The sequence below is a fragment of the Nuphar pumila genome, chromosome 7, assembly GCF_984573655.1.
Source record: "Nuphar pumila chromosome 7, dmNupPumi1.hap1.1, whole genome shotgun sequence".
Lineage (NCBI taxonomy): Eukaryota > Viridiplantae > Streptophyta > Magnoliopsida > Nymphaeales > Nymphaeaceae > Nuphar > Nuphar pumila.
This window is the reverse complement of record NC_143255.1, coordinates 12,823,349-12,960,800: the sequence shown is the minus strand read 5'-3', so window position 1 is coordinate 12,960,800 and position 137,452 is coordinate 12,823,349. Positions and strand designations below refer to the sequence as shown.

The window sequence follows — 137,452 nt, the reverse complement described above, 5'->3', positions numbered from 1 at the left end:
TTGCATTTTGGATGAATGCCACGTGTTTTTTGGCCACGATGTCGGCATGAGCAAAAACGCTCATGTTCAGCATGACCTGATCTGCTTCCTGTTTTTGTTGGGCAAGATCTTTGGGGAGTTCTTCTTTTTCTCATCCAACATACACAATCGACTACATAAAAACAGAGATAACAACTCCCTCTTATCCTTACGGGCATCAGGGATATGATGCTCAAGGTAGCCACAGCTACAAGGCCTTGTTTTTGTGAAAGCAGATCAGGTCATGCTGAACATGAGCATTTTTGCTCATGCCAACATAGTGGCCGCTTGTTTGCATTTTAGATGAATGCCACGTGTTTTTTGGCCACGATGTCGGCATGAGCAAAAACGCTCATGTTCAGCATGACCTGATCTGCTTCCAGTTTTTGTTGGGCAAGATCTTTGGGGAGTTCATCTTTTTCTCATCCAACATATACAATCGACCACATAAAAACAGAGATAACAGCTCCCTCTTATCCTTACGGGCATTAGGGATATAATGCCCAAGGTAGCCACAGCTACAAGGCCTTGTTTTTGTGAAAGCAGATCAGGTCATGCTGAACATGAGCGGTTTTGCTCATGCCAACATAGTGGCCGTCTGTTTGCATTTTGGATAAATGCCACGTGTTTTTTGGCCACGATGTCGGCATGAGCAAAAACACTCATGTTCAGCATGACCTGATCTGCTTCTTGTTTTTGTTGGGCAAGATCTTTAGGGAGTTCATCTTTTTCTCATCCAACATATACAATTGACCACATAAAAACAGAGATAACAGCTCCCTCTTATCCTTACGGGCATCAGGGATATGATGCCCAAGGTAGCCACAGCTACAAGGCCTTGTTTTTGTGGAAGCAGATCAGGTCATGCTGAACATGAGAGTTTTTGCTCATGCCAGCATAGTGGCCGTCTGTTTGCATTTTGGATGAATGCCACGTGTTTTTTGGCCACGATGTCGGCATGAGCAAAAACGCTCATGTTCAGCATGACCTGATCTGCTTCCTGTTTTTGTTGGGCAAGATCTTTGGGGAGTTCATCTTTTTCTCATCCAACATACACAATTGACCACATAAAAACAGAGATAACAGCTCCCTCTTATCCTTACGGGCATCAGGGATATGATGCCCAAGGTAGCCACAGCTACAAGGCCTTGTTTTTGTGGAAGCAGATCAGGTCATGTTGAACATGAGAGTTTTTTCTCATGCCAACATAGTGGCCGTCTGTTTGCATTTTGGATGAATGCCACGTGTTTTTTGGCCACGATGTCGGCATGAGCAAAAACGCTCATGTTCAGCATGACCTGATCTGCTTCCTGTTTTTGTTGGGCAAGATCTTTGGGGAGTTCAGCTTTTTCTCATCCAACATACACAATCGACCACATAAAAACAGAGATAACAGCTCTCTCTTATCCTTACGGGCATCAGGGATATGGTGCCCAAGGTAGCCACAGCTACAAGGCCTTGTTTTTGTGGAAGCAGATCAGGTCATGCTGAACATGAGCATTTTTGCTCATGCCAACATAGTGGCCGTCTGTTTGCATTTTGGATGAATGCCACGTGTTTTTTGGCCACGATGTCGGCATGAGCAAAAACGCTCATGTTCAGCATGACCTGATCTGCTTCCTGTTTTTGTTGGGCAAGATCTTTGGGGAGTTCATCTTTTTCTCATCCAACATACACAATCGACCACATAAAAACAGAGATAACAGCTCCCTCTTATCCTTACGGGCATCAGGGATATGATGCCCAAGGTATCCACAGCTATAAGCCTCAGTGTTGGCAATTGTCTAGGTTGAGCACTTCATATCAATGAACTACATTGGAGCTTCTAAGAGGATCAAAATTTGAGACAACAGTTTCATATTCATATTCATATTTCAATCCCTTAATCACCTTCTTTTTTTCATGAAGAATGAGAAAACCACTCTCGGAATCAGAGACCTAGTTGCAGTAGCTATGCCTGCCGTACATATAATCACTTTCCAGACGGTGTAAATCCACGGTGCACCCCTTGCCCCCCAAAGAGTCGCCTTGCTTCAGAACAAGCAAGGAGCATAATACCTTTGTTCTTTACAAAGGACTGACACCCATGAGAATGGAACCCTGACCACCTATCTAGTAGCCAAAGCCCAAGCCCCCTTCCACCACACAAAACCCCTTGGGGGCACTTAATTGCCTTCTTGTTCTCGTCTTAGCACAAGAATATGAGGACCAAGAGTGAACCAACAATCCCCATGGTCATTGATGTGAATGGATGTTAACATGAAATAAAGCAATGGGATATGGATAATTAACAGATATCAAATCAATCACCACTTTCCTTGGTCTATTTCAACTTTCCTTGGTCTATTTCAACAAATGTGTGTGCCCCAGACCATTTTTTTTATTTGGAACAGTCCATGGGAAAAACCTCCTATCACCGACCGCACATTGACTGGCATTCGATAGGTAAAACCCTTGCGATCTTAGCATTCAGTGTCCAATTGAAATATTTTTTTTTTTTTACGTTCAGAATTAATCCAGGGAGTATTTGATCAACCATCCTCACAAGTTGGTAGCAGCAACCTAACAAGGATATGGCCGTGGTTGGTGGTGGCCCAACCACATTTATAACCATGTGATTAAGGCTGGTAAATGAGCCCAATGAACCAAATAGTGCATGTTCAGACTTGGCTCATTTACCAGTGGACTCAGCTCGTGGCTTGGCTCATGTTTGTGTTTAGCCGAGCCGAGCTCGAGCTTGGTTCGTCCTTAAATGAGATGCGCCGAACATGAGCTGGCTCATGTGAAAACATTCCATGTTATTTATTCATGGAACTTATATATTACAATTAAAAATATATTTGTTTGTTACATATTATACTTAATAGTTCATATTATATATATTTCATTCATCATTCTCTTTTTATAAATTTTTACTTAAAATATTTATTATATATAAAAATATACTTTTTTATCTACACGATCTCTCCTGAGCCAAGCCGAGTCGATCACTTTGTGTTCGGGCTCAACTCGTTTAAGCTAAACGAGCTGTTCGTGGCTTGGCTCACCCGCTATACAAATTGATCACAAACGAGTTCTTGACGAGCCAAACCAAGCTGAAACACAAGTTGCTCAGTTGGTTTACCCTACACGTGATTTGCGGGCATATTCATAATAACATGAGGGGCACGTTTAAAAGTAAAAAAATGTAGGAAAAGTAATACAAAGTGAAATATCAGCACCGTTTTTCCAACCCTTCCAAATGAAAAAAAAAATCTCTTTCAGAGAGTTTTTGTAAAATGTACACTATTTGATAGAAAACATTCATCCAAGAGGTGCGGGAATGTTTTTAGAAAAAATTTGTGGGCCTTCTTTCCATCTCACCACTTACTACCACCATCTATCTCACCACCACAATCATCAGTCACCTCTTGGAAAACTGCCTTTGTACTATTTTTCACCATCCATCTCACCATCACCATTACCACCCACCTCTTGCAAAATTGACTACCACCCACCTCTAGAAAAACCGAGAAGCTTCACTATCCCCTTCCTCCTCTCTCATTTTTTTTTATTTTTTATTTTATTTTTCTTATGCTTTCGGTTTCTCATAAACCGAATGTGATTTTAAGTTTTTTTGTTGAACGGGGTCAGACTGAGTATACCGACCCAGTGACAGGCCTGATCCAAACCCATTTTGGGTGGATCGGGTCTGTCAGGCTATCGGGTCAGACTTGACCGAGGATCGGACCTAAACCCATTAGGAATGTGGGTCTGAGTCTGATCTGTAGGCCTCAGATCCAATTTGGATTGGGTCACCCCATATCCAGTTTGGATCGAGTTCGACCTAGGTTCTCTTTGGATCGGGTCCAACCCGGGTTATGTTTGGATCGGGTCCAACCTGGGTTATGTTTGGATCGGGTCAGACTCGGATCCTGTTTGAACGAGGTCCAACCCGGATCTTGTTTGAACTAGGTTAGACTTGAATCCTGTTTGTATCGGGTCAGAGTCATATCCTATTTGGACCAGATATGATTCATAACAAGGTCCATGTACTATTCAACCTGAAACAGATTAGTGAACGATACGGCCCTTTTCAGGACCGGTTCGAAGTCATTTTCGACCAGTTCCTTATAATTTTTCACCAGTTCTGAGATATAGAGACCCTATTTTCATGAATTCATAAAAAAAAGAAATTTTCTCATTCGGTTATAAGGTTTTATGAGCTTTTGTTCAAGTTATGCACCGGTTCATTAGGTCCAAAACTGGTTTAGGCCCTTAGATGACCGGTTCAAAGCTGTTTTAGACCGGTTTGGGGTGTTTTCAGACCGGTTCCAACTTGAGGACCCTAGGTTTTACCCATATGAGTTTGTTTTTATTATTTTTCATGCTTTATAAGTATTCATTGTTAAGAAAGCATGACTTATGCATATTAATTTATGTGTTTTATGTTAGTTAAGTTATGCATGATATTTTAAGCATAAATTATGAGTAAATTTATGATATTTTATCATAAAAAATTAGTTTGTGCATATAAGTTAAAGCATGAACTTGTATTTTGATGATATAAAGTATATTTTGTCATGAATATACATGCATTAGCATATGTGCATGGGCATGCTTCATAATACAAATATATTTTTGGTAAAAGATCTTGATTGACCGATTCAAGCAATCACCAAAGTGATCTGAGTTATGTTGATTGAGGATTCTTTGGACCATATTAATATTCATTATTATGATTGTATGTGACTTTATGAAACAACGATTTTACCCAAAGGTAAGTTGTTGTGTCTCAAATTCACATAGGGTGTTATAGTAGATCTGTATTTCAGCCCATAAAACATGTTTGTACTCAAATGTATAGTATTGAATTACCTCTGATTACACGATCTGCTAGTTTCACCAAATGAAGTCAATTCCTTATCAATTGAAGAGATGGTGCAACTATGAATATTGTCATTTTCACCAAAGTGTAATGATAATGACTAAACTATATTTGTCTAAGAAAAGATGAATAATAAAAGATCTCACTTTTTACCTTTTTACACAAGTCCTATTTGAGCAATAATAAAGTTTTATCTTTTGTTTCTTGGTGTATCAAGTTTTTTCCTTATTGATGGTTCTAGTAATATTCTCCTTTTAGACGGATCTAGTTTTTTAGACTGAAAAGAATTAATATTGTTCACTCCGGGTTATATAGACCTTGATTTGGCACTTAGAACTGAAGAACCTTCCGCTCTTACAGAGCAGAGTACCGCCTAACAAAAGGTTGCCTCTGAGAAGTGAGAGCACTCGAACAGACTTAGCCTATTGCTTTTATAATCTCGAGTGACTAAGAATATTCGAGGCGTCATTCCTCACTGCAGGACAGTGAATAAATTTTTTAGAGTCATTGAGGCTCAATTTGTTAGTTCTAATTAATAAGGCAAGGGTTAGTACGCTCATGTCCAAATTAGTTTCTATAAAATATATCAGTGACAGTCACATCCGACTGCATATTTTGAAAATGAGAAATATTGCATCTCAGTTGAATGACATGAAGTTCACCATTTCTGATTCTTTCTTGGTCCAACTGATTTTGACCTCATTGCCTACTAATATGAACCTTTTAAAATCTCCTACAATGCACATAATGATGTGTGGTCTCTTAATGACCTTTTGTCCAAGTATGTTGAAGAAGAAGAGAGACTGCAGGGTGAGAGAGTGTCGAGTGCACATATGACCTCTCATAAAGAAAAACATAGGCTAAGGTCAAAGAGAAATTCCTTTAAAAGAAAGAACAAAAAGGCCTCTAGAGAGAGTTCTAACTCTCAGGTGAAAGTCAAATCCTAGGCAAGAGGTTTTTCTATAAAATGTTTCTTCTGCAAGAAGAAGAGGCATAAGAAGGTGGATTCCTTGAAACATAAGAAATGACTCAAAATTAAATATAATAAGTCATTTGTTTCTCATGAGTGCAATTTGATTCATGTTCCATTGTATAGTTGGTGGATTGATTATGGTGTCACAGTAAACATTGTCAACTCTTTGCAGACATTTTTGAATAAAAGAGAACCAACAGAGCATGAAAGAAGCATCTTCTCAGAAAATAAGATGTGTTCGCATGTCAAGACCGTTGATATCTATAGAGTTATATTGGAATTGGGATTCATTTTGGATTTTGTTAATACATTTTATGTTTTATCCTATAGTCAAAACTTGGTTTCAATTTCAAAACATGATAAGTTTAGTTTTAGTTTTAGTTTTAAATTTGAAAACTTTAAATTTGTTATTGTCAAAAATTTTATTAATGTAGGTTTTGCATATATGTGTGATGGTTTGTATAGGTTAAAAACCAAATTCTAAATTCAGGAATCTCATTCTGTTGAGAACACATTAATTGACAATAAATGTGGTCTAAACAGGGGCGTAGCTAGGATTCATGTGAGGGGGGGGGGAACAAGGGTGTGGAAAAAAAGCTGGTGTGATAGTCGGGGGTTCGGGGGCAGCGCCCCAGAAAAAAAAATTGAGATAAAATAAAAAATGTCTAATTATTAATAAAAATTTATTTCATATGGACAAATCAAACTATCTGCTGCACATTATCTAATGGCAATATATAACACTGGTGCGATAATTTGAAGCTCATAACAATGCATAAATTTTATTTATGACAAAATAAATCAAAATAAGAAAGTACCAACTAAAATGGGCCCCGACGGTTACTTGCTTGGCCTTTCCCTTGCAAGTAAACAACTGAAAAAATAACTCCTAAAAGGCCTTTCTTATTTATAAATGTACCCAATTAACTAAACATGTCCAACTATTGATTACAGATTGGTAATGTACATCTGAAGATATATGTGGAGTATAAGAACCTATTAGACATTGCCACCAAAAACAAATATTAAACAAAATTTCTAAGTGCATCAATTGCAAAAGGGATATAATAATCAATGTAGTTCTAAAGATAGAAGAAAAAAGAGGCACTTATAAGCATAACAATGACATCCTGATTGACTCACTAAAGCATCCAGAAGCTTGAAACGAGTTAACAAGAGCAATCTCCTGAAATTGGGCTACATGTTTTAACTTTTCCAAGTGAATAACCAGAAGAACGAATTAATTTTGGATCAACACTGCCATGAAAAGCGTCAAATTATGTGGTGGTAGCAAAAACCATCATGTACTGATTCTTTAGTCAAGATTCACCAAGACATTGTATCTTGAATATAACCACCCAAAAAAAAGATAAAAATGTTAAAGAAACTAAACTTGTTAAGAGGGAACATTTTAGTGCTCTTTGTTCAAGGCTAGATCTGGATCACAGAATTCACTGGTCTAACCATCAAAATGCAAAAGTAGTTCAAATGAACTAGATCACAGGTCCCTAGAGACCCAGTTCACCATAATCAGTGAATCCATTTTCTTATTGTTGGTGAAAAAGAATGAATCTACATTCAATGTCTGAGATCACTAGGTACTTAGTGAGTGGCAACCAAATCCAAATAAGATACTGGGAAAATCTAAACAAAGACCCAACTATTCTTTTCAATTCGTTCCTCTATTTCATATGACTCACATTAAAAGAACCTCTTTTACAAGATTACTTTTTGTTAAATGAATTGATGAAGACAGATTTTCGTTTTCAACTAATGAAGAAACTGAAAGACAGATGAGAATCAACCTAGAGAGAGAGTTCGATTCAAAGATCATTGACCGAGGCTTGCTGAAAAACTCTGCAACTCACCGAAAGCCGACACTAAAGCCAACATCGAATGGCGGTGACCGTATCTGGATTCCGCCGGCGTCGTCGGTTGTTGCAAGCAGGGAGAGAGAGATGGGGAACTGGGGAGAAAGATAATACAATACGTAATAGGGGGCAGGGCCCCTGTTTTAAAACCCTACCGGGTTTCGGATCTGGGTCAGGTCCGACCCGGCTTCTGAGGCAGGACTGGGCTACAGCCCAGTCCTGCCCCCCCCCCAGCTCCGCCCCTGGGTCTAAAGGAATATCAATCCTACTTGTTTTGGCATTGAAGGTTAGGACATATCTCGAAAGATAGAGTCCAAAGACTTATGAAAGAAGGAATACATGAATCTCTTGATTTCACGGATATAGAGCCATGTATTAATTGCATAAAGGCTAAACAGTCTAATACGTATAAGAAAAATGCCAAACACAATAATAAAAAGTTAGAGATAGTGCATATGGATGTTTGCGGCCCTTTTTCACCATGTTATACGGGTGAAAAATATTTTGTCACCTTTATAGACGATTACTTACGGTATATGTATTTCTACTTATTATTTGAAAAATCAAGTCTTTCGGGTTTTTAAGGACTTTAATAAAGAAGTAGAAAAACAAACTGGTGAAGTTATTGAGGTTGTCAGGTCTGATAGAGGTGGCGAATATTATGGTTGTTTCACTAAGATGGGACAAAAGAAATAATCATTAGCATGATTTCTAAAAGAAGAAGGCATTGTACATCAGTATACCATGCCTAGTAGTACTTACCAGAATGGTGTAGCTAAAAGAAAAAAATTTACACTTAAAAAAATGGTTCGAGCGATGTTGAATCACTCAAACCTTTCATTGACCTTGTAGGGTGAATCTCTTAGGACAACTATCATATTTTGAATAAGGTTTCTATGAAGGTTATTCAGAAGACTCCTTACGAGATATGGACAAATAAAAAACCTTCTTTGTCATATATGTGCATATGGAAATGTCTAGCTGAAGCTAAATTGTATAACCCACATATAAAAGTTTTTGATCCTAGGATGACTAATGAATTTTTCATTGGTTATCCAGAAAGGTCAAAGGGATTTAGGTTTTATTGTCCGTCTCATACACCACAAATAGTAAAAATAGATAAAGTGAGATTTCTTAAAAATTATACTATTGGGATAGATACATTTCAAAATATTGATTTTAAGGAAATGTAGGATTCAGGTTTCATACCTGCTAAAGATAAAGACCTAGTTTTTTCTATCATTGTCTCTTTGGATAATGTCAGGGAAAGTTTAGTCAATGAGCATCAATCTCAAATAGAGTCAGTTGTTGATGAGGATATACAACAACAATAACAGGATACATAAGTTCATTTTAAACTACTTGTAGCACATGTACGGAGGTCTACGAGGATCAAAAAATCCGCTATCCATCTGAATTATGTAGTGTATTTGTAAGAGTCAAATAATTTCATAGATATTGATAATGATCCCTTCACCTTTGTAGAAGCCATTGAAAGTGAAAGATCAACACATTGGATTAATGTCATGAAAGAAGAGCTTGACTCTATGACAAAAAACTAAGTGTGAGATCTTTTACCTCAACTTGATAGAGTTAGACATGTTGCATGTAAGTGGGTCTATAAGACCAAAATAGACTCTAAAGGTCAAGTAAAGAGGTACAAAGTTAGTCTTGTTGTAAAAGATTTCATAAATATAGAGGACATTGATTATAATAAGACTTTTTCTCTTATCTTAACTAAAGAATCGTTGAGGATAATCATGGCCCTCGTAGCTTATTTTTATTTAGAGGTACATCAAATGGATATGAAAACTGTCTTCCTGAATAGGGATCTGGAAGAGGAAGTATGCATGCAACAACCTTCTAGTTTCAGTGTAGATAACTCGAATAATTTAGTTTGCAAATTGAATAAGTCAATTTATGGACTTAAACATGCCTCCCGCCAGTGGTATAAAAAGTTCAATCAGGTAATTATGAACTATAGATTCACTAAAAACATTGTTGATCAGTGCATTTACATAAAGACTAGTGAGAGTAAGTTCATAATTTCGGTTTTATATGTTGACGATATTCTTCATGCAACTAATGATTTGAGTCTATTATATGAGACAAAAGATTTTCTTTTCTCTCATTTCGATGTGAAGGACATGGGTGAGGCTACTTATGTCCTTGAAATCGAGATCCATCGCGATAGAACTAAGGGTGTCCTTGGCCTCTCTCAAAAATCATATATCCTTAAGGTTCTTAAAAGATATAGAATGGAGAATTGTTCTCCTTGTTCGGCACCCATAGTGAAAGAGGATAAATTAAGTATAAAGGATTGTCCTCAGGATGATGATAAAAAGGCTCAGATGACAATTATCCTATGTGCTTCAGCGGTTTGAAGTTTGCAGTATGCGCAGACCTACACATGACCTGATATAGCATTTGCTATGGGAATGCTTGGTAGATATCAGTCAAATTCAGGCATTGCGCACTGGAAGGCAGCGAAAAAGGTCATGCGTTATTTACAAGAAATGAAGGACTACATGTTGACCTATAGAAAAGTTGACCACCTAGAGGTCATTGGATAATCTGATGCAGACTTAGGAAGGTGTTTCAACAATAGAAAATTCACTACTTGATACATCTACCTAATAGCAGGTGGTGTCATCTCATGGAGAAGTGGAAAGCAGTCTACAACTGTTGCTCATACCATAGAGGCAAAATTTATTGCTCTATACGAGACTTTGTCTCAGGCCATTTGGATATGAAACTTTATTATAAGTCTTGGTATTGTAGACTCTATTGAGAAACCACTAAAGATCTTTTATGATAATGAAGCAATCGTATTCTTTTTAAATAACAACAAGAGTTTAACCTCGTGTTGACATATGAAGTTAAAATATTTTGTTGTTAAAGAAAGAATTGAGAATCATCTGATATGTATTGATACAATTAGGATGAAGAAAATGATTGTGGATTCCTTTACTAAAGGGCTAGCGTCGGGATTGTATTCCCAACATGTAAAGAGGATGGATCTTTTTTATTCCTTCTAATGTATAACAATACATTATATGTTATCACATTTGTGAAAATGAATTAATTCTCTATGACTTTGTGTATTATTGATTTTGCATAAAAGATCTCCCATTTGGTTAGAGAGAATAGTAGAATAACAATATTAAAGGACCAATAGAATGGGTTAGAGACCAACCTATTCATAAAGGTAATCTTAATATACTAAAGCACTGATAATGAATTGCATTGTAGTACATGGAAAAATGACATTTCATAAAGAGGTGTTCATCTCCATGACTCATATGATTCATTCTTGTGATACAAGATAGCATGTGAACTTATTAAATCGAGATAATGGTATAAACCTCGATTTAGTACACTTTTAGTGTTAATGGGTCAAGTGGGAGAATGCTGAACATTTTGGGTCTGGGTCCAACCCATGAGGTGACCCGGTTTGACACTATTAGTGGGTTGGTTAATGGAGAGTTAAAAGGAGTTAGTGGGTGGAGATTACGTGAATGTGGAGAGACCACATTCACGTAACCACCACCCACTAACAGGGGGGTGGGGTTGTACATACGATGAGAGCCATCAGCCACCACACCCTGTTTGCTCACATTTTGGTATTAGCATTAGGTTCAGGGTCCTGCTCACCATCGACCTAAGGCATGGGCTCATTGTGGGCATCGATAGGTTGAGGAGAACATCGAGCACCCACACATCATTTTAATGACATTTATAGGTACGCATTTACATTTTGGTTTTGTTTATGCAAAAACGCCAACAAACTTCTAATAGGAAAAAAGTCTCTTTTACTACGAGAATCTTTCTTGCTTCCAAACCTACCCCAGGTGTCCAACTTTTCCTCTCATTGGACCATTAAAAGGATTGGGTTCAAAAGAAGGGGTGAGAAGGAAATATGACAAATTATGTTGTCTTTATCAATTGCCATTTGCCTTTAAGATGGATCTGATTTTCTTTGCTATGATGCAAAATGGGATTTGGGATTTCGGCTATGTTTGTGTGTGGTTGCTGCAAAGAAGCCTTCTTACTGTCTCTGTCTCTGCACCCCTACTTCCTTTATCACTGAGCCATCATTTAGGGGCCTTAGCTGACAGGATGCCAATGAGATTTTAAAATTCAATTTCTCTTATATGCTAATTAAGATTAGACTTGAGGGTTTGAAGCAAAGTTGAGTCAAACTCTAATCACGATGGTTATTTGGAAGAAAAGTGGAAGCATTTGGGGAGTTGAGGTTTTAAATCCTCTGCAAAGTGGAGTTGGCAAATACCTCCTCCAGAGGGAGGAGTGGTTTGATCGAACTCTAACCCAATTCTTCAATTCTAGGTTAGAGTTCACCAGCATTACAGGAAGGAGGTAACCTACAATGCCTTCACCGACATTATGGTTGAGATGCTTGATAGTTATCAATGACCATTTTGTAGACAGTAGGAGTATCTGCCCTTCCTCTCATCTGAGGTAATTTATTAAGTGCATTCCTTGCATTCCTAGCAATGGACCCATGACCAGCCTGATAGTGTTTGTGAAGCTTGGGAACTCATTTGCATCAAAGGGTCACCCTTTGAAGAAAGAATGCAAAAACAGAGATTTACGTGGTTTGGATTAACCTACTCCACGGAAGAAGAGAGGGAGAGATTAGTTTATTTGAAAATGGAGGTCATGTACATATAGATACAATGAAGCTTTTCTTTTAGTAACTACCATTTTCTAAATGCTCTAAGTAGCAATTACTAAAAAATGTGATTCATCATATCACACACAAACAACAACAAATCCCCAAAATCTCTCTTCTCTACCAACACTCCCCCTCAAGTTGGTGCAAAAATATTGATAGAGCCCAACTTGGACAATATCTCTTGAAACTTGGCAGAAGACAATCCTTTAGTGAAGATATCTGCTAACTATTGATCACTGTGAACAAAAGGGGCACAAATAACATTAGCTTGAACATTCTCTCGAATGAAGTGGCAATCCACCTTAATATGTTTAGTTCGCTTGTGATAAACTGGACTTGAAGCAATGTGAATTACAGCTTGATTATCACAAAACATTCTAGTTGGTTGAGATGAACCAAAACCCAAATCCTGCAATAAAGCTCGCAGCCAAATAGCTTCACTAGTGGTTGATGCCATTGCTTGATATTCAGCTTCTGCACTTGATCGAGCAACAACATTTTATTTTTTATTGTTCCATGTTACCAAGTTCCCTCCAACAAATGTACAATACCCTATGGTAGACTTTCGATCAATTGGACATCCCGCCTAATCAGTATCAGTATAGGCAGTAATAAAATTATGTCCATTCTTACGCATCCAAATACCTCTTTTTGGTGATTCCTTCAAATATTGCAGAATTCGGTTGACTGCATTCATGTGATTCTCTCTTGGAGCATGCATAAATCTATTAACCAAACTAACAGAATAAGATATATCAGGTCAAATAATGGTCAAATAGATTAACCTATCAACTAATCTTTAGAACTGACCAACATCAGATAATAATTCACCATTATTACTAAGCTTAGCTCCACTATCAGTAGGAGTGTTTGAAGGTTTTACTCCTAATTTTTCAGTTTCTTGTAACAGATCTAACACATATTTTCATTGATTAAGAAATATGCCCTTTTTTAGTAGGCAATTTCTACAACAACAACAACAACTACGCCTTCATCCCAAAACAATTGGGGTCAGCGATATGAACCAAAAAAGAAAATCATTCTAGGTCTTCCACATGAATCCTTCTCCTCCAATCATTTCTATCCAATGTCATATCCTCGGTGAGGTTCAAAGCATTCATATCCTTTCCTATCATCTTCATCCAAGTCTTCTTAGGCCTACCCCGACCTCTTTTAACTAATATATTTTCCCATTTCTCTATCCTTCTAACTGAAGCATCATTAGGCCTTCGCCGAATATGTCCAAACCACCGTAAGTGATTCTCTCTCATCTTATTTTCAATGGAAGCAACGCCTACCTTCTTACGTATCTCCTTATTTCGAATCTTATCTTTTATTGTATTTTCACACATCCATCTAAGCATATGCATCTCAGCTATATTCATTTTTTGAATATGATGTCTCTTGGTAGCCCAACATTCCGTACCATATAGTAAAGTGGGCCTAATTGTCATCCTATAAAACTTTCCCTTCAACCATAATGGCATTCTACGATTGCACAACACTCCAGTTGCACTTTTTTATTTCATCCACCCAACCTTTATCCTATGATTTACATCTCCATCAATTTCTCCATACTTTTGAATGATAGATCCTAAATATTTGAAACAATCATCCACCGGTATTTCTTGCTCACCAAGCTTCACTACACTCCCATCACTACTTCGTTGCTTACTAAACCGACATTCCATATATTATGTCTTACTTCTACTCAACTTAAGACCTCTTGCTTCCAATGTTTGTCTCCATAATTCTAACTTAGCATTAACCCCAGCTCTAGACTCATCAGTCAAAACAGTATCATCAGCAAACAACATACACCACGACACACTTTCTTGAATTGATCTCGTAAGCTCATCCATCACTATAGCAAATAGGAAAGGGCTTAATGCAAATCCTTGATGTAACCCAACCGTTATAGGAAAATTGGTTGTCACCCCTCCACAAGTGCGAACATTGGTTACTACTCTTTCGTACATATCTTTAATTATACTAATGTACTTGAGAGAAACACCTTTCTTCATCATTGTCCATCACAGAACATCCCTAGGTACTCTATCGTATGCCTTTTCCAAATCAATAAAAACCATATGCAAATCTTTGTTCCTCTCTCTATATCTCTCAATAAGTTATCTAAGAAGATGTATAGCCTCCATAGTTGATCTTCCAAGCATAAAACCAAATTGATTCTCTGATATCATGACAACCTTCCTCAACCTATACTCAATCACCCTCTCCCAAAGTTTCATAGTATGACTCATGAGTAGGCAATTTCTAATCCAAGAAAATATTTTAAAATTCCCAAGTCTTTGGTAGCAAACTGCTTATGTAGAAGAGTCTTGAGCTTTAATATCTCTCATTGATCATTGTCAGTGATCACAATGTTATAAACATACACCAGAACAATAGTAGTCCATAAATACCTTGCTTAACAAATAGAGAGGGGTCTGATGCACACCTTTTTAGCCCATTTATTTTGAGAACAGAACTAAGTTTAGCATACCAAGCTTGTGGTGATTGCTTGAGTCCATAAATTGCCTTTTTTAGCTTGCACACTAAGCTGAGTTTGGCTTCTTGTGGGTAACCGGGTGGTACACTCATATAGACTTCTTCTTCTAGATCACCATGCAGAAATGCATTTTTAACATCCATTTGAAATAATTCTTAGTCTTGATTTACTGTGAGAGATATAAGGACTCGAAAAGTATTCATCTTCGCAATAGGAGCAAATGTCTCTTTGTAGTCTTCTCCATAAATTTGAGTAAAACCTCTATCAACAAGTATGGCCTTATGTCGTTCCACAGTTCCATCACTTTTATATTTTATTTTGTATACCCAACGACACCCAACTATTTTTTTTTTCTGGGGGCAATCGAACAATGTCCCATGTTTTATTCTCATCGAGAGCCTACAATTCATCTTTCATAGCATTTTTTCAAATAATGTTGGAATTAGCTTCTCAAAAGGTCTTTGGTTTTTGCTCACTAGATACTGCACTCAAAAAAGCATGGTAAGATTGAGCAACATTGTCATAAGTCAGATAGGATTGTATAGGATAAGAGACAATATGATAAGTAACAAAATCTTTCAGTCTTTTCGGAGGATGAGTTTCTCTGCTTGATTTTCGTTGAACTGGAAGTGCTTCGGTTGGATCAACTGTAGGAGTCACTTCATTCTCTAGAGGTATAACATTTACTTCATTCTCTGGAGGTATAACATCTATATGTGGGGCAATAACATCAGACGTTATTGTTGGAAGCGATACCAAATCTGACAAGTAATCCCCTTGAGATTGATTCTCACAATCATTCTGTGCTGAGAAATATGGTTCAGTTTCAGCAAACCGTATGTCATGAGAAACGACATTTTTTTTTTGGATGACACATCATAACAAATGTACCCTTTCTTTGTAGAAGAATACCCAAAATATACACACTGATTTGATCTAGCATCCAACTTATCATGATGGACTGTTTGTTGGTGCACGTAACACGTACAACCAAACACCCGCAAATGAGATATGTCAGGCGTATGATTCTTCAAAATTTCTAGAAAAGCCTTAAAATTGATTACCCGACTTGGAAGTCGATTAATCAAATATATTGTCGTTAAAACTCCATGAGACCAATACCTTTTTGGGACATTCATTTGAAATATAAGAGCTCTTGTGACTTCAAGAATGTGTTGATTTTTCCTCTCTGCCACCCCATTTTGTTGTGGTGTTCTAACACAACTAGTTTGATGAATAATCCCTTAGCTCCGAAGAAATTCAGCAAAGAAGTCATTAGTGTATTCCAAACCATTGTCGAACCTAAAGGTCTTAACTTTGGCATTGAATTGAGTACATATCATAGTATGAAACTCTTTGAAAGCAGATAACACCTCAGTTTTTTATTTTAACAAGTATAGCCATGTAGCATGAGACCGATCATCAATAAATAACACAAAGTACATATATCCATCATATGAATCAACTGGAGCAGGTCCTCATAAATCAGAATGAATGAGTTCAAAAGGTTCAACAGACATAGACATGGAATTAATGAATGGTACGCGTGTTTGTTTAGTAAATTAACAAACATCACAAACACTAGACTCAATTGATAGGAAAGGAAAAAGACTTGAAAAAATACGGTTGGACAGATGTCCAAGTCGTTTGTGTAAGAGGTGACTCTCCACACAACTGCTGGTATAACATGCCTTATTAGTGGGTTTGAGCAAGTACAATCCATGTGAATAAATTCCTTTACCAATCATCTGCTTCGACTTTCGATCCTGAAAGATGATAGAATTATGAGAGAAAATAACATTACAGTTTAAGGAATTAGTAATTTTTCCAACAAAAAGAAGTTGAGTTGGAAAGGATGGAATAACCAGAGCATCAGAGGTTTATCCCACTTCCTAACACAAGGACAATAACTTCATTGGCTATTAGGTTTATCAGACCTAGAGGTAAATTCATATACAGAGGATAGACTATTGACCATGTGATCAGTAGCTCTCAAATCAATAATCCAAAAATTAACTTTAGAAGACAAAGTAGGGCAAGTGGGTAAATTACCTGAAGCATGAGTAGAGGCAGAAGAACTTTGTTCAGAAGACATGGACTTACTGAATTGTTGAAGAAGGTGACCTAATTGACTCATTAAGATGGATGTATCGGCTATTGCAGCATGATCTTTCTTGTTTTTGTCAAAAATTAATTTAAGGTAAGGATGTAATTCCCAACATCGATTCTTGGTATGCTCACTTTTTTCACAATGATCACAATGATATGTCTCCTTTTTTTCTTTATTTCGATAAGTAATCCTTCCTTTTTCAGTGCCAAAAAAATTCCTCTGATCATCTTTCTCTGCCAGAAGAGCATTTGATTCAATTTTCTTAGATTTTATCTCAATATTCATAGTCTTCTTTCGAGTTTCTTCTCGTTGAATAATGACACAAATACTGGAAAAAGAAGGAAGGGTAGCATCCATGATGATATTACTCCTGATGTTTTCATATTCAGGTTTCAGGCTACTAAGTAATGAAAAGATTTTATCTTCTTCCGCCCTTTGCAAGAGTATCTTGGTATCAATAGTATGTGGACGATACATGTTCAATTTGTCCCACATTCTTTTCATATTTTCAAGATGTTCACTGAATATTTTTTCACCTTGTTGTATTGTTGCAATCTCAAGCTTGAGTTCAAATATGCGGGCAACATTATTCTGACTACCGTACAACTCCGCTATAGAATCCCACAATTCCTTTGCAGATTCAGAGAAGGTAAAAATTCTAAAAATTTGAAGTTTCATGAAATTAAGAATCTATGAATGAACAAGTTGGTCACTAGAAATCCAATCTTCATACTCATTATCAGTGGATGCAGGACAAATTTTTGTTCCATAAATAAAACTCAATTTTTTCTTACCGCCAAGAGATAGGGTTACTGCTCTTTACCAAGGAATATAATTAATACCATTTAGGAGAACAGAGGAAAGCTTCTAACCAGGGTTACAATATGATTCACCCATTAAAAAAAATGAATCTGAGAATTTTGAAAAAATTTGCAGAGCCTTGCAAAAAACAAAACCGTCAACACCTTGTCTCCCTTATCAAACATAAAAAAAATTCTGCTGCTAGTTCAAGAAGTACTTGAGGTAAATGAAGTGGACTGGACTTATCTTAGAAGAAGTCTGCAGATCGAAGATACCAATACCTAGTAACAAGTTCAGCCGTCTGCTAAAGAATGCCAAAAAACTATTCACAACACAAGAGAAGCCACAAAGGAGCTATCACGTAGCAGAGTTATATAACAACTCTGATGATGATTTGACAGATAATGAGAGCAACAATCCAGCACATGTTCAAGTCACAACAGAATCCACAAAGGAGCTAGCAACATCTGAGTTATAAAAAATGACGACAGAAAACTGCAGCTCTACTGAAGTATGAAAACAGAGATCTCAGCTTGCTATGAGGATCAGTCGGTAAAACAACAACCTTCTTGTTCCTCTAAGATCCGATCCGAGGATGAGCCTCTGTCACAAGAACGCAACAAGAAAATGATCACGAATAAACAAAAACTAAATCTTGTGTCACTTAGCACCCCAAGATCAGGGAAACATAAAGCTTATGTTCATCAGACGATCAAGCCTCAAGGATCAGCATCCTTGCTCTGATACCATGAAGAAAGAATGCAAAAACAGAGATTTATGTGGTTTGGCTTAGCCTACTCCATAGAAGAAGAGAGGGAGAGATTAGTTTATTTGACAATGGAGGTCACGTACGTATAGATAACTCTTCTTTTAGTAACTACCATTTTCTAAATGCTCTAAGTAGCAATTACGCAAATTGAGTAAACAAAGATTCAGGCAAATTTGGTGAATTTTATTTAAAGGCAAGCTGGGGTTAGTCAGACCCCTACCAGTTATACAACTATTGTTGGCCTACTTTAGTGGGTCATGGCCATGGTGCCTATCAAGTGGGGCTCATGCATTTGAGGTGTGTTGGGCCCACTCATTTCAAAATGCATGGAATTGGCTATCCAAAATAACTACCTTTTTTGAAATCTATACGGTTTTATTGGATATACCTAGAGATGCACGATTTTAGAAGAGTTGGTTATGCTGGGCATGGGGCAACTCCAGGAGGAGAAATTTATATAGCCCAAGACTTCTACCAAATTGGGTAGATGTGAAAACATCTATCTAAGCCTTCCTGGAGCAAGCCCTCTACTCTACTATTCTCTGTGTGTGTGTGTGCGAGCAGAGCAACCCACGTGCTTTCCATCTGCTGCAACTATTGATCTGGGCCTACAACTATACCATTGGGTTTTGAACCTGCAACATTCAAACACAAGGTGACTTGCACTAGCTGCTCCTACCAGACAAGCCGAGCCCCGGTTGATTAGTAAGAAACCATCAGATTTTTGAAGCGTCAGAGCATACAAATCATTAGAATGCATATCATTCGCGGTTTTCAAAATTTCAAGCATGGTGTTGCAGCCGCTTGGACGGACCTCACCAATTGGACTAGGCTTCGTCATGGTTGGTTAAAACTCAATGTATACAGCCTTTTTCAACATCAATGGAGGATGGGCTTTTACGCTAAGAGATAACTGTGCTGGCTAGATGGGTTGTAGGTGATGGCAGAGTTGCAGATTGAAATTGGAACTGCTGGAAGAAGATCCTAACACATTCGGATTACAACATGCCTCATTATCAAATCCTGGTGAAGAGATCAAGTTAGCTGCCTAACTGCACAATTGGAGGGGCGTGGAAATCCCAATCGGGTGTCTTCCTTCTTACGTCAGTGCTTATTTGCCTTTTTGCATTGTCAAATTCATGTTTGTCCTAAAACCAACAATGAACTGGCCTTTAAATTAGCTCACCTTAGTTCCAATGTATTTGATAGACTGTGGAAGGATAAGCTACAAACTGGCATCCTCTCCACTATGCTGACTGATCTAAAGATGTAATTTTGGTATATACTGTTAGGGGTCTTGCCTATCCCAAGAAAAAAAAAAAAACTCCCCGACTACTACTCTGCCTATCGAGGATAGTTTCTTATTTTTGGCTTAAGCTTGCGGCAAAGGACGCACACACCAAGTGCCAACTCTTTTGATTTACTTCAACTTGAAAGCCTTAAGTCGACCCAGCATAATAATTGCCCACGTCTTCCGGTGTTTTGACTTTTGAAAATCACTCAAGAAGCTTAAAACCTAAAACGAGGGAGACCCTTCTTGAGTTCTTGAGCTTTGACTCATGCTCCTTCGCCCTCTCACCCCTCTGTAGTCCCCTCTCGCTACGGTGAGTTTTCCGGCTAGTTGGAGGAGCACCCACGATGGTGGTGATGCTCTCTCTCTCTCTCTCTCTCTCTCTGGGTGATGCCTGGTCGCTAAGGACGTGAGGGTACCGGCAAGTCTCCACAGATAACTCTCCAGTATCTCTCGGACTGACTCTTTCAACTCTATACGGTAAGCGTGCTAAACTCCCTCCCCCTCTCTCTCTCTGTGGCCGAAAAGGGGGGTCTGGAAAAGGTTATCGGTGCCCCTGCTCATGTCGATTTTTGGTGTTTTTCCTTGTCTATTTTTCTTTTCCCCTTCCGATAACAAATGTGTCATTGCGTATGTCTATTTTTTTTTTCATGTTACCATTAGATCTGTCATTCTGTTGCAATTGTTTCGTTGGCATTGTAGATAAATTTAAGTTTTTTGCTAAGTGTTTGGTAGGCTTTATTGATCTCGCTGATAGTCTTGCTTAATAAAACTAGTTTTTCGTGAAGTGCCTGATGGGCTTTATTGATCGGTTGGTAGTCTTGGTCAGTGAATCCATCTTTCCAAACCTTAATTTGTTCGCTCCGGTGATGATGTACAGGCTCGAGTGTGTCATCGTCCTAGTTTTGCATGAACATTTATTAAAAATTTAATCTGCTCTTTTGCAATTCCATATCCCGCAATTATAGACCCTTAATGTTTGTGAAACATTTGGAACATGATGTTCTTAAATTTTGATCGTGTGTTGGGCTATTAAATTACTAAAGATTTTCTCCCGAGCCTCTGTTCTATGATATTATTATGCATTTGAACAGCGGCTTGGGAGAAAATTGGGATGATACTTAGCATTTTTTTTAGGCTTTATAATTGGTTTATCCCTTTAAGTTATTTAAGTTTTATACGTGTAATTATAATTTATAGGTTTATTAGTTCTCTTTAATAATCAACATAAAAAACTGTGACTTCCCAAGTCATCTGTTCACAGGTGGCTGATTTGATATCAAGTTCCGAGAATGCCAATTGTGTGTGTGTGTGTGTGTGTGTGTGCATGTTTTTTTTTTTTTGTAAAGCAACTCATCTTATATCATCTCATGTTCTTTTGTTAAAGAAAAAGATTTCTAGACCACATGTGTCCTAAACAAAAAGTATAGAAGCAAACAGCTAAATGTACTTAAATGAAATAGTAGACTACTTTTTGTAAATAGCTGATAAATTAGGTGGCTTTTGCCTTTTCGTAAACTACTCTTTTCTTTACTTTCAGTTTGAGCTTCAGCTGGTTTGATTACAAAAGGAAATACAATTTTCAAATAGGAAACAATAGCGTTTGAACTCTAAACCTACGGACCCAAGCTCAAACTGGCTTATTTACAAAGTAAATGCATTGTTTCAAAACTGTAAGCAATATGATTTAAACTCACTTATTGTTTGCAAGCCAAACACTTCAACCATTATTAGTAGTTAATAAGCCTATGTAATCCAAGCCAAATGGAACACCCGTTTCTCATGTTCCACTTGCCAAGCATATTTCATAAGTTCGAACAAGCTCTTTATGAGTAGATTCATGAGTGGTTTGTTTCTCGTTTCCCAGGCCTAACGGTAGCTTTTGAAATAGGTTTTATGCTAGTGCATAATGTTAAAATAGGTATGTTACATGGCATTGTCAGTGAACAAAGTGCAATTGCTAAAGGGACATTTCTTTCTAACCATGGTTTTCTCAATATATATTTTTATACTTTGTTGTACTCAAGCTTTTACCCAAAAAATGCCAAAGAAAATGTACTTAAAAAATAAATAAAAGAGGTATAAGTATATAACTAAAGTTGAAAACCGAAAAAAGAAACCGTGGGAGTGTTAATGCAACTTTGGCATCTATAACCTTCACTTTTTGTTTGCTTTGAGATATATAAGCAAAGGCATTATAAAAAAAATCATTGTTATTTGTTTGGGTCAAAAATGTCACTTTCACTTTTCAATTTGAAATGATTAAATTATAGATTGACATTTTCTGATTTACATATTTGACTTCTTTTTTTCCTTCAACCATATATTTTCAAAAGAAGCAGTTGCTTTATGGACTGCTTTGGTTGTTTCAATGTTATATGCGTAGTCACAGATAGCGGCAATATTTTCAAAATATCGTGATATTATCACTGTATTTTCAGCAAACAATATTATAGGTAAAATATCACGATATTTAAAAAATAACACGAGAATATCACGATATTATCAATTATTGATGCTGTTTTAATTTATTTTTTACATCTTAAATGTGTTTTTCTTTTTCTTTTGCATTTTTACTTATTTCTTTTATTATATAAGTATTTTATTATCTAAACATGATATTTTCTTACTTATTTTTGTTATTTTTATATATATATATATATTTTATTTTTAAAGCCCTGATATTTTCTCGAGTATCACCAAACCTTTAATATCGTGAGAAATAACCTCGCTTAGATATAGCCGATACCGATATTTGTGGCTATGGTTATATGTATATGTGTATATATATATGTATGTATGTATGTATCATGCCAAGGTTTTGCCCAATGGTTCAAACCATCCAGATGTCCAACCATGCTTAGAAGCTCAAACTTGTAAGATTGAAGTAGTGTTCAATGCCAACCTATGCTGACTTGGCTAGTATTAGACCAACATGATCTGTCGAGGCCGTCTTTGCCCTTCATAGACATTTTAAACCTTTTTAACAGTCAATTTATTATTAATTCATATGTTGAGCTATTTTTGTAAGTAATCAAATGATATCACATAAGATAATTTTAAGTTCATGTTTTCATTTTTTCTGATTTGATTGTTTTATTTGAATGACTATGAATAGTGTTGGTTGTTTTGAGCTTGTCATTCAAGGGTCCAAATGTGCTAGTATGATGATACATGCATCAAAAACTTTTCCCAACATTTGCTCATTGGAAAAGTTCAAAAAGTCAAAATCTTAAAAAACACAAATTGGTGCAAAAAACACAAGGATTGAAGGTTAACCCTTTCTTGTTTAGCTGCACCCTTCTTGGGCATCTTTTTCCTTTATGGGTTTCTTTAAAGAAGTTAAGACATCATCATTCAAACAACAAATAGACATACCTCCCCAAACACCACCACTCACTCGCTCTTTCTGAAATACATTTGAATATAAATACAGGTGTGGTACAGGACCTAAGAACAACCAAGAAGAGAAGAAGGAGGGAAGTAGGGAAGAAGAAGAAGACGACCACGGAAGGAAGGAATGGGGAAGGTGGATGTCAAGGTCGAAGATGACCACCACCAAGAGAGCGAGTGTGATAAGAAGAGAAGGAAAAAGGCAAGGAAGATGAAAAAGGAAGTGAGTTTAGAGGGCTCTTTATTTCCTTTCCCAACTGTCAGCATTGTTGTTGCTGGTTCCATTATCGACAATGCTCAGTCGTTGGAGTTAGCCACCAGGGTATGTATGTGGTGTTCCTTCACCTTTTTCTTACTAAAACCAATCAGGGAACGACCTTGTAGCTCTTGCCCTCTTACACTTATTCTGGTCTTGGCTTGCATTCTCAGCTAGCAGGTCAGATTGCTAGGGCAGCTACCATCTTCAGAATCGATGAGGTACTCTCTCTCTCCCTCTCTCTTCGTGGTTGCTTTTATGTGCTACTTGATTTGTTCTGGATGATGTGCTTATGTGTGTTATTCTGTAACAGGTGGTTGTTTTCGATGACAAAGCATCTCCATCGGACAAATCATGCATGACGATGTTGTCAGATGATACAACAGATTATGAAGGCGGCACACCTTTCTTCGTAAGAATATTGCAGTATCTCGAGACACCCCAATATCTGCGACGCAGCCTCTTCCCCAAACACAACAGTTTAAGATTTGTGGTTTGTGTTCTTTCATTTGCTTTTGTTTGTGGAAGCTTCATTTTCTTCACTTTGTTTACTTTGTTTACTTTGTTGTCTGATCAACGGAAAATTGAGGTTGGGCCTAGTGGCATTGTATAGACCGGCTATATAAGAGCTCTGTTGCTTGGCAGGGTCTGTTACCTCCTCTTGATGCACCTCACCATGTACGCAAGCATGAATGGTTGCCGTATCGTGAAGGTAAGATATTCTCATCATGAATTCCAGCATATATATGTATCCCTTGGCTATTCGTTGGCCCCTTAAGTGGTTTAGTTCAGTATGCAGCATTTTGGGTTTATATGCATTTAGCTCATAAGCAATTCTTATTACACTTTACCTGTAAAAGAAGGATAAATGCAAATTTCTACAGCTTCCTAGCAAGTTTTTTGAGAAGTGGTTCTTGAGGAAATACACAAAAAATGAATGATTTAATGATCCTGTTTGTTTGGCGAGCGCAGTACTTAGATGTTGGAATGGGGATGTGTCTATTCCAACTCCAGATTAACAATAATTAAAACAATGGACATCCTTTCATGAACCATAAGAATAAAGTATTCCCAAGAAGGAATCATGGAATTTTTTTCCTCAAGTGGCAGTCATTTAGTATCCATTAATTTTCAAGGATTGGAATACTACGGAGCACCTTCCACTATGTCATGCAGTATTTAGTTAGTTTTGTCTTTTGATGTCCATTTTCTGCTACAAGGAAACTGAAAACTTCCCCACCAACCACAACTGCCTCCTCCCCCTCCCTTGTGGATATTCTTATTCAGTGTTTTAGTTTACTTCTTTAGGCTTTTTAAGATTAAGTGGAACTGTAGTGTTCAAGCAGAACAACAGTAAATAGATCACATGGATGTGATTAGCCTGTGGATTCTATTGGATCTCATGTAGTTTGGCATTCATAAGCTTAATTGATTAGCAATACATGCACTGTAGTGATTAAGCACTTGTTTCATGATTGAACTTCTCTTTCTTTTAATTTGTTGTGATACATGATGTTTCTTGACAACTCAATAAAAATTAAACACATAATGTTTTAAATCTCTCACAGAGATCAGTATTTTTTACTATTTGCTGAAAATATCACGTTACTTTTCAATGTACTTGAGTTCTTGCAGATACTTGTTACCATGAAAAAAGTAGTGGAGACATTCTATATCATTACCTTGTATATGTAGATATATGGCGCACATCCTTTAAATTTTTGTGCAAATCATTTAGTTGTGCAGTACAAGAAGCAGCCTATTTTGTCTCTTTGACCTTCTGTAGGTGGTTTTTCTGTTTGTTTTGTTCATATTGAAAATGTGTGCCTGTCTTAGAGTTGATGCATATTAGCCACTAGATCTGTGTTGAAGTGTCAGGGCTATCTATATTTTGTGGGAGAAAAACATCTAGTAAAAATATAATAGTGCCATCTTGCATATGCTTTATTCTTCTCCTCAAATGATATATTTTAACTTTTAATTCAAATTTTAAATGTGTTTTTTCATATAAATTCAGAGCACTTATTTTCATTTGTTTCTGCTTGTTTTCTTTCCTTTTTTTCTGTTATTTTGTGTGCCAACCAAACAGGTGTAACTTTGAAAGGCAAGCCATCAAATTCTTCTGGGACTCTGGTTGATGTTGGATTGAACAAGGTTTTGATTCATCTCTCTTTCAGTTGTCATGTTTTTGTGAATACATGCATGGATATGTGCATATTGTGTTTGAGCATTTTTTCTTTTTTCTGAATGTTGAAGGATTGATGAGATGCACCTAACCTTAGGTAGAGAGAGAGAGAGAGAGAGAGAGAGAGAGAGAGAGAGAGAGAGAGAGAGAGAGAGAGACGGCTGCACAGAAAGTAAACTTGTTATCTTATTAGGGCAGCTACTCTCTATGTTAAATAAAGAGAAGCCAAAAAGAAGAAATTACATCCAAGTCCATTATTAAATAAAATTTCAAATAACCTCTAATCTAAGAAGGCTTAAACTTAAAACCACCTATTCTCAACACTCTTCCTCAAGCTGGAGCATAGATATCGATCATGCTCAGCTTGTCACAACAATGGGAGAAACTTGGCCTCACAAGGGCCTTGGTAAAGACATCATCAACTTGATCTTCGGAAGATACATGATTTGTGCAAATATAACCAACCTGAATCAAGTCACGTACATAGTGACAGTCAACTTCAATATGTTTAGTCCTTTCATGAAAAACTGGATTGTTGGCAATATATGTAGCAACCCTATTGTCACACACCATCACCATAGGTAGGGATACTTTCACCTGAAGTTTGGTCAAAACTGATTTTACCCACATGATCTCAGCTGAGGTCTGAGCCATAGCTCTGTATTCTGATTCAGCACTCGACCTGACTACAACAGTTTGTTTCTTACTCCTCCAGGTAACAAGATTTCCTCCCACAAAAACACAAAATCCAGTTGTTGATTTTCTATCTTCGATAGACCCCGCATAATCTGCGTCAGTGTAAGCAACAACGTCCAAAGAAGGATTTTGTTTAAACAACAGTCCTTTACCAGGAGATGATTTTAAGTACCTGAGAACCATCATAGCTGCATCCCAATGAGCTTTGGTAGGTTTATCCATGAATTGACTAATTTTACTCACGGCTAATGAAATGTCAGGTCTAGTAACGGTCACATATAACAACTTACCCACCAAGGATCTAAAACTGGTACTATCCACATATTCAGATTTATCATTTAACATATGAGTTTTGGGATCCATAGGAATGTTAGCTGGTTTCGCTCCTAGCATTCCAGTCTCTTTTAATAGGTCCATCATATACTTTCTTTGTGACAAAACTAAGCCCTCTTTGTTTCTTGCAGCCTCAATACACAAAAAAATATCGAAGGGAACCAAGATCTTTAGTAACAAAGTGTTTCTGAAGATGATCCTTTGTTGCGAAAATATCTCGGGCACTGCTTCCTGTTAATATGATGTCATTGACATATACCACCATAACAACAATTCCAAAACTAGTTTGCTTGATAAACAAGGAGTGGTCTGAGGCTGACCTGACAAATCCAAACTCCGACATTACCTCAAATAACTTTTGAAACCATGCCCGAGGACTCTGCTTCAGGCCATAAATAGCCTTCTTCAACTTGCACACTTTCTGACACTCCCCCTGAACCTCAAAGCCTGGGGGTTGTTGTATATAGATTGTTTCATGTAAATCTCCATACAAAAAGGCATTCTTGACATCCAACTGAGACAAGGGCCATCCATAGTGCACTGCAACAGAGAGAACAAGACGAATAGTTCCAAGACGAGCGACTGGGGAAAAAGTTTCAAAAAAGTCGACACCATAAGTCTGAGTATAGCCTTTTGCAACCAACCGGGCTTTGTACCGTTCAATTAACCCATCTGAGTTATATTTAATGGTATATACCCATTTGCAGCCAACAATATCTGCATCAGTTGGAGGATCAACCAAGTCCCAAGTGCCCCTAGAGCATAGGGCATCCATCTCATCCTGCATAGCCTGCATCCATTTGGGGTCGAATAGAGCCTGACTGTGATGAAGCGGAACAGAGGAGGCAGACAAAGCCGAGATAAAATTCTTCATGGATGCCCCAAGATTAACTTCAGAAACAAACTGAGAAATGGGATGAAGGGTGCACTGTCTTTTCCCTTTTCGCAGAGCAATAGGAAGATCCTCATCAAGAGCAAAAACTTCAGTATGCTCAGATATACTTGCCTCAGGAGAAGGAGATAATGGAGGCATGGAGGTAGGTGGTAACCTGTGAGTATACACTATAGGAGGGTTTCTGTATCGAGACTCCCAAGAGGATGGAGCCACAGGCTGTGGAGTGAACGACTCTAAAGGAAAAAGAGGAATTGGCAGAGGAAAGACATCACCCTGACTCTCATGTAACCTTGGAGTAGAACTCGAGAAATATGGAGTAGACTCAAAGAAGGTAACATCCGCACTGACATACTCTTTATGGGATATAGGGTCATAGCAACGATATCCTTTTTTATTCTTAGGATACCCAAGGAAAACACATTTAATAGACTGTGAAGCAAGTTTATCTCGTTCAGGACCCAGCTTATGCACAAAGCACACACATCCAAAAACTTTAGGGGGGATAGGAAAAAGAGGAACCTCAGGATGAAGAATTTGGATTGGGATCTGTTCTTCTACATAACTTGAAGGCATGCGGTTTATAAGAAAACCAACAGTCAAAACTGCATCTCCCCAGTATGACGCAGGCATATTGGATTGAATCATTAGGCACCGAGCAACATTGAGAATTTGTCTATGTTTCCTCAGCCACACCATTTTGTCGGGATGTATGAGGACATGTAAATTGAGGTTGAATCCCTTTATCAGAATAGAATTGAAGCAAGTCTTTGGATTTGAACTCAAGAGCATTATCAGTGCGAACAATTCTAACACACATGTCAAATTGAGTTTTTATTTCAACAATCAAAAATTTAAGAATGACAGGGCCTTGAGACCGATCTTTCAACAAGAACACCCATGATAACCTTGAGAAGTCATCAACAATGACCAAATAATGACACTGAGACCTACTAGGAATCCTACTCGGACCCCATACATCGACATGAAGAAGATCAAATAATCTTTGACTCGATGGACTTTGACTAGAGGGAAAAGAGCTTCGGCAATGTTTTCCCAATTGACATGTTTCGCATTGAAAAGAAACTGAGGGAGGTATATGAGGAATGACTCGACGAAGTTTTGACACTGGAAGATGACCCAGACGATGATGCCATAACAAAAGACTCAAGGAAGACGTAACAGCAGAATAGACAGAACCCACTGGTTGATGTAGATAATACACACCACCTTCCTCATAGACGCCACCGATCCTCTTCCCCGTAAGCAAGTCCTGAAAAGTGCAACCCATAGGATAAAAAATTACCCTACAATTCAGCTCTTTTGTCATTCTACTGACAGATAATAGATTCTGTGGAAAAGAAGGAGCATGAAGAACATTTGACAGTTGAAGGGTAGGGGAAATAGACATGTTTCCCTGTCCTACAATTGGGGAAGAACTGCCATAAGCAAGGACTACCCCTTTTTGATCGGTTACAGGATTTAAACTTAAAAAGTTACTCGAATTTTCGCACAAGTGTCTGGATGCTCCAGAATCAATGATCCACTTACCACCTTGGCCAGATAGGCCATCACCTGCCAAGCACGCAACCTTAGCAACAGAAGACTTCGAAGAGGATGAGCATAAAGCAAGAAGCTTGTTATATTCAGCCCGACTAAGAGTTATATAATCATCTGATTTAACCACTTGAGCCATAAAGAAAAGAATGGATTAAAAAACAAACAAGTACTCAGATTGATGACACTAATTTGTCTCCACCACGACAAAAAAAAACTCCACACTATGCAGGTCTACAAAAAAAACTGTTACTCTGCTTCACGACGTATGCTCAACTTCCATACCACTCACCAGATCAGGAACCCATGGATTCATCACGACTTGTAGATCCGATCTTCTACAGACGATCTGTCCAAAAAGAAATCCAGAAATCACCTTCACGCGATCAACCTTTCACGAGCTTTGCCTTCACACGTTCCCAAGAATATACAGTAGCAATAGCATAGTTCAAGTCTACTCCCACGATCCACTAAATAATCGGATCTGAAATTAGTCAGATCTGATTCTTTCTCAATATGTAGATCAACAACTGAGTTTGATCTTCACCACGACACACAGATCAGCAACTGCCCCTTTTTGTTTTCGACACCCACAAACGACACAGGGAATTACAATCAGACCTGATTTCAACACAGCAGAGACTCACGCTTGCTGCTTTCACGACATGAGCACAACTGAAACTAACATGTTTCTTTCACAGAAAAAAAATCACGATAGCATGGTTGGTAGGAGCTGTCAATGCAGTCTCCTTGTGGTGATACATTGCAGGTCCAAAACTCAGTGGTACGTTGAATAAAAACTGGTGAGGGTCTGCCTAACTTAGCTTTCAAAAAAAAATCCCGACAGCATGAAAAAAAAATTCACGACCCAACAGGTAATCACGGCAGGTGCTGAAATCACGACAGATATTGAACTCATGACAGCTGTAAATCATGACAGCTGCTGCTGAAATCATATAGATAGATGCTGTAACTCACGACAGCATGAAAAAAAAAAATCACGACCCAGCAGAAATCACGGTAGATGCTGAAATCACGACAGATGAAGAAGGAAGATCATTTCTTCAAGGGACACGATACAATATCACGGCAACAGCACATACAATCTGTTATAAGCTGTCAAACCTAAAAATCACGGCATGGCTCAAGGGTTACGGCTGCCAGATCTGAAGACACACTCCCACGATGCTCCCTTAGATCTGATGACAAATCTTACAAAAAAAAACTGACCTGATTTGAATATATAAAATTTTCTTCGTAGGTGTAGATCAATCGTAGATTGTTCACGATCGATCACGCTCCCACGATCGACTGCTCTGATACCATGTTGAAGGATTGATGAGATGCACCTAACCTTAGGTAGAGAGAGAGAGAGAGAGAGAGAGAGAGACGGCTGCACAGAAAGTAAACTTGTTATCTTATTAGGGCAGCTACTCTCTATGTTAAATAGAGAGAAGCCAAAAAGAAGAAATTACATCTAAGTCCATTATTAAATAAAATTTCAAATAACCTCTAATCTAAGAAGGCTTAAACTTAAAACCACCTATTCTCAACACTGAAGACTTGGTTTCATCCATATATGAGAGCTGGAGTGCTCTTCCCTATTCCAGTAATGGAGATTGAATATAAAACTTTTTTTATAACTGTCATGAAGACTAAGGGCTTTGCAATGTCATCTGAAAATGAGTTTTCTCAAGTTCTTTTGATTATAAATCACAACCACACAACTTTCACAGAGTAGCACAAACATGTGAACATTGTGAAGGTTGAATCACAGGGTGAGGAGTCTCAGCTGTGATTCTATACACTTTCTAACTTGTAAAAGTTGGTCACACTTTTGAACCTGTGATCAGGAATCACAGGTTAAGAATCACAGCTGACGAATCACAAATGTGACTAAAACAAACATACCCTAAATAATTAAAACCTGGTCATGATGTCCAAGGGAACATTTATTGTTATCGTGTTTGGTTCACAACTAATTAGTTAGTGGTGTATTCGGATTCTGTAGGGCAACAAAGAAGAATCCAGTTCGCATAGTTTCTCTCTTTAAAACCGAGTAAAGTGTACTGTCTTATAATATATAAAAGGAGAAGCTAATATTTTCTTGCTGAAATGTCCTGAAGCATTTCATAGACTTCTTTTTCATAGATTGATTGTTACATACAGTATGTCCAATTTTTGTGTTTGTTGTGTTGAATAATTTTCAAAAGGTGTACAATTTTGTCAAATGGAAATATCTTCTCTGGTTTCTATATTTGCATTTGGTCTCAGGCTATGGTAACATTAAATAGTTATATGCATATCCTTTGATCTCATTTCTAGCATCACATGGCTCCTGAAAATGCTCATTTCTCCATTTAAATGCATGTGGAAACCTATGACCACAACACTTTTATAGTAGTAGGTAACTAATTCTGACGTGTGTTCTTAACTTTCAAAAGGAATATCCATGAAAAATTGACTATTTCTTATATTTCATTTGGAGTTTGAATGATTGGGATCAAATTCTTCAGTTTTTGCTATATCTCACTTGCTTTTCTATCATTGTTACCTTTTCTTTTTTATTTTCCACATCTTTTAGGTCAAGCTGCTCATACAACCCCTTTCTCTCTCTTCTGACTTGTCATTCTCTTAAATTAAAAGATTTCTTTTTTAATGTCTTCAGTAAGAATGAGCTTGTTAATTTGAAATTAATTATTTCTAGCAGCAAAGCAATAAAGGCAATAGCTTATCGTGTGATGAAAGCTATGTTACTTCTATCATTGTTACCTTCTGTTTTTTATTTTCCACATCTCTTAGGTCAGGCTGCTCATACAACCCCTTTCTCTCTCTTCTGACTTGTCATTCTCTTAAATTAAAAGATTTCTTTTTTAATGTCTTCAGTAAGAATGAGCTTGTTAATTTGAAATTAATTATTTCTAGCAGCAAAGCAATAAAGGCAATAGCTTATCATGTGATGAAAGCTATGTTACTTACTAATGTATAATATATATATATATATATATATATATATATATAGAGAGAGAGAGAGAGAGAGAGTAGCTTCCTACTCCATTTTGTGCCTACCGCAGTCTATGGTGAAAGGATGGGGGTTTCCAGATTGTTTTTTGCAAATCTGACCCTGCAGATGCGTTCAACATGGTCGATTTGCTAGGAAACAACACTTGGATTGTATTTTTCTGATTAAAAAATATGATTTTTAAGCCTTGGATATTTATAAAAAATTTGTACTGTCGATTTTCAATCCTCATAAAAACCTACTCGTGCATCAGAATCCGACAATGCAAGAGTTGATTCCTATAAAATCAAGCACATAAAATGATCTTTATGGTCAGATTTGAGAAAAACACGAAAAAGAACCCTTCAAAAGCCCAGTAGACTATGGTAAGCACAAAGCAAAGTAGGCAGCTACCCTTTGCTCTCTCTCTCTCTCTCTATATATATAGAGAGAGAGAAAGATAATTAAGTAAAGAATAAGAACTATTTCAAAACAAAAAGAGAGGGTGCAGCCTCGGTTCCCTCCTCTGTACGTGGCACCATACAATTTAACACGCATCAAAATTGTGATGAAGAGTTGGCTGTTAAAGGAGGCTGAGCGGGTGGTCAGTTGTGGGGAAGAAAGTCCTTGCATTGATTGGCTTGACCTGTTCTCAAGTAGCAACACACACACACACACACACACACACACACACACACACACACACACAGAGAGAGAGAGAGAGAGAGAGAGAGCCTTCTTGGTAGGGTTTGGACCCAGCAAAATAGAGAGAAAGGGACAGGGTTCCGCAAACCAAGCAGTTTATTCGTACTTGGTTCCGATGAGGTCCTAACAATGGGCAAGGTTCGAATCTTTGACACCTTTAGGTATGAAATGAGAGACAATAGGGTTTAAATAAGGTGGACACAGTGTCTAACATTATACGTTTTGTGTTTAAGACACCAAAAGTGTTGGACGTGAGACACCATGTGTCACATTTTTATTTTGCTCACCTCTATGTTGGAAAATAAAGTGCTTAGGAGTGTCAATTTTAACATGGGATAAAAGTGAAGTATCAATGCTCATTGTTGTGCTTCAACGTGCATCTAATGGGGAGGTTAAAATTTGATCACTATACACTTTGACAGTGTTTGTTGGAAAATCTGTTTAAGGCATGTTTACAGCATTTTCTGCTTGCAATTATTGTTAAGATTAATGTAATATAAGTATATATATATTGTAATAATATATATATATATATATAATATATGGGAGTCAAGTTAAAGCTAGTTTGACACGGCTAGAACTCTAGCGGTTGGAGCTCTCTCTCATTCTTTAATGAGAGAGGACTTCCCCTCTCTAAGCCACTTCTCATCTTCTCTCCTCTACTTTTCTCTATAAATATGGGTGGGTGCGTGCCTTTGTAAAATGAGAGAGTGATGAGTAGTTCTAGATATTTTTGAGTGCTCTTGAGTGCATTTTGTAGTGAGGTTTTCATGTATTTATTTTCTATGTATTTTTATTGTTCATTATGAATGAAATTATTTATTCACAAAACTTGTATTAGTTTGTATCTTGTTAGTATTCAAATGTATTTTGATCTGGCATTTGGATTATAATTTGGAATGTCTTGGGTTCTGCACCATTTCGTGACAATGATATCATTATCTTTAAGAGATTTTTAACAAAGAACTGGCCTTCCATCTTGTGTTAGTTTGATTGTTTACAAAATTTCATGCCTTGGGATCTTCTTGCAAATTAAAAAAGAAACCCCTCTTTTGATGATACTTTGTGTGGTCAATCTGTGGATTGCTGACCATGGGTTTTAACATTTAAGCCCAAGCTTTCTTGGCTAATATGTTTGATTTTTCTCCTGCCCATGACATTTAATCCCTTACAGGAGATTTTTCTTTTCTTTTTTCTTCTAAATTCTACGAATGGATTTTGTGATTGCTTTGGATGTTTGCACCTTCAAATCGTCAGCAAGTAAGGCAGAAACATATAACTGATATAGTATATGGATCACTTCTTAGTCTTTTGGATTATAGTAAGTTATACATTTCTTATGAAGAAAATATGATGGATGCTCTTAATAAATATAGATTTTAAAAGTGTCATGTTGTGAGGACAACCATTCATGGTTTATAAACTAACAAAAGTTAGTCTTTTTTTTACTAGAATGACACATAGGACCTGTTTTTCACTCTCAACCTCTTATTCTAACCTACAAAGGGTGCTGCATCTCTAGCATTATGTTAGCATCTGCAAACTACCTTTTGGTTTAAATTTCCTTTCATGAATGTTCACAATTATGCCTAGGATCAAGTTCGAAGCATTTTTAGAATTTGAAGCGTATTGGTTTCCGATAGTGTAGGTTGAGCTAGAGCTGTGACACAGGCGGTTCTCTAATTGAATCAGATAAAGACAAGGAATTTAGTTTGGGCATTGACCCTCATGTATAAGTGCATGCCTTCACTTATGTGAAGTAATAAGCTTCCGTTTTGATTTTGTAAATCAAAACTGCTTCACAGTGAGCACCATTGATATAGGTAGTGTAGGCTACATGCAAGTTTCAGATAGTCCTCAAGCTCAAATAACAATCATAGCACCTAGGTAAGGGTGCACATGAACCATGCTCAGACTCAAAAGGCTCATCACTAATCTAGCCAACCTTGAAAAGCTGTGTACAAACTTGCTCAAGTTCAAGCTCGATCTTGGCTCAGCTCGGCTCAAGCCACACTAAATTACATTTAAAAAAAAGAAATTTATTGTGTAGACAGGGGGTTTTGAACCCAAGACCTCACACATGCATGGAAAACACATTATCCACTTAGCTAAAGATGAGTTTTATGATTATTGGTCAACAAAAATACTACATAGCCTAAAAGTAGGCCCCATATGTCTCTATCAGCCGAGCTTAATCAAGCTAATCGAGCTTAATCAAACTCGAACCCCTGATCAAGCTCGGCTCATTTAATTACTCGGATGAGTCCGAGGCGGGTTTAAAAAAGTCGAGCCCGAGCCGAGCTCGTGCTAGCTTGGCTCGTTGTGCAGCCCTACACCTAGGACATGTATGTGAATGCCTTGTTTAACTGTACTCCCTATATCACTTTGTCTTCAATAGTTGGTCTCCCTCTTGATGGAAGTTGTGTGGTAATTAATGCTAAGTGACATATCTCATTCTCTAACATGCGTGACAACCTTCTTGGTTCCAGGAAGTTGTGGTTAAACAAGCACTTGAACCTGGACTGCGTGTTACAGTAGCTATGGGATCCAACCGCCAATTGGAATCAAGTAACCAGCCTCACAAATTGATTCAGTTTTTAGTTATGAAGGGAATGGATTGTTTGCTCTTTTTATATTTTACTTTAGGACTTGCAATGAAGCTTTTTATGCTAATAACACTGGTTCCAAACTCTCTAAACTTTTTTATAACTATTGGTCAAGAACTTTACTTTTCTCAAAAAATAAGTGTTGGGAAAGACTTTGGAAGTCCTTGGTGATTTAGAAACTTAGAAAATTGTGGGACCTATATCTCGTCTTATGGTTGATGTCTAACTGTTGGATTAAGAAAAAAAGAACACAAAAACAAAATCCCAGAGGTCTAATTGCCTTTGGGTAGTTTTGGAATTTGGTGAGGACACTGATAGTCAATGCATATACAAACATGAAAATTTGAACTTTGAAAAGCCAAAAAAAGGTGCCATTTCCCCTCTTTTGGGTGTGTCTTGTCGCTGCAAATGCAAACACAGATCTCAAATCCTCTCAAAAAAAGATGTTAGATCCTCAAAAGGCCTTATCTCAAATCCCGTCCAGAACAAGGATTTCAGAACCTCAAAAATCCTCTTAAAAGAGGATTTCATATCTAAGGACCTGAGATTCTTGGATCTGTACCACCTCATTCTATGCCATAAGGCCATGGACAATGGTATAAGACACAACACTGACACACTTGGTATGGCATGAAAGGTTTGTAAAACTATATATATATATATATATATATATATATATATATATATATATATATATATATATATATATATATATATATATATAGGAAAAATATAAGGCGGTTCTGTACCATGATACCTTACTGTGGTACACACTTGTTTGTGTGGATCTAACCACCAAATTGTAGATCCAGCCGTACAGATGTGTTTAGCATGGTTTATTTAGTATGTTAGAATATTTTATTATGTTTAATACATCATAAGATCTTATTTTCGAGAGTGAAAATCAACGACTCACAATTCATGAAAATAAGGGTGGTCTAGAAATGGTATAAAATGTCATATTTCAGTAAACTTTAATACATGAAAATAGTAAATAGAACATGTTAAACATGATCCAAAGGTTAGATTTTGCATTTGGAGCTTAGATCTATGCAAATCAAGTGTGTACCACCTAAGGTTGTCACAGGTCTGGTTTGTATCAGGTACCTCACCCTACTCGAACCTGAATTCCCGGATATGGGCATGTAAAATGCCAACCCGGATAATATTTGGCTCGACCCGAACCCGACCCGAGCAATATGCCGATGGGGTTTGGGTCATGATTTTTTCCGGGTACCCAACCCAACCCGGCTTTTTTTTCCTAGTACTCGACCCGAATATTTTACATGTATTTTTTAATAAAAATTTTCTAAAATTATGAGGGTTTGGGTTTGGGATTCCATTTTCGTGACCTGACAAAACCTGAACCCAATCATTAATTATGTGTCGGGTCCTGGTTAACCCTGACGCAGCTCTGACTCGACCTGTTGATAGCCCTAGTGCTGCCATAAGTTATGGTGGCACGGTGCCACCATAGAATATATATATATATATATATATATATATATATATATATATATATATATATATATATATATATATATATATATATATATCACATGAATACAAAATAACTTCAAAATAAACTGAATATAATCTAAATATATATGCTATATCTAAAATATATATTATATGCTGAAAATATAAAGTTATAAACTAAAAATGTAATTATAAATTATAAATTGAATACAAACTTTTATGTATGAAGGGTAAAATGGCGTGTCCAGGTGTCAACAGGGACACACGCTTCAACACGGGTACAGAGGAAAAAATGGAGTGTCTGTGTAACAGTCAATGAGTTGAAAATTATAAATGCAAGTTGTTTTGACAATCTAATCGTGTAGATGTGTTTAGCATAGTGAATTTATAAGAGAACATTCCTTGGATCATGTTTTTTTAACCAAAAAAATACCTTTCTTAAGTCATTGACGCATTTATGGCCATTGATTTTTGAATCACCAAAAACTCGGTTACAAACGCCGGATTCTGGTGATTCAAAAGTTGATCCTCACCAAACAGACCATGTAGATCATATCTATAAGGTTAGATTTACTTAAAAGAACATGAGCAATAAGATATTACTCGTCTCAACTCATCGATACCGTGTGTGTGTGTAGGGAAAATATTTGCTACTAATGAAGGTAAGGAATTAATGAGCTAGAAATCATAGGTGAAAGTTATATCGACTCAATCTAACCACATAGGTGTTTTCAACATGGTTTGTTTGCTAAGGATCAAGCCTTGGATCATGTTTTTTGATGTAAAAACTTGATTTTTATTAGTTATAAAAATCTGTCACATTGTGGGTCATTGATTTTTGAACCCATTTAAAAACCTAATTACTTGTCATAACCACATGATTAAAAACAAGTTTCCTACTAAACAAACGATGTAAATCACATCTGTAACATTTGATCTACAAAAAATTGAAATTTTTTGAAGAAAAGTGTGATTTCTACTCATTAGTTCCTTACCTTCATTGGTAATCACTCTTTACTATATATATATATATATATATGATTGTGTGCATTTACAGCTCTTTATCTAAAGTAATAAACCATGAATGTCATCTTAAGTGAAAATTCTTAAACAACAATTCTAGATCATTAAGATTAAGAATGTTTAGTAACAAGTAGTAACAAGTTATAATGTACTCAATGACAAATTAAAAAAACACAAGTAAACAATCAAGATCAGAAGAAATACATAAATTTAAGGATATGATGTTGATCTTGTTTGACATAGGTTTGATTGTGTCCATAAAGTGTTGTGGTGTGTGGTATCCTATCACATGGGTGTGGGTGTGATCAATGAGACATGGTAATTTTAGAAAACATGGGTGTGAGGGTGCAAGCATGCAGCTAGTATATATATATATATATATATATATATATATATATATATATATATATATATATATATATATATATATATATATATATATATATATATATATATATATATATATATATATATATATATATATATATATATATAGAGAGAGAGAGAGAGAGAGAGAGAGAGAGAGACGAAACAAGATTTCAACATAGCCACAAAAAGGGTCAACAGAGTTGAACCCAAAGAGAACAAAAGCAGAGCAAAACAAACAGAAACAAGCAAGAGCAAAACAAACAAAAAACAAGCGGCTCACATAGGAGCCGCAAAACCAAAAATGTCCGGGGGGAGCGGAGCAACACCAGCAGGAAAAGAAAGATAAAGAAGATGAATACGCAGAATCGCGTAAACGTCCACTAGGATTTTGTGCGCAATAAGATTAATGTTAACCAGAGATTCTCGAAAAATAGCAACGTTGCGCGCCATCCAAACGAACCACCAAGTGGTAAACAACCACGACCTCCAGATTAACTGCCACCGCATACTGCACCGAAGGCAGACCGGACAAAAGATGAGGTCGAGCGCAAAGGACTCCTTCATAACCAGGACCTCTGGTTGCTTCCAAGTCCTACGAAAGATCTCCACAAAAGTAGGGCAAGACCAGAAGAGGTGGAAAGAAGATTCTTCAGCAGCATGACAAAGCACACAGCAGCTTGGCAGTTGAAAGTCCCACCTCTTTAAGGTAGAGTGAGTTTGGACCTTATCGTGCAAGATTACAAGCCAGGAGCCGAGATCGGGGAGAAGGGTCCTTCGCCCATAGAGAAGATTCAGGCATCCAAGGCGCCCCCGGAGGAAGCAACGATCTATAAACTTTGTTGGTCAGGAACTTCCCGATAGGAGCAATAGCCCAATGCGTCCAGTTACCAATATCGGCTGGATCATCAAAATAGTCGTTGAAGATAGCTAAAGTCGACAACCATGACTGTCGCAGATGGGAAAACGCTTCAGGCCTCGAACGAAGGAAAACTGGAAGAAGAGGACGGAGAGAGAGAGAGAGAGAGAAAGAGTGCTTAATGATACATGCTTAATGGGTTTTTTAGATTTTTTTTGTTTTATTTTTAAATTCTGACCATAGAGATGTGATCTATGTACTTGATTTTATAGGGATCAACTCTTGAAGTGTTCGAAAAATAAACGGTCCAAAATCTTTGTAAATTTTTTAGGCTCCAAATATCAATTTTTTCATTGAAAACACATGATCCAGGTGTGGATTTCTTGTAAATCGACCATGCCCAACACATTTATGGGGTCAGAACTGCGAAAAAAACACCGAAAGAGCAGAAAAAAACCATTAAGCATGTATCATTAAGCACCTATGCTCTACTCTCTCTCTCTCTCTCTCTATCTATATATATATATATATATATATAGATAGATAGATAGATAGATTATCCGCTATTTCAAAGTAGCCGATAATATTGAAAATATATCGCAATAGTTTCAATATATCGCCAGTTGACAAAATATCGCAATAAATACTTTTGTCAAAAATTCTTGTTTTTTTAAGTTTTGTTTCTTTTATATTTTAAAACCTTTAAAACATGTTGATTTATATTTTTAAAAGAAAAATAATTCAAAAATTATTTTCTTAGCTTTTTGTTATTTATATTTTTTCAAATTTTTAAACTCCCGAGATTTATCACCTTTTGAAAATCTCTCCAATAAATACCCTTGCCGATAAATTACCTTTAACGATACAGGTGATTATGATATATATATATATATATATATATATATATATATATATATATATATATATATATATATATATATATAATGTCAAGAAAACTGAACTTGGTTGGGTTGATCCAAATCTAGTTTCTGGCATACATGGGCCTGGTTGCGGCTGACCACACCTGACATTGTGGAAGACGTCTCCAAGTGTTGCACTTGCAATGACATTGGTGTGATGCCTTTTTAGGAGTATCCATGTTACATAGGTTCTATCATGTTGTGTTGACATGCGACAAATGTTGGGACACACATGCTAGGTAAAGTGTCTGTGTGGCATAATGTCAAATCTAAAATTTCAATTAAAATAGAATTTTTTTTAGTCATTTATATCACCATGTCACTCTAATTATATGAAGTTTGTCATCTACATTTTTATGTTCCGTTGGTGATTCAGTGTTGCATTGTTAATTTGTTAGTATTCTGTCCACAACTATTTTGTTATCCTTCATTGTCCTAGTTTCCTCTATTATTTCTAGGTTGCTTGCGGGAAGTTACTAGCCCTTCTAAGCCTAGAAAAGAGTTGGGATTGTATTGGGGATACAAAGTTCGATATGCGTCCAATATCAGTTCTGTATTCACTTGCTGCCCTTTCAAGGTTAGCATTGTTGTTATTCTTTTATGATGCTCCATTTCGAAATTTCATAAGATTTGCATTTCAATTTGGACATGAAATTTTCTAATTCCCATCTTAAAAATTGTGTTCGTACAGGGTGGGTATGATTATAAAATTGGAACTTCAGAGCATGGTGATGTGCTCAGTTCATCAGAATTTACACTTCCAACTTTCAGGTATTATCTACAAGACTACATCTGGATTTTGACTTGATTGAAGACAAGGGATTTCTATGTGAAAAAAACGTTCAAAAACATTGTGATATAAGATGGATGACAAAGCGCTGTCATGAAGAAATAACAATTAGCAGTACAAGTTGGGTACATTTAATGTGTGTACTGTATATTATGAATGAGAGCGAGAGTACTTCAAGTATCAACTACTATTAAGTATCAAGCACATGGTACAAATATTATCTTCCTTGACAGTTTGCAACAGAGTTACCAGTCGAGGAAGCGGGAGCGGGAAGCGATACGGGAAGCGGGAGCGGGAAGTGAGGCACTTTCAAAAATTTAGGAAGCGGGGAAGCGTGGGACCACTTAGAAGAAAGTTCCGAACCGTCTCGGAAGCGACCTAGGAAGCGAACCGGAAGCGACATAGGAAGCGAACCGGAAGTGAGGGGGAAGCAAAAAAAAAAAAATGAAAAAATGGGGAAGCGAGGGGGAAGCGTGGGGGAAACGTGGGGGAAGCGCGCTTCCCATTTATGGGAAGCGCGTTTCCCATAAAAGGGGGACACGCTTCCCATAAAAGGGAAGCGAGCTTCCCAAAAAAGGGGGACGCTTCCCCTCACACTTCGGAAGCGCGACGTTTCGCGCTTCCGAAGCGCGCTTCCCCTTTTGCCTAGGCGCTTCCTGTGACTCTGGTTTGCAATCCAACTGTTAATTTTTTTTAATATAAAAAATATTCTGGCTGTTCAAAATTTTAATCAGTCACTACTGTTGCTATCAACAACTTATCCATGAACCAATTTGCCTGAGAGAATAGAAATAATAAAATTTTATTTGAAATATCTGTTTAAGATCTTGGAAATTTCAAAAGAGCAGATAAAAGTTTGAAAGAGTAAAATAGAAAAAGATAATTGATGTTTCAAAAAATATTAAGAAGCAGAAGATATCAAAAGGATTAAAAAACAAGAAGTTTATGGGAAATTTTTCATGAAAATACAGTTGATATTGATACGGAAAATCTTGGTCAATCAATAAGTTAACATTCACATTTATTTACATCTTTTTTCTTCCAAGGTGAAGATGAAATCACTTAGTCAACATCAAGGAATCATTCATACATTTTTTAATAGAAATAAGGAAGGCCAATCCCTTATAGTTTTTTTATCATCCAATTGTTATCACATCAATGTTTCAAAATATCACAATGTGATCAAAGAATCAATAAAGAAAAAGAGGATCCCCTGATTCCAATTCTGAATTCATCGGGTCCCTTAAGTACTGTACCTAAAATCTATAAATTTTCCTCATCTTATCATTCAATAACTCATATAAAAATATCGTGATAGGCTATCTTTAAAATATTTTATGAAAATATTGATATAATACCATGATACTTTAAACATATTAGTGATATTTCTGACTGTTTGCCTGTTGTTGTCATAGAGTTGCTTGTAATAACAAAATGCCATCCTGTTGAGGTTTGTTACATGTCACAGCTTTACTAAGCCAAAAATCATGTGTCTTGATTTTAATGGTCTACTTTATTCAATACAGTGCAAGCTGCCCATTCTCTGTGGAATGCAATCACCTGCTTCTTTAATTTAAGTTGTACTCTGGCTTCCGATTGCAATCCAATCAATGTAATAATATGAAAATCTCTGATAGATGTGCAACAAAATGTGAGCATGCTTAAAACCAATGAATAAGTAATTTTTTTTAAGTTATCCATGAACATAATAATATTAAAATTCAACTTTAGTCATTTTTTAGGTAATAAAAGTAGTGTTGAATTCACACAACCTTGTATTGTAGATCTATTTAAGTGAAAAAGGTTTATGGTATTGCACACCCTATACATACAAATAGAATATGTTGAGAACAAAAGTAGATGCATATGTAATAATTTATTCAATTTCACTGGCATTATTTTCTGCGCACATGGATGCTACCTACATAAAATCCTCAGTTCTGCTCCCATGCCTGGTTCTCCTACTTCTAGCAACTGTATTCTGAAAGTGATGGTGATCATGTTCTACCTGAATGATCTACTTTAGATCTGCTTTAAAATGTAGAAGTTACTTTTTTTTGGCTGATTATTCTTTCAAGATGTAATTTAATCTTACTTAGATTTATTGTCATCCAAGTTAGTAAACATACCAAACAGGCCACAGTTGTTAAACTTGGTGATGGGGCCACAAGGGGCTCTCAGCATTTATTGTTTGTTTCAGGACTATCAAATTTTAGCTGTTTTTTTCAAAAGGACTTTTGGGGCAGGAAGTGGGAAGCCTGGGCTTAGGCCTATTGACTGTTTGAATCATTCCTTAAAGTTTTGTTATGTGTGCGACCATTAATCTGCATATTGTAATGTAGTTTGACTGTCAAATACTCGGCACTTGTTGGCTGTCTACAGTTGGTATCTTATATTAATCTTACTGGCTCTGTAGATTTAAGAAAAGAGCAGCCCAATATCATCCGTTATTGTCCTGTGCTGTCATGCTTGTTTTTTGCTTCCGTCATCTACATCTTTTGGGGCAGCTCGTTTCATGTCATAATGGAAAGTTTTCTACAAAAAAAAGTATCTTTACAGAAATCGTGCCTTTGATGAAATTGTAGTCTCAAATATTTCTTAATATTATATTGTTCGGCATTCTTTTTATTTCCTGTGCATTAGTAATTAGAGGGTGGTTATTTTATTGTCATAGGCATTTGCTGATTGCTTTTGGTGGGCTTGGTGGGCTTGAAGAAAATATTGAGGAAGATACTAGCTTAAAGGTATACAGGAACTGTTAGGTTTTCTTTTTGTTATATATGTTGGGCTGACCACGGGTATTTAGGTCATTCTGACATTCAAGGGTATTTATATAATTTCTAACATTGGCAAGGATATTCTGGTCATTTGACAGACCAGGCACCCTTGTTGTCCATTGATGGTTGCTGCTACATACCTTCTGTTTTTTTCCTGATCGGAAAGCTGGGGGATAATTCCTGTGGGCTGTCATAAAGACACGTTGACACAAGGATGCGTGATGCAGGTTCGACTTGAATGTACGAAAAAGTTTTGGAAAGGATACGAGGACACAAATTTTTTAATCAATAAAAAACTGGTTTTTTGATATTTTAATGTTAAAAATACGTTTTCCTCTACCTTCGTCCTTTCGCTCCGACCAACCTGTTACTTGATACCCATTTTAGTCACTTTTTAACTAGAGGCATATCCATATGAAACTTTGGAAATTGTTTTTTTTTTCCTAAATAACTGGCCTAAATCATTTTCATGGTTTTATATATATTTGAAACTTTAGAGAGAAGTGGGCTCCGCTCATCTGATAGGGTCAACTTGTGAATGTCACCAAGTTGATGGGATATCACAAGTTTGAGTTCGAAACCCACAGGGACAAGGGGAACCTCATGGGTTTTACCAACCGCAGGCCTGCCAAAGGTGATGGGTGGGTTTTCCCTTGGCTTAGCCAAAGGAAAAACTCTAGTTAGAAGGCAATGACACCCCTTTAAGCAGCTTGAAAGATAGACAACATATTACAAAAGCTGTCTCTTTTTAATTGTTTTTATGTGCCTTTTTTATATTGTCAGGGAAAAGATGTACGCGAGGTTTTTGATTCCTACTTGAACACTTGCCCTGGTCAGGGAAGTAGAACAATTCGGACAGAGGTAATCTCTCACATCTGCCTGCTATTCATATAAGTTGCAATACAGAGATCTTCCTACAGGACATTTTCGAATTCAGATCGATCCTGACTTTGTATTGGCTCGATCGAATTTCAGGAAATCCTGTGGCTTGGTGCCAATTTGGGTTTCTTTCAGTGAGTTTTGTAGTCATCGAGTCTGTAGTGATTTATCATAAAACGATTGTAGTGAGCCAATGTTTCTTCTTGTGTACAGGAAGCCATATTTATATCTCTACAGTACTTCCAAGAGCCAATCAAACGGGCAGTGTCGCTGCCCGCTCAAGAGAAGTATGCATGAATTGGTGTGCATAACCAAATGATTGATCAGTGGTCGGTATGCATAAGTTGGTTTAGCAGTCTATTGGAATCTGAATGCAATGTTGAATGGCCCAAGGCATGGAGTGGTGGTGCGACAACTCAAATAGAGTTCAAGTTCTGCATCACGTCATGTGCTCATATACAAAATCAGGATGAACTTCAGCACCAGCAAAATCGTGGAGGTTTCAGAGAGCTTCCATTCACATGGCACGGCAGTGAACTATCAAAACTTAGCTTTACAAATATTCAGCTGGGTCAAGAAATCATTTTCCCTCAATGCGTGATGCAATGAAACAGCTCCTTCACCATGTCAAATACGTCATAGATTTTTGCCCTGCTTGGAATGTGTGATTATTTCCTGGTTATAACTATGTGATTTTGGCCCTGCTTTACAAATATTCAGGTGTATGCTTTCTTGGTTATTAATTAGGCCAGGTGGTGTTGGCCTTGCTTGGAGTATGTGACTGTTTCCTTTGAAAACGCTCATTGCAGTAAAAAGTGTTCAATTTAAGATATATTTAATTGGGTATTCTTTTTATCAAACAGGCTAAGTGCATGTAGGTGATGCAAATCTCCATGGACGGGGAAACCACCCTGAAGATCAAAAACCTAATCAGGCTGGCTCAGCCTGCTGTACTTATGGTTGTTTTTTCACGGTGTAAACCTGTGGCGCACCCCCTTTCATTCAGGGAGTCTTCCAGCTTTAGCTTACCCTTTGACTTTTATCCCTTGCCTTCATTAATGTAAGGGGTTTGACACTTATGGGAATGGAACTCTGACCACCCGTGTAGTGGCCAAGGCCCCTTCCACTGCACCAAACCCGTTGGGGGCTTAGGTGATACAAATCTCATTTTGTTTCAATTATTATCCATCATGCATGCGCACATGCTAACACGCAATCATGCACACATACAAACGTGGAAAACAGAGTGATCGCCATTGAGTTTGAAATCTGTTGATGCGCATCTGTTGTGAGGCTGAAGCTGGGAGCATGCCATGGTAGGCAAGGGAGGACATGTGGTTTTTACACCAATAAGCTCGTGAACAAATGAGGTGGTTTCCTCTGTTTTACTAGATGCTAAATTAAAATCACGAGGAGATATCTACTTAAGATGCTTTAGCTCGAACCCTGATCATCAATAATTCTTGGAAAAGGGATCAATCCTCGGATGCCGTTTGCCACCATCATGAACATCTCCCGGAACCTTATGTGAACTGTTTCCAAAGTTCCACTAATAAATGCCTTTTATTCTTTTAATAGATTTACTGGAATATTCCTGATAGTGATAATTAATGCATTGTGAATTGGTTCTATGGCAGCACCAAGTGTTACACTTAAACATGCGACGTTGAAGGCCTTTTAGTGAAGCTCTAAGCAATCTTTAAGCTGATGATAGACGGCATCCTTTTTTTTTTAAGATCTTGTTCCATCTCTCTTTGCATACACTGCATTTCATTCCATTTTTTCTATTGATTACCATGGAAACCGCTGCATCAAACTTTTTTCGTAAATCCCTGTAAAAAAAAACTTTTTATGTAAATTTATCATAGCATTGATTGGTGATCGACCCCCAGCACCCCATTTTCATCAAGTTTTTATGGGAATGCCTTTCTATATTGATTACCCCCACCCCCCTTTCATCAAATTTCTATGGGAATAACTTTCGATCTTGATGAGAGAGAGAGAGACTGTATACGATATTTTGACTGGAGGAACCTGAGGGGGGGGGGGGGGGGGGGGAGCGAAAAAAACCCAACCCTCATGAGTCAGGACTGGGGACTTGCTGTCAAACTTGAGTCTCATACTGGAACTGAGTGGGTCCAGCACAGGCTTAGCTCTCAAGTGCTGGTACAGAGTCTGGCTGGATCCACCACAGGAAAACTAGACCCAGATCTAGACACGGACAACATAAATCAGATCCAGTGAAACGATTTTTTTTTTTACATTAAAAACTTGATGTTATTTGGAACTCGGTCTGAACCTGAGTATGAAAATTCCATAAGCGATATCCGAATCCATATATTCCTCGAACCTTGTAACAGTTAGAATTTGCAAGCAGTATATCAAAATTATCAAGCAAAAACTTGTAATAGTTGAAAAAGAAAATAAGATCAGGGTAGCACTTGCTTCAACCACCCCCAATTTGGTTTACTTGTGCTTTAAAACTACTACAACTATGGTGGGCTGGCATTGGCATCCTAAGCAGATGTTCCTCCTGAGGAGTCTCCCTTGGCTTTTCTCTCCCTCCACCGGGCCCATATCCACCGCAGAACCAGGAAACCTCCAAGAGCATAAACCTGGTCAACAATAAACAAGATGTTTCACAGGCTTAGAACTGATATTAAACAACAGAATTGAGCTTATGCATTAAGAGCGCAGAAGCCAATCTGAAAAGAATCTCTCTCTCTCTCTCTCTCTCTCTCTCTTGCACGTTACATGTGCAGAGGCAACACTGTTCCAGGCATACGATGCAAGCAAGTTTTCTATATTATGTGGGTGGCTTTATTTACATAGGATTCTTTCTCAAAATATAAGATCCAAGGGCATGTTTGTAATGCGCCTTGTGATTCTTGGATTTTCTAAAGATCCTGCGGTTAGTGAAACATGAGAAAAGTACAGCTTGTGCTTGTGATTGTGATTGTCAGCTGTGATTGTTTGCACCTTAATCTTGTGAAAGTCTGGCAGCTTTTATTTCTCAGCTGTGATTGTTCATCCCCACTCGTGACCAAAGCAAACATACAAGTTTTCTCCACTTTCTTGCATTTCAAGGCTTATGTTTGAAACAAATTTTTTTATGAAAGATTCTTGCATAATTTATAATGGTTATGGTCAATGCCTGTCAAGTGCAAACGGGTAGAACTCAAAAAATAACAGACAGGAGGATTCGAAATGCACAGATGCTTTCCTTTTCTTCCAAAAATCCATCAAGATGGAGATGGAGAGTCCAGTTCCAAAGGCCTTGTTAAGTCAAGTGAAGGTTCTGAAGGCTTTCAAATCAATGTGGAGCAGGTGTCGCTTCACAGACCTCTTAGTGCCAGTGCGATTAGAGTGCATTATACTCCTTCCATAACCAGAGAAGGGCAGCATCCTCGTTGGACCAGAACAGGAAACGGGAATGGGAGCTAGTCACCCTCACCTCCCTGCACCCTTGCTTAGTGCCAATGCGATTAGAGTGCATTATATTCCTTCCATAACCAGAGAAGGGCAGCATCCTCGTTGGACCAGAACAGGAAACGGGAATGGGAGCTAGTCGCCCTCACCTCCCTGCGCCCTTGCTTAGTGTTCCACTTTTGATCCTGGATGCAATGGAGCACTTGGATTGTCCTTATATGCCTCCTAGATAATGGTGTTGTGCGTGAGAATTCTTGTCCTAAGACTCAAAAGCAGAATGAAGCCAAATGAACATATCATAGAAAGCTCTTATGATGATGCATCTTGCAAACCAGGGAGACACTATACAATCATCTATCTAATCAGCCAGATGCCATTAGAAGTCTTAGATAGAGTAGACCCTGCTTCATGCTATACCAAAGTCAGCTGACTACTATAATCTAAAAACTGTCGGTTGCTTATGCATTTTTCATGTTTATAAAACTTTGGGAGATCACTTTGCCACGAATGCCAGGACATGCAGATTTGCTGGTTTTGTTGACAGTCATAATTGAATCAAGGTTTTAACATCATGACATTGTGAGCATTGAAAATATTTGACACAAAAGGAAATGAAGTTGAAATTGAATAGTGGTATTACCAACTCAGTTGTTTCTATCCAGATTTTTTCCTTCGTGTGGATGTCCTCCAACTATCTGGACACCACCACCTTGTTAAATAGCGACAACTTCTTGATACCCAACCCTTCCCTCTCAACAGGGAGGGTTAGCTTGGGTGACTTTACTATATTTAAATGGATTTCTTTCTGGCAATATATGACCCAAGTTTTCTCCACTTTCTAGCATTTCAAGGCCTATTTTTAAACAAATATTTTCATGAAAATTTCTTGCATATTAAACTCATAATGGTTACGATAAATGCTTGTCCTTATATACCTCCTAGATAATGGTATTATGCATGAGAATTCTTGTCCTAAGACTCCGGGGCAGAATGAAGCCTAGTGAACAAATAGACATATCATAGAGACAGCTCTTCTGATGACATATCTTGCAAATCCAAGAGATGATTTTTGAAGCCAAACACTCCACACAATTATTTATCTAACTAGATGCCATCAAGAGTGTTAAAAGAAGATAGACCCTACACTCTGCTATATCAAAGTTGGCTGACTTGTCTCATCTGGAAACTGTTGGTTGCTTATACATTTTTCATGTTTATAAAACGTTGCAAGCTAAGCTTGCCATAAATGCCAGGATATGCAAATTTATTAGTCTTGTTGACTGTTATAACCAAAAGCCAAACTTGTTCTAGAGTACCATAGTGCTATCACCAACAACTCGGTTGTTTCTAGTTCAAAACATCATATTGAAGAGCTCCTACTTCAGCACCTCCACCTCACATAAAAAATGATGTAGAGCCTAAATTTCGTCAGCCAGGGCCAGAACAAAGTCCCAATTCAGACTATTCAGCTGCTATATTGAGGTCTGGTCAAAATCAAAATTCCTAAAAGACAATGGCTGACGATAATAGAAATACTCCATAGGATTTTTCCAATGTGCACAGACATATTTCCTTCAGGCAAAACTTGAGCAATCAAACCTAAATTTGATGATTCTCATTCATTTCAGAAGCGCACCCTAAGTTGAAATTCATGCTAGCACAAGCATGTCATATTCAGTCAGCATTACAGTCATTGTTGCAGCCATCTATAGGTATGCATACAGGTGCATTACAGTCATTTTTTCCTTCCTTCCCATTTTTCTTTTCCTATTTATTGCGATATTATCACTATAAACATAATTTGCTGACATATTGAAAATATCTCGATATATTCTCGATATTACCTTGAAATAGCCAATAATATTGTGATATTTTCAATATATTGGCAATATTGGTGACAGTGTAGCAGCCATATATGGCATAACTATAATCAATATCTCAATCATATACACAAGCCACCTTTACAACCACCGTTCACCTCTTCACGAAAATGACTCCTCCAGTCAAGACCACAATATCCCGCAAGTCATTAGAATTTTTTGTCACACAAGTTCGAAGACCCATGAAAATAATGTTGTTGATTGATGGGTCAGTTATCACATCTTCGGATTCTAATTTCAACTATTTGTTCTTGACTTGAATTGAGTTATTCAACCAAGGTTTCATTATCAAGCTATCCCAGTTGGTTAGAAGCTGCCAATGATGAAATGGCAGCTTTAATGTAATATGACACATGGAAACATGTAAACAGACCCCTGAATGAAAATGTGGTTGGCACAAAGTGTAGAGAAGTCTAACAAGCATGAAAGGGTGTAAGCTTAATGGAAGCACTCAAAGTCAAAGGTACAACACTCAACTTATGGTCAAAAAGATGCATATGGGTTGCTGGCTAGGGATTTGTTAAGTCTTTAGCCTAATTGTTCAAGTGATAACCGTAAGGATGGTTCTTCACTAGCAGTACAATTTGGTGGGAGCCAAATCCATCCTGACGTAAACAATTCATTCCTACACTGTCACCAATATGAAGAAGTTTGTAAGGAGCAACCAATTGCTTACCATCAAGGTATCTGTATTTTGACTTAAGTCATTTATATAAGCAAGCATCTAGGTCCTTTGATACGTTTAGCCAAGTTGTAAAGAAGTTTGATTTTTCACGTAGTAAAGTGGATTACTAGATTATTCAATGATCATGATGGGATATGTGGTCATACTTAGATCACTGCTCTTGGTGAAGTTTTCATGCTGATCATTTAACGCACTGGAGAAGGGCTCTAAAGAGAGATTGCAGCCACGAAGCTACAAGACATCCTCAGAGGGACCAGTGAACACGCCTATTGTTGGTTTTTAAATAACAGAAAAAGGCTCCCAAACAGATATGATAGATCAAAGAGGAAAAGATGTAGCAAACAAAGGAGACCTTGTTAGTAGGTCATCTCTCAAGGAACTGAGAACGCATAGTCAAAAGCAATCCACTTGAGCATGGTCTTGATTCTGTTCCTTTAATTTTTCCTACATGGGGAAAAAATGGAATGATCACGGGAATACAGCTATTCTGAAGAAGCAAGGCTTAATAACAATTATCTTCTAAAGGAAGGGCTGTAAATCTTTGCTCCGAGGATCCAGGGGGGCTTGACTTATAGAAAAGATTATAACTATCAATTCATTAGAATAAAAAAGTTCTGTTTATACACCATATTGGATTCCGACATTCCGTACAATCAAGTTAATTATGTAAAACCATCTATGTAGTCAAAAGCGTTAGGCGGTGACTAGTCAGTAGACCCCTAAAAGGGCTAGTAGAGGACTAGGCGGGACTAGTCAGACTAGTTGGTACCCCAATTAGAATATAAAAAAGTATACAAAATATACATAAAAATATGTTTAATTCTTTTACTAATAAGATGTTTTCATCACATAAGTACAAAATTGCACATGCTTTCACAAAATATATTAATATACATATATATAATTGTACACACACACACACGTGTGTGTATATATATATATATATATATATATATATATATATATATATATATACACACACTCAATTATTCATAACATATTCAGTATAATAAAAAAAATATGCTTTCAGCCTTTCACAGAAGCACAATACAGATACATATATAGATAACATATTACATAATCCATAATACTAAACATGCTTTCAGGCTTTTATAGAAAAATTCATCAGAAACAAAGTAGCACACACACACACATATATATATAGATAGATAGATAGATAGATAACATAATCAGTTAAAATTAAGTGTGCATGCTTTCAATGTTTCACAGAAAAAAATCCCAACAGCGAAGTAACACACACAGATATATATCTATAAGCATGTTTTCATCATTTCACAGAACAAATCACACAAACACACATATATAATTATATATATACAAAAAAAATAACAGAATATATAATAATAACAAATGACTAAACTGCCCTTGTGCCTAGCTGGGGGCAACTTACTAGGTGCCTTAGTCGGTGCCTATAACAAAATTGGTACCTTTTAGGGTACCTTCCAAGGCATTGCAAAGCCTAAGTGTTTTGCTTATGCCTAGACCGACTAGGCAGACTAGTCGGAGCTTTTGACTATATAGAAAACCATAGCCACAAATATTGCCATTATTTTGAAAATATCACAATATTTAAGAGAAATACATGTCAACTGATATTAAAGGATATATATCACGATATTTTCAAAGTATGGACTATATAGAAAATATTGTGATATTATTGAGACACTATAACGATAATTTCCCAATACTTTAACAAAATCTTACTCTATATACTTAAAAAATATGATTTTCCAGATTTTTTGTTTATTTTATTTTCATAAAACGTTTTCTAATCGTTTCTTTCATGTTTTCACAATAAAAAATATTCTTATACTTTTTAATTTTTCTTTACATTTTAATTTTTTTTTAAATCATCCAAGATTTTTTTGAGAAAAAACACTTTTCAAAACAATTCCCAATAAAAACCTCTCTAGGAAAATACCTTAATCGATATTTGTGGCTATGTGTAAAACCCATCTTGTTTGATAGAGTTAAGGTTGTTAATTGGTCTCCCAAACCACAACCACCCCTCGTTATAGAGGCGATGATCCCTTCTATACAACTTGATGTTAGAATGTTTTGTTTTCTGTCTAGTAGATTTATTGATGACACTTTGGTAATAACATCAATTGGATCACAAAGCTTAAGGTCATTCTTAATCAAATGTCTAAGAAAGACATAGGACAACCATGATATTTTCTTGAATCTGAGATAGACTGACAAGAAGATAAACTGGTGGTGTCTCAACATAAAACATGCCCTGGATTTGTTGAGACAGGTAGATATGGTTTAACATAAACTAATTCTGTGTCTGCTATAAGTAAGCTTAATTAATGGAGACGACGTCTACTACAACTTCATGGAAAGATATTAAAGTCTAATTTGTGCAATCCAATGTCCCTGATCATGTGTCACAATGTGTTCTCTGATAAATAGTCAAGTACATTTTAGATGGTTCTATTACAAATGTCCCTACAGTTTCATCGCCCAATGTACAACTTGATTTAGTTGTTTTTTTTATGTCAATTGTGCAAGTACTCCCTTAACTCAAAATTAAACTAGCAAGAATTACTTATATCCTGAATCTCATTCATCTGGTCAAGTCAGAGTAAAGAAGAACTGCTAATCAAGCACCAAAATCAGATACCAAACTATGGCTACAATCTCAACTGAGATACCCTGGGTTAGACATGTTGTTACATGTATTTATCAGTGGATGAAAACATTTATCTTGTAATTGTGACAGCAAAATTGCCACAACATGGTAAAAAATGTCACATAGGTGCGGGTGTGGGTACGGGTGCAGATGCGGCGATGCGGCACTTTAAAAAAACTTAGGTGCAGGTGTGCAGGGAGGATATATATATATATAATTTTTAACAGTTTTAAAGTTAACACTAAGTGTATTTGTGTGCATTTATGTATTTATATATATAATATAAATAAGAATGGACTTTGATTAGGGTTAATTGAATCTACTTTTGGATAGAAATGGACCTCAGTGTGGTTGACTTCACCTAACACAAAGGAAGTTGTGTCCAAGTGTTGCACCCGCCTGGGTGTGGGTGCGACGCGGGTGTGGTGCCCTGTTAGAAGAGTCCGTGTGACATAGGGTAAAAATAAAGTATATTTGAATAGATAAACACTTTAGTCGAACAAAGGTTGAATATTAGAAAATTTAATGAGGTGCTAACGTTAAGCATCAAGAAAAAAAAGTAGGGTAGTTGCAAGGAAGCGTGATCAAGTTGCGTTATAAAATATCAGTATCAGTAATTTGTATTTTGTCATTACTATTGCATATGTCTAGCATTGATGTAACAATGCTAAAATACCAAACCCATGGCACTAGTACACTTGGATGCCCAAGAGGAGGATTGCTTGGGGCATTCCTTTTGCTGAAACAAAGAAAAAAACTTACTTCCATAATTATTCTTATTCATCTAACCTTTGGGGAGATTGCAAGAAACTTAGGTTCTAGCAGTATCATCTTCCAAAAGAAGTCACCCAAATTCATACAAGTATATCCTCCACTTACCTCTTCCTTGTCTCTGACCACCACAATTTCCTGGGCCATCACCCTACGAAGTGCTCCACCGCCTTGATCAATCCACTCCCCAAACAATCTGCTTTGAATTTTTTTTGTTTGTTTCTCAGCATCGATTGTGAACTAAACTCAACATGTCCAAGTTATTCATGCTTTTTATTTTGATTGGTTTCCTAGGTTCCAATTATGAAGTCCAATCTTTAAGTTAGATTGGAATCTATCTTATTGACTGATCACCCCTTTAATCTTGAAGTTATAGAGACGAGATTATGATTCTTTTGAGATCTTATATTTTCCTATTCCAGTTTTGTGTATTGGTTATGATTAGAAATTTGATTGCAAACATCAATCAGGGAATCCTCAAAATACCACAGAATCATTAAGTGGAACTAATTGATGATAGTTAAGCGAATTGATCAAGAGCAACTTGGCTTTTACAAAACCTGTTCCTTAGTTATTTGACTGTTTACTTTTATACTATGCAGGTGGCCCTCTAACCTCTTTTAAGGCCAACTTGTAGCATGTGTTAACTTCATTCCTATGTCACACAAACACTTCACTTAGCATGCATATCCTGTACTGAACCGACATGACACTTGGACACTTCAGGGACATGATACGACACTTCATCAACATATTCAAACCAGTTTCACACAGTCAACAGTGTCATTAACTTTAACTATTTTATTGTATGATCTTGTTTACTTATTTCATATTCACTCGAGTTATTTTTCTTTAGAAATTTGTCATCAATTATATTACAATTTAATTTCAACTTAGTTTCATTATTTGATATTTCTAAATATAGTGATTTTAAATTGTTGTTTTATGCACACTCACACACGTATACTTTTGTGTGTGTACGGACGTGTCCCCATGTCCTAATTTTTTAAAATTATCATATCATACTAGGCATATCCACATCGCGTCCCACACCCTCATCCGTATCCATGTGACATAGCATCATTGATGTCTAAAAAATCGTTGGATAGATTTCTTGTGGATCACATTGGAACAGGTTTGAGCAACTATACAAATGTGGAGTGGTAGCTTAGCACCCTTTTATGCCCCCACAAAAGAAATTTGAGAACAAATAGCACAGGGCATGACCCAGAGAGAACGAGCCAAAGACTGCAGGAGACGGCGATTGATACTCCAACTTCAGTAAGTAGTCTGTAGTCGTTCCGGTTTCTTTTGTCACATTATGATTTGCCAAGGCACAAAAGTGGGAGCTTTGACACCTACTTCCTTTCGTGAAAGAGGATCACACTTGCATGATCGACCTTTCCATACTAGTTACTACCATCCATGCAATCTCCTATCCATAGACCTTTTTCATGGGATTCGATACCGAACATTATTATTCTTTTATCTCTCTGTCCCAACGAGGGATACAAGCAATAGCGGACGGACTGTCGACTCGATGGGGAAACCGCTAAAAAAAGATTGAACATGTGGTAGGGATCTGAACGACCTTCCGACATCAAAACACCGCCAATAGCAAAGTCAGATGCGTCAATGCGCACTTCAAAAGACTTAGAGTGGTTAGGGAAGCAAGCTTGGTTTTCAATAGGCTAAAGCCCATGGTTATGGAGAATGTGCATGGGTGAGACTAAGAGAAGCAAGCTCGAACTAGGTTGAGTAATGTCTTCCACTTATGTTGCCTCTTTCCTTAGATCAGGTTAGTGCTCATGCTGCTTGACGCAACTACCACTGGAAAGCATCCAACAAGCAAGAGTTTCACGCCTTGACATCCATAGTCTTTCAGTAGTGCCTTTTGAATAAGAGAAGCGGTGCCTTTCTTCCACAGCAACAATCCCTACCATAATCCTTGCTATGGTTACATCTGATGGAAAAATCTGTCACAAGCATCAATCTTAACGAGCCCAAGGTTGCTTGGAAAACCTCAACAAAGAAAGTGGTTATAGGATTTTTTCTTTTTTTTCTCCATCTTTCTTTTCTTGAAGAAAGAAAAAATGGGGCTTTCTAACATCACAAAGGATGTCCTTGGAGAATTTTTTGGAGGTTCCTGACCGACTTCCTATCAGTTGAGCAACTTGCTATCTCGATCAGTAGCAGGCGTATATTACTCTAGGAGAGCAAAGAATAAGGATATTCTTATTGTTGATCGACCTCCTTCCCAGAGACTCTATCTATAGTAATAGAGGTAAGACAAAGCAGACAATTTCTTCATGATATCACAGAAGACGATTTTTGGCATCAAAAAGAAGAAAGCAAAGGGACTAAGAAAGATTGTCTCGAGAAGGGGCTTTGTTGATTCCAAAAATGGACAAACAATAGAAGACGATTGCAACAGGGCCTACTGTGAAAGTTTCCAATACGTAGTTTCTCTTTCCTTGGTTCTAGTCTCAGACCTATTAACATCTAAGCCCACAGTCAACCCGCAACGTTCATGACTGAAAGGAAGGAGTGAGGTTCTTCTTTTCACTCGAGTTCAGACTGACTTCGAGGATAGCGACGATGAGGAAGCCGGCCACTAGATCGATTAGTGGAAAAGTGGAGGAGCCAAGAAGGGGCTGGGGGAACAAAAGACGCCAATCAAGGGGTGATCTTCCATCCTAAACTAGAGTGGAGCCTGCCTGCAGGTGTTTCTTGTTGCACCAGGAGTTGTTGTGACTTCAATACCGCATTCTAATTCGTAGTCTTTAGTGTGTGTTTGGTATCTTCTCGAATTGAGAGCACAGGGTTCTTGGATCTTGTGGATCGCCTAGAACTTCCCTTAATAGAGGATAAAATGCATTGTGAAAGAAAAGAAAGGTTGATTGACAGATTGAGCAGAGAAGTCCACAAAAAATAGATGTGCATTGCATTCTGAAAAGAAGGATTTCTCTTCGAGATACTCCTCCTTTGTCTCCTAGGGGGTGGTGATAACTATAACGAACCTAAAAAGGGTGTTTCCTTCGCTTGAAGTTTTAATAAGAAAGTTTTTTCAATATTATCTACAAACTACATATTATTTATAAAACTCTTACAAGGGTGCCAAGCCGAGCCAAATCTACTCTGCCTTTTTTCTTTTGCAAAAAATCGATCAAAATGATGAATACAAAGTTTGGTCCTTTTTGAAATGGAATGGCTACACTATAGTACGATAATAGTGAAATATGGTACACCGAGTCCGAATCAGCATATTTTAATGTGTTCTGGTCGTATTTTCCAGAGTTACTGGAAGCTTCTTAGATAGGTGGAAAGTGTGCTTTCTGAAAACTCGCTTCGGAAGCACGATACTCCTCACTTATGAAAGTTTATGGGAATTTAGATTCTCCCACATGCTTCTTCTATGTTCTTTTACGCTTCTTTTCATATTTCTTATGTGCTTTCTCTCACACTTCCCACTTACTTCTCATATGCTTTCTCTAAATTAGTAGTCACCTTTTTTAGATTTTGACAAAAAAATAATTCTTAACCTAAAAAAGTGATGAAATTTAAGAATAGTCATTTTATTTTAGTTTTTTATTTGCATTCTCATTCAATTCTCTTATGGCTTTCTTTTTTATTCCTTGTTTCTCGCTTTTTATAAATTTTCAAATGCCCCGCTTCTCGCTTTCGCTTCCTGTATATTTTCCCGCTTCTGCTTCCTAGTCAGGCAACCTTGGTATTTTCATTTCTTTTCTTCCTCTTCTTGTCTCGTCAAGCCGCATCAGCACACAACGGACAAAAAGAGGAGGCTTGTGCTCTATCTGCTTCTTCCTCTTCCCAGGAATTCCAAATTCGCCCTGCTAAAGGAGGACCGACACTTAATAAGGTCATGTGGGGAAGTGACTATAAAAGTTCCATTCACATAATTGGCCTTTTTTCCCTCAAGGCTTGTCCTGCCCTTCACAATAATGGCCAAAAAGCAATTAAGCTTGTTCACACACATAATCAATAACAAAACAGCCCTTAATGAATATAAAGTTATAAACAACCACAACTTGGGTTATAACTATGTTACACACACTCCATATAGGTTACTTGTGTCAACGCGACAGGACATGGGTATGGGTACGTCGTGGGTCGGGTCCAGGTAAGTGTTGGGTCGGGTCCAACCCTGAACTGACCCATTTTGGGGGGGTGTTTGATCTCTCTCTAATATGGGAGCGGGGGGACGAGAGGGAGAGAGAGGGGGGTACCTACCTCCTCATTTCTTTTTCTTCTTCTTCGTACACAAAGAGAGAGAGAGAGAGGGGTAATGGGTCCTCTACCTCCTTGTAGATGTACTTAGGACAATTTATTTTATAGGAATCGTATTTTGGATTATTTTTGTTGGACATCAAAAAAGTTTTTTTAAGTCATGAAATTTTGGTACATTGTGAGCCGTTGATTTTGAAGATCTTAAAAAACCTGCATGTATGACATAATCACATGATCCAAAACCTATGTCACAGGGATTCGGCCAGACAGGTTGCCGCACCCGCGTCACCCAATGCGGTCAACCCGACCCTGGGTGCGGTCAACGCACCCAGGGTTGGTCCATTTTTTATTTTTTTTTATTTTCCCAATGAAATGGGCTGCGGGATTTAAAAAAAAAATCTTGGGGGGGGGGGGGGGGGAACCCCGAACCCCCCTTCTCTCTCTCTCTCTCTCTCTCTCTCTCTCTCTCTCTCTCTCTCTCTCTCTCTCTCTCTCTATATATATATATATATATATATATATATATATATCTATATATATATATATATATATATATATATATATATATAATTTTTTTTTTGCCGCACCCACGTGACATAGTCCAAAACTTGTTTTCCACTAAATAATGATTGTAGATCATATCTATAGGGTTTGATCAACAAAAAAATCACTCAAATTTTGAAAATTTAAAGCTTTTATATATATATATATATATATATAGAGAGAGAGAGAGAGAGACGGTGGGAATGGGGGTTACAAAGTACCCCTTTCCCTTTTATAATAAAAGGAAAACACCCATTTATTTTAAAAAAAAATCATTTTACCCCTTCTTTCTCTTTTACATTACATATAGTCGTGTCCCTGTACCCACATTTTTAAAATTTTTCCTGTCGTACCCGCACTGGTTACCAGTACCCATGTGACATAGGGTTATAAGCAAAGAACCAATAAAGTGATGTAGCTCTAGAACCACAAGAAAGAAAAAGAAGGGCATCAAGGGATAAGGGAAGGTGGACCTGCCACATGTTCCCAGGGTTCATTCCCTCAGGGGACTCTTCAACTTCCAATTTGAGTGGAGGAGGGATGTTGATGGCACGTCCAACACTTTGAATCTTTACGATGGGAGGGCCCCCTCCTTGGAGCTCCTCTCCATCCCTGCATTCTCTCTCCTCTGACATACCTTAGTCCACGTCTCTCCCTTGTTTGCTTTGGCTGACAGAAGCAATCGCCTGAGTAATTTCTTAAAAGGTTAGTCATTTAGCTGAAATAACTGAAACCTGAACTAGCTAAATATGAATTCACCATACATAAACATAAATGACCCTGTTAATTTTTAAGAATCCGGTCGGTGAATGTTTGAATGTATAACAACTTTCAACAAGGTTTTTACTTGCAAAGCTCATTTTCTCGGTAGCTATGATAAGTCCACATTTTTTTACGTTGTGGTTTTCAGATTTGTAATCAACATTGTTGTTTCTATTCATTGATGATTAGCTCTCTAGGTCCTGTTTGGATGTGTTTTTATTTTTTTGAAAGCATTAATAAGAAAATGTTTTATAAATAAAAATTGTTTTTCATTTAAAAGCAAATCAATGATTGGATTGCAAACTACTTAAAACTAAGAAGAAGAAGATACTAGGATAAATGGTAGGTGACAGAAAATGAAAATGCGGTAGTGATGGTGGTGATGGTTTCAACAGAGGAAGGATGATAACAGTGATAGAATGGGAGTAACAGAAACAAAAAAAGTAGCCTTTTGATTAACAAATGATGACTTTTATTTTTTTTATGAGAACATGTTTAAATAATAAAGATAAACTTATTAAACATGAAATAATTACTTAAATAAATATATAGGAAAAATAATCTATTTATGAGACATACAAATGAGGGGTTTAATAAGTTATTGCTAGATTAACTTAAGGTTAACGCTGCCCACCAGAGAGTACACTCAAGGGATGCTCTCCTTGGTTTTAGAACCATTCTGTGTCATATTAAGACATGCAAATGTCCTTTTAATGGATGGATAGATGGCTGGATATAAAAGAAAAAGCCTTTATTTTAGGGTGTGCTTTGCTGAAAAGGAAAATTGGTAGAAAAAGGAATTCTCTTTAGTTATGATGTTTTCAGAAATCTGACTCATGGAAATTGTTGGTTAAAGTGGGTCCTCTCATTTCAGGAAATCATGTTACCGATTCTATAGATGGTAACCCAAAATACCATAAAAATCTGATATCATGTTACTGTTTCTATAGGTGTAACCCAAAATACCATGAAAAGCTTAGATGGGTGCAATTTGTGAGAACTTAATAAAGCTCTATAGGGATTTGACATGGAATGTAAGCCCAACCAGATTTCTGGGACTTAATAGAAGTGATTAAATAAATTTATCTGATATCAAAATTCCAATTGAAGAGGGAAAACCTGCTCAAGATAGATTTATAAATTAAAAAAGGTACTTTACAAAAACCACCTAATTTATCAGCTATTTACAGAAAACAGTCTACCATTAAGCTGTTTGCTTTTATACTTTGTGTTTAAGACACTTATCTTAAAAACATTTAGTTGACCTCTGATTACTCAAAGAAAGCGAATAAAACACCCTCATCATTGTTCTGCTTAATAAAAGATCATAAGATAAGATGATATAAGATGAGTTTTATGAAAGGCATGTTCGACATTCTCAGAACTCGATATCGAATTGGCCACCTTGATTCAATGACTAGAGACAGTCACAATTTCATATTTAGTTTACTAAAAAATAATAATAAACCTATACATTATAATTACATATTATATCAAAGTTAAATAACATAAAGTGACAAACCAATCATAAACAATAAAGAAATTGCCAAGTATCATCCAAGTTTTCTCCCAAGCCTCCATTCAAATGCATAATATCATAGAACAGAATCTTGGGAGAAAACTTTCAGTAATTAAATAGCCCAACAAAAGATCAAGATCACCATGTTCTAAACGTTTCACAAACAGTTGGGGTCTATAATTGCAGCATATAGCAAGTTTAAATTTCCAATAGTATTCATGCAAAACTAGGATGATGACACATTCGAGCCTGCTCACTCATCACTGCAGCAATCACATTGAGGGTTGACAAGATAGATTCACTAAGCAAGACTATCAACCCAGCAATACAGCCAACCAAACACTTCACAAAAAACTAGTCCCATTAAGAAAGACTAACGACCAGATTAATAACGCCTACCGAGCACTTAGCAAAAAATCAAATTTATCTACAATGGCAACAAAACAATTGCAACAGAGTGACAGATCTCACATATTACACATGCACAAAATCACAAACCCATCTGTTATTGGAAGGGAAAAAAGTAGACAAGGACAAACACCAAAAATTCGAGATGAACAGGGGGTACTAGACAGCCCCTTTTTCGGCCACAAACACACACACACACACACATATATATATATATATATATATATATATATATATATATATATATATATATATAGAGAGAGAGAGAGAGAGAGAGAGAGAGAGAGAGCCGAAACAGGATTTCAACATAGCCACAGAAAGGGTCAACAGAGTTGAACCCAAAAGAGAACAAAGGCAGAAAAACAAAAACAAAACAAGCAGGAGCCAAACAAACAAAAAAAAAATATGGCTCACGCAGGGGCCGCAAAACCAATACAGTCCGAAGAGAGCGGAGCGACAGCAGGAAGAAACGTTATATCAGGAAGATGAATACGCAGAATCGCGTAAACGTCCACTAGGATTTTTTGAGCAAGATAATTAATGTCGACCGGAGATTCCCGAAAAAGGGCATCATTGCGCGCCATCCAAATGAACCACCAAGTAGTAAACAACCACAACCTCCAGATTAACCGTCACCGCTTACTGCACTGTGAAGGCAGACCGGACCTAAGATGAAGTCTAGCATAAAGGACTCCTCCATAACCAGGACCTTCGGGTGCCTCCAAGTCCTACGAAAGATCTCCACAAAGGTAGGGCAAGACCAGAAGAGGTAGAACGAAGATTCTTCAACAGCATGAGAAAGCACACACCAGCTCAAAAGCTGGAAGCCCCACCTCTTTAAGGTAGAGTGAGTTTGGACCTTATCGTGCAAGATTAACCAAGCCAGGACCCAAGAACAGGGTGAAGGGCCCTTCGCCCAGAGCGCAGATTCGAGCAACCAGGCCACCACCGGGAGAAGCAACGATCTATAGACTTTGCTAGTCAGGAACTTCCCGGTAGAAGCAATAGCCCAATGCACCCAGTTACCAAAATCGGCGTGATCATCAAAATTGTCGCTGAAGAAAGCTAAAGCCGACAACCATGATTTACGCAAATGGAAAAATGCTCCACGCCGCGAGCGGAGGAAAACCGAAATGAGAGAAGGAGGCTCATACTTAGAGAGAAGAAAAGTAGCGCAAGGATTATCCGGTTGATGAGCAAGTCAGCATTGCTTAGAGACCAGGGCAATACTCTTGAGTCTGGGGGCAGAAACACCTAAACCGGCCATAGAACGCGGCAAGACCACCGAACGTCAGCCAACCAGGTGGCGCTTACCCTTGAGATGACACCCAGACCAAAGGAAGCCTGTCAACAGACGCGTCAGCTGCTTCTCCACACCCAGAGGCATAAAAAAACATAGACATAAAGAATTCTGGAATGATCGAGAGAACGTGTTTCACTAAAGTTAGGCGGCCAGCATACGAGAGATAAGAAGCTTGCCATAAGAGTAATTTGCGCTTAACTTGTAATGGCAAACCCAAGTACAACATAGGCAGCTCAGATATAACACAATTAAAAATTTTCATCCCAGCAGCTAACATAGAGGGTTGGACGTGGAACATAGAAAGAGAACACTTTTGCTCATTGAGAGAAAGGCTGAAAAAAGAGAAAAAAATGAAGAATAAGCTTGAACCGAAGCATTTGCTGAACACTAGCGCGACCGAAAATGATCATATCATCAGCATAAATAAGAGCATGAGCATGGAAGTCCTGGACCGGTAAGGGATCAATGAAACTGCAGGCAGCGTCCCGCTTAAGCAGCACAACAAAACCCTCAGCGACCACATTGAACAATAAAAGCGAAAGAGGGCAACCTTAACGCAGACCCCGCTCCAGCTTGAACTGTTTCCTGAAAGTGTCATTGATATTCAGCATAGCCTGGGCATTTGAGACTAGTTTCCTAACCCACCCAGAGAACCGACGACCAAACCCGAAGTTCGATGACATTTGAAATAAAAAAAGCCATTGTCCAGAGTCAAAGACCTTATGAAAATCTAATTTAAGAATGAAAGAAGGTTGACCGCAAAGATGCAAAGAGTGCACAACCTCGGTAGCCATGATAAAAGAATGATGAACCCTCTTATTATGGATGAAGGCAAACTAGGAGTCCGAGAAGATCTGCTGAGCTACCGATTTCAGCATGTTTGCCAAAACCTTGGCAATCATGCGGTAAAGAGCACTCGTCACCGAGATCGAGCAGAACTGAGAGATATCTAAAGCATCGACGTCTTTAGGAATAAGCAAAATAATGGCTAAATGAAAAGGGTAGGGCAGTCTGGAATTGTGATAAAACTCATCGAAGAGGCTAACCACGTCCGGTTTGACAGAATCCCAAAAAATCCTGAAAAAGTCAACATGAAACCCATCAAAGCCAGACGCTTTCCAACCAGACAGATCCTTGATAGCACGAAGGATCTCAACATCCGAGAACCTTCTTTATAAAGCACATACTTGGTCATGAGAGATCACCCGTAGCATGACAAACCCAATATTCCCCTCCGCAACCACTGAAGAGGCATAAATAGACTTGAAATAGCGCGCCTAGTTGACAAGCTGATCAGAGAAAGAGACACCCTCAATGGAGATAGAAGGGATGGCCTTCCTCCGATGGCGATGGGACACATAGGAGTGAAAAAATTTAGTGTTGTCATCACCGGCTTTGAGCAAATTCACCCTAGATCGCTGCTTCCAACGGATTTCATCCCTGACTCTCCAGTTATTCAACAACACAGATAGCTCAATGGACCTGGCCTGAAAACTCAAAAGTTGAGGTTCAGAAAAAAGCATCAGGGGAAGACATAGACTGGTATAATTCAGAAAGCTCACGCTCTCAGGCATCCAAATGCTGAAATTTCACAATATTGCAATTATGGATCTAGGCCCTGATATCCTTAGCAAGACGTGAAAGCTTGCTGATAAGCCGAAGAGCAACCCAATGCTCGGCAGAAGGCTTAGACCAAGAGGCCAAAATAACTAAATTGAAATTTGACTCCTGAAGCCACCATTGCTCAAAAACAAAACGCTTGGTGAAGGAGAAGTCATCCCCCAAAGAGTAATGAGCTGACCATGGTCAGAAATAGAGGGCGCAAGCAAGACACATTTAATGACAGGGATGAGGTCCAACAAAGAAGGGGTGACAAATATCATGTCCAGAACCCAACAACATAGGCGCGACCGCCTATTCGACCAAGAGAAGCGCTCGCCAGTAAGAGAAAGAGAATAAAGGAGATGCCGGTAGAGGGATTAGGAAGGACGGTAGAATAAGGCGTCACCAACGAGACTTGGGAAGGCAGGCAAGAATAAGCAGGCTGAGGGCCCCGCCCAGGAGTTGAAAAAATTGTTAGGTCCCGAGAAGAGAAATCATTGAAAGGGACCGACTGCATGGAGTCATCCCCATGCGAAACGGCCAACGTCCTGGAGAAGGATGAAAAAGGTGTCAGGTACCAAGGAGACAAATTGACCGTATGAGATGCATTAGCAAAATCAATGCATGGGCATAGGCATGCGAGCCCATACCAGAGAGCACAAGCGACGACACTAAATCATGAAGGTCTGATTCCCCACTGCATTCAAGCATACCTGGAGGAGCCGCCACAGAGACTCGAAAAAGAGCGCCCAAAAAACCAAACCCGCGCGAAACAACCGACGGCTGGGAGACACGTGCATCGAGAAGTCGGGTTGGAACGAAGATATTCTTCACCAGAGAAGAGGTAGGGAAAGACGAAGACTGAGAAACCTTAGCAATGGGCAGCGGCCGGACCGGGACCCAGATAGACTCAATCTTGACCGCGAGTAAAGAATCTGTCGACTGCTGAAAATCACTGATTTGCACCCACAACGAGAAAGATAGATGTCAGATTGGCCGAAGATTACTCCAGCGAGCATGAAAACGCCCCAACCCAACAGGGGCTTGGGAAGGAAGAGACGGCCCCGCCGAGAGCGGAGAATTGAAGGCAGAACGTCTGCGCATCTAGACCGGATGACACCGAGATAAAAAAAAAGGAATCACACTTGTGGCAGTGAAGGCGCTTATGAAAATTCAGGGAGAAACAAGCAACACACCACCAATCCCCCGGCTTGGCAAGGCTTAACTGAGATCTAGAGCGAAGGGCGTAGATGTAATGCTTCCAAGAAGAGGGAACCTGCCGCCACGACTTCTCCGCCACCTGAACCGATGGCACACAAAAGAAAAATGGCGGAACCAGTATTGCCTGCGCAGAGCACGCGACGAGAGGCTCCAACCTTACTCCCACACAGGAAATGTTGAATGTTCGAGATGAGAAGTGAGCCCACGACAAGGCAAGAGCGCAACAACGCCAAAAGCAAAGAGAAAAATCTATATTTGAGCCTAAATGGGAGTACAACGTCAATACCCCACGGCGAACAGCAAAGGCAGCCCCCCAATCATTGATAGCAACTTGGATAAAATGAAGGGCTAGCTGGTTTGAGCCCAACGAGCTGTCTGGAGCGAGGCCCCAGAAACGGGCCACCGAGGGGCGCATAAAGAGAGAGTGAGAGAGAGGTGAGTTGCAAAATGGAGGTGGAGGGATCGTGGAAGAAGATGATTGCTACTCAGAAAGAGACGGTGGAGGCCAGGGTCCTTATCTCCTACAGAGACCAGGCTGCCCACCTCCACATCCCCCTCAACAAGTGCAGGGTCAAAGAGATCTACGTCCCTTGGAAGTGCGAGAGCGAGAGGCACCCGCTACTAGAAGTGCGAGCATGAGCTAATGATGGAGAGGGTCATCCAGACGACGAGGAGAAGAAGCTCAAGGAGCAGCAGAAGCAACCCATTCCGTTGATCCCCAAAACCGCCAACGCGAGATGAACAGGGTCCGTTGTCCCTCCAACTTGCCAAGAGAAAGGTAAAGCAATAGGGGCTGAGAGAGAGAGAGAGAGAGAGGCCGTAGGCTGTGCAGATAGGGCAAAACGGGGGAGAAGAAGGGCGAGGACAAGGGGAGAAGGGGCTAGGGCTGGAAAAATGGGAGGTTCAGGTGGTTGCGCACTGTGCAACAGCAAGCAGAAGGTGGGCCGATTGAATGCCAAAGAGATGGCACCGGCGAGCAGCGGGTGAGCAGCAGGGTACTCCAGCAAGAAGGGGGGCAAGCTAGTTGAACGCCGATGAGGTGGTGCTGGCGAGCAGTGGGTGGGGCAGCAGGGCACACCAGCGAGCAGCTGCGGGCCAGTTGAACGCAGACGAGGTGGTGCCGGCGAGCGGTGGGTGGAGCAGCAGAGCACACCAGAGAGAGAGAAGACCCAAAGGAGGGGGCGAGGAGGAGAAATGGGCAGGAGGAAGGGCAGTATGTTTCCACAACGGCTCCACCCAAATATAGCTGCGCCGACGCCGGTCGAACGATGCCAGAGAGAGAGGTTAGGGCACGCAGCGGATGGAGGTTAGGGTTGAGAGGAAAAGGGGGAAGAGTGGCCGAGAAGCCGAGAGAGAGAGTTTAGGAGGCAGGCTTACCTTATCTCTGATACTTTACTTGATAGTTGAGAGAGTCAGTCAGAGAGATTCTGGTGAGTGGTCTTTGGAGACTTGCCGGTACAGTCACGTCCTCAACGACCGGGCACCACCGCCACAGAGAGAGAGAGAGAGAGAGATCAGGGCTGAGCGTCCTTAACACCACTGTCGGTGCTTCTCCAATTGGACGGGAAACTCACCGGCGCGGACAGGGGGGCTGAGGAGGAGAGAGGGTAAAGGGACCAGACTCGGAAGGATAAGCCCATCCTAACAATATCGGCTATTTATAGCCGATTTATCGCGGTATTCCGTCACTCAGTCCACCACCTATAAATTTCGCAAAAAACAGGCAAAAATATAGGTATCGCAATATATCACCATAAGTTTAGACAAAAAAAACCACGATATTTACCTGGTTTCTCGTTTTCTGTTCTTCAAAATTTCAGCCTTTGAAATGGTGTTTTACTAAGGAAAAATGCCTGATCTTTTGGGTGATTCAATTGGAAAATTCAGATCATCAAGATTTCCCTCAATTTTTTGTTTTTTTTTCATATATTATATATTTTGATAGAAGCTCGATTTTTTTCTATTTTTCTTTTGTTTTCTTTTTGTTTTCTTTTTGTTTTCTTGTTCTACCTTTGTTTTTCATTTCACTCGGTGGCCTAACCAACCTTGAAGTCTTCATCCCTCAACAAGTCTTGTACTCTCCTTGCCTCTTTTACGTTTAATATATGTTGTATGTTTTAAATAAGATGTGTGTATTTGTAGATACCCCAATTTTGACAAGTCATTTGATGTCGGGAATCATATGTGCTTTTAGTTCACTTCAAAGTTATTCTAATGTTAACTTTATTTTTTACCTATAAAACAACATTCTCAATAATTTTTGTCCAAAAGATAAATTAAACTAGAGAATTTTAGCTTCTAAACAAATTAAAAATCAAGTCAATACGGTATCAAAGTCAAAAGTTATATCAAAACAAGATGATTTGTTCATTGAAAATCTTATTTTTTAGGTAGAGAAAAATTTGAGTAAATTTTTAACAACCAAAATTATCAAAGTTTAGTTTTTTACTTAAAAAATGAATTAAATTTGAGCATGTTAGTTTTTCAATGCATCAAACCACGTCTCAATCTGACATCCAAATAAAAAGTTATTGTCAAAACAAGTTAACTTATTGGTTCTATTTTAGCCAATTTTCTAACAACATTACGGTTTGTCATTAAGAAAAACGATAATTGGATTGTCATTAGCAGTTTTTTGATGTGTAATTAGGAGGGTCCAATAATGATGATTTGTCATCAGTAGACTATTAAGTGACGTTAGCAATGATGAATTGTCATTAGTAGTTGGCTTAGGCTTAGATGTGTCATCAATATTTTCCTAATGACACATAGATTATAGTTAGCAGCTCTTAATTGTAGTTAACAATTAGCCCAAACCCAAATGTGTTGTTAACATTTCTCTAACGACACATGAATTGTCATTAGAAGATCTATTTTTCAATTAGCACCATGTGTAGTTAGCGGTTTATTTGGTCTAAAAACACGTACCATTGGGATACAAGTCTCCAGAAACTTTCATCCTCATCCCTCCAATTCGTGAGATGATTCATTGAACCTAGCCTAATCCCTAAGATTCTAGATGACCTTTCAACTTATCTCTTTCTTAACTCCCAAGTCAGGAAACCTCCAACCAACCAGAGAAAGTCTATCCAATTATAAACCAATCAAATCCCACCATATCATTCCTGGACAGATCTAGGTATCTGGATCTCGAATACATAAGAATAATGTTTGTATCCATCAAAAAATCAATAAATAGGGACCCCATTTCCCTAGTTCAACATTTAGAACATAAGTAAAAAAAATTGTTGCACCTACCGTCCAACCTAGCTTTATAAAACCGAGCACCCAAACTCTGCCCCATGTGACTAGCCCAACTGAGTCAACTCGAGCCTAGTCTAGGTCTAGATCCCTTGTCTCCTAACCTCTTGGAGCCCTTGCTTAGCCAAAGTGCTACCCAAGGTGAGATTCGACCCTTTTGTGTATTTATTTTATTTATTCTATTACTATAAGTGTCAATTTTTTTAAAGTTTTTGCATATTTGTTCATATTTTCATGCTTTCATGTTTTCCCCAAGCTTTGGTGGTGACTCACACCATCAAACTCGTTTCTTTTATAAGATCAACATATGAGGTCCAACTACTCTCAAGCTAAAGTCCAACGTTGAAGATTTTGAGCTTCTGGTACAGTTGATCCTTGCTCAGTGTAGAAAGAAAGGCACACAAGTTGAAGAGTGGACCTTACAACTCTCTCGTCTTATATTTAGATTCAGTCTTTTATCTAAAACTATTTTCTGGATAAAACACTTTAAAATTTGAGGATTCATAGAATGACAATCACAATAAGACCGCTCTTTTAGTCATTGAATCAAAATCTTCAGGATCTTAGCACTGCAAAGTTAGTTTCACTATATTTTTTAATATTTTCATATATTGGATCCTTTTCTAATCTAAAATCGACTTATGTTTTATTTTCATGTCTGACCTTGACCCCATGACAGGATCATATCTCTCTATCCATAAGTCATATTACAACATTCTAGGAGCCGTTGAAAAATAGATAACCAACACTATGTTTCCCATCTTCAGCAATGGATTTTCATTCCATCTCTAATGCCTTTGAAAATGCATAGAAATCGAGGAAATAGTTAGTTTTTTGAATATTTTTTGTCGGTCAGGTTTTGTTCTTTGGATTATATCTCAACACTCATATTCAAAAATCTACATTTTCATAACCATTTGAAAGCTGAGATCTGGATCTAAAACTTCTCTGTTTTGAGTCATAATTGAAAACCCTTATAGAGTCATCATTTATGGGTTGCAAAACTAAGGGAGAATTTTGTTCTACAATCAGTAGTCACAGGATAGTCTGTCTTCTAAAAGCCATATCTCTCCAACCGTGCATCAATTTTTTTACTACTTTTTTTATTTTCAATGATTGTGACTAAAGAATAGCCTAGATCATTCAAAATAGGTGTCCCAAAGCCTGTTTTGCTCTTGCTTTAGGCACATTGTCAGAGTTGTATCTCAACACCCATTTGTCATTTTCAGTGAATAAGGTGTCATTGGAATGGTATTTGAGTCTTCATTTATTGTTCTTTTGGGAGAATTTTCTTAATTTTCTATTTTTCGTGTACAAAACTAGTGTCAAAATATCGTATGGATCTTGGACTATAGAATTTTTTTGGTAACTCGGTCTTAGGATAAGATCTTGCTTTTTCAGTACCAGAATCTCACAATTCCACCACCCCTGAGTCTTTTATCATTCTAATATTATTATTTGGTTTCTCTTGTGTTGCATTTGGACCTGAAATAATCCTTAGGTAAGGGTTTCTTTTGGATATAGTTTATGATCCGCGACCTGCATTCCTATAAATCAAATCTCGTTAAAAGATGCACCTTATTACAGTAGAATTTTAGCTTTTAAAAACTTTTGGTTAAAAAATATTTTTGAATATTTATTTTTTGCTTTCATAGGTAGAAACCTTAGTTTAAATTGGGTGTTTTCTTACTTGTTTTAGATTAGAAAATATAATTAGAAACACTTATTGAAAAAAATCTTGTCACGTAGGATTCTTAGAAAAATTCACAACCTCCAACAAGGTAGTCATTCATTCTATGTGGGACATTGTTTGCATTGTTTGTGATTCTCTCTCTCGATTTATCCTTTTCTTAGAACTTTGATTGTAGAACCTCAGTTTTCTTGTTTGAATTTTTAAAACCCTTCATCTTGTCTTATATTTTGGATCTTTGGACACCAGTATTAGAAGCCATCAACTTAGGTATATCAGTGGTTGTCCAAGGAGGTCAAGTACTCGCTCGCAAGTACTAGGAGCTATAGATCGATTATATAACAAAAGGTCTGATATGGTGCAATCCCATATATATATTAAAACCATATGAAGTGGCCTCACAATTTCATGGAGCATACGAGGAGATCTAGGAAAACCTATTTTGCAAAATCTGATCTATGTGATTTGTGTGGACTCTTGTATGTTAATAAAACCCAAACCAATGGTTCTCAGGAAGGATTCTCACACTGAAACTTTTAAGAAACAATCAAACTAGGGGCAAGGTTCTGAGACCCCTAACTTGAGCTTGCGATCTCAATCTATAGCTCATGACCCACCTAGAAAACCCAATAAGAAGGTTCGAGGTACTAGGGAACTACAAAGTCTATTTAAGGACAATTCTAATATGGGATTGGTCATGACTCATCCACACCAAACAAATCCTTTTCAATAGTTAGACGAGGAAGGGACTGATCTGGAGACCGATGAGGATGAAGGTCAGTATACTCATGAGGTATTGTACTTGAAGAATTGGAAAGTTCCAGTGCTGCCTTGAGACTGATGATGAGCAAAATTCAACAGATGTTCATACAAAATAAAGCTAAGTTTTGCAGTTTCAAGAAGATACAGAAACAAAAAAGTTAGAATATCTTAGTTAAGCCAATGCAGTCTATATACTCTTCAAAAATTATGCTAATAATGACTCAGACTTCGCTTTCATAACTCATCGAGCATGAAGAGAGACTCATAAATCTTGAGGAGGAGCTTTGTAATGTGAACATGCAAATGAGGTATGCCAAGGGTGAAAGGAGGCCCTATAAATTTTAGGATTTCATTTTGGGTCAGGTTAACGAGCTTTTAGGGACTACTTTCTGAAAGTTCATGAAGTTCAATGAGACAACAAACCTAGAGACCCACGCGACCTTGTTTTTGGATGGTTGCTTTGATTACTTGAAAATTGATTGGTCCTTCATTTATTGGTTCTCCAGAAGCTTAGGAGTCTCTATCTTGGTTTTCTATTTTGGATATCTACCCGATCACGAAGTTCCATATCTTGATGAATTTGTTCATAGAGTGATTTCGATACAAGATTTATGCATTGCCAAGAATTAGCCAGCTCTATGATCTTAGACAAAAGATGCTCAAGACTTTATCAATTGGTGAAGAGTTGTATACCACTACATGAAGAACCCAATATGTGTGTCTCATGTACTTACCATGATATTAGACAACTTCAACAAGCCGCTTAAGGGCCTCTTAACTACTCAAAGATATGAGACTTTTATCAATCTAATTTATGTTGTTACCTAGATAGAAGAAAACCTTAAAAGAGGCATGTATGATGAGATTCTAATTAATACTGAGTCTGAAAAAGATAAGTTCGAAAAGGAAGAATCACCCAAGAGCTAGGTCAGTGTGATTATTTTTCAAAGAGCAAAGAAAAAGTTTGAGTCTCCTAGACAAAACTAGGGGCAAATCCAAAATTATAGATGACCTAACAACAAAGAGTTTACTGAGATCCAATAGACTCAATCTCAAGTCCTGGTTATTTTGTTCTAAATTGAGGATTTTGGATTGCCCAAAGTGTTAAATCCTTCTCAGATAAAAAGAAGGAACCCAACAAAATTTTGCAAATACCATCGGGTTCTTGGCCATGATATTAAAAAGTGCATTCTCCTTAATCACATAATTCAGGGCCACGTTGACAAAGGTGAACTATTTATGAAAAATGAAGAAGCTTAGGAGGAACAAAGTTGTATTCAAAATAAGAAGTCTAGATAATTAGGAAAGTTGAACTAGTATTGAGAATTATTGTCATAATTCTCAAAGGCCATATTGACTTTGCTGATAAAAAAAGAAGTCTCACAGTTTTATAAATCACCATAGTCGACTTGCACTTGGGCCCACCAATGCAAGTCTCAAAAAAGTGATTATGCTTGATTCATCTACTGATGTTGTCGTTAAAGGAGAAAGAGAAAGGCCTTGCCAAGACTTCAAGAGAAGAAAGTCATGCCAAGGCATCAGAAGAAGATTTTGCGAAGGCTCCAAAAGAAGGTCATACTAAGACTTCGAAAAAGAAGATTCAATTGTACTTGAGTCAACCCCTAATGCTCCCATTCTGGAGGAAGAAGAGGTGTCTAAGAATACCATTGAAGATGAATATTTTGAATTAGCTGATGAAATAGAAGGCTTTAACTCATCTAATTCAGCAAATGCATACAATTATGCTCAAATGAACTATTCAGATTATGTTATGAGAATTCAAAAGCTAAAATTCTCCATGTCTCTTTTGAGGAAGAAGAAAGTTCTACTGATGAGATTCTTTAGCACAACTCAAAATTTGTCAAAGGAAGATGCAACCTCATCATACCCATGCTCATGTTGTTCCTTAGATTTGTGATCTCAGCCTAGACCATGAGCAATGTCCATTGAATAACCAAAGTATTCATATATTCAGTTTGAACATATGCCTCTGATGTTGAAAACGGTGAAGGAGTCACATGTAATTGCACTATACAGGGCAAATTTATGCTAAGTCAAGAGAGCTAAAAGATAAAAAAAAAATTCAATAATATAGAAGATCAACATCATCTACCATCTTATAGAGCCACATCTAAGACAATAACGGAGCAAAAGTTTAAATCCTAATCTTTTAAATGATCGAGGTTGGAAAGAAAGAGGACAAAATATGGGGTCACATTATACCTTAAAAAGAAAATGTCATGGACCTATCATTACAACATCTGAAGTATATTGCTATGGTAGATCCAAAGCACACCATGTTCTCTACATTGGGCCAGAGAGTCGCAGAAAGTAAAATTGCATCATCTGAATCAGGTTTGCTTTCAAACTCTTATAGTCCAAAGTCATGCATTTATCATTTTCACATCTTTTGAGAATATGAGTATTTTTTTCTGATAATCTTTTGTAAATAGTCATTTAAAAAGTTAAAAAAATCAAAAAATAAAATTTTTTGAAAAATTTAAATTTTCAAAATAAGATTGCCCTTTTTGCTACAAATTTTTTTGTCATTTGAATAGATTTTGTCAAGAAGTCATTGCATTTATGATAAGTCCGCATGCACTTCATCTCACTTTGTGCATCAATAACAGTAATTAGTTTCTTTTCTATTATTATGAAAAGGAAACTTGAAGGTAGAGTCTTAACCATCACAATAAAAATCATTTTCAAATGACTCGACAAAACCCGAACCAAATTATTAGTTATATGACAGGTCTAGGTCAACCCTGACTCGATAGTTGAGAACTCTAACTGATGCAGGTACTGGTACTGTTACATGATACTGATACAAGTTGGTACTTTTTTATTTAAAACATGTGTTTAAAGATATTGATATGAGTTTTTAATATGCAATGATACGGTTTCTAAAAGATTTGGTGCGAGTTTTTGAAAAGTTGATACCAAGTATATATTTTTATAAGCAGTGGCAGATCCAGGATTTTACTTAAAGAGGGGCAAATTTTTTTATAATAAAATAAAATATAAAATTAAAATATATTCAGGATTTTTCTTAAAGGGAAAAATTATAATAAAATAAAATATAAAACTAAAATATAAAGGGGGGCAATATAATTTTTTATAATAAAATAATATAATTTTCAAAACTTTTTTAAAGGGGGCAAAATTTTTTATAATAAAATAAAATATAAAATAAAATATATCTAGGATTTTGCTTAAAGGGGGGAAAAACAATTATAATAAAATAAAATATAAAGGGGGAAATATAAATTCTTATAATAAAATAATACATTTTTTCAAAACTTTAGGAGGGGCTCGGGCTCCTCCTCGGCCCCTAGATTGGCCCTTGTTTATAAGGATACCTATAAATTAAAATAGTTAAACATAATACTTAAATAAAACATTATTGTATAATATTTTTTCACAATTATAATATTTATTACTTTGAATAGAAACAATGCCTTTATGAAATGAAATTGGTGTTTGCTTGCAAAAATGCTAATAGAAATGAACATGATACTCATTTATAATCTAATAAAAGTGTGTTTTTAGGTAAGATGGTACTTGTTTCTCAAGTAATTGACACGAGTTTTTTAAACATTTGATACTTCAGTTTATGGTTTCCGAGGTGCGTTTCATTCTGGCATCTGGTACACCCAATACACGATATACTAGGATATAATGAGTACCAATGCAATTACGAGCCAAACTGTGGTCATCAAAGAAAAACACCTCATGCCCAAAGTAGGGTTTGGGCATGGTCCCTATAGTCACAAATATCATCATTTTCTTAAAAATCACTGGATTTTATCATGATTTTCACAAACCAATACAGTCATAAAAGGCCATGATATTTTTAAAATATCATCTATTTCAAAAATGTTGTGCTTGATCGAGTTATTAATGCAATAATTATATTTTTATCTTATATATTTTTTCATATATTTTAACATTTAAATATACTAATATTTTTTGGATATTTTTCCAAAAATAAAATTTTTACATTTATCATGATGTTTTTATTTTTGAGAAAATCCCGATAACAAGATTTATGGCTATGACGGTCCCTTTTTGGCTTGCACCTGGCCCTAATATGTTGGAAAACAACAAGACCTGATTAGGTAAATTAAATCTTTGCCTTTCAGAACTAAGATGGACTAGGTTGATCTAGGTTCAGCCAGATGAAGACGCAGAACTTGTTTGGAGGTACTTGAACAGGATCAAGATCTTGGCCTGGGCCCTCATCTATCAAATTCTATGTAGCCAAATGATAAACGTGGGCAGGGCCTGTTGTGTGTGGCTTTAAACATGGGCACATGGGACTCACTTGTGCCACCTACGAGTCTTCTTTGGACTCTTCTTTATCTTTTATGGTAACCCATATAAAATAGGGTTGTGAGCCAAAAAGTAAACGTATGAGGTTTCATTATGTGATTGAAATAGAAAAATAAATAAATAGGTGAGGTAAGCTCTCTCGTTTTAGCTTTTGGTTGGTCTTTGGGGGTTGATGACAGGGAGTGAAAGAGGGTAGTTTTGTTATCTTAGGTGGTTCTCTGGTGTTTGAGGCTTTTGAGATGAGTATGAAAGAGAAATGTCAGTTTTTTCTTAGTAACAGATGAATGCCTTATTTGCATGCATCTATTTTCTTGGTGTGTTAGAACGACAAGTGTGGATGTTCTCATTTAAGGTTTTATTTATTTTCTCATATATCGGTAATTGATTATATTAAAAAAAGTTATCGGTTCTCTTCTCGTGAATATAAGCAATTTTGCTAAACAGCATAAAATCTTCTAGTTTTTTGGTTATTTGTTTCTTTGTTGGTTTTTATTGTGATTGTTTGTATTCCCTAATCGCATCAATATCATATCGGACTTAACGTAATTTTGAGCACAAACCCCAAAATCACAATAAACTCTCAAGAGATGTAAAAATGTATGTGTTGTGACAAAATTCACATTCTATGGGAACATGATCACCATATGATTAGGAAAATCAGGACTTAGATCATTGTTTGATTTAAGTGTATCATTGGTTAACGACGATGACATATGCATTTATACATTGTTACATGCCACACTTTAATGCAATGTACGTACTTGAAATTTAGTAAAAATGTTCATTCATATTACGGTCTCTATCCATGTCAGCGTAAAACCTGGAGGGCTTACCCCTAGAACGGTCACCAAACTTCAGCTTAGTCAGGAGGTGACGCCCATGAGATTTGAACCTAAACTGTTTGTCTCACAGTCTAAGCTCCATCCCACTACGCCAAACCCCTTGAATCTATAAGGCTTTTTTATAAAGAGTTAGCCATAACAAACCAGAACTCAAGCTGAGGGAGAGAGTAACATACATCTAAGTGATGCAAAAATAGACTCTTGTAAATATATTGATTTTCCCAACTCAAAAGAACATCTCACAATTTTCATTAAATCGATTATGCTGATCACATCTATCACATTAGAATGAGTCAAAACTAGTTGCATCATGAAATTTCAACTAGATTGTACCCACAATCGACTGTATTAAACACTTTCTCTGCACCAGAATAACAATGGACAAGAAGAGGTGACAGAGGGAAGGCCGGCGAGAAGAGTGGGTATCGACGGGATAATTGTGTCACTGGGGGGGGGGGGGGGTACTGTGGATGGTCTTTCTCAATGGCAGGGAGGCTCTTCATCAGATGACCAGCATAATATCTTAGTCTCCTTGTTGATCATGGTGTTCATAACCCTTAATTTGGGATTCATTCTTCTGCTTCTCACCAACATAGTGCCAAGGACCAGTCAATTGGTCCAGGTCGTGCGGTTCGTGACGATGACAACTTTTGTGTCCGTGGCTCTAATGCTGGAAATTGGGCTCTGCTTGGTGGTGCAAGACAACACTGGTTAGGGTTCTCATTAGCAGCTTATTTTCGGATTATACCTCTTGTTGGAAGGAAAAATTGCACTCATCATGTAGCATTTTAGAACTCAAAAAGAGATTTATTGATTCAGTGAGAGCTTCCATTGTTTCTTAGGCTTTTTGGTTCTGGTTGACTCGTTTGAGATTCATATGCTAAGTTTTTCTGCTTATTACAGTAACTCTCGGCCCTTCACTAATGTGAATATGTCTGAAGTACCTGGCTGATGTGTGAAATAACATATTTTAGTTGTCTATAACATTTTAACCAGTCAAATATGCATCGAGATTTTCATAAGTTTTTTTTTTAATTTCACAGCACCCATGTGATTTAGATGCATGGTTTTATAGAGAGAGACTCTTGAATCATCCGGATCTTTTCAGGCTTAAAAATCAACTGCTTAGAATTTGCGAAAATATGCAAGCATAAAAAATCACTTTTCTTGATCCGATTATGATAATCCAATAGTAGATTTCAAGCAAATGGACAACACCAAATGCATATATTTGCAAAAAAAAACTATGAAAATCTCTGTTCATACCGGTTTACATATTAAAGTTTCCCTTTGTTAAAAACCAATAAAAGATGCCATTATAGTCATTTTCATTGACGGAATAATAGTGATTCTAGAAAGTGAGTATCTATAAATAAAATAATTCATCATTTTATCTTTTGATAAAATATCTACAATGATGCCATGACGGTCATTGTCGTTGACTGAGCAATTTCAATGGTTATAGAAAATGAAAATAGCTGAGCAGCTTTTTTGTAATTGGTGCAGGATATACTCGGATCCAAGATCCGTTTGAAGATCCATTTTATTTTATTTTTTTGGATTTTTATGTGTTTGGATCATAGCTAAGGTTGGGATCTGCTTTGGATCCATATGAGATTAGGATTTTCCTTTCTAGTATAAATATGCTATTATGAGGGTTTTGTATTCAAAGAGTCGAATGAATGAGTTTGAGTATTTTCTTTAATTTCTGCATAATTTTTATTAGATTTTTAGTTTCTCATAACATAGTGTAGAAGTATAGTTCGTAGATCATAGATTTTGTTGTGAATCGAGCAACCAATTTGCATCAGTAATTTACTTTTCATGTAGCATTTTGCCTTCATGCTTTTATTAAAATTGAGATAAGGGGCAATGTAATTGCACACTTTAAATGTACTGCTGCACCTGATCACCTACCCTATGTTGTTGGGCCTCACACAGGGAGGCTGGATCAGGTGCAATCACATTGCATGAGAAGTGCCTTACTGCCACCCATCAGCTGTTGGGAACCACAGGCAGGATACATGCATTTTGTGCAATGTGATTGCACCTTATCCAAATTCCCACAACCCCCAGGCTATATCTCAAAGATGGGTGGTGATCAGGTGCAGCGGCACACTAGAAGTGTACAACCACATTGCACCTGATCCTCTCTCTTTTATCCTATGTTCTTTTTCTATACGAACATATCATTATTACGTAGGTGTTTCATGTAAGTCCATCATGAGGGGTTAGGCGTGACATGATGTATATATGACCAAATCGATGACTAGAAAGTTTTGCATGGGTCATTTTGAAATGTGACCGTGTTCATGATCTCCAACGTTTGAAGTTGTGATTCCTAGTTCATGAATTCCCAACAGTTCGTGAACTTTACGTGATATTGCTTTTTCTGTCATCTTGTTATGTTTTCTCTTCTAAAATTGCTATCATCCTTCTTTTCCTTATTTTCATCAAGGATAGGATTTACAAACACAAGTACTCATTAAGAAGCCAAAAAAAAATCTCACTAATGGCAAAAAATAACCGTAACAAAAATCACAAAGAAAGTTAGACAATGAGCAACAGATCTCCAGTCAAAAAAAGGAGCTGAAAAGGACTTGTGGGTCATAATCCACACGAAGAAAATGTGGGGGACCCTATCCGTACAGTGTGTTATTGAACTTGCATTCCAAGAGAACCGTAAGGCATTTGAATTCCCAAATCTTAGCTCTACATTTCCATTTCCTCATTCTACCAACTTCCACTAGTTAAGTATGGATAAGTATGTATAGGGTAATGGGTCTAGCTTTTCTGGCTTTTTTATTTTATTTTTAAATTCTAACAGTACAGATGCGATCTATGTACTTGATTTTATAGGGACCAGTACTTGAAGCGCTTGATTCCAACACATGGGTAATATTTTCAAGACTACTTACATGTGAAACGAATTATTGAAATGTCCATTCCCACTAAATCAACCCTTTAGAACACATCTATAAAGAAATGAAAAATTTTGTAGAATTTAAGTGGCCGTGCGCACCCGCCCAATCCCACAGATTAGGTACACATCGCTGTTGTAGATCAAAGAATTTTGAGATGGGATGTGGTCAGAGTGAGCTCTAATTATAATACCGTTAGAGCTCCTTTGGATGCCATTGATCTCAAGATGAACGGCATCCAAACATGTATGAATGAGAGAGATGCCCATCACTTGGATGGGCCCGACCCTTTTTTTCCCACATCACTCGTGTTTGAATGATTTAAAATAAACGGCTCTTATCGGGAAGTTCGTCTTGAGGATACCAATCACTGATACTATCTTCTTCTTAAAGCTCGTATTGAGAATGCGAGGGTTGGAAGCGACGACGTGAGCAACGTCGGTGCCTCCTGATGTGGGTATCCGTGAAACCGCTCTTCCTCAAGAAATCGATTATTGCCCTTGCCTTTTGAACGCTTCCCCTGCTTCCAAGCCGCCTGCATATGGTATGGTTGCAGCCCTGTCCAAAAGCAACCCACACGAGTTTATGAGGTAATCGACCATTTTTCTTATGATGGGTAGTCACGGGGAGACAGTGATGATGATGAAGATAGGTGGTTTTCGTGGATGGTGGTGGAGGTCAAAAATTGCAGCGGCAAGAGTCTCGAAAATGCAGAAACAATGGTGGGTTTCTGCATATTTCTGAAGATGGGGTGATGCCTAATCAGATTCATCGGCACCAACAAACAAAGAACAACTAACTAGACATAACAGAAGAGATCAAAAGGAGAAAAGATGCAACCAGTTCTTATCGTTATTACTCCTCATAGCACAGGCACAGCAGGAGCACTTCCACGATGCTTCACATGGGACGGTATGGAAACGGGTCAAATATGAGTTTACTTGTAACTGCCCAAATCGGGGCCTCCGGAGCCCGAGTTCGTGAACATTAGTTCTCATAGAAAAATTACTACTGCCAAAAATTTATTTATTTTTATTCAACAGCTAAAGGTCCTAACAATCATTTATAATAACCATAATTATTCAAATACAACTATCATAAGCAAAATAAGCAGAGAGTAAAAATAAGTCATACTTCCAACGTGATGAAATATGATGACAGAGTCAAAGTCCTCGATTAATTCATGCGGATGATAGCAATTCCTGAACCTATAGTTGCAACAAAGAGAGAGAGTGAGTCTATAACCCAGTCAATTTTTATTTACAAATAGACATGACCGTTACAACTGTAGTAAACTCTAAACTCTTAGTTTTAGTTTAGTTTGTTAATTATGCATGCATGTTGTTTATGAATTTTACTTCGTCTTACCGTATATTTATCATCATACTCAAACTCATATTTTGCTCTAATCAGCTATTATCGATATAGCCTCTTTGAGCGTACCAACCCATGTAGATAGTTCAGAGTCTACGATGTTGGCCAAACATATGAACCACTCATGACAAAATAGTTCAAACTGGTGCAGACTATGGATACAAGTGCTGCAATTGCTCGTTAGTTGCAAGTCGAAAGCTTCAAAAAGCTTAATCAGTAGGTAGTCGAAGAGCTAATGTTGCTATACCTGCCCCCAAGGTACTCAATGAGCTATGCCTTCCCCCAAGGTGTCTTAAGGAGCTATACTTGCTTCTAAGGTTTTGTGGTTCATGTTACATCATACATGTGTCTAGTGGACAATGTTTTAACCCCTGAAGATCATGTAGGAACGTCTAAGATATTCTCAAGGTATATACAAAGTATAAAACTCAAAATGCCCTAGACCATGTCTTCTAGTAGAGTTCCTTATTATGCTATGTGTGGTTATCGTATACATATTATTCTTTCAACCTTCGTATCTTAAAGTTAATGCATTATACAATCATCAATATATGTTCACTAACTACTTTTTAACATGTGTTCATATGTCAGAACTTTAAAGATAGCAACTCACTACAGACTTATTAAATCATGACACTTACAATGCCCATCCCAAGGCATAAGCATGACATTCTCAGGATAGTTCTTATTCCAAGACTCTAAAACTCTACACTCAATTCTCAAAATCATACATCAAACTTTTATATGAAGTAATGTCATTATTTCCTCCATATAAGATATATTCATAATTAAATCATGCAATAAATCAAGCAACATGTAATATATATCATCATATTTAAGCATCATACTGAACATCATAATTTATGTATCCTTAAGCATGCAAAACATTATTCAATTCAAGATAAATAAAGCTAGCATAATTAAACCACATGGAATCACATAACATGTATTTTATTCAAATAAAGAGGAATTTACAAATATTCACTTACCTGAAACACTTAAATTCCCACTCTAAGGAAATACCTCAGCCTTCTCGCAAGTTTTGATCTGAAATCAATGAATATCCCGTATTATTATTTCAAGTTTCGTCTTTATGCAAATTACAAAAATATTATTAGGCTTTAATGCCAAACTCCAACTCCATTCTTTTAAAGTTTATCATCACATCCTATGCTAATGGATCATACTAAAAAAAAGAATCCAATGATCAAAAAATCACTTGAATCCGACCTCGGGTTACCAAGTTTAGCCTTATTTACTAATCAATTATACTGAAGGCAAAATGGCCTTTTCACTTTTTGACCACCAAAATTATAAAAATCAGCTCACACGAGTGGTGGAGTCTGGGTCGATCTCAGGGAATGAGAAATACTTTGTATTCAATACACAATCTAACTACGCTTTATTGTTAAAATAAAAAGAGTTAATTAAATAAAAGAATACTAAAAGAGTACTGCCCTACGCAAAGGGCTTAAATAAATGATAAAATAACTTATTATAGACCCCAAATGAATTGAATTGAATAAAATAAAGCCTATGCTAAAAATAAAAGAAAAGGTCTTCAATGCTCTGAGTCCTTAGTAGCCGTTTCTTGAGGTAATGTATGTTTTCTTGAACTTTTGCTTTTCTGATGGCTCCCTAAGGGTACTTCTGAGGGCTTGAGGGGACCTCAGAGGGTAGTGTGAGGGCACGAAAAGGGCTCTATCGCACGTTCCAATGCTTCCCTGCAAAACACAAAAATACAAAACAAAGCAGTACGAGGAAATCTAACAAAAATTTACTAATTAATGACTAAAAAAATTCAGCAAAAACCAGATTTAAATTAACTAAAACAAAACAAAACAAAACATGAACTAACTATTTCAAGAAATCAACTTGTAACAACCTACACTAATTGATAAAATAGCAAAACTACCTAACTAACAAGAATTCAAGAACCAAAGTTGCAACAAACTAACTAATAATCTAACTAAAAGCCAAGAACTAATGACAAACTAACTTAAACACTAAAAGACAAAATAGAGGAACAAACTAAATAATTGAAACAAATTCAATCACATTAACTAATGGATCAAACTATGAAATAACTAACTAAAGTTTGTATCTAATGAATTACTTGAAATAATTAAAATAAGCTAACTAATGCTTGAACAAGAAGACGTGAATGTATACTAACTACTTAACACTTGAACCAAAAAAAAATGAGATAACATGTAACAACTAATTAACCACAAGAAACCAATCCTAAAAGACTAAAAGCGTGAATCTTAAATTAACTAAATTACCAAAGAAAATAAAACGCTTGATTTTACAATTCTACTCACCTAATGTCAAATTGGCCAAATGATAATGGATAAAAGAATTGCAAGGTGAAATATGGCTAGCTAATTTGAACAAGCTATTTAATCTAAAACCAAATGTTTAAATTGATTCAAAGACTCATATGACTGATCTAAATTACACTAAAGACCTAAGCCAGGCTGGCCAATTAAATAACTACAACTCACTAATCTGACATCTACCAAATAAAATACATTAACACAGATTACCTAATTAATAACCAACCAAACATTAAAACCTAAATCAATTAATCTAAGGTTACTCGAGTCAATCAAAGCTATTTATTAAACTAAATGTAAAAATTGATAACTCTAAAAAACAATGGGCCAAGAAGAACGCAAGTTGTACGACATTTCCACTAAGCTAACTACCAGACGTTGAAACATTAAACTGCCTAACCTAATCTACTTGATAAAAAACAGAAACAAAGAAACAAAATATGGATATGCTCACTTATCGTAGCTCGACTATCAACATTGAATATTAAGTTAACTCTAAAGTGCAAGTTGACGTGAAAAGAAACTCAGTATCCTCATCATGCATAAAGAATAAATCACAACAGATTAAATGGATTAAGAACCGAGTACAGATTTTATATTTTGCTCAACAACGTCAACTATATTCAATAAGTATGAGTGCGATAATCGAACAGACGTCAAATTGGTTGAACCAAAAACAATGTTATACTCAAATTAATCTAGGCAATGAACTAGAAATTGTTGGAATTAGAAACAGACGCTACTACCAAAAAAATGATACAAAGTAATTCTAAAAATGCTAATACAAGAAAACGTTGATGAACAAATCAACTGAAGACGCTGTATCAGGAAACAAACACAAGAAAAAAACTAATTGAACACTAATAAACACTGTAAAAAAAAAAACAAGATCAAAAGAAACAAGTTAACTTTAGAAATAAAACTAATGCTATTGCATAGATTCAAAGAACCAGAATCAAACTCTATCTAACTATGACCCATATGTTAACCCTAAAACAAAAATGCAGAACTTAGGATATATATATATATATTAGCAAAAACAAAAGATTAACACGTAAAGAGAAAAGAGAAGAAGAAGAAGAAGAACACTCACAAGTGCTTCCGACGGACTGGTTGGGAAGAGATATGGCTTTTCCTTCTATGCGACACCTCTCGATGAAAGAGAAGACACCAGCGAAAAAAGAGGCAAGAAGAAGAAGAAGATGGCAAACCGGTGGAGAGAAAAGAGAGAGAGAGAAGGGGCAAGAATAGAAGGCATCAACTCCCAAAAGAGAAAAATGTCTCCTCTTTGCTGAGCTATACTATTTATAATATAATATTATGTTAAAATAAAATTTTTAAAACAAGTCCCAAGAATTTAGCAATTTTCAAAAAAGGTCTTTTTTTCAAAACAATGTGTTTTACTAAATCAAATTCATAAACTAATTAAAGCTTAACTAATTACAACCTAATCTAATTAAAATATCATTAAGAAAAATCCTAAACTAATAAAAGCACTAAAGCAAATGCAGGGAAAGCTTCAAAATACATGATTTTTCAATAAATTCAATTTCGATGCATTTTTTTAAACTAACGATAAAAATGGGTTTTTAAAACGATTTTAACATGGATCATGCATAAAAAAAGATGAATAAAAGTGCAAAATGTATGCATGATCATTTACGTCCACCATCACCGCAACCTTTAACACGCCAAGTCCCATACCTTTAATGCATCTTCGATCACTTAGACAACGGTCTTCTGCTTTATCAACATCGAGCATTCTCTGCTCGTGAGACCCCAGTGCAGTCTCAAACACAAGCGGGTCATCCTTACCCGCATGACAAATTTGTCGTCTTGATGCTCATGTCTGGGGTGCCTTTCAACCCCAGTAAGGGCAATTTCAAGCCCTTCGTAGTCCTCACAAAGAAAGACGACCACCAATGCGTGCCGCAGGGATATCAACTCCCTTAAGCACCAACTTGTGATTTTTCAATGGTCCAAACTAGTCTTCAAGTGGGGAAACACCAGCTTGCATATCACCCTAATACGGTCCTTCAAAGTGTCTTCCTGTGCACTCATCCTCACAAGGGCACTTTGCCTCAATACTGCACTACACTCTCGAAGTCAGCACGCTAAACTCTCTCTCTCTCAGAGTCAACAAAACGTTCTCACAGAAACCAATGAGCCATGAATAATAACTTTTTCTACATGCGTAATTCATTGAAGATCTGCCAACTCAAGGGACCAAAAACAATGAGCCTTCTGCTTAATGTGGGCACTTCGCTAATCTACAATCTTGCAAGAGTATTTAGAAGTTTAATCGAGTCTCCCATACCCAAAGGTGCAAACCCATCCAGCTGAATCCAATGTGCATTCTCTGCATGCACAAAACAAATATCATGCTTCACCTGTGAGCCTAGCGCACAACTGGTAGAAATTTTTGGCTTATCTATATTCTCTTAGCCAACTGAACAACCTTACACTTTTGCTTATCATCGACAAGATGTCCCATACCATCTTGCCAACATCCTACTTCTGTGCTCGATCAACCACACTTCAGCTGCGCAAAATTATGTAACTAAGATAAACCATCATTGTTCTCTTCAGTGTTGCACATAATGAAGAACAAGGTCTCTGTGAATCTTTCTGCTCTAATACTAATTTATCACAGGCTTACTTTTCTTCAATAAGCCAGTGCGGCTTGACGATCCTTCCTTACCACTGCAAGCCTACTTATCACTCTGTCACGAGCATAAAATACTTCACAAACCTGCGATGCACCAAGTTGTTCAAGCTAGCGAGCCCAATGGTCGCGTACCAACACCTTTCTATGTGCTGAATCATTTTCATTGGCCCTACGCACCACCCCATGTGCAACTATCTAGCGAAAGCTAATCAAGTGCATTTCTTGTAGTCCATGCCGCTTAGTGTATAGCCGTCTCGTACCAGCTATCACTTCCAAAAGAGTCACACACTTTGCCTTAGTCTTGCGTGCTATGGAGCGTATTACGACTCCTACGTACGACATAGCAAAACTTCATCACTGAAGGAATAAGACCTTGCAGCCCCCAATCTGAAGACTTGTTGATGATTGAACACCATAGCGAAGAGCACCACCCAGACTCATTCGTCGGTGCCTAGGCATTCACTCGCCTAGGCCCAAGTCACCATACTCGGTTGGAACCACCTAAGGTGATTATTGGGGAAATTAGCCCTAACCCACACGCACCCCCATGCATCCAACCGCTATGTGTAGAAAACTCTTGCAAGCCGAGAGGTCCTTAACCAAATCGCCAAATGCAACATCCTTTGATCTGCTAGCACTGCTTAACCAAACAATGCTTCACGTCTGTGCCGCTACACAACGATGCACTAACGACGATACCGATGCCTATCTCATGCCATGCTATCCCCGCATATCACCGATCAAGCCAATGCATATCGCGCATTCTTACGCTCGATGCATTTTCGACTCAGTAGAGCTCCGCATTGCACATGCCCATTCTAAAAGATCGGCCCGGGACAAGTATATTAACTATTTCAAATAATGCCAAGATATATATCAATATCAAAAAGCGGAATGGATATGATGCGTGAAACGAAAGTGAGGAAGTGATTGTTAAAAAGCAATGTAAAGTGGGAAGCATGTTTTATTTTAGAAACGATTGTAGAGGTGTGAAAAGTGAAAAAAGAAACATGAAGGAAATGAGTGAGAAGCGAGAAAAAATGAAAAAAAATAAATATTAACATGAAAAACACAAAAAATAAGTAAAAATCGTATGAGAAACTAAAGAAAAGTGATTGGAGAAGCGAGTGGGATGCCCACTTCCCATAAATTGAAAGCAAGGGGAAGCATGGCTCTTCTCGCTCCTGAAAGTGTGGTTCCCTCCATAGCACTTCCCGTAACTATGATTGATACCAACCAATAATTTCAAGTTGAAATAAAAAAGCATCAACTATATAACATATTCAAAAGATATTGGTTCCGTTAATGTATCAAACGGGTTTGGGTACATAATCGGTTCAGGCTCTCATCAGTTTGGTTATAAATCAAGTTCAGTTTCAGGTCGGTTCAAGAATAAAAAATAAAACGGGTTCGGGTACATAATCGCGTTGGGTTTGGATCAGTTCAGTTTTACATTATGAGGAACCATTTGGGTCAAGTATAAAAGGTGGGTTAGGTCAAACCGGCTTGCGTCTTGATCTACATTACCTAAGACCTGACTCGTTTTCATTACAGGTTTATATTTTGAATTCAAGCCGAAACCATGAGTCCACTAAAATTGAGTCGGTCAAGTATAATCTGTTCGGGATGTCGGGTTGGGTTGGGCATACCTGACTCAGTTACACCCTTAATTATGTCTAAACCAATAAGCAGTTGTTTAAGAATATCAAGCAGTTATTTGTAATTTGTAAAAGGTCGAGTCAAATTCTGTAAATAGATCAAAAGTTGGTGTTTTTTATTATTTTTTTCTTTTTAGAGCGTATAATAGAGGGAAAAACCTGCTGATTAATGGCTTCAACTGCCAATCACACGACCCTATTGGTCTCAAATCGGACCCACCTCTTTCCGTTCAATAAGAGCAAGTCTAGTCAAAATTACGCACTTGGGGGTTCAACTTTTGTTGAAAGATTCCAGCGTGAGGGTCACGTAACAAAACCCGCGATTTCTATATGACCCGATACAGTGCCTTTGCATTCAACCGAAGGGAAGCAGATCAGGTGATGCAGAAAATGATCATTTTTGCTCATGCGGGCATCTTGGCCGTCTGTTTGCATTTTGGATGAATGCCACGTGGTTTTATTGACTTGTGAGCTTTTTAAAATGCAAATCGGATGGCCACGATGTCAGCATGAGCAAAAACGCTCATTTTCAGCATGACCTGATCTGCTTCCCAACCGAAGGGGGGTGTCCTGTAGCGTCAAGTACTCCACTTGGAGACGACACGGACTGGAAGTAGAAACGACCTACCGTGTGGCCTCCACCCAGTGTTTTAAAAGGGCACCCCTCCAAAAGGACACCAAGAACGTCCCCTCCCGGCACCAATAATGGTACACTCTCTCTCTCTCTCTTTTGTTAAGGAGGAGTCTTTTGCGCTAGATCTGATCTTGGGGCCAGTTTGTATTAGGCGCAGCAAGAGGTGGAGGCTCATCTGGCGGACGTGGTTGCTTACTTCTTGGTGGTTTGTTTAGATGGCACGAAACGATGCTCATTTTCGTCATATTTAAGTTAATACTCATAACCTGGTGCATAAAATCTTGGTAGATGTTAATGCGATCTTGCGTTTGCATCTTAGTGATCTTCCGCTCCCTCTGCTGACGCTACATTTCCTTTGCCGCAATCTGGGCAAGCGGCTTCGGCGTGAGCCCGTTTTATCTGTCTGATGTTCTTTTCTCTTGGCTTTTGCTCTTGTTCAGTTCATGGGTTCAACAGTTTGTTGATCTTCATGAGTGATAATGTTGAATTACTTTCGTCTCTCTCTCTCTCTCTCTCTCTCTCTCTCTCAAAGTGCAATTACTAAAGATCAATATCTCTTTGCAGGATCATATTGGTGGCGAAGAGGAAGAGAGGGCAAGGAGGCAGGCCTCAACAGTAGGCATGGCAGGGATAATGGTGTCACTGGGTGCAGTCTACATGGTCTTTCTGAATGACAGGGAAGCTATTCATGGAATGACTGACACAAGGGATCGTCTTCTCTTCGTCTTCTTGTTGGCCATGACGTTCATAACTCTCACATTGGGCTTCATTCTTCTGCTCCTCACCAACATAGACCCAAGGACCGATAAGTTGGCGCAGATGGAGGCCTTCGCGGCAAAGGGGACGAAGGCGTCGATGGTTCTAATGCTGGCAATTGGATTCTTCTTGGTGGTGCCAAGACGATACTGGTTCAGGTTGGTATTAGCATCAGTTTATGCTGGGGTTGCATTTCTTGGTGGAAGGAGAGATGGCACTCAGCTGGCTCTGATGCTGGCAATTGGGCTATGCTTGGTGGTGCCAATAGAATACTGGATCGGGTTCATAGTATTAGTTTATATTTGGGATCCAGTACTCTTGATGGAAGCGGAGATTTGGGGTCAGCTAGTTGCATTTGACAACTGAGAAGAGGAGGCTGGTTGATTCAATAAAAGGTGATCCTTTAAGTAGGTACAATATTGGCTTCACTCTAGGGTTCCAAACCCCTTAGCTCAGACTCACAGGAGCAGGTCGTGTTGACCAAATCTGACCTCATGGATGTGTTCAACATGTTAAAAATAGTTGGAAACGACCATTGGATCATATGTTTTGGATGTAAAAATATAAATTTTTATGTATTGAAAATTCAGTATACCGTAGGCTATTGATTTTTCAACCCTTAAAAAATCTAACATATATGTATGGGAAAAACATGATTGTAGGGCCAGTTTCTACTAAACCACACATATAGATCATATCTAAAAAGTCAGTTGTGCAACAAAAAGGCTGGAATGTTCCTTACTTACGAGGGTAGCAAACATTACTACGGATGGCAGTGAACCGTGGCGGAGGTGGGGGACAAGGTCTCCACCCTCACTCCGTCTCAAAATTCGGCCCTCCATCCTCGCCTTCTTCCCTGCAGGGGCTTTGTTTTTAACCTTCATCTCTGTTTCATGTCCCCCATCCCTAGTCCAAATGGGATGAGGCAGGGCGGGACCTTGTTTCTCCCCAGTCCACTGCCATCCTTATAGGCATTTAAGTTATTTTACTAACGGGGATCAGGGACGGGGTGGGGCGGGGAAAAGCGTACGTCCATCCCAGCCTCCATCCCCACACTGGTTTTGAGTTTAACCTTCATTCCTGCTTCCATCCTCGTTTTATGTCCTCCATCCCAAATCCGAATGAGGCAAGGGTTTTCCTCCGGTCCATTGCCATCCCTAAACATTACCCCCTTAATTAAATGTCTTTAAAAAAAGTATAGTAGAAATATATATATATATATATATGCTCAGCACCACCACAGAACAAGAGTGAGAATCCTTCACTCTGGTGGTGTTTTCTCCTCTATGTTACCAAATCCAAGTATTTCTCCCCATGGATAGGATTTACAAAGACAAGTAGGCGTTAAAAAGTCAGAAGTCTTACTAGTGGCAAAAAATAATCCCAACAAAGATGACAAAGAAAGTTAGACAATATGCCAGAGGTCTCTGGTCAAAACAATGTATACTATGAATCATGACGAGTTGTGGGTCCTAATCCACGTGAAGAAAATGTTGGGGGACCATATCCGTACAATGTATAATTGAACAATTGTATTCCAAGAGAATCGTAAGCAACTTGAATTCCCAAATATCCTAGTTCCCCATTTCTACTTCCTCTTTCTACCAACTTCCACTGGTTAAGTATGGGTAAGTACCACCCCCCTCTTACAACTCTCAGCCTATAATGAAGCAGCCATAGTTATCGGAAGCTTCCTTTTATATGAAGAAGCTCGGTTCCAAAGCGAGAAACTCCTCATTTCCCAAAAAAGATGTGATGCTTTGGAAAACTTGCTTCCGAAATATGGAAAACTTGATTTCCTTTAGTAGAAAGCCCACTTCATTTTCATTTTCTAAATTGAATCTCTTTCGCTTCATTAACATTTTTCTCTTGCTTCTTATTGCTTCTCACTCACTTTCACTTCACTTCATATGTTTATCATATTAGAAAATTGCATATTTTTTATAACAAGCTTTCATGTTGGTTTTATTTCATTTTATATTTGTGTTTGTGTCATTTCTTATTTGCTTTCACCCACACTTCATATTGCTTTCTATGTGTTTTTTTTTCATTTTTTATGCACTTACATAATTGCTTCATAACCGTATCTCGCTTTCTGCTTCATACTACAAGATTGGCGAGTTACAAATTTATCAAACTGCATACTGAATTAAATTGAATTTATTAATCACATAAATAACTTAATTCAGTCCCATAAATTTAAAATAACATTAGAGTCTACATGATGTCTAAATTAACAAAATCATATAGAAAGAAAAAAAATTGGCTATAGACTTGCAGCAATATCTCGCCATCGCAAAACATTCTCAATCAGTACCTGCATAAAATTTTGAGGTCAAAGTTATCGAGTTTAAGTTGAAAGTATTAAACCAACACAAGTAAACTTGAACCAATATGCATGATACATGCTCCATTCACTTATAAACATTTAGTTAAACAAATGATTCAGTTGAACATGTCTTAAGTCATAATTACACAGTACAAAGAGATTCAAGCATATACTAATTCTATGCATAATCACAAATGCATAGCACATAATTCTATAAATAATTATTAAATTTATGCATGAACATATAGTTAATGCATACACTTACCAATACATAACAATAACTCTTTTATGCATGAGTGACATTAACTTTTTTTATTTAAGTTTTGTTTTTAAATGATATATGACATAACTAAGTTAATGCACATATACTTATTGATTCACTTCTTAGCCTAGTCGAGCAACTTTCACCAGTCCTGTGTGAGGGATGACCATATCAAGAGAGAGCTCCTAACACCTCTAACCTGTATCCGACTTCACTCATGAGTTTTTACCTATCACCCCATGGCCACCGTAGAAGTTTTTCTTATCTCTATGGTTGAGGAGAAGAAACCATTCATGTTTAATTAAAACTTGGTCTCACAGAGTCTGAAGTACAATTTATCCTATCATTATAAGCATCAATAGAATTAATGTTCACATATTATTCTTTTATTTACACTAATTTTATTATTTTTCATGCACATATATAATGAATCTATTATAAATATTTGTGCCTCTAATTTGGGCACCTTGATACATGATTCAATGCTAGTATCGCTTCTCTGTCATGCATGTTAATTGTAACATATTCACATTAATTTACACATTCATTCATACACATTGAATATGATTCACATCATGCATCTATATATTGTTACATGCCACACACTTCAATTCACATGTACTTGCAATTCAATAAAAATGTTCATTCAATGACATGCAATAATAAATCATCTGATAATATGCTTGACATAAACTTAAAACATGTATTTAACAATGTTATAAGGTACAATTGCATGTTAACTTGTCATTAAAATTATGTCATTAACATCAAAAGTCTATACTTTGCATAGCTTAATTTGCTCGTATTCGGCTAGGGACTCGGTTAAGCGAGTTTTGCCCTGCTATTTCAAGAATTACCATGTACACAAGATGAGATATAAACTTATCTTTTTGTCATAAATGCACTAGTTTGTCAGCTTATATACACCCAAACCGTTCATAAAAACTCCTCATAACAAGTGAGTTAAGAACATTGGTAGAGGTCGGTTCTCATATACATGGCAAGATAAGTATATGTTAGCAAGCACAAACTTTTTTTTTTTTTTGCAATATGTAACACAAACACGAACATGGATTCGATTTAGTCCAAATATACAGTCAAACATTCTTTTGTCCCACACGATGTTCTTTATGAACCCCAAAATAGGTTTCAATACCATGAACACAAAATCTGATTCTACAAATTAAGCACTAGATATAGGTAAACATTAGATTCAGTCCTAATGAGGCAAACCAACAATGCGGCGATGGAATACAATAATCACATACTAGGGTTTGGGATACAGAGAGAGGGCTCAAACTGTCAACCAGTTCAAGTAGGGTATGGCCGATGGGGAGGGGAACAATAGCTCCAAGTATCACACATTGGTCATCTCATTCCGTTCTAATCAGCACACGAACAGTCAACACACAGGTCATCCAATACGATGGATGAGCCCAGCTACTTTTTGAAGGTGTCCCACACGGGGCAACGCCAAGGAGGTGAGTCGACGGGGGTGGGAGGCATCCTACTCTTCACTCCAACATCTTCTTCAAGGGTTTCTGATTAGCAACAACAAGAATGTGTGACCCCGCCCAACCAGCGCAACACACACACACACACACACACACATTTGGGAGTGGGGAGGAATGACAATGTATCTTCTCTTAAGTCTTCATGTTTCCGCCAATGATCGCAACCGCCTTCTCATTCTCTTCTTTATTCTTCGATGCTGCCACCCAAGAGAGGAGGAGGAGGAGGGTTTCACGAGCCAGCCAAGACCCCCACTAACGGAGGGTCTTTGTTTTCAATGGGTGAAATGGGAAACCAACTGGGCCTGGATCTAAGCCTGCCCAATGAGCCCAATAGGTTGGGATTCAGGTCCAATGACTAGAAGGTCCAAATCTGCCCAAGGGTCCAATTCAGATAATATATATATATAAACTACCCGAACAACCCACATACAATGGCCGATGGCCCAAATGAATCCTAAAGGGTCATCAAATCTAAACCTAAGAAAATAAAAATCATAAAATATTTAAAATTTATTTTTGAATAAAATATTATTGAACACGCACACCAAGTTTGTGGGGGGAAGTATTAACAATACCGTTATTGATAAACAATAACGGTGAGAGTCATGGTCGCAGTAGAGTAGTAACAGCACGAAATTCATGTTTTTGCTAGTACCTAGCAAGCAAGTAGTAGGGACAAAAAATACGCCGTTATTGCTTGGTCAATATATAGAAGCGACTTTCGTTATCACTGTTAAAGAGTCTATTGACCCTCATCCTTGTAGTGACTTTTATTTATTTATTTTAATTTTCAAGCATAGGATAGGATGCTTCTAACCCTAAGAAATTGATTTGTCAGCCTATTACTGTAGTCATAACCAAAAGCTAAGCGTTGATCATGTACCTCCAAACAGGTTCCAGATCTTTATCTGGATGAACCTCGATCTAGCCCATTTTATTGCTAAAAGGAAAAGATTAACTTTTGCTGTTGACAAACAGAGAATCAGGCCCAGGTGCAAGCCAAGAGGGGACTGTGTCCAAACCCTGCTTTGGGCATGAGCTATTTTCCTTTGATGAGCACAGTTTGGCTTCTAGCGCGAGTAGCAGGGCAAATGGGTCAGATACGGGCCTGATTATGATGGATCAAAATCTAAAACCGAACAATAAAGAGTAGGTCTGAATCAGAACTATATCTGATGTAGTACAATTTAATCCAGACCTAAGTTTTGTGGCAGTAGCTACCCAGGCCCACATCTCCATATCTAGATTTGGCTTAGGTAATCCAGGCAAAGTTCATGTAGATTCTGACTCATGTTTCGAGAAGACAAAAGCCAACTTCTCCTTGACTCATAGTGGTCTATTGGGCCGGACCATGGGCAGTACGTGCTGGCCCTACCCGATATGCAAACATTGCCGGTCAAGCTGGGCACCAGGCTCAGCCCATCCTTTTTGTACACAATCAGGCAGGCCATTGACTACCCATAGCCCAGAATGTCTGGGTCAGATTTTTTAGTCATTGTCTGTTCCTTTGACCAGCTAGGTTTGATTTGGCTGGGGCAGTCCGCCCATACATTTACAAGCCGGGTGGGCCCATTGCCCAAACCTAAATTTGTGTGTACCTGCAGTCTAAAGATAAGCAAAACATGAGCCATTTTAGGTCCATTTTTTGGGCCAAACAAGCCCTAGTGTTGGCATGATGAGGCTGAATTCAGATCCGGGACACAAATGATTTCAGTGCACGAGGCTCAGCCCGGGGGAACTGGTTTTTGACCAGGTCCATCTGCTCCGAGCTGAACCAGTTTGCCTAAAACGATTGGCTTGGTTATGTTAAGATTTGTCTTTCTCGGAATATGCGTGTGGGGGTACACACGTTTAGGGGCTGCTTTCATGGTAAGTGTGGGGTCCTTGCATCGATCACCTACCACTATAAGAAAACTAGCTCTCTTTCTCTCTCTCAAGACCCCGACTGATCTTTGTGTTCTTTTATTTTATATATTTTTTCTTTGTGCTTTCGACCTTTTGTTTTGGGTCTGTTGCTGTTTGCTCAACTTTTTTTGTTGATCTCAAGGCTCTCTCTCAACAGACTCAGGAGGCCATCAAGAATGGTGCTCTCTCTCTCTCTCTCGACCTTTTAGTTTTGTTTCTTCTGTGTTCGGTTCATGGGTTCAACATTTTGTTGATCTTCATGAGTAATAATATTGATCTTCTTTCGTCTCTCTCTCTCTGGTCCATAAAATCTTGGTTGATGTTTATGTGATTCTACGTCTACATCTTAGAGACCTCTCATTACTTCTGAACAACGTTCAGTCATCGGTGGTTTCTTCTAATCCAGCTGATTTTGGTTGAGCTTAGCTTTGTTGTCTGTTGCTAGTTGTTTCTTTTTCTTCAGCTTTTTATTTTTTTATATTTTAGTTTTGTTTTCTAGATTGTTCGGTTGATGGGTTCAACATTTTGTTGATCTTCATGAGTGTAATGTTGATCTTCTTCTCTCTCTCTCTCTCTCTCTCTCTGAGGATCAGGTAACCTAGGACAGAAAACCGGTTCGAGGCACCTGGATGCCGTTCATCATGGCTCCCAACACCTACCAAAAGCAATCTGTTTTGGATGATTCTAAGCTGTCCTTGATGCGTTCATCTAGAAAGTGAACAGACACCAAAAATTTTTTGGGTCCATCTCAGTAAAAAACAGCCTTTTAGATGGGTTTTGGGTACCCCAGAGAGGTTTGGCATAGTGAGATGGGGCCAAAGTCGCTAGGCAGGTGGTCTAGGTACAAATCCCATGAGTGTCACCCTTTGCTCAAGCCTAAGCATGGCGACTCCTTGGCGGTAAGGGGTAAGCTCACGGAATTTTATGCTACCTAGACAGCGACCATAAGTGCACCAAGCATAGCCAACGCTACTAGATCTCTAATCCTGGGGCAGAATCTCGGTGTAAATATATATAAAAAAAGATGGGTTTTGATTGTGTGCCATTTAAACATCTTCACAATGGACGGCATCCAGGTGCCAATTTTTTTTTTCAAGGCTCCTTGGACCTGATCTGCTCTAGTATGACCAATGTTATCGACGGCCACATCCTTCAAGGAAGAACGTGGACAGGTCGAAAATGGTTGCCTAGAATCATCGGCTATATTGCCGGGAGTTCTCTTTGTTTGCTTATTTAAAAGGTTGTCTTGGTTCTGATGGCCTTATTTTAATGGGATAAATTTTCAGTGGGGATTGTCATAAGACCCCGGGACTTGCCCAGTCAGGCTCGGACTGGGTCAGTCCATCTCTATGGCCAAGTTGGCTCAGTGATTCTGACATGACTCGGTGCATCATTTATTTTAGTCCTCAAGTCGTTACTGGCCCACCGCCAATAATTCGGTAACGTGCATATCCGGCCCCTTGATGCAACAGGCATGGTTAGGTGATCGTCTCGAGTACTTTGTAAAGTACTCGGGCTATACAAAACACAGAAAATCACTAAAACCCGTTCAGTGATATATTTTCTGTGCTTTGTGTGGCCCGAGTATTGAGTAAAGTGCTCGAGCCCGATCACTGAATCTGCTCCAATGATCCATATAGGGCTCAGTTTTTTTTTCAAAAACATATAGGGCTCACATTTGTTTTTTCCATTGTCATTTTTTTTTCGAGCATGCTCGACCTGATTGCCTGATCCACGCTCTATTGACGACAGATCGGGCCGTATTTTATATAACACGTCATAGGACCCGTCATAGGTTACATTCAATCCCCACGACACATCTCAATTAAAAACTTGGGAACATTGAGAGTAGGGCTTGCTCAAATCTCCATCAGATTAATAGTCCATTTATACCTGATCTGCTCTCCTCTCCATCATGGACTACTATTCTTTGGTTTGAAGCGGTCTTTGTCTCTAAGCCAGAGACTGGGGATGACTAGGGTAACTCTAGGCTTTAGTTACCTGCCAGTCCAACGAGACAGCTTCGAAAACCCGAGTTTTGACCAAGTCTTGTAAGCTCCAATAGTTTAACCATTCTTTTTTTTTTGTTTTTTTATGCTCATTTTTTTTATTTTCTAGCCTTGGCCTTTCTTTTAAAGTGTATGTTAGCAGGCAATAAAAACCAGCTCAAGTTGAGCTCTCTCTTTTTTTATTTTTAAATTCATCTGTATACTTGATTTTATAGGGATAAGCTCTTCAAGCGTTCAATTCCGATACTTGAGTGGTTTTTATAAGGGTTCAATATCTTTATAAAATTTTGAAGCTTCAAATATCATTTTTTACATTGAAAACACATGATCAAGTAGGAATTCCTAGTAATAATTGACCATGCCCAATAATTTTATGAGATGAGAACAGTAAAAAAAAATACACGAAAAGCAGAAGAACCTATTCAGCATATTTCATTTAGCAGGAATGTATTATCATATATATATATATATATATATATATATATATATATATATATATATAGAGAGAGAGAGAGAGAGAGAGAGAGAGAGTAACCCATATATTCAAACGGCTAAAGTGTCCGAACATTTTGGGATACTTGTGCGCCACTGATTGCACTTGCGATTAGCGGTGCAGTTTTTTTTGCCTTTTTGTTTTTTGCTGTGGTCTTGACCGTCGCTAAATACCTGAGCAGAAAAATGGGCTTTAGCAGTTGTCAAGAACCGCCTCTAAAGGTCCCATTAAAAAATACGGGTTTCCGTATATATATTTGTCTGTCATCTTCCAAATGTCAGAAACACGGATTTTGAACTCCCTCTACGCAACCAAAATGGTCTCTCTCTCCCTCTCTCTTAAATATTATGTACTTTGTTTAAATTGATTGTAATTGCCAAATAAACACTTCCCTGCAGCAGAATAACAATGGTCAAGAAGAAGTGAGAGCAGGAAGCATGGCAAGAAGAGCGGGCATGGTGGGAATAATGGCGTCACTGGGAGTATTCGGCATGATCTTTCTCAATGACAAGGAAGCTATCCTTCAGATGACCGACATAATCGATCGCCTTCTCTTCACCTCCTTGTTGACCATGGGCTTCATAACTCTCATGTTAGGTTTCATTCTTCTGCTGCTCACCAACATTGAGCCAAGGACCAATGAGTTGGTCCATGTGGAGGGCTTCGTGACAATAGCAACTTTGCTATCGATGGCTTTAATGCTAGCAATTGGGCTCTGCTTGGTGGTGCCAAGACAATACTGGTTCGGGTTAGCATTAGCAGCTTGTTTTCAGGTTGCACCTCCTGGTGGAAGGAGACATTGGGCTCACCACATTGCATTTTAGAACTCAGATGAGATTTATTGATTCAGTGAGGGCTCCCATTGCCCCTTACTGTGGAGTATTAACTTTTGGAGTTGTGAACATGACCATCCAATTCATTCTTCAGTTTTTGGTTCGAGCTGAGGACTTGGAGATTCATCATTCACATACAGTAGAAGATGAGTGGTCAGAACCACCAGGGGAATATTTTTAGGAGTAAATTACAGTCTATTACCACCTGCGCTGCCCTGACCTCCCCACGGATTGGGTCGGGGAGCGTAGGGCTGTTTTCTCTTGATTGATGTTCTTAAATATGATCTTCTTCTATCCTTCTCTTTAAGTTTGATGTTTTGAGGGATGGGGGCAGTGATATCTCATCTCTCCTCTAATCCCTCTCTGTTTTTGTTGTATCTCTTGAACTTATATTATTATCAATATATTTCACTTTCTCTCTCAAGAAAAGCTCCTATTTCCTAGTTTTTTTGCTTATTGCAATAAACTCCCTGCGTTGCTTTTTTTATTTTTTGAAAGAATAAACTCCCTGCCTTTCACCATTGTGAATGTGTCTCAAAGTACCTGGTAAATGTCTGAAGTAGCATTCTCGTTGTCTTAATAGAATGACACATCATGTGGCCTTTTGTTAAACCAATAATGATGAGATTATGATAATCTTGAATGACTAAGTAATATCAATGATTTTAGAAAATGGTTTTTGTTTCTATTATAATAAAATAACTCGACTTTGCATGTTCCCTTGCGACTTACAGTGTACAGTTGCGCTTAGAGTCTGTTTTGCTTTTGTTGAGTATGATGTAAGTTGCCCGGTTCAGGTCAATCAATACCCCGAAGGAGCAGCCCGTATACTTGAACTGTAATAGCATGCGGGCAAAATTGTGAATGAAGTAAATGCGTTGAGCTTTCTTTTGTTCACCCTCATTGTGATTGCTTCTTGTGATTGTAATTTCTCTCCCTCTATTCTCTCTTGCTCTCTGATTGCAAGCTTCCGCTACCAGCAAGCGAGCTGACAAGTAGGCTTGCGACGATGAGGAAGGATCGTCGCGCCGCGCTGGCCCATTGAAGGAAATAGGCCCGTGACAAGTGGTACCAGAGCCCGTTCTCGTGCTGGAGAAGGGACTCCGGAGTCGGTGTCGACAGACTGCGATTTGTGAGCAAGACATTGTGGCACTTTATCAAAACTTGCACAACACCAAAGGCAAGGCAGTTGTTGAAGCTGAGGAGATGAGTTCACCTAGGGGCCAAGAAGAGTTGGCTGCAACTGTTAACAAGTTGGTGGAAGAGATGACTTCGCATGAGGAAGCGATTTCACATGCATGTGAATAATTCAATGGACTGAATGATGTAGTGGCGAGCCTGCAAGAGCAGGTAACCTTATTAATGGGGTTGGTCACTTCGTTGACGACTACAGTAGCCGACTTGCAGACTGAAGTAAAGGAGCTTCAGTTGAAGAATCATACATTGCAGCGGACGGTGACCCTAAATGGCGGAAATTGTGAGAGGCCATCAAGGATTGATGTGCCAAGACCCGCAAAATTCGATGGTTCTCGTGACAGCAAGACCATTGAGAACTTCTTATTTCAAGTAGAAGACTACTTGGATATCCAGAATGTGACCCTCAAAGATCTGAGGATTAAGGTTGCAGCGGCCTTACTTGATGAAATTGTTATCGTTTGGTGGAGGCAGAAGCGCAATGACATGGAGAGAGGTCAATATGTGATAGACACCTTTGATGACTTCAAAATGGAGTTGCGCAACTACTTTATGCCAAGAAATGCGCAAAGGCAGGCTTACCAGATGGTTCATGAGCTCAAACACGCTGGTTCGTTGTAAGACTATGTCAGAACGTTCCAAAAGCTTATGCTGGAGATACCTAACATGCCAGAAGATGACATGCTCAACTGGTTCATTGTGGGACTTCAGCCATGGGCACAGTCTGAAGTGGAAAGGAGTAACCCCCGTATTTTGGAGGATGCATATGTGGCGGCAGAGCACTTAGTCGACACTCAGCGCAAGCCTTTCACCCCATTAACCAAAGTTGGGAAGAAGCCTGACCACGGAGGCAAGAAGGATGAGCAGCACAATGATAAAGGTGAGGCGCCGACAGACCATCAATCCAAAAAGAAACAGAACTTCACAAAGCATAACAACAACAACAACAACAAGGGTGCGGTTGTGACATGTTGGTTCTTCGGCGATAGACATATTGCCAGGCAGTGCCCAAAGCGCCTTGTAAAGGACGACGGGCAAGCCAATGCTGCACAGGAAGAATGCAACGATACTGAATGCAGTGACACTGAGACCATGCAACCAAGGATGGGGGTCATGCGATCGATCAACACAGCTAGAAGTTGCGTAGCTAAGAACATGCAGGTCAGTAAGAAACTTATGTACGTAGAAGTCATTATGAATTGAAAGTCTACTTCAGCAATGATAGACTCCGGGGCCACACACAACTTTGTCTCGCGGGAAGAGGCAAAGCGGTTGGGCTTGAAAACTGGATCAAAGCAGAGGACTATCAAAATAGTAAACTTTGAGGCCAAGCCCATCCTTGGTGAAGCAAGAGATGTGGCTACTCAAGTCGGGAGTTGGGTCGGCAAAGCCAACTTCTCTGTGGTGTCCCTAGACGATTTCAAGGTGATTTTGGGTATGAAGTTTCTGCGAAGCCAGAATGTTATGATGTTGCCAAAATTTAACATGTTGACGATCATGGGGTCAGACTTGTCCCACACAGTACAGTGCCTTACGCAGAAAGGCAAGTCTTCAGTGTTATCGGCAATGCAACTGAAGAAGGGTGTTAAGCATGGGGAGCAGACATTCTTAGTTGCAGTGTGTGCAGATGAAGGGAAGGTAGAAGCAGCAGTGCCGCCGACCCTAGCCCCACTATGGGAGGAGTTTTGGGGGGTGATGCCTCCAGAACTGCCAAAGCGTCTTCCGCCAAGACGTGAGGTCGACCACAAGATTGAGTTGACCCCGAGAGTGAAGCCTCTCGCAATGATTTCATACCGTATAGGGCCAGCTGAACTGAAGGAGCTGCACAGACAGCTAGATGAGATGTTGGACGCAGACATTGTTTGTCCATCAAAAGCCCCATTTGGTGCCCCAGTCCTTTTCCAGATGAAACATGATGGCTCTAAACGGTTATGTGTGGATTACTGTGCTCTAAACAAGGTTACGGTGAAGAACAAATACCCATTGCCATTGATAGCGGACTTGTTCGATCAGCTAGGCAGTGCCCGTATCTTTTCCAAGCTAGATATACGATCGGGTTACTGGCAGGTGAGGATTGCCGAAGGTGATGAGCTGAAAACAACTTGTGTCACCCGCTATGGTGCCTACAAATTTCTAGTAATGCCATTCAGATTGACAAATGCTCCAACCACATTCACGACTTTAATGAACCAGATTTTCTACCCTTACTTAAACAAGTTTGTGGTAGTCTACCTGGATGATATCGTGATCTACAACAACAATATGGAGGAACATGTCGGGCACTTGCGAACAGTGTTTCAGGTGCTGAAAGAGAATGATCTCTGTGTCAAACAAGAGAAGTGTCTCTTCGGGCAGGAGGAGATCAACTTCCTTGGCCATGTTGTGGGACGTGGTGTGTTGCGTATGGATGGGCAGAAGATAAAAGTCATTCAGGAATGGGTTCCGCCAAGCAAAGTGCTAGAATTGCGATCATTTTTCGGTTTGACAAACTATTATTGGCGTTTAATTGAAGGTTATTCCCTCATTGCTGCGCCCCTCACAGATTTGTTAAAGAAGAATCGGGTATGGCTCTGGACAGGAGCGTGCCAAGATGCCTTCGATGGCTTGAAGAAAGCCTTAGTGAGGGAGTCAGTGCTGCGACTGCCTGATCATTCGAGATCCTTTGAAGTCCACACAAATGCCTCAGACTTTGCCATTGGCGGAGTTATTATGCAAGATGGTCATCCGATCGCATATGAGAGTCGCAAGCTGAAAGATACAGAGAGGTGTTACACAATATATGAACGTGAGATGACCGCCATTGTGTATTGCCTTAGGACCTGGCGGCACTACCTTTTGGGTGTCGAGTTCGTCGTCAAGACAGACAATGTGGCCACGAGCTATTTTCAGATGCAGAAGAAGTTGACGCCTAAACAAGCTCGATGACAGATGTTTTTGGCTGAGTTCGACTTTGCCTTGGAGTACAAGGTTGGAAAGACTAATGTTATGGCGGATGCTCTGAGCCGTAGGGCTGAACTGGCACCTTCACACACGAAGCCTTCTGAAGTGCATTTGGAGGGCGCATTGCTGAGCCGCATCCGCAAAGGTACGCACCAGGATCCGACCGCACAACACCTTGTTTCTCTGGCGCAAGCAGGGAAGACTCAGCAATTTTGGCTACAGGATGACCTCCTCGTAACAGAAGGGGGACGCATCTTTGTGCCACAGTGGGGAAGCCTTCGTCGAGAGCTACTCAAGTTGTGCCATAATACACTATGGGCCGACCATCCTGGTCAGGAGCGAACCTTATCACTCCTTAAGCGCGGCTACTATTGGCCGCAAATGTGAGACAACGTTGAGGGGTATGTGCAGACATGCCTCATCTGCCAATAAGATAAGGGGACAAATCAGAAGGCTGTCGGTCTTCTTTAGCCTCTACCAATTCCAGAACGTCCTTGGGATAGCATCTCCATGGACTTTATTGTTAGTCTGCCGAAGGTAGAGGGCCTCAGTTTTATTTTTGATATAGTTGATTGTTTCTCAAAGTATGTCACCTTCATCTTAGCTTCCAAGGAGTGCCCTACAGAGAAAACTGCAGAGTTGTTCGTAAAGTATGTGGTGAAGCACTGAGGCATACCAAAGAGCATTGTGAGTGATCGCGATGCTCGCTTCACGGGCAAGTTCTGACGTGAAGTATTTCGGCTACTTGGCTCTGAGTTGTTGTTTTCAACAAGCTTCCATCTGCAGACATAGCGCATCAACGGGATACTCGAGCAATACCTTAGGCACTTTGTTAGTGCCAATCAGAAAAATTGGGTGAAGCTCCTTGATGTGACACAGTTTTGTTATAATTTGCAGAAGAGCGAGTCTTCGGGCCACAGTTCGTTTGAGATAGCCACGGAACAGCAGCCACTGACCCCGCACACGTTTGCCGCACAAGAAAATGGAAGGCCATCCTTCGCCTATCAGTTTGTTCGCGACTGGCACGAGCAGAATGAGTTAGCGAAGGCATTCTTACACAAAGCGGCAAAGAGAATGAAGAAGTGGGCGGACAAACACCGTCGGCCCGCAGGGTTCCAAGTTGGGGACCAAGTGTTGGTGAAGTTATATCATGGTCGCACAGGCATCTTCGGCGAGCGGCACCGCGGACTACTCAGAAAGTATGAGGGACCCTTCACCATCACAAAGAAGATGCGCAAGCTGGCATACAAGCTGGAGTTGCCCCCAGATTTCAAGGTGCATCCGGTGTTCCACGTGTGCAACCTAAAACAGTTTCATCCAGATGATGGAGACCCAGAACGCAGTGTGCCACAACGTTCTCACATCATGCAGAGGGCCCCGGCAGCACAATGGGCCGAGAAGCACCTCAGTCAGATCCTTCGCCACAAGGTCAACTACTTGGGGCAAGCGAAGAAATACTTGGTGCAGTGAGAGGAAACAATAGAACCAACGTGGGAGCCTGCATTTCGAATGAACAGCCGCTACCCGGTTGAAGTCAGGGCTTACCACGAAACAAATGGCGCCGAGGGCGGCGCATAATTTGAAGGGGGGAGCATGTTCCCTTGCGACTTACAATGTACAGTTGCGCTTAGAGTCTGTTTTGCTTTTGTGGAGTCTGATGTAAGCTATCTGGTTCAGGTGAATTAATACCCCGAAGGGGCAACTCGTATACTTGAACTGTAATAGCCTGCGGGCAAAATTGTGAATGAAGTAAATGCGTTGAGCTTTCTTTTGTTCACCCTCATTGTGATTGCAATTTCTCTCCCTCTCTTGCACTCTGATTACAAGCTTCCGCGACCGGCAAGCGAACTGACAAGTAGGCTTGCGGTGGTGAGGAAGGACCATCGCGTCACGCTGGCCCATTGAAGGAAATAGGCCCGTGACACTGTATCTGTTGTTAAGAAATCAATAAAGATGCCACCGTGGTCACTTTCGTTGACTGAGAAATTTCAATGATTTTAAAAAATGAAAATAGATGGGCAGAGTTTTGTAATTTACTCTATCTTCTAGAAGGCAGTTTGGTTTCACTCATCCCCTATGTAATCCCCATCTTCCTACCCCTCTTAAGTCTTATTATTCAAGTTTCTTCAATCAAATATGACCCTCTATAGATGAATGCAGCTTTGTCAATTTAATTAAAATGGACCTTTGGATAGTATTTTTTCATCAAAAAATATGATTTTTTAAATCACAAAATCTTATGCTTTGTCAAGTAATGATTTTTGAATCGCCAAAAAATCCTAGTATGAAGATAGGGATGAGTGAAACCGGTTTTCCGTGTAGCCTTATCGTTTATATCCCAAGTTTCTTTTCAGACATCTATCGATGTGAATGGTATCGCAACCAATGTTGTGTATTGGCCCTGGATCGTTTTGCCAAAGATAACCGATTCTTAAGTGAATCGTTTTGAATCGGCTAAAAAACAACTAAAAATTATTGTCTCAATCATAATGTGAATCTCATACAAGTTAAAACTATTAAAATCATATCTGTCACGGGCTTAGAAGAGAAGGCCCTCACGACCTAGCGAAACAATGTCAGTGCAATGTATAATTCAACTTCTTTTCCAAGAGAATCGTAAGCCATTTGAATTCCCAGATCTTAGCTTTCCATTCTTGTTTCCTTTTTCTACCAAGTTTTCCCCATTCATATCCACTAGTTGACCACATGAATCCTCATTGTGTAGAGCTGGTAAACGATCCGAGCAGCTCACAGTTAGGCTCTCGCTACAGCTCATTCATGTTCGTCAAGTGAGCATGCGAGCAGCTCGTATGACATCAATGAGCCGAGTACGAACAATGGGTGTTTGTCTCGAATCTGAATCCAAATCCAAAGGAAAGTGCAATCATACATGTGCAAATTCGGTTTGAATAGTTAATTATTTGCTTTTTATTTTAAAATAAGTATGAGAAAATAGTATGTTGCATTCAAATCAGATGTTAGACCGAATCAAATCCGCTTGCACCACTTGCTGCAACTGAGTGCTGGGTCAGGCCTAGTGAAAACAGATAAAATGTGGATCCTTATTAAAAACATTGGAGTGCTAGGCGAGCAGGGTCTTTGATGGGCTAATGGATATGGGCTTTGATGGGCTAATGGATATGGGCTTTGTTTGGGCTGCATGTGGATGCCAAAACCCAATTAGACCTGGTCTTGGCCAAGACTGAACGATAAACCAGGCCAGGCTAGGTTCTTAGCTAAATAAGCTTCCAATGGGACCAGGCCAAGCCTGACCACATAACACATATACGTGAGCAGCGACGCTTGAGCCATGGCCCCGATGTGACTCAGACCAAGCCCAGCCTATTAAGGCCCTGACAGGCTGCTTAGCAGCTGATCAGGCATTACTTAGGTCCGACCCATCGGGCTCTAGTAAACCTAACCCCGTACAGACATAGTTGGAGATCAATACGGGCCCGAAGTGGACACAAATAGCTCACCTAATGACCAAGCGCCAAGCCAAGGCGATCCACAAACTAATCCTTCACTATCTCTATTTTGAGGTTTGATTAGGGCTCTAATGGGCCAGAGATGCGACCTGTACTTGACCTACCAGAGGTCCACCCTTAGCAGGTTGAGCCGTGCATTCGCCCTACCTGAGCATTCCTTTGACCAGCTAGGCTTGATTGGGCATGCATGCATCATCCCTTTCGATAGACGGTCGGTCATTCATTTTACGCGCCAAGTCGATACCAGGCCAAAGATGAGATGAAAATAAGCCACTTTGGGTCATGTTGCATGACCCGGCAGGGTTGGAACCTGGGCCACAAATGCTTTCAGTATGGTTGGTTAACCCCCTGATGAAATGGTCATGTACACTTAGGCTGGGCTATAAACCCATGACCAAGTCAACTCAGTCGAGACTAGTCAGATCACTTAGCAGGCCGGGTTGGCTCCTCTGGTTATCAACCAGGCCCATCAGCTCGTTTGATTAGGTCAAAGAGGATTCAAACTTAAGTCTCTTTTAGGGATGGCAGTGGATCGGGGCAGGGGACAAGGTCTTCACTCCCTCCCCATCTCAAAATCCGGACCTCCATCCCTGCACCGGTTTGGAGTTTAACCTCCATCCCCGTTTCATGTCATCCATCCCCAGTCCAAACGGGGTGAGACAGGGTGGGGCCCCGTTTATTGCCATCCTTAGAAGGATTGAGGATGGGGTGAGACGGGGCAAGGCGAGAATCGGGACAACGGGGCAGGGCAGGAAAAAGCATATGTCCATCCCACATGGGTTTTGATTTTAACCTTCATCATAGTTTCATGTCCTCCATCCCCGGTCCAAACGAGGCGAGACGGGGTGGGACCCCATTTCCTCCAGGTCCACTGTCATCCCTAGTCTCTTTCCCACTATTCTTCTTGCAGTTTGTATGTGGGGCACCCACGTTACCCGGACATGAAGTGGGGTGACTACTTAACACCCGTGCATGCGGGTCCACCTATCCAGACCCATTCTTCACTGGGAAAGGGGCCCCACTGGCTATCGCATATTGAGACCCATTCTTCATCGTGGGGCCCCACTGGCTATACCTATCACCTTATAAGATCGAACTCAAAGAGGGATGTTGGAACACCCCCCCCCCCCCCCCCCCCCTCTCTCTCTCTCTCTCTCTCTCTGCAGCAGCCTTCTAATGAAAGCACTTGGTTTCTTCATCAGTGATTGGCGATGAGCATCCCATTTCTTCTGTGGCCAAGAACGGTGATCTCTCTCTCTCTCTCTCTCTCTCTCTCTCTCTCTCTCAATAACCTGGCTGATCTCTGTGTTCTTCTATTTTTATGTTTTGGGGTCTGTTGTTTTTTGTTTTCGCCGGCTCAACTTTTTGTTGATCTCATGACTTAGTATTGTTGATGTTTCTTTAGTCTCTCTCTCTCTGCGCGCGAATCCATGACGAATCATTGGTATCGACGTGCCAGAATTATCCTTATTTGGATTCATGGAATTAGGTTGAATTGGAATCCACTTCCATCAAAATTCCATTTTCACCTGGTCTTGATAGAAGATTTTTGAAGGAATTGCATTCTGATTCCTACCAACTCCATGAATCCAAACACGTCTTTTATAAGAAGAAAATGCAGGCAGGTCGGAAATGGTGGCCTAGAATTGCCGGCTATACTGCCGGAAGTTCAAAGGCACAGCCCACCGGGTGTTTAATTAGCTTTTCTCTTTTCGTCTTCTAAAAAGGTTGACTTTATTCTTATGCCGTCGTTTTAGTTTGTCATAGGACCCGGGACTTATCAGTCAGACTCGGAATATGGGTCCAGTACGTCTCCCCGGTCAGGCTGTGACATATGTGATTCCCACGCGAGACATGGTTGTTGGTCTTAGTCTTTAAGGGCCTATTGAGTCTTTCCAGACCTGACAATCGCAGACCAGATTAATTGATCGGCTCGAGCATGTTCAAGTGCCTGATCACAAACCATGACTGAAAGTTTGCCAGATAAACAAGCCAAACAAAACCGAACAGAAGATTTTTTTATTTTTTATTTATGTCGAGGAACTCTCGCCAAAGTGAGGAAAACCCCAGGTGAGGCCTCACGGCCACTCTGCCTTATGTGGCACACCTCTGAAAGCTACAGACACACCCGTGAGTCAGTGGGGTTTGATGCAGCACCCTCACAACCACGCCCATAGAAGATGTTGAAGCTCAGCTTGTATAATTAAGGCTTTCAGCATATTGTAAAGCCTCTCTTACGTTTTAAGTTAGTGAGATGGCATTTATCAAGCATGCTTAACGGCTTATATATATAAGCCTATTCAATCTGAGCTAAGCGAAAATTGGTTATTTGTGTTCAACTTGTCGAGCTTATTTCACAAGTTCAAACGAGTTTTTTCCAAGCTGAATAAAAGCCGATCCATGAGCAGCTCATCTTGTTGCCTAGCCCTATATGCAGTGGCGTAGCTAGGATTCATGTGTGTGTGGGTGGCGGGGGGGGGGGGGGGGGCAAACAGGGGTGTAGCAAAAAAAAAATTGGTGTGGTAGTCAGGGGTTCGGGCAGTGCCCCCGAAAAAAAATTTTGAGATAAAATAAAAAATGGCTGCAATTATTAATAAAAATCTATTTCATATGGAAATCAAACTATTTGCTGCAGTCAGGGCTGGGCTACAAAAAGGGATAAAAATCTATTTCATATGGAATCAGGGCTGGGCTTTTAAAAAAAAAAATTTGTTACGCCCCGCCCCCAGCTACGCCTCTGCCTATATGTGTGGTTACCTCCTTCCAAAGATCAAAAACGCAAAAGGATTTTGTAATCCCTCACTCTCTGCCGCTAGAATGATGAATCTCTCTCTCTCTCTCTCTCTCTCTCTCTCTCTTGGGGCTGGTTTGTATTAGGTGCAACAAGAGGTGGAGGTTCACGTGGTTGCTTACTTCTTGGTGGTTTGTTTGGATGGTGCGAAACGATGCTCATTTTCGTCATATTCCAGTTAACATTCAAAACCTGATGCATAAAATCTTGGTAGATGTTTATGCGATCTTGTGTATGCATCTTAGTGATCTTCCACTCCCTCCTGCTGATGCTACCTATCCTTTGTCGCAATCTGGGCAAGCGGCTCCGGCGTGAGCCCATTTTTTCTGTTTGATGTTCTTTTCTCTTGTGCTTTCTTTTCTTGTTTTGGCTTTTGCTCTTATTCAGTTCATGGGTTCAGCATTTTGTTGATCTTCATGAGTGGTAATGTTGAGTTACTTTCGGCTCTCTCTCTCTCTCATTATGTGGTTAGTTTTAATTTATTGCAATTGCTAAATACAATTTTTTACAGGACAATGGAAATTATGGACAAGAACAAGAGCGCATAAGGAGGCAGGCCTTAGCAGTGGGAATTATAGGGATCATGGCATCTCTAACTGTACTCTCCAAGGTCTTTCTGAAAGATAAGCAAGCAATTCATGGGATGACTGACACAATTGATTGCCTTCTCTTCATCTGCATGTTGGCCATGGCATTCGTAACACTCAAATTGAGTTTCATTCTTCTGTTTCTCACCAATATAGAGCCAATGACCAATGAATTGGTGCAGGCGGTAGGCTTGGCGACTCTGATAAATATGGCGTCGACCATTTTAATGTCGGCAATCGGATTGTGCTTGGTGGTGCCAAGAGACTGGATCAGATTCATATTAACATTTTTTATTCGAGCTGCACTTCTTGATAGAAGGGGAGATTGGGCTCAGCACGTTGCATCTTAGAACTGGAAAGAGCATATTTATTGATTCATTGAGGGCTCCAATTACTCTTACTCTTCATTGTTGAATATCATATTTTGGAGTGGCCAACATGATCAACCGGTTGTGTCTTTCGGTTCGAGTTTGAGAACTTGTTGACTTGTACAGTAAAGGCATTTCTTACCACAGAAAAAAAAAAAACTCTATAATGCATTTCAAATAGTGAGGCATTTTCTCTATGTTAGAAATCTTGGTGGGTTAGGATACAAAAAATAACTCATAAGCTGTACAAAATTTAAACATTATAATTAATATTATCAATCGAGTACTGTGTATCCATACATGATTGCAATTAAGTGTAGACTTTCATTACTTTGTTTTATAAGAAATAATAATATATTTTATTTTTATTTGTGAGAAATAATCATATGTATGAGAGATTAAGTTATACGCTTTTATACATGATCCATATGAAATGTCAATTTCAATATAAAAGTGAAATTTTCATTATCAAATTAATATTCTAAATTAATATATGAGACCATTTATAATCAGCTAAAATATCTAAGCATATCTAGATGGATTAAATTCAAATAATTACACTTATAATTAGAAACAAACACATAATTATAACCAATAATTATCTATATGATTTTAATTAAGATAAAAAATAAGATTAAGCTCATTTAAATAAGCAACTAAATCTGCCAAAATAGAAATTGTTTTATTGTTATGCAATTTCAAACGTGAAAGAAGAAGAATTTGCTTTTGGCTTAAAATACAAAATTTAGAGAATTGAATAAGCTTTCAAACACATCAAAAATCACGAAATACATTGCAAAGTTATGACTTTCGCAAGCTGACTATGTTAAGTGTCATCCAATTTCGAGTTATGATCTAACCCATTATAGGTATAGTATCCAAGCATAAATTTGAATAAATAGTTATACATAAATCAATAACAACATCAAAAGCAAGAGACAGAACATTCCACCAGCCAAAGGTCCACAATCTATATTGATTAAAAATAAAGAAAAATATGGTGGAGAAGACTAGATTAACTTTAACTTAAACCACTGTCAAAAGATAATTGGGCACAAGTTTTTCTGTCTACCCTTGATTTAAAAGAACATCGAATGAGGCAAACTTGGGCTTGCCTCTTGCCTACATAGCACAAAGCTATCTAAAAAAAATCTTTATTGCTCCTTCCTAAGTTGAGACCTTATATTTATAGAGTATGGAGTCTCTAGTCTCTTTTTAAGAAAGGAGTTAATGTCGATGTCAACCACCAACCATACTTTCTTAATTGACCAAGTCATCCCTCATAGGTAATATTTTTAATTAAAATAAGTTGTAAAAATTCAAGGATACCAAAACAAGATTTAACAATGGGTCACCCTTCGATTTTCTAGGAAAGCAAAGGGTCTCCCTTCATTTTTTTGGAAAGCAAAGGGTCACCCTTGAATTTCAAGTGATTTTGTGTGATTTAGTGAGGGAAAAAAGTTCCCACAGTCATTTTTGGTCTACAAAATGAGTCAACCAATCAAATCAATTGATTTTGACCCAAAGTACAAAAAGATCAAGAAGTCTTTAAAAGAGAAATGGGTTGTCAAAAGCCTAACTTGTTTTTGATTGATCCTCAATTGAGGAAGCTACCCGAGCAGCTGAACCCGAAGTCTAACCACTTGTGGATCCATTTTTTGTTCGAATGCTAAAATTTAGGAAAGTTTTTAAAAAAAAAGTGGTAGAAAAAAGCCCCAAAGGCATTTTTACCTTTTTCATCATTAACAACAATTCATAAAATTTTCTAGTGTCGTTAGCAATCCTGATAGTGTTGTCAGGGGTTATAAAGTATCATTAATAGTCTTTAGCTAGTAATCACATGTGTTGCAGACCCGACTTCGAGTGATATACCCACAGCGGGCAACTCCAGTCGACGCACATGCTAGCAGGACTGCAACATGAATAGCTTCAACGCAGGCCAAGCCAACCACTGCATGAGCAGCGTGGATGCGTGAGTGCAACAACCGACAGACAAGTGGCACAAGCATGTAAGACACATGTATGATGGTGTGAGTTTTATGAAAATGATTTAAAACAATATTTTTAATGAAAATCAAGTGAAAGCCAAACACCAAAATTATAAAAATCGACTCGCACGAGTGGTGGAGTCCGGGTCTATCTCAGAGAACGGAAAATACTTTGTATTCAAATACACAATCTAAACTATGTTTTTTTGCTAAAAAGAAAAATCAATTAATTGAATGAATAAGGGAAGAGAATGATGCTCTGCAGACGACTTAAACAAATAATTAAAGTGCCTTATTACAAACCCAAATGAATTGAATTGAATAAAATAAAATTTATTCTAAAAATAAAATAGAAGAGGTCTTCAGTGCTTGAGGCTTTAGTGGCCCCTTTGTATGCCTTTGATTAATGCCTTTCTGTCTATTCAAGAAGGGCTCTTTGAAAGGCTTTAAGGGTCTTTTCAAGACCTCAGAAGGCTCTTTGAAGGTACAAAAATGGATCTCTCGCACGTTTGATCGCTTTCCTGCAAAAATCAAACACAAGAAACAAAGCAGTACGATGAAAACTAAACACAATATACACTTAAAACTCAGCAAAAACAGGAATCAAACCACTATTCTCACAGACCACTATAAACTAAAAGATGAAGTAGTGTAACTACTAACAAACATGAAACAGATTTAGAAACTAACATATGCCAACTATTAGCAACTTAACTGAATTAAAACAACTAAATCAAGAACAACTAAAGTGAAACACTAAGAAAAATTAATACACCTAATTAGACTACGACTATTGTTGAATCACGACTAGTGAAATAAATTAAAACTTATAACTAATGAAATCAAATATAACTAACAGAATCAACGACTAATGCTATAACTAAGACAAATGACATTCTAATGAAATCGTCGCTAATACAATAACTAAAACAATAAATGTCTATTGCTGGATGAAACAAATAAATCAAATAACTAACAAAGATTAACTAAAACAAATAACTACAAATATTGAAATTAACGTTTAATGCCACTACGGTATTAAAATAACCTAATGTCTAATGCAAACGAACTAAATAAACAATGCAACTTATATCTAATATAATTGAAATAAACAATGCAACTAATGCTAAATGTGAATTATAAACAACTACTAAATCGACTTTAAACCAGCCTACCCTAAAACACATTAAATTATCTAACTCTTTAACTCAACAACTGTGAATCAAAACTATTAACTAACTTAATTTATTATCACATGAGTTTAAAATAATGGCAAATAACAAATTGACTACAACTAGTAAAAATCAATTCAGCATGTATGTATCACACATAATGACATGAAACAAAATAACTTGTTCAGCTAAGACGTCAGTCACGCATGGATGCTAACAAAATTAACGCTAATCAAATAAAACATAAACAGATACCACTATTAAAATAGGCTTTACAAAACCTAAGGCGACCCTATGAAGATTTGATAGTGGCAACGTATTTTTTTTATACCTAATTTTAATATGATGAATAAAATAGAAAAATCTAAAATAAAATGACAAACTCACTAACAGAACAATGATAGAACCTAACTCTATGTTATGAAACTGTTTGCAATAAAGAAAACACTAAACTGTTTTTTTTCTTTTTATTTTTAGATGCAAGATATAAAATAAACTATATTAACATGCAGCTGATGCGATGATCTAACAAAGCTATATGTAATGCAAAACTAGATCTACGGTGAAAAAGAGAGAGAAAGAAGCAAACCTTTGTGGATCACCTCCGATGGATGAGTTGAGAAGAAGAAGTGGTTGTTTCAGCTGCACACATGCTGTCACGACGAAGAAGAAGAAGTTGCAGATGATCAAAAGGTTTGAAGTTTGAAGAAAAAGGGGAAGAAGATGAAGAAGGGGAGAACAATGAGAGAAAGAAATTGACAAAAGAGCAAGAGAGAGTAAGGGAGAGAGAGAAGAGAGGGGTAAGAAGGAGGGGGCATGTTTTCCAATATGGAAAAATGTCTTCTCTTGCTTGAAAAGATGTATTTATAATGCTATAATTAGGTTAAAACATATTTTTCAAAAAGAGTCCAAAGATTTTTGATAATTTTCAAAACAGGGTCTCTTATGAAAAACGTGTTTTTCTAAAAAACACAACTTCTTAAACTAATTAATATTGGACAATTCAAACCTAACCTAATTAAAATATAATTAAAACATTCCAAATCTAATAAAAACACTAAAAATATAGTGTAAGCTTTGAAAAATATGAATTTTTGATAAATTCAATTTCGATGCGGTTTCTCAAAACTAACGATAAAAATGAGTTTTTAAAGCGATTTTAACTTGGATCATGCATAAAATAAGATGAATAAAATGCCAAATGTATGCATGTTCATATGTGAGCACCAGATTCAGTGAGAGGAGGTGCAGTTTCAGACATTTTAAGAATTACTCTAGCAAGATTTGATGTAGGGGTTGCCCAATGATTGGCACCAACTCAGCTGAGAAAAGTATAAATAGTGACTTATTTGTAAAATTCCTTATTGTGTAATTTTGGAGAGAATTTGAAATAAAACTTCTTTTGGCTCCAGACTTGGAGACTGGCCTCATTTGAGGATAGGCTTTTGTTTAGAGCTTTTGAGTTCTAAATGAGAGATTTCTTCTTCCTTTCCCTTCTGTCTTCACCATTCCTCTACTTCAATTGGTGTTCATTTCATAATGAGACATCTGGTTGTTGCTGAACAATCCGGCAATAGCCTATAATCAGCTGATCTGATCGACTTGCATTAACGTCGCTATGCAAAATCTACTGTAGCCGACTAATGCACTGCAATTCCACCACAACACAGGGCTTGGCCTGTTTGCATGCATCGACACATCTATGAGCCTAAAATGCTCTAGATTGTCTAAAGTGCTAATCAGATGAGTGCATTTGCAAACACCTTGATGAATATGCTATTTCAATGACTTTAACTACTCTATGCACATGCTGTTTGTGTACAACAAGTCTGCACATAAACTTCTCGCACGCATATCTTTATGCGATGTCATTGCGCGACCAATCACCATGAGGGGTCTTTTGTTCGTGTATCCTCTGTTTCAGACGACTACTGAGCATTCTGCTCACCTCATCGTAACTCATAGTGCAGTTAAGTGCAAGCATATCTTTTTGTGTGCTTTTAGCCTTCATTACTGGACTTTGTTGCTTGTCATGTTTGCAATAGGATAACGCAACACTGACATCTTCAGCCTCCAACGGATCGACGCCTGGCGTGCACCGAATGCACCTGTTCGGGTGATGTTCCCATACGAGACTACCAATCGCACCTGTGCACACAACTGCACCGTGCCAGTGAGTGCTGAGCCTTCTACCGCACTTGTGCATTGACATATGTGGCTATGCACACATCCCTGCATGAGCCGTTAATTTGTGGTCGTGCTAGCATCGTCAGTCGAGAGTGCTTTCCTGTGTTAGCTCAGTGCCTGCGTGCACTACAGAGTTTATAGTTATGTAATAAGCCTTGTACATAGGGCCAATAGTTGTGAGTCACCTGCGCACAGGGCCTATTGTGGTGAGTCGTGTCCTGAGATCCAAGGGTAGGTTGCGATGTATAACCACAACATTTGGTTTCAAAGCAATATGCCACCTAAAGCAACTCTATTGAAGGAAGGGGTCATCGATCAACTGCAACAACTAGTGGATGAGTGAGTGCACGAAGCTTCAACCCAGACCAACTCATTAGAAGGTAAAATAAACCACGTGGACGGTCGGATGATGTGAATAGAGGATCGCTAGGCATGCTATAAGAGCAGTTCAAGACCATGTTTTCAGACCTAAAAAGACACCTCCGGGTGGAAGGTAAGTGGCATGAACCACGAAAGCATGTTCAGGACACACACGCAGTTGATGCACACATGTCGAGTGAATCTGAGGTAGTGGCACACACGTTTGGTGCAGCTACACAACATTTCTACTTTTATCCGCGTGAAGCGCAAACTTGAGATGAGAATGTGTGATTCATGTGCGTGTGGTAACCCTACGTGTGACACGAGTTACGCTGGCGTGCCCCCGTGCAAGATGAATGCCGTGCAAGATGAATGTCGTGCCACACACAAGGTGTGAATGCCCAGGCACATGGCAAGACAGACGCAAGCGCATATGTGCGTGATGCACCAGGTGCAAGGGACTATATGCGCCATGCACACGTGCACAATATGCGCTACGCGTCTAGCGTGAGCAGCCATGCGTGCAAAGGATTTGATGCAGACTTCGTAGAATGTGATGCGGGCGACATAAGTTGCCATGCGCACGACACTTAGGCTGTGAACCTCCCTGCACGCAACACATATTATGTGTACTACTCCGGGCCTGCAAACCATGCACATGAGTTCAAAAACACTAACAGACCACGACAATGGTATGATGATGATAATGCACATCAGATGGGTCCAAACCGAGAGTACACTCTACGGGGCAACGACCACATGCCCGAACGTAGGTATGGTTGTCAAGCCTATGCACACTATAGGGAGTGAAACAAAGTGAACTTACCTTGATCGGTTAAATTGTTATTCCCTACAATCGTCGAAAAGAATCCATTGAAATGGGTGTATAAGGCAAGACACTTCTTCATAAGTCACAATGTGAGGCACGAGCACAAAGTGAGAGCTTTGAAGGCGAAGCTCTAAGATGATTTGTTGATTTAGCCAACGGTATGAGCATCCTATGTGGGATATGCTTCAATGCAAATTGTTCAAAAGGTTTGGACCAACTTCTTACATGAACCACAATGTAAAAACAAAACAATTAAGACAAAGAGTATCGAGCACAATTTACATATTTATGCTCTTTATGTGAAGCACAAAATGATGATGCTCTTTTGAGCATATTTCTTGGTGTCTTAAAAGATGATATTCATTATGAGTTCTTAACTTAAAATACTCAAGCTCTTGAGGAGTTCTACTTACACGCTCAAATTATAAAAGAAAAGCATAAGCAATGCACATTTTTTGCAAGAGTTACACTAATATCAACCATGGTGTAAAATTTATACCACGTCTACACCAAACAAATGAGTAAAATTTTGAGGTATGATTTTCCTATATTAGTTTAAAGATGTTTGTAACCTACGCTATTGGGGTTGGCATGGTGGGGTGGGGGCATTGATTTCACGGGCAGCAAGGTCCCATTCTTATGGGGGTCGTCTCTTGGAGCAAACAAATGCTTAGCATAAGCCCGGTGGCAAGGGTCCAGGCCTCGAAGTTTTATGCTACCTGCAGGATGACTGTAGGTATGTAGGCTGAGCCATAGCGACAAGTGCGGTTTCATCAATTTATAAAAAAATATATATATATATTTTATCCCCCCGCCACGACGCATCAAGTCTCACGTCATCATCCACTCTTTAAGAACCTCCAACACAGAAAGCCCATAATACACTGCCACGTGTTTCATACTACACGCGTAAACTTATGATTCGTTCTCTTGACCCCTGATGACACCCCCGGAAGGAACATTTAAATAGCATGACGTGGCCCTTCTGGTAGACGCTTTCGGCCTTTTTACATTTCTGAGAGCGTAAAAAAGGAGGGAGATTGTGGAAAATCCGAGAAAATCCGACTCTCTCTCCCTCAAAATAGGATTTTGCTGATCCAGGAACTTCCGGGCGAATCTGGGGTTTGGGACGAGGATCTCCTATCCCTCTCTGGATCAGGGTTTTGTGGTGGCAGTGCTCGTTTCTCCCGGAGGACCATTTTCCGATCGTCTTCTGCTTTTGGCTCTCAGCTGATCGATCTATTCTTCGATCTGATACCTCCATTTGATATAGCGTTTGAGAGAGTCGGGATTCGGTGCGATTGAAATTCTAGCGGAATTGCCGTACGAACGTGGCTGGGAGTTGATTGTTGGCTTTGAGTTGGTTTTTTTTCAGTTCTGAACCGGTGTTAAAGTTAGGGAAGGAATGGAGTTACTGATTACTGAAACTAGTTTTTTGGGGCAAAGTAGGGTTACTCCTGGTTTGTACCATTGGGGTCTTCATTGACATCTAGGCCAGTTTTGTTTACGTCATCTGGTCTTTGAATTTGTTCATTTCACTCTGTATTGATGTACTCGTGTCTGGTTTCTGCATAGTTCGAGCTTTCCAGATCTCTATGTTTTTATGAATCTGGAAGGACTGAGGGATTGGGGTTGAATACTGTTGAACTCTAATATCTGATAGGATTTCGAGATCATGACGCGGAATAGGAGCATTTTGTGGAATTTCTTCGTGATTATTTTCGTTGTTTCTTTGCACTGTTTCGTTCCATCTAAGGCTGCCGTTTCGAGCATAGATCTCGGTTCTGAATGGATGAAGGTAGCGGTTGTGAATTTGAAACCAGGTCAGCCGCCAATCTCAATAGCCATTAATGAGATGTCAAAGCGGAAATCTCCAGCACTTGTTGCCTTCCATGGTGGAGAGCGTCTGGTTGGGGAAGAGGCATCTGGAATCTCCGCAAGGTTTCCAGAAAAGGTATATGCACGGACTCGTGACATGCTTGGGAAGCCCTTTGCCTATGTCAAGGCGTTGATGGATTCTTTATATCTTCCTTATGATTTGGTTGAGGATTCAAGAGGGAGTCTAGGGATCAGGATTGAAGGTGGGGTTGTATACTCCGCTGAGGAATTGATGGCAATGATATTGAGTTATGGGAAGAATTTGGCGGGATCCCATGCAAAGATGGAAATCAAGGATGTCGTGATCACTGTGCCACCTTATTTTGGGCAGAGCGAGAGGAAGGGGTTGATTCAAACTGCTCAGCTTGCAGGGATCAATGTGTTGGGTTTGATTAACGAGCATTCTGGTGCAGCATTGCAATATGGGATAGACAAGGATTTCTCAAATGGATCACGGTATGTCCTCTTTTATCACATGGGCTCTAGCAGTATTTATGCTTCTCTGGTTTACTTCTCATCACATCCGGCAAAGGAGTTTGGAAAGACAGTATCCATCAACCAATTTCAAGTAAGTTCACTATACAAGTTCTCTTACTAGTATTGAAATATTGTAAATTCTGTTATAGAAAGAGTAACATTATTAATTATATGTACATGGATGATTAGCTTTTTTGTTAAGTTGTTAACAAGAGAAATCAAAGTAGCAAGTAGGAGACTTATTTGTGTTCATGCCTGGCAACGATAGTTTGTGTCACAAGTTACTGAATGTGGAAGTAGTTGTGTTTCCTAGGTCAAAGTGAAAAAGTCCTTTAATGAGAATAAATGGAAGGTTATTCAATCATCCAAACATTTCACTAATGAACTTAATAATTAAAATCCAGAATAGAGTAGAAATTTAAATCCTTAATTAGTGATCATAATTCAGAATTGCCGAGTTCATAAAGCATTTCTAATCAGTGTTACCGACATCGCCGATATTTTGAAAATATCATGATATTTTTGGTATTTCAAAGTCGTCCGATATTCTCGATATTTCAAAATATTGCCAGAATTGAAAATATCATGATATATTCCTGAGATTTTTCTGATATATTTTTGAGACATTCAAAAACACATTTTTTTATATTTTAAATGTTTTTTGTTTCTTTTATATTTTAAAAGCTTTTCTAGTTGTTTTTTATATTTTTGTAAGAAAAAAATTATAGAACCAACTATTCTTGTCTTTTTTTATTATTAACTATATATTTTTTTCAATTCTTAAAGCTTCCTAGATTTTTCCCAAGAAAAATCACTTTTTGAAAATATCTCCGAGAAAAACCCTTGCTGAGAAATCACCTTGAACGATATAGGTGACTATGTTTCTAATCAAGGTGTTTCATTAATTTAAAAGCCTTTTTTTCTATTGTCCTTTTCATCTCTTTTCACAAATTTCCATGATTAGTGAAAATCTGGAAACACCAAAATGTTCTTGATTTTCGCATTTAATAGTTATTAGATTTGGTCCCATTATTTTAGTACTGGCTTCTTATAGCTAACTGTAATCTGCAACCAATCTTTCTTATGCATCTTTTGTATTTCTCACCCTGGAATTTGAGTGAAAAGCGTACTTTTTTTTTCCTTCTCACAATTCTTCCATTTTCCTGTTTCCTTTTTGCTTCATTCTAGTTTATTTTCTGTTCCTCTTATTGGAGGATTCATGAATTTTGTCAGCCACTACTGTTACTCTCTCTGTTCTTGGCTTGTTATTAAGGTCTTGTTCAATTTCACACTTAATTTCAGAGTCATAGTTGGCATTCTATTTGATCTCAAATTGGTTACATTTGTGAAATTCAAAAGCTAGCTTTCACTGTGCCCAACCCCTCTGGGTGTTATTACGTGTTACTCTCATACATCCTACTCTGGGTCATTGATTATGTATATTTAGCAACAATTACGTGTTACTCTCAAAGTGTTCTCTGTTTCCCTTTGGGTCTTCTTCCTCACTCTTCTTCTTGAACAAAAAGTCCAAAATTTAACTTAACATTTGTACCAGAAAAAGTTCAAGATTCAAAAGAGACCAAAATTAACTGATAGAAAAAGCTTGGGGCAGGGTAAATGGTCTGAGCTGGACCTGACCAGTGCCTGAGAAATGTGCATGTTGACACAGGTGCCCAGGGGCGCCAGGCAAACCCATGTTATGTATATTTAAAGCTGTTTCAGATTCAAAATCTCATTTGCTGATAGAAATATAATATTTCTTATTTCAAGAAAGAATGCTTCAAATGTAGCTTATTGATTGGCATGCACATAGTTTTATGAATGCCATTTCCCTTTTCAAGTCTATGGTCTTTCAGGTAAAACGTGTTAAACTACAGTGATCATGTTTTCTTACAGCCAGGAAGCTATCTACCTGTTACCCATCAGTGACTTTCCTTTTGTTGTCCAAACATGGAGCTCATTGACTTTTTTTCCTCTCTTTGCTTTTTGACTTTTTTGCTTTTTTCCCCTTTCATATTTTCTTCTTTTCATGCTTTGAGCTCTTCTGTTTTTATTATCTAACTTTGAACCTTCTGCAGGTTAAGGATGTGAGATGGATTGCAGAACTTGGTGGTCAAACCATGGAATTACGCTTGGTGGAACATTTTGCGGATGAGTTCAATGCTCAAGTTGGAAATGAAGTAGATGTGAGGAAGTTCCCTAAGGCAATGGCTAAATTAAAGAAGCAAGTTAAACGCACCAAAGAAATTTTAAGTGCAAACACAGTAGCACCTATATCCGTCGAATCTCTTTATGATGATCATGATTTTAGGTGAGTTGGTGTTTTTTTTGGTACAACTAATTACTGAATGATGAAGTCGGTTTGTCTTTTGCTGGGCCTCCTACTGTGAAAAAAATGTGTTGCTGTCATTTCTACAATTTGCTTGTACTTTCTTATCTTTGGTGTTTCCTTTTGCTTTTATGTAAAATTACTGTATGTTGTTTGATTCTTTAGCTATTTTTGTTTAGTAAGTTCATGTAGTAGGTGGGCATCATCCAAATTTTGCTGCATATCTCTTAGTCTATTTTTCATAAATGATTTCACTAATCTGAATGCCACTAAAAAATTTGTCATAAAATACATATTTGAAAAATATCTGATAATAAGCAATCACTATTTTTAGTTTGTAGGATATGCCTTTCACTTTTATTGGCTTCTAACTCAAGCACCGACATTAAAGGACCCTTTTTCTTATTCAATGTAGGAGTACTATTACTCGTGAGAAGTTTGAAGAACTGTGTGGAGATTTGTGGGAGCAATCTCTGATCCCTGTGAAAGAAATTCTGAAACATTCAGGTCTCAAAGTCGATGATTTGTATGCAGTAGAGCTGATAGGCGGGGCAACTCGAGTGCCAAAATTGCAGGTTTATATTTTCTTCTCTTCCGGTTATGCTTATCACTTTTGTGGTTCAGTCTAAGAAGCTTATTTAAGATTTGTTGGACTTGAGACAATGGATTTTTGCACTGATATGGTTGGTTGACTTGATTCCCGAACTGCAGACTGTGTTTCTGTAATCCCTTTAATAAACTTATTCCAAAAACATTTTTGAGAAAAGACTTTCTTTTTATTGTTTAATCGATCATTAATAGAAATTAAAAAATTCAGTAAGGCAACTATATTTAGCACAACTAAATGCCGCATCAATTGATTGGTTGGCCCTGTAGACTTCTATGCCTCTTCTATAGCTCCATATCTTGGATTTATGTACCCCTTCTATAGATTTTTGTGTATATTTTCTACACAGATATTTGTTACTTAAAAAAAACCCTCGTACATAGAATATGAGTTTAGCATCTCAACATGTTTTAGAAATCTATTTTAAATCCTAATATTCTTTCTTGAGGAACACTTTTGACTTTATTATGATATGAAAATGTGTGAAGTAGTGCCATGCGGTGTTGACTGGCACAATGGCACTTTGTCATTTAGTAATTCTTCTATAAACTTTATGTTGTCATACATGCTAGCAGATAGAGGAATTTGCAGGATATGTTTTTTTCTTCCCCCTTGCTTTTTGTTAGGTGAAAGGTGGGTATAGAGGCTTAGATGAGGAAATTCATTTATCTAAGCAGGGTTTTGATGCTCAGATTTGCCTTTATGGCTGTAGTTTAGATTAATACCCTTTGTTGTTTATTTTCCCTTTATAAAGCATACTGTTACATTTACTTTTCTTTCTAGTCATAGTTGGCAAACCTGTGACTCAGATTCGGATCGCCCAACACTTGACTCGTGGGTCGACTCGGTTACTCGGACGGGTTAGGATCTAAATCTTTTAGTGTTTTTTAATAATACCTTAAATATTGAATATATCACTATGTTTTTCTACAATATGAATGCAAATAATCAAAATCCAAGGCCCAAGAAGCAAATTCACCAAAATCAAAGCATCAAAGGACAAAAACTACAAAATATTTGCATAAAAAAAATAGATAAGCTTCATAATTTCACATGTAACTAGCCACATACATAATAACAATAATGAAAATTGTGAAATAAATATTAATAATTAAGCTACACAATCCTCACTTTGTAGATTTATATTTTTAACTGCAAAATGGAAAAAATAAAAAAAGATTTACACAATCCCACAATGCACACACATAGACATGGTACACACAACAACTACTACGCCTTCATCCCAAAACAATTGGGGTCGGCGATATGAACCAAAAAAGAAAATCATTTTGGGTCTTCCACATGAATCCTTCTCCTCCAATCATTTCTATCCAATGCCATGTCCTCGGTGAGGTTCAAAGCATTCATATCCTTTCCTATCATCTCCATCCAACTCTTCCTAGGCCTATCCCGACCTCTTTTAACTAATATATTTTCCTATTTCTCCATCCTTCTAACTGGAGCATCATTGGGCCTTCGTCGAATATGTCCAAACCACCGTAAACGATTCTCTCTCATCTTATTTTCAATGGGTGCAACGCCTACCTTCTTACGTATCTCCTCGTTCTGAATCTTATCTTTTATTATATTTCCACACATCCATCTAAGCATACGCATCTCAGCTACACTCATTTTTTGAATATGATGTCTCTTGGCAGTCCAACATTCCGTACCATATAGTAAAGCGGGCCTAATAGTCATCCTATAAAACTTTCTCTTCAACTGCAATGGCATTCTACGATCGCACAACACTCCAGTTGCACTTTTCCATTTCATCCACCCAACCTTTATCCTATGATTTACATCTTCATCAATTTCTCCATACTTTTGAATGATAGATCTCAAATATTTGAAACAATCATCCACCGGTATTTCTTGCTCACCAAGCTTCACTACACTCCCATCACTACTTCGTTGCTTACTAAACCGACATTCCATATATTTTGTCTTACTCTTACTAAACTTAAAACCTCTTGCTTCCAATGTCTGTCTCCATAATTCTAACTTTGTAACCCCAACTCTAGACTCATCAATCAAAACAATATCATCAGCAAACAACATACACCACGTCACATTTTCTTGAATTGATCTCGTAAGAGTAAGACATGGTACACAATACAATACAGGGAAACACAAACTGTATGGAAAAAAAATTGCATCATGCCTCTCAGAGAGAGAGAGAGAGAGAGAGCATCGCAATGCAACGCGCATCTGCAATAGGGGATCGCAAAGCAGAAAAGAAAGAGTGAGAAAGAGAGAGAGAACCCTATGTCAGCGTCTCCGACGGTCATTAGTGGTCACTGGCGGTGGTGATGGTCACCGAAAATGGAGGGGAGGGCCCGGAGCGGAATAGGGTTTTAGTCTTTCAGAAATGGGGAAGGAGGGGAAGAGTCGAAAGACTCGAGCCCTTTGTTATGTTTTAAAGCCGGTTTGTCTTGGAACAAACCGGTACGCATACCGGTTCGATCCAGTGAATCGGTTCAGAACCGATTGACTTGAAACAGACTTGAATCGTCTGGTTCAACACTGAGTCGGCGAGTTGCCAAGTCAGTGCTGAGTCAGGCGATTCCTGAATGATTCTAGCCCGAACCAGGTTAAAACAGATTTGGGCTGGATCGGCGGCCCAACTGTTGGACGATCCGTTCCAATCGGACGATTCTCGAGTTGGATTGCCGGGTTTGCCAACTATGTTTCTAGCTGCTGTCTTGGACAGTCTGGTCTCCAACATTAGAGTTTGCACATGCAGGATATGTCCATTGTTTCTATTTGATCTGCATCATACTTGATCTGGTGACATTGTTGAAAAACGTTAGATGCTTACGCAGACTGCAACTTTACTCTTTTGTTATGATACCATTGCTTGAGACTTATTTTGTTTCCTGTACCTTACACCAAAATTTGGCCATTTCTGCCCCATGTAATCAGTCAAACATTTTGCAAATGGTTTATCTCAGGTGTGGATACACTATACTTTTCAGAGTGTGGAGTGGAATGAGGATTGTCTTTTGTTCACTAAGCAATTGTGCAATTCATCAGTAGGAAAAGTAACACCACTATTAGAAATAGTGGGGTTTTGAAACTTTATCTCTTGTGGACTCAAATCATGAGGGAGTGTGCTTTACAGGACTTAAAATTGTTAGGTAAGGTTTTTGGGTGCTATTCCTGAATTCAAGTTAAAAGTTATTTGATTATAATCAATTTCTAGCAAGATTATCCCTCCTAATGAAAGGGGACACATATGAATCACAAGATATTAACATAGAATTTGGGAAGCCAACATTGGATATCCTGAAATTTTAGGAAAGGTTAGGAGTTTATCATTTTAACTAGTGGGGCATTTGAGAGAGGTGTCAGACTTGGCTCAAGTCAAACTGGAGCTACTAAAGGTATGGATACACTATTTTTTTTATAGAATTCCAATATGACTAGCATATAAGGGGATTTGGAATGGGAGTCAAAATAGAGTATCTGTGACATAGGGTTAGATTCGGTATCAGTCTTAGTCTTAAAATCCAAATTGAATGCATCTGATGAAGAATTAAATGTATTTATTTGAATAGATAAAATGTTTTTCCAATTTTAAACCCATGTCAATTGCATTTGATACAGATCTAAGTTGAATTTGGCAATTTTCATATTGAAGCTACTTACATTTTGTGAGATTTGTGTGTGTATGTGTGTGCTGGAGAGAGAGAGAGAGAGAGAGAGAGAGAGAGAGAGAGAGAGAGAGAGAGAGAGAGAGAGAGAGAGAGAGAGAGAGAGAGAGAGAGAGAGAGTCACATGTGGGTGAGGAATGACTTGAAATCCCATAAAAATCCTTTTGACCTGGATCCGTTTTCCACACAAATTATGGCTGACAAACTTTCATGGGATTTGGAGTTACATGGGGCCAGTTGGGACTTCAAATTCCATGAAAATCTGTTAGACCGAGAAAATATTATTTTCATAATTTCATGTGAAAATGAATGTTCCTAAGATAAGCTTGTGTGGTTTAATAAGTTTCTGTAAATTTCTTAATGAATTAATTACAACAAAAAGAGAAGCATGAAAAAGACAGTCCAATTGGTCATAACTAGAATCCTTTTTGGGTGGGTTATGTAAATTTTTTTTGAAACAAGCAAAAAAGATCCTTTACAGTTGAAGTGTGGCTGTCCCTACTTCAACTGTAAATTGTTAGATATTGAAATCCAGTTTCAGACGTCATTAAATTTGAGTTATGAGATCTCTTCTTATTTTTATGGTAATTATTTTGCCAATTTAGGAATGCTTATCCAGCTTTGGAAATGATTTTTTTTAATAAATGATAGAAGAGGGACATAGGTGTGGTTTCACTTTTAATTTGGAAGATTAGTAGGCTAGTAGCATTAACATTCGGGTATTATTGTTAATAATTTTAGTGCATTCTGACTTGGATTGTGGTTCAATGTAAGATCACCAAACTTTTCTGGATTTAGAATTATAAGTGTAACTTCTTTCAAAACATGCTATTCCATAACCCATCATGTCCAGCTTAATGTGTATGTGTGCATTTAATCCTGAACACCAAGTCACACAGTATTTTGTTATTGTATATTTCTAGCCTGTGGATCCTAACCTCCATATGCAAATAGTTGCATGTACTTGAATCTTCTATGCATGTAACACAAGCTGCATGGTTGAAGGTGATGGTTGGCTTGTTAAGGGTTATGCTTTGTTCACCAAGGGGTCTGGTTTAATGGACCACAATCTTCAAGGACCATTTATAAATAGATTCTGTTTTTAAGATGTCTTCATTTATGGGGTTTTATGAGGTTTCTGTTCTGCTGTCTCCTTGTTTCTTTTTATCCTGTAGGTGCAACGTATTTATGAACTGCATGGTCCACAATCTACAATGATGATTAGTTATTGTTCATTAATAAGTTTTATTAGAAGCTGCCCCTCTTTGAGTATGGAGACTAATAAAAGTTGCACTTGTAGCTTTTGTCTGTTGTTGAAAGATAATTTTGGTTGTTAATTTCTTATCTTCACCTACTTGGAAGTGATTTTTAGTTTCTGCTCCCTCTCACAGGCAGTGCTTCAGGAATTTCTGGGAAGAAAAGATCTGGATAAGCACCTTGATGCAGATGAAGCTATGGTACTCGGTGCAGCACTTCATGCTGCCAATATAAGCGATGGGATAAAGTTGAATCGCAAGCTAGGCATACTTGATGGATCTTCTTATGGGTTAATGATTGAATACCTGGGTCCTGATCTTTTGTTGGAGAAGGGGGTTAGTAAAGAATTGCTTGTACCACGAATGAAGAAACTCCCTAGTAAGGTGAGAGACTGTCTAGCATTTGGCTAGACCTTTTCTCCTTGACTGATTATATAGGCTCATATAAAGTATAACTTGATCTTATAACAAAGTTTGTACTTGCTGATCTATGCAGATGTTCAGATCTTTCACCCATAACAAAGATTTTGAAGTTTTACTTAGTTACAATGCTTCAGAGGCATTACCCCCAGGAATTGCCTCTGAGGAGTTGTCTCGATATGAAGTTTCTGGTTTGGCAGCTGCAAGCGAGAAGTATGTAAATGGAAGTGAATGAATTTTCAAGTTTTTGCTCAATGTTGTCAGTATCGGTTTCGTACCTGAATCGATTTTCAAATCGTCTGATTCAGATTCGCACAGAATCATGCTGAATCAGCCATTTTTACTTTTTAATATAAAAATCATTAAAAATAAAAATATTAACATATTAAAATATTAAAAATTGGCCGAGGGCTGGATTAGCTCTTATCGAATCAATTTTGTGCCAATACGATATGAATAGGCTCATTCGGGCTGATTTGCATTGATACTGACAACACTGTTTTTTCTAGCTAATCAGTATCACTTTCTGCATCATTTCCATGACATGTGGTCTTTTTTGGTGTTGCCATACTTGTAATCTATTTTTTTTGTCCTCTCTTGTAGGTATGCTTCTCGGAATCTCTCATCTCCTATAACGGCAAATCTGCACTTCTCACTTAGCAGAAGTGGGGTGCTTTCCTTCGATCGGGCTGAGGCTGTTATTGAAATTACAGAATGGGTAGAAATTCCTGTGAAGAATGTGACCTTGGAGAACTCAAGTGTGTTAACTTCAAATGTATCTAATGAGACAAATAGTGAGGAAATTTCAGATGAGAGCAAAGAGAACTTGCAGACAGAGGTTGTGAACCTTAATGCATCCAGTATTAATGTGGAGGAGCAGAATGCTACAGAAGTTGTGACTGAGAAGAAGTTGAAAAAGCAAACTTTTAGGGTTCCACTGAAGGTGAGTTATGAAACATCTATTTCAGAACCAGAGTGAATTTTCTTATCAAATTTCTTTATTTTAAAAGTTGTTATTTCGTGCTACTAGTTGTCAACTGCAATTTTAAATGGTTCATGTATGTTTTTTTCTTATCTTTTAATTTCTTTTTTGGTTAATATAGATAGTTGACAAGACAGTTTGTCCTGGAATGCCTTTATCTAAAGAATTTCTTGCTGAAGCCCGAACAAGACTGCAGACTTTGGATAACAAGGATGCAGAACGGAGAAAAACTGCAGAACTCAAAAACAACCTGGAAGAATACATTTATGCTACAAAGGAGAAGGTATGCATTTCTATTGTTGGTATCCTAGATTCATTAGTTCATTGCAGTCAGCCTTTCTTATACTTGGGATATTTCTGTTATGAAATCATGTGGCTTTGTCAAAGTTCTCATGTGTGGATGGTGATATGAAAGGCCTTGGTTCTACTATTATGCGACCCCACATGCTTGGTTTTAGTTTCTGAGCTAAAAGCATCTGGGTTTTAAACCTCGCATGGTGATTTTTATGTGGAAAGCCTTAGGTCCTATTATATCACAATCCTATGTAGTTTATGTACATTTTCTTATGCATTCCTTCTCACGAACTGAAGTTTTTGCCTTGATGTGCCACTTATGGGCAAGAGAATACTCAGAGAATATGACCTCTTATGGGTCAACACATGAAAACACAAGAATGACCCACTACTAAGGGCTGAGAACACACATAAAAATAATGGATCTTATTGGTGAATAATCCCTGTGAGAATACCTCACAAGAGAGAGGGGTCTCACTCCTTTATATACAAAGGAGAGGTACTAGAGAGCCGTTGGGTAGAGTCCCAACGACTCTATTCTTAATTCCCAAAAATCCCTTATAGCTGAGAAAATTTACATTTTACAAAAAGAAAGAATAAAAAAATAAAGAAAGATAAAATACATTAGTTCTAGATTTATATATATTAAAAGACTAAAATACTCCTAACATATGTACAAAAAAACATATGAAAACATATATGTTTACGTTAACACTCTCCCTTAAACTTACGGTGGGATCACCGAAAGTTTGTTCAACAAGAAATGAAGCCGCGGGAAAGGCAAGGCTTTGGTGAAGAAACCTGCAAGTTGATATTCTGAAGTTATATACGACAGTAAAATTGTCCTTTTCAAAAACTCTTTTCGAACATAATGACAGTCCATCTCAATATGTTTGGTGCGCACATGAAAAGTGTGATTTTCAATAATGTACATGGTACTTTTGTTATTGCAGCATAGTCCTGATGGTTTTGTCACAATTACTCCCATATCCTTGAGAAGACGCTTTAGCTATATAATTTCAGTCGATATTCAACTTTTGTAGAGGATAGAGATACTTTCTGTTGCTTTTTACATTTCCACGATATCAGAGAATCACTTACAAAAACATAAAAACCAGTAGTTGAGCGTATATCATTCTGGTCTCCCCCCAATTAGAGCCAGAATAAGCAATTAAATTAAGAGGAAAAGATGAAGATAAAAATAATCTTTTAAAAGTAGATTTTTTTACATATCTAATAATACGGATCACAACACTTGTGCACATAGGTAGGAGAGTGCTGAAATTGATTGGTCGTGTGAACTGCATGCGCTATGTCTGGTTTGGTGATAGTCAAATATGTCAATGCTCCAATCATATGTCGATATGGAGTAAGATCTTCTAGAGGTTCTCCATCATCATTTTTTATCTTTGCATTTACTCTTTTGTCATCAATAATTCCAGACTTATCAATAATTTCAGCTGCAAATTTGGATTAAGACAACAGATACCCTCGAGAGGAATATGCAACCTCAATTCCTATGAAAATTTTGAGAAAACCAAGGTCGGTCATTTCAAAACTTTACTTGAAAATAAATTTAACTTGATCTACTCCTTGTTTATCTGCCCCAGTTATGATCATATCATCAACATAAAGTAATAAAATGACAATACTTGCAGGGAAATTCTTAACAAACAAAGTAGTGTATATCCAAGTTTAATTATAAAAGAACTAAAGCGATCATACCAAGCTTTTGGAGCTTGTTTAAGACCATACAAAACCTACTCCCTGTTTATCTGTTCCGGTTATGATTATATCATTAACATAAAATAATAAAATAACAATATCTACACCAAAATTCTTAACAAATAAAGCAATGCCAATATAATAGGAAGTATATCCAAGTTCAAGATAACAGAACTAAAGAGATCATGCCATGTTTTTGGCGCTTGTTTAAGACCATACAAAGCCTTTTTAAGGCTTAAAACTTTTTCCTTAGGAACATTATATCTAGGTGTGGATCTATGTATACTTTTTTTTTAAATTACCATTTAAAAATGTTACATCCATTTGATAAATTGACCACTTCCTAACAGATGCTATGACTATGAGAATTCTAATAGTAGTCATACGTGCTACGGGAGTAAATGTTTCATCGTAGTCAATACCATATTCTTGAGCATATACTTTAGTGACTAAACTAGCTTTATGTCCTTTAAAAATCCATCAGTTTTAGTTTTGACTTTAAAAACCTAACTACATCCTATTGATTTCTTGTTGGTTGGTATATCAAACAATTCTCAAGTTTGAGTTTTTATAATGCTTAGCATTTTTCCACTCAAGATAGTCCTTTGCTTGATTATATGTGGAAGGTTCAAAGTATGAATAAATTTTTGCTAAACAAGCTCTATAGTGAGGTTCGAAAGATCATATGACACAAATCTATTTGGAACTCTATGTGGACTCTCTGAGTGCCTAATTATGGTTGAATATTTTTCAAATGCACTTAGTTCATTATTTTGTCTTCTTTGATATTGAATGACATTTGGATGATCGTGGGGCTCATTAGTTCGAGATTCATTGCAAGTTATCTTATTAATGTCTTCATTTAGTGAGGATATTTCTAAAAATTTGTATTCACTTTCATCTTTGGATGGGATACTGTCAAAACCATTTTTTTGTTTTAGAAATGTGACATTCCTAGAAATATAAAGTTTATTATTTTTAGTATCATAACACCTAAATCCTTTTTGGCTTTCTCCATATCCTAAGAATATACATAGAATTGCTTTTGGAGATAGTTTATCATTCTTATGGGTGAAAACAAAGCATCTACACCCAACGACCCTTAGTCTAGGATAATGAGAAGAGACATTGTAAATTTTTTCATATGGTGAAAGATTTTGAATTTTTGAAGAAGGTAGTATATTTATAAGATATACAGTGGTGAAAGCTGCTTCAACCCAAAAATATTTATGAACACTTTTAGATATGAGAAGTGTTCTAGTGGTCTCTAGTATGTGTCAATGCTTTCTTTCTGCTAAATCATTTTGTTGTGGCGTATTAGCACATGTCCTTTGATGAAGTATTCCATTTTCTCTTAGATACAGTTGAAAGTCACTAGACATGTATTCACCCCTTGAGTCAGAACGAAAAATAGATATATTGGACTTTAAAAGATTTGCCACTAATGAAATTTTTTTAAATTCTCAAATACTTTATGTTTATGTTTGAGAAAATATATCCAAGTATAGCAGGAGTAATCATCCACAAAAATAACATAATAAGTGTATTCTCTTTTGGAGGCAACAGGGGCAGGACCCCAAACGTCAGAATGAATTGATTCAAGCGGTTTAGTAGCAGAAAAGACCTCTTTTTATATGGAATTGATTTCATTTTTGTAAAAATACAATTGGTACAAGAGATTTGTTCATTACAAAAAATCTTCAGATGAGGAACATTGGATAATTTATGCATACTAGGGTGCCTTAGTCTTTGATGCCATAAAACTTTATCCAATTTTTTAACATTAAAGCAAAAAGTCTGGACAATAATTTTCAACTGATCCATATAGTATAAGCCTCCTCTATGCCCTTCCTCAATCTACCTCTTGAACTGGAGATCCTATATTAAGCATTGGTTAGAAGTAGAGACTCTACATCCATGATCAATGATTTGAGAAATACAAAGTAAATTTAAATTTAGTTTTGAAACAAATCTTGATTGAGGAATACTAAAACTAGGATATTTTAAAAAAAAATCATTTTCATTAATAACAAGAGAGGTTTCATCGGCAATGCAAACATTTCTTTTACTAGTAGAGCTTCTACAATTTGAAAATATAGATTTATCATATGTCATATGAAATGGCGCACTCAAGTCTAAAAGTCAAGAAGTCATACCAGAAGAAGAGGAGACGGCGACATCAGTCACAGATTGTCTTTTGAATAAAGGTTGCAGAACCTCTACGAGTTGAGAAAGAGACATGTTCGAAATTGATTTATTTGAAGAATCTTGGTAAACTTGTGAAGTACCAACCAAAGCAACCTTCTTTTCATCTTTGTTCTTGAAGTTTGGACAAAAGGGTTTAATATGTCTCGGTTTTTCACAATTATGGCAAAAAACACCTCATCTTTTCCTTTCATCTTCTTTTCCTTCGTACGCACGATTCTTCCCATAGTAATTATTTTTATAAGTGTGGAAGTTTGTATGTATGAGTGTTGGCACCCGATTTTCAAACGGCCAACACATTATCCTTAGCATCTTTTGCTTCATTTTGGCAGTGCAAACATTTCTTTTAACTAGTAAAGCTTCTACAATTTGAAAGAATAGATTTAGCATATGTCATATGAAATGATGCACTCAAGTTTAAAAAGTCAAGAAGTCATACCTAGAGGAGAAGAGGAGGAGATGGCGGCACTGATCACAAATTGTCCTTTGAGTAAAGGTTGCAAAACCTCCATGAGTTGAGAAAGAGACATGTTCGAAATTGATTTACTTGAAGAATCTTGGTCAACTTGTGAAGTACCAACCGAAGCAACCGTCTTTTCATCTTTGTTCTTGAATTTTGGACAAAAGGGTTCAATATGTCCCGATTTTTCATGATTGTGGCAAAAAATACCTCATATTTTCCTTTCATCTCCTTTTCCTTTATACGCACGATTCTTCCCATAGTAATTATTTATATAAAAGTGTGGGAGTTTGTATGTATGAGTGTTGGCACCCGGTTTTGAAACGGCCAACACATTATCCTTAGTTTCTCTTCCATACAAACTTGAGTTAAAACTCTCATCTTGTTTTCTATGTATGATGTTGCTTCTCATTCGTTCAAACTCTGGTCACAACCCTATCATAAATTGAAAGAATTGCTCATTGTTTATTTATTTTTTTCTAGTTTAAGCATCATTGGGAGTTTCCTAAACGGGCTCCAACTTAGCCATTTGATCTCACAACTTCTTTAAAGAGCCAAAGTACTCTCTAATACTCTTGTCTTCTTGTTTATAATTGTGTATCTTGACTTGAAGCTCCTATTGAAATGCAATGTCGCATTGAGTATATGTATGTTTAATGAAGAACCATGCTTCATTGACTCTTTCAAACTCCAAAATGGTTTCACATGTATCTTCATTCATACTTTTCATAAATAAGAAAAGTACCTTGGCATGATCTATTTGCCATTCCTTCAAAGCTTTCTTATAACCTATACGAGCTTTTCCCTTTTCTTCTCCTTTAAGAACCTTCTCTTTAATGGTTCCATCATTTTATTTAATGGATTTTGTGAGAGTGAGTTGTGGTTCTATTGTGGAACCATCAACATACTCACAATCTTTTATCAATAATGATTCTTTTGATGGCGGTAGCCCATAAATTGTAGTTATTTTCATCAAATTTTATTGGGACTATCGTCACCACTTCTATTTTTGCCATAAAACCAAAGAATACAAAGCAATAGAGAAGAAAGAGGAAGAGAAATAAATACTTGATCAAACTTTCAACTCTTTTTGAAGCACCAATGTCTCTATGCATTCATAAGAAGACCAATTTTAAAGGTTGGTAGGCACGTTTCTTGAGGCAAGATCCGATCTTCACACCACCTTAAAATACGCTTGAGAAAGTTGAATAACACTAAGGAGTTGATAGACTCTGATACCATGTCACGAACTGAAGTATATACCTTGATGTGCCACTTATGGCAAGAGAACGCTTAGAGAATATGACCTCTTATGGGCCAACACATGAAACACAAGAATGAGCCAATAAGGGCTGAGAACACACATAAAAATAATGGATCTTATTGGGGAATAATCCCTTTGAGATACCTCACAAGAGAGAGGGGTCTCACTTTTTTATATACAAAGGAGAGGCACTAGAGAGCCGTTGGGTAGAGTCCCAACGACTCTATCCTAATTCCCAAAAAGCCCTCATAGCTGGGAATATTTACATTTTACAAAAATAAAGAATAAAAAAATAAGGAAAGATAAACTACATTAGTTCCAGATTTACATGTAAAAAGACTAAAATATCCCTAACATATGTACAGAAAAACATATGTAAACATGTTTACGTTAACATTCCTTTCATGACATGATAACTCTGGGATTTTTATAATTGTTAAAAGATTCAAATTTATATACTCTACATATTATTAAACCTTGTCATGCATTTAAATTTGATTGTTTTGTCCTCTTCTTGGTTTTAGTAGTTGACTGCATTCCATGGGCTTTTTGTTAACTTTTCTCCGTGTTGTTACCATGCCAGTTAGAAGCTTCTGGAGACATTGAAAAAATTTCAACTGAACAGGAGCGTTTGTCTTTCGTAGAGAAACTTAATGAAGTATGGTCCTCGATGCTGTCTTTATGACGAATTACTCTTGATCTCAGCATTGAAGTTTCAGTATTAATGACTTACTATTTCAGGTACAAGAATGGCTATATACTGATGGGGAGAATGCTCCTGCTAGTGAATTCAAAAAGCGCCTGGACTTACTCAAATCAATTGGTGACCCAATATTTTTTAGGTGCATTACTCATTAAAGCCTTAGTCCTCGGTGTAGGACCCATAGCCTCGCAGTGATTACAGTGGTTGAATATTTTTGCAGATTGAGTGAGCTAAGTGCACGGCCTGCTTCATCTGAACTTGCACAAAAATATTTTGATGATCTTCAAAAGGTACTAGAATAGTCCATATAGTCTATGTTGCAGTCACAATATCTTAAGATTATGATAAGGTATCTTGTATCAGTGGATAAATTTGTAGAAATAATATTCTTTGTAGCAAAAGTGATGTTTTCAGATGTCTAATTTTTATCTCCAGATTTGAGTAGATTTAAAGCAGGACCTCCTTTTTTTATTGTCCTGCAGATTGTAAGTGATTGGGAGAAGGAGAAGCCTTGGATACCAAGGTCTAGAATTGAGGAGGTAATACCCTTGAAATTTCCAAACATCCAATGCATGACTATTGTTGCGATTACACGTATTTGAATTAAATATATTCTTTCAGGTTCTAAGTGAGGCTGAGAAGACAAGCAAATGGTTGGAAGAGAAAGATGATGAACAGAAAAAGTATGTTTTAGCTTTTTATTTGGTAAAAATATATTAACTTCTTTCAGTTTCATGGTAATCTCGCTTCATGCACTGTGGATAAAGTACATTTTTTAAAATCATTTCATACTGCTTGTTTGATATCTAAAGGATCATCTATCTTGCATTCTGTTCTTTTTTTTTTTGCTAGAAGGCATGTGCTATAAGCTTAATTGGTATCTACCACTTTTGGAATTTTAGCCTTGGAAATTGCTTATGTGCTAGTTAGGTTCAACCTGTACCTAGGTTATATTGGGAGATTATTTAAATTTTAAAGGTTTCCCATGATTGTTGACACCACGTTTATATTTCCTGCATGAAGTGATGAATATATGCACCTCGTTCCTTATGGGACCTTGATAAACTAATCTTCCCTTCATTAGCTAGTATCATGTTCTCTTTGATTTTACCAAGCTTCTCATATTGTTCCCTTATTTTTTCAGATAATCCCCCTGACAGAAGTCTTATGCATTCACCTTTTCAAAAATTTTACAATACCTTGTTCTTTTCTGGACATCCACAAAAAGCGATCATGCTTTCACCTTTTGCTTCTTCTTGGTGGATGTACTAAGGATGCATCACCTCTGTTTGGACCTTTGACCATTAACTATTAGTTTTGAGAATTTTAAGATCTTGAAAGAAGTCTTCTGTTTACTGACTAAAGGAAGTAAAGGCCTAATTCTTGTGCTACATAAATTGATTTCAAGCCGTAATATCTTTTCCTGTTGCCCCATAAAACATGTAAGCATGTGTTAACACCATAGTACCAAATCTTGTTCTCAGGATATTCTCGGCTTTTCCTCTCGTGCAGTTTTAATACTATATCATAAATTTCAGCTGCTTTTAATTTATGAATGTAATGTATCAATTGCTGCTGTTCAAGCTGGACATGTATCGGATAAATCTAATAATCTCAATTTGGGTCTTTGGTCTCAGGACTTCTGAGTTCAGCAAGCCTGCGTTTACATCAGATGAGGTGTATGAGAAGTTGGCTAAAATTCAAGACAAGGTAGGGTTACCACACATGAGAACTAGTTGGGAAGGTCTCCCAGTTCAAGCCTCTGTTTGACAATCCACAAATATTAGATTTCTTGGACAAACTTTCACATGCTATCCAATGATGGTACATATGTTGTATTATGTGTAGGTGGCCAGCGTAAACAGAATCCCCAAGCCCAAGCCAAAAATAGCGAAACCCCTGAAGAATGTCACAGCAGAGGATAAATCTGAGGATTCAAATGCTTCAAATTCAGCATCTGCTGAGGAACCTTCAACGGGAAGCAGCCAACGTACCCAGGAACCAGATGGGGTGCCCAGCGATGGAAAAATTGAGACAGAGGCTGAGAAAGATCTAGATGGTTCACGCAGCGATGACGGAGAAGCTGAGACGATGGCTCATGACGAGTTGTGATCAACCACTAACTCCCTGAGATGAAATATAACGCTTCAGATTCCACTGCCAACAGTTTTGATAGTGATGGGCTCTTCCAGATTGTGCCATTTTCTGAAGGCTTGAGGATTTTTCATTGGGAACCAATGCAATGTAACATCTTGTAACCATTTTCAAGGGGGCTTTTGAGGATAAACGTTGTCTCCCTCTTACATGATTTTGTTTGTTCAAAATTTAGTAGTTGATAAATGAAATTACGAAATTATGAATTTCCCTGACATGTTCGAACTTCTTGCCTTTGCTGTCCCCCAAACATGTTTCCTATTGCTCTTTGGTTGTTTGGAAGATTCCGATTTTTCTGTCAACGCTGAAGCAGGGCTTGTGAGATCACTGCCTGCCTGCAGCATTCATCCTGCAAGTAAGGGTGCGAGTGCGAACGGATCAGATGCATGCTGCCATCCTGCTTGATCTAAGTCCGGTTCTGAATTTTATGCAGTAGATCTGTATCTGAGATGGGTTCTAAATGAGATTGGATGAAGTGTGGTTGGATCAATATAAAGTGGCTTGGTAATATTGGATATGTTAAGGAGCTTTTTGCATTTAAAAGATGTGAATGAATTGGATTTGATCTTAATCCATAGATACAACATAAATTATTGATTTGGATCTAATATGAGTCTTGTCCCAATACACAGTTTGATCTTATTTGTGGATTTGCATCTGGAAATAAATCATTGGATTTGGAACTCTCATCGATTTTCACTACTGCTTAGAAGCGTGTGTGCAGACCACTTGGCTCAAGTAGATCAATGATTGTCCACCGATCAGATCGTTTTTGGATCCAGGTGGATCTGGATCCAAACATGTCAAGATGGGACCAGATCAGATAAATGTAGGTTGGATGCATTTGGTTTACCAACCTCCAAAGTGCAAGTTAAATCTTTATTGGACCACACATAACGGACTCTGA

General features: G+C 38.0%; 2 protein-coding genes, 1 long non-coding RNA gene and 1 pseudogene across 3 annotated transcripts; 3 read left to right on the top strand and 1 right to left on the bottom strand.

Annotated features, from left to right (window-relative positions):
- The first annotated feature begins 20,137 nt into the window (after positions 1-20,137).
- On the top strand, positions 20,138-45,456 carry LOC149831184 (uncharacterized). The gene is made up of 12 exons (XM_090013727.1): positions 20,138-20,385; positions 23,342-23,620; positions 23,728-23,775; positions 23,868-24,047; positions 24,200-24,266; positions 25,644-25,708; positions 35,413-35,491; positions 40,635-40,753; positions 40,868-40,947; positions 43,641-43,710; positions 44,527-44,604; positions 44,836-45,456. The coding sequence occupies exons 2-12, from the start codon at positions 23,426-23,428 to the stop codon at positions 44,917-44,919; spliced, it is 1,065 nt and encodes a 354-aa protein (XP_089869853.1). The 5' UTR covers positions 20,138-20,385; positions 23,342-23,425; the 3' UTR covers positions 44,920-45,456.
- A 1,479-nt stretch (positions 45,457-46,935) lies between these two features.
- On the bottom strand, positions 46,936-67,282 carry LOC149831182 (uncharacterized). Its single transcript, XR_016433266.1, has 3 exons — positions 67,027-67,282; positions 59,308-59,520; positions 46,936-47,237 (listed from the first exon to the last, which is right to left on the bottom strand). It is a non-coding gene; the product is annotated as an uncharacterized LOC149831182 (long non-coding RNA).
- Positions 65,461-66,975, top strand: LOC149831183 (NADH dehydrogenase [ubiquinone] 1 beta subcomplex subunit 7 pseudogene; annotated as a pseudogene).
- Positions 67,283-117,125: 49,843 nt separating the features above from the next.
- LOC149831181 (heat shock 70 kDa protein 17-like) lies at positions 117,126-136,763 on the top strand. The gene is made up of 14 exons (XM_090013726.1): positions 117,126-118,581; positions 120,569-120,801; positions 121,235-121,394; positions 126,474-126,722; positions 126,835-126,971; positions 127,362-127,701; positions 127,862-128,023; positions 134,272-134,346; positions 134,430-134,530; positions 134,612-134,681; positions 134,874-134,930; positions 135,013-135,074; positions 136,029-136,101; positions 136,240-136,763. The coding sequence occupies exons 1-14, from the start codon at positions 117,811-117,813 to the stop codon at positions 136,501-136,503; spliced, it is 2,754 nt and encodes a 917-aa protein (XP_089869852.1). The 5' UTR covers positions 117,126-117,810; the 3' UTR covers positions 136,504-136,763.
- The last annotated feature ends 689 nt before the right edge of the window (positions 136,764-137,452 follow it).

Excerpts from the sequence above, each read along its gene's own strand:
- LOC149831184 (XM_090013727.1), top strand. The coding sequence starts at position 23,426 with ATGGGGAAGGTGGATGTCAAGGTCGAAGATGACCACCACCAAGAGAGC. Across the intron at positions 23,621-23,727 it reads CGTTGGAGTTAGCCACCAGG|CTAGCAGGTCAGATTGCTAG; the intron begins GTATGTATGTGG and ends TTGCATTCTCAG. Across the intron at positions 25,709-35,412 it reads TTGATGTTGGATTGAACAAG|GAAGTTGTGGTTAAACAAGC; the intron begins GTTTTGATTCAT and ends TCTTGGTTCCAG.
- LOC149831181 (XM_090013726.1), top strand. The coding sequence starts at position 117,811 with ATGACGCGGAATAGGAGCATTTTGTGGAATTTCTTCGTGATTATTTTC. Across the intron at positions 127,702-127,861 it reads CTTTTAGGGTTCCACTGAAG|ATAGTTGACAAGACAGTTTG; the intron begins GTGAGTTATGAA and ends TGGTTAATATAG. Across the intron at positions 136,102-136,239 it reads TGGCTAAAATTCAAGACAAG|GTGGCCAGCGTAAACAGAAT; the intron begins GTAGGGTTACCA and ends TATTATGTGTAG.